The sequence below is a fragment of the Prinia subflava genome, chromosome 1 (assembly GCF_021018805.1).
Source record: "Prinia subflava isolate CZ2003 ecotype Zambia chromosome 1, Cam_Psub_1.2, whole genome shotgun sequence".
Classification (NCBI taxonomy): domain Eukaryota; kingdom Metazoa; phylum Chordata; class Aves; order Passeriformes; family Cisticolidae; genus Prinia; species Prinia subflava.
The window spans coordinates 151,844,341-151,976,530 of NC_086247.1; the positions used below are offsets into that span (position 1 = coordinate 151,844,341).

The 132,190-nt window shown below is 49.5% G+C and overlaps 1 protein-coding gene across 1 annotated transcript; it reads right to left on the reverse strand.

The window, feature by feature from the left end:
* Positions 1 to 3,124: 3,124 nt before the first annotated feature.
* Positions 3,125 to 93,771, reverse strand: WNT3A (Wnt family member 3A). The gene is made up of 4 exons (XM_063417332.1): positions 92,478 to 93,771; positions 40,962 to 41,203; positions 6,362 to 6,627; positions 3,125 to 3,624 (listed from the first exon to the last, which is right to left on the reverse strand). The coding sequence occupies exons 1-4, from the start codon at positions 92,546 to 92,548 to the stop codon at positions 3,145 to 3,147; spliced, it is 1,059 nt and encodes a 352-aa protein (XP_063273402.1). The 5' UTR covers positions 92,549 to 93,771; the 3' UTR covers positions 3,125 to 3,144.
* Positions 93,772 to 132,190: the final 38,419 nt, after the last annotated feature.

The following is a 132,190-nucleotide window of genomic DNA, read 5'->3' on the forward strand; positions in this document are numbered from 1 at the left end:
GCTCATCACCTACTCTGAAATCAGAGATATGCCCAGAGGGCACCTAACCAAACACAACTTAGGTACCATCCCAAATGTAATGAATCACCTCCTGGATTTGTTTCTTGCCATTGCTCCCAGCAGAAAATTAGATAAATAGCTTAGACCAGGTGAAATAAATCCCACTGTTGCAGTCAAAATTTGTTCACCTTTAGAGGCAATTGCTCAGCAAATGCCCAGTTTCAATTTTTTTTTCCCCTCTGCTTCCCAAAAAGCTTCACCTGCTGGTGATGCTTTGTTTGTTCTGGTGCAAAAGCAGAAATGGTGGATGTGAACAGGCTGTGGATGGGCTGGGGGTCAGATTCCAGCTCTCATGAATGGAAGGCAAATCCTTCAACCCATTTCTTCACTGGTGAGATATAAAAGAAGGAGTTTGAAACCACTTGGCTTAAAAATCTTAAGGTAAAACCAGCTGTGGGTGTGACCCCGCTGAAGTCAATGGATTGAGGGGACTGTGGCCTGCAATGATTTGAATTTTCACTGTTGGGTCAGCCTTAATTGACAGAAGTTCCTGGTAGGACGTGTCTGACATCTCTCACTGTGGCTGCTTGCACTGCATCCTATTAATTAAATCAGGTGTATCTTCCCTTATCCCATCCTCTCCGATTGATCAATGTCTTCCACCCCATACGTGGCCTTCTGGAGCACTTGCTTTCTTGACAGGTTGTGTTTGAATGTTGTTTATAGGTGCAATCTCCCCCTGCAGTGGCTTCCTTCTCTATTTCCCGTGATTAGGTTTTCCTTTTCTCCAACACTGCACTATGAAAATCAGCCATGCATCCATTAATTGATCTTTATTTAAGTTTTCTGTGATCTGTTGCCTTCTCCCCTTGGTGTGTGGCCATCGATGGGGTGCAGTGTTTACACGGACAGGTATCACAGATTAATTTTCTCCACATATTTCTCTTTGCTTCTCTTGATCTCCTCTCTCCTTCTCTCTCTCCTGCTCTCATTTCACTGCAGCTTTTTTTTTAATTTTTTTTTTTGATTTTATGCAAGGCACTGATAAAAGTGCCTCCATCAATAAGCAAATCCTGCTTGTGCCCTTGGGCACAGCCCTGAGACAAATGGGTGATGCATAAACTGCACCAGCATAGGAGTAGTCCCAGGAGACACTGTGACTCAGAGTCAGTCCTCGGAGGCATCATTCCCTCCTGTTTTCTCTCTGATGGGATTAAGCTCTGTTTGTTCCCTTCTTCTTCTGAGTACTCCCTCCTTGGTTTCCTGGGAAAAGGCTGATACGAAGAGAGGAGCACTCTGATTTCTCTACAAACATTTCCAGGAGTGAATCTGCCAGCAACCATGATTACGTTGCCATGAAATGGGAATTAACTCGTGCTCTGTTTCCCTTCCTGTGCTGAAGAGACAGAATAAACACCAATCCATTGTCCTTTTTCCAAGATAGGAACCCAAAATCAGGGGTAAGGCAAAGAGGACACAGGGCAAGTGCATCTGGGGCTAAAACAGGCTGCGACTCCACGCTTGGCTCACCCCTCATTTATCCCAGCATTGACCAGGAATAACCCAAGCAGGGTTACAGGGCTGTAAACACCAAGGGGATGGGCTGAGCTCATGTCTGATACCCTGAGGGAAGTCCTGATGCCCATGGAGGAGGAGAGACCTGTTTCTGAAACTGTGATCCTGATCTGGAATTGGAAGCAGAGCAACACGCAGAAATGGGGAGTCAGGGGTGAGCAGCAGAGCTGGGATTTGGCTCTGTGTCCAAACTTACCCAGACTCTGGGCTGGTTCAGACTCTGGGTTTTGTCCATTTTAATCTGTGCCACTTTTGTATGTGGGAATGGCTGCAAGAATTAGGCGTGGAACAAAGTTTGGCTTGAGTCTGGGACTGCTCCAGCCTGTGGGGTGTGGTGGTGACGGTGGGTTGGTTGACCCTCGTGTGAATTAATGGTGACAATGAGTCCTTCAGATCCGTGTTCCCGACAGACCTGTGGGCTCAGGCTGCTGCCAAGGGCCCGGGGAGCCTGCATCAGGTGCAGAGAGTGGATGAACTAAGTGCACTTTCCACTGCTGGCCACAGGACTCCCCAGCGAGGTGGGAAGAGTGAACAGTTCCCCTTCCATCCCTTCCCTGGGGTGCAGGAGATGGATGTGCTGTGCTCAGGAGGGAGTGTCCAGCCCCAGGAGACTCACTGCAAGGCATGATTCCAAGGAAAACTCACTGGCTGAGCCACATCCCGGGCTGGAGAGCTGGAGCAGCATTCCCAGCTGTGGGACTGTGTCCTTCTCAATGCACACACCGAGTCCTCTTCACTTCACACACAAGACACTGAACTTTTCTGTACTGTGCACGTCACCTGTGTACCAACAGGGCTTTCACAGGAAGTCATCAGCAGTTTTCTCTCTTTCTCACCCTCCTCTTCCCCCTCCTTCCCTTTCTACAGATGTCACGGAATCCTATGTCCAATCTGGCAGAAGCTGCTACTCTAAAAACTTCACGTCAAGAGCTTGCCCACTCTCCAGCCCTGTTAGGTATTTGCAGACTTCTCTGGTTCCAGGGTGAAAACAAAGAAGTAGTCATGTTTCTTATTAAAAAAATCCTTAATTTATCTGCTTTTATTTCTTTTGCTGCTGTTGCTCGTATTACTCAGTCTGGCCATTTGGATCTGCAGGGAGATCTCTCAGAAAGCTCAGTGCTGCTGTCCAGCACAGCCTCTGCCCGGCGGAGGGAAAAGGAGATGCTTAGGAAGATGCAAGTCTTTCAAAGGACACTTAATCACACGAGTCACTTCAGGTGGGTGAGAGCAGAGCAAATGCATGCTTTTGCTGATGCTCTTCTTTCCAGCTCGGTGTTGTGGGCTGGTGGAAAAAGCTGCTCCCCTACCGGAGGCGTCGGCGCTGGGGCACAACTTGTGTGACTGCCAGGTGCACCTCGGGATAGCCCAGAAGTCATTAGACCTATTCTATCCAACCAGTTTTAGCCTTTTTGTTTTTATTATATATATATATATAATTTTTTTTTGTCCAGTTTTTATTCTTTTAATATCAAAAAAAGTAGACTTCTCTCACGTCTGCAACCTCAGAGGAAGTGGGCTCAAGATCCGTTTCTCCACTCGGGGCCCCGGCGCGGGGTGTTTTCTCCTGCTTTATTTGCACGTGTGGACGTCGTAGACCCGTATGCACTCCTGGCAGCGCACGTAGCAGCACCAGTGGAAGATACAGTGGCACTTCTCTTTCCGTTTCTCAGTCCTCGTGTTGTGCCCGCGGCCGCAGCACAGGAGGTCGCAGCCGTCGATCCCGTGCGAGGTGACGTTGCAGATCCTGTCGCGGGTCCCAAAGGAGCCCGTCTCGGGGTTGGGCTCACAAAAGTTCGGCGAGTTCTCGTAGTAAACCAGGTCCTTCTCAGTCGGGGCCTTGAAGAAGTTGTATTTGGGGCGGAGGGTCTCCACCCAGCCGCGGGATTCCCGGTGTTTTTCCACCACCATCTCCGAGGCGCTGTCGTACTTGTCCTTGAGGTAGTCGCCGATGACCCTGAAGTCCGGCTGGGACCACCAGCAGGTCTTGACCTCGCAGCTGCCCGACAGCCCGTGGCACTTGCACTTGAGGTGCATGAGCTCAATGATGGACTGCAAAAGAGAGGAAAGGAAAAGGAGAAGGAACACGTTAACCCGTAAATAAAATGCTTATGACGTTCTGCTGCTTCGCCATGACTTTCCAAGGAATTATGAACGTTTTCAGATATATATTTGTCCTCTTGTGAACAACAATCCCCTTATCCCGAAATCAATGCCCCGCTCACTGCTGGGCCTAAGCCTTAAAACTTCTGTCCTTTATGGTTTTCAGTGGTTCTGACTCCCAACTCAAATTTAAGGATTTACCAAAAACCTTCACCAAGGAGATTTCTGAGCTTATAACTTCTGTCTAATCAGTGTTCATGTGGGAACATTGCAGTGTTGTCACCCAGGAAAAGAACTCAAACACATCTGGGCAGAGAAGCAAAGAACACACAGAGCCACTCAAACAATGCCTGCATAAATGAAAAATGCAGCTTTTTTTGCTGAAAATAAAAGGAATATGAAATGTTCTAACTATCTGAAACAGAACTCCATCCTTTACATATGTTTTGTGTTTACTTAAGCAAACAAGTTTCAAGCCTTGCTGTGGCTACTTTCAGAAATGGAGAAGGAATTTATTATTTTATTTTAAAGGCAGAGTTATGATTTCTCTAAAATCATTTCAAAGGAAAAAAATCTAAGAGCCCAACTTTTGATTTGAAAGGCTCAGGCTTCAACACAAAACACTTCCCTGGGATAAATGGGAGGGTGATTATCGATCCCAGAAGTTTGCCACTTGTTTTTACCTCTTACAAAATGAGCTTAAATAAACAGAGGTGTTGCCCTCCAGTACTCTGAGGGGGGAGACAGCCTTATGCAACAGCTTGATAATCTGCATTTTCAGAGCGATCAGCAAATTTCTGGGTACGTGAACAGGCGAGTGCCAGCCTGAGCCCAAGAGATTTGCCATGAATCAGCACCTTGGTGTTCACCAGGTGCTTTCCTGGGTTATTTACGGAGTATCGCCCGCCGCAGAACGGGTTGTAATTAGCCATGAGAGAGAACCACAGGAGGTTTGGTCCGTGTAATCACGCTGAACTTAATCAAAACTCCTGGCAGGGTGGTAGGGCTGGAGTTCCTATGGGAACTAACATGGGAACATTGCCCGTGGCTCAGGTTTAGCTGGAAGCACTCAAGTGTGGAGGCCTGGAAGAGCTGTCCCGTGGGTGCAGGCAAGGTGAGAATGGAAAACACCAGGGCTTTCTGAAACAGTGGGATTTCAGGTCATGGTGTGACATCTGCTCTCTAGGCTCTGGCAGCTGTAAAATGTCCTAGAAGAACTCAGTGTCAAGGAACAAGACTTGGAGAAAAAAGACCTCTGCAGGTCTGTGATCACAGGGATGTCTGTTGTTTTGTTTTGTTTGGTTTTTTTTTTCCCAAGGATTCTCACTTTAAAGCAAATTCTCACTTCAAAGGAAATCCCTCCTTTCCAGTCCACACAGCTTCTCCTCAGCCCTCTTTTTCCCACTCGTATCCCAGTAACTGCCACCAGCACTGCCCCATCCCTGGAGGTGCCTGGGATAATTAAGGCCAGAGCTGGAGGAAACCACATTATTGCTTGTGGTCATCCCCATTGTAGACAATTTTGGTTTCCGGGGGTATTTCCCTTTCAAAAGTTGTATTCCAACAGCCCTGCTGTGGTGTGATAACACCACTGGGAATTCACAGGGTCCACTTCAGGAGCTCTCAAGAAAGCCCAGCCTGCCTGAGGACAGGTGTCCCAGCACAGCAACCGTGGTAGCTTTACACAGATGTCCTCCTGGACCTTCTGATGAGGGGACAAGCCCACACTAACCTGTTCTCTGTTATCTCAGAAAACCTGTGGCATAATCTCTGTTAGAAAGGGCTTTGTGGCTCAGTTCTACAAATTGTTTCCCACAAATTATATTTTGCTGGCATTTATGGGCTAGGCTTGAGATGAAAAAAAAGGAATATCTCCCTATTGGGATTATTCCACCTATGGGAAAGATTCATTATGTATAAGGCAGATTTTGTGCTTTCTTTTCCCCCTACACATTTTGTTCCAGGATTATTTGAAGTAAAAACAGCTTCAGGACATGATCCAAGTTTAATCAGGAGGTACCAGAGTCGTATTGCCTCCAATTTTGTTTAAATACTTCCTGAGAAATAGAACAGGGTTGAAAAGATGGGTTTTGGGAAAAGCCCTCCTGCTCTTCTTCTCCCTCAAGGCTGCAGAGAAGGGGAATGGACAATTGCACTCAAACTTCAGGTGCCCCACGGTCAGTGGAAGGGAACAGGCAAAATTAGGACATCATTAACTGAGTTAATAACTCTAATCATGGAATCACAGAATGATTTTGGTTAGAAGAGACCTTAAAAATCATCCAGTTCCAACCACCCTGGAATGGGCAGGGATACCTTCCACTAAACCAGGCTCCTCCAAGGCCATGGATACTTCCAGGAATGGGGCATCCACAACTTCAGGGGGTGGATATCCTCATAAAATGGGATGAAATCCCATACTAAACCTGCCCTGATCCATCCTCTATAAAAGAGTTCTGGACAGCTGACCCCAAGGCGGGTGTCGAGATCTGCGTGGGTGAATTTATGTGGAGCTTTCACAGACCAGGCACGTTGATCCGGAACTACCACAAGACAGGTATTTCTCTTTTGTGACATAAACTTGCCCAGATTTAGATCTTTTGAGTCCCTTTAACTCCCTCCCACCCTTCATTACAACAGGTTAAGAAACAACAGCAGGAAAAAGGTGAAACTCAAGCGCCCTTACGGTCCTTCCAGCCTCGTTGTTGTGCCTGTTCATGGCCGAGCGAGCGTCGGGCCTGTTCTCCCGGGCGTCGGCGAATTCCCGGGACACCATGCTCCCGAACTCCACGTCCTCGCTGCAGCCCCCCCACTTCCAGCCCTCCCCGGGAGAGCCCTTGTGGCGCGTGTCACACCCGCAGATGGTGGCCGAGCCCTCGGCGCAGGAGCGGGTCACGGCGAAGGCCACGCCGGCCGAGGCGATGGCGTGGACGAAGGCCGACTCCCTGGTGGCTGTGAAAGAGAGAAATCAGTGAGTAAATCTCAGGGTTGCTGTTCCCTGAGGTAATCAGGCTTTTGAGCTTCTCTTGCCCAAAAGGTCTCACGCTGGAGCCAGAGCAGACAGGCTGAGTCTGCCAGTTTGTGTTTCCAAGGTTGTTTATTCTTCATCATCTCTCAGTTCTGTCTCAGCTCTGCAGGGCGTCCCCAACAGAGCAGGACACACGGCAGGACTGGGCGGATCAGAGGGTCCCAGACCTTATGTAGGTTCCCTTGACCCAACCACCATCCACAACGTACTTTTTATTTACAAAATTTTGCCAATACTTTCTACCTATGTTAACATGCCATTTCTACTCTAAACCCATCCTTAAAATCCAGCTCAGCAGAAGATGGGGGATGAGAGCAAGAACAAGGAGGACAGGACCACTCCCCAATTCCTCCATCTTGTCTCTTGTATCAGACTCTCTTGTATCAGACCCATACACCTAGCTTCTACATTTACATTTTATGATAAACTAGCTACTACTTATTTTGAATTCTCTCGGCTTGTGATTCTTCATACAATGTGGGCATTCACTGCCATGGCAGGGATCAGAGGCAGTGCCCTCCTGGGCTCTGTGTGAGGCTGCCTGAGCCCCTTGTACAGATCCCAAATCCCCCTGTCCGGTCTCCCAGCCCTTCAGAGTGGCCAGAGTGATGTCCTGGACTCCAAGAAGTAAAGGGCCAGGGAAGGATGGATTTTGATCAGTCCTGTGAACAGCTCCTCTGGAGGGCGTGGCAGAAGGCCAAGAAATCCTCCTCTTCCCTGTGGTCTGGCTTGGACCTACTCCAAAGATGTTTTCTTTCTCTAGGAAATGGGCAGACAGGACTGGGCTTGATTCAAGGCTGCTGAGGTCAGCCCAAATGTTCTGTCTGGGGTCATCCCCAGGTCTTTGGATAAGGCCGTGGCACCACAGAAAGCTGTGCAAACCTGAATTTCAGGGGGCACACGGGATATTCTGTGTGGTGCTGTGCAGTCAATGCACCACACAGCCAGGCCCTGAGCCACAGGCTTCGCTTCAGACACGCAGGATTTGGGTATGTTCCCAAAAAATGGAAAATGCAGGTTTACACTTAACAACAGCCTCATGCTTTACCTGGTGGTGGGACCTCTTCCTTGACAGGGAGAGGTGCTGGTGGCTGAAGGTAGGAAAATGCCAGGATGGTCACATCCTCAATCCTCAGGATGTAAACCAAGCCTTGTCCCCACCCTCCATCCCTTTTTCCTCCCCCCAGGCTGTGCCTCTCAGTCAGTAACAGTGCTCAAGGTGCACCTTGCACCTGCCCCAAGTCTTCCTCACTTGCCTAATTAAGGTCCCTACCAAGGGGACTGGAAATGAGCTTTATTTTTCTGCCCATTGCCTCAGGCTGGTGGGTGGGAGCAGCCAAAAGATGTCATGGTTAAGGACTGGGGAGTTTTAGCCTTTGTGGAGAATTTCCATCCCAGCCTTCTATCCCAGGGAGAGCTGGCCAGGGAAGGGGAGCAGAGGAGGCTTTCCTGGATGCTAGTGCTTTTTCCACACTGTGCCAAAATGAAAACCAAACTTTTCAAGCTGCTTTGCAAGTGGGGAATACCCCAAGATACCAATTTTTATCTCCCTTTCTCCTCGCCGTTTTGATTTCTTCACTCACAAGAAATGACCTTGCAGTTCAACACCGTGCCTCAGAATACACCACTGATTTTTGGCTGCAGTAAAATGGGATTTTTACCGTGAGCAGGGCTGTTCTCAAACCCTTGAGGCAATTTTAAGCAGACACAATAATTGTGATAACTGGCCTCCCTTAGTGTCCTGTACTATTTCCTACTCACTTCATGCTTATAGACCAGTTATCCTTGAAACTGTGTTGTTTCTGACACTTTTCAGATGATTCCATTGGGACATTGAAATATGAATGGATCCATAAAGACACAAGGTCACATTTTCAGTTGATGCAGCTTCACCAAACCTCCTACTGAGCTCAGTATCAGCTGACTACTCCAAAACCACTCAAACCTTCCCTGCTCCTTATTTTGCTGATCTGAGCTTTCCCTGGGCATTTTGGCTTCATCTTTGCCTTCCAGGCTTTACTAATGTGAAGAAAGTTTAATGCACCAAGCCAAAAAGTCAACATGTTTTCGGGGAGCAATCACAACAGCCGAGCAGTCCCGGCTGGATTGAAGGCTTGAGCAAGAACTCAAGCTTTGCTTTGGGAAGGCTACCAAACACAACAGTATGCAAATCCCACAGCGTGCATGAACTTACAAGCTGAAGGGATGAGCAATGTCCTGGAACGTGTTTGCCAGGGCACTTGGGGAGGTTATTAAGTCACCGAGGGCTACAACCAAAAAAAAAAAAAAAAGGAAAATGCAGGAACCCTCAGGTTCCCAGTGTGATTTTGAAAAACCCGTGTTCAGCATCTGTCCAAGCCTGGAGGATCTCAGCATCCTGCAAATGATGACCATGCAGTTCTTGGCCATGAAAGCTCAGCTTTGGGTGTGAGCAGGAGAGTCCCATTCAAACAGGGCTGGGGACTCTGCCTCTTGTGCTTGCCTAAGTCCAGGTGGGACCCAGAAACAAAATTTTGGGGGTGTAGAGCTTCATATGAGGTCTGCAAGGGCATTTTTGACCAGCCCAGGAGTCTCTGAAAAAAAAAAAGGCTTCTCACAAAAGCCAGTGAGGTGAGGTGGTGGGGTGAATGCCATTCTAACCTGGTGGGGAGGTGGAAGGTGCAGGGTCTGGTCAGAGAAAGGCTGACACACCTCCCACATCCTCCCAGTGTGGCCCAACTGATCTTGAAACCTTCCCATAAAATCAAGGGATGGTTGGATTGGAAGGTCCTTAAAGGTCATGTGGTTCCAACATTCCCAGGTTTTCTATTCCAGGGCTGGTTTCACCCCCTTCTCCACCCAGCCTGTGTTTGGGATTGGGGTTGGCCTGACCCTCGTGCAGGACCTTCCACTTGGCCTTGCTGAGCTTTGCACAGACCCACATCTCCAGCCTGCCCAGCTCCCTCTGGATGCATCCCTTCCCTCTGGGATGGACTGCACCACTCAGCCTGGTGTCATCAGCAAATTCCTGAGGGTGCCCGGATCCTGTCCATGCCAGCACCAAACAGTGCCAGTCCCAACACCAACCCCCAGGGAACACCCCTGCATCTCCTGGAGTGCCACCATGCAGGTAATTCCTGACCCACCAGGTGGTTCATCCATCAAATCCAGGCATCTCCAGTTCAGAGACAAGGAAGATTTGCTTTCCTCTGCCTGTGATTAAAACACATTCCCTGGTTGGGTCAGCTCTGATCTCTTGGGAATCTCTCACTCTTTCCTCTGCTCAGGAGAGACCTGGTCCAGGCATTTGACTTACTGGGAAGGTGCTGTAGGTGCTGAACTGATGTTTGCAAACCTCGTGGAGACCCCCTGTGCCTTGCCAAGCTTGGACCAAAAAGAAAATGCCTGTAGCCGTGGTGTTTGTGCAGGAAAACTTCTCCTGTGTGGGTGTGAGAGGGGCGACCTTGGCTTGGGAGTCCACAGTTTGTGGATCCCAGCTTGGATTCAGGAGCCATCAGCTCAGCACAGAGGTGTTTCCCTGTGCATCCCCCTCACTGAGGGGCTGGAGTGTGTCCAGGGAAGGGAACAGAGCTGGGAAGGGGCTGGAGCCCCAGGAGGGGCTGAGGGAGCTGGAAAGGGGCTCAGCCTGGAGAAAAGGAGGCTCAGGGGGGACCTTGTGGCTCTGCACAGCTCCTGACAGGAGGGGACAGGCAGTGGGTGTCAGGATCTGCTCCCAGGAACAGGGACAGGAGGAGAGGGAACAGCCTCAGGCTGTGTCAAGGATTGGATATTAGGGAAATTTGGATATTTGGGTTGGATATTAGGGAAAATTTCTTCACTGAAAGGGTTGTCAGGCACTGGCACAGCTGCCCAGGGCAGTGGTGGAGGGATTTAAAAGGATGGACGAGACAGTGCTGGGTTCATGTCTGGGCTCAGTGACCCTGCTGGTCTTTTCCAGCCTTCAGGATCCTACGATCCAATGATTCTGTCCAGGTGCAGAGCTCACCAAACCCCAGGGAGCTCCAGGCAGCACAGCCTGGAGAATTCCTGTGTTTGCCAGGACTTGGCCAGGGCCACACAGTTCCAAGCAGTTTTGGCTGTGGAGACCAAACCCTAATCTCAGATCCATCACCTAAACTCCCCACAGTTTTCAGCCCTTGTTGAAAGCCAGGAGGGCATTGATGGGAACTGATGGGATTTGCCTTAAAAAACACAAATTACAGCGACCTCTGCTCTTCCCAGAAAGCGCCGAGCGCCTTTTACAGCCCGGGCAGGACACAATCACTGCCCTGCTTTTGAAATGCAGCCACCACTTAAGAGCACACAACAGGAAGCAAATCGCCTTGTATCTGATGGCAACTACCTGGGGAATGTCGGCGGGCAGGGCAAAGGAGCCCAGATCTGGCCCCGGGGCACCGCCGAGTTCGTCTCTTGAGAAAGTCGCAGGGCCGATCTCTTAATGACTGCGCGCAATTAGGGCATTTAACATCTCCTAGCCCCTAAGTTAAGGCACCGGGTTCAATCCTGACGCAGATGGAGCCGTGCCACGGTGTGAGTCACGTCCTGCCACCTCCCAAGCCGTGGCACTGTCCTGCCTGTCCCCAGCAGCCCCGCAGAGCTCCCCTGGAGCCGCGGGGATGGAGAAGGAGTGGATGGAGATGGAGATAAGCAGAAGGAAAGCATGCACTTGTCATGGAAATGAGGGGTTATTAAGGTGCCATATAAAAATGCGAGAGATGCAGCGGAGATAGCGGGGAAGTGCCCGTGTGTTTGTCAGGACGCCTCATTCCTCCCTGAGTGATTCTGGGAGCAAGAGACAGAAGCTTGAAGAGAGCTTAGGGCTTGAAGAGAGCTTCTGGGAAGTCATCTGGCAGGAGGAGTTAACAGGGAGCAATATCTCACGGGGATGTTGACTTCAGAGCATTTTGACCACTTTATTTTGGTCGCCAATGTTCTGGCTTCGGCTCCTTGAATTCCTGCCTGCTCCTGAGTTTCCCTGCAGGGCCCAGATTCGGATGTCTGGTGCTTCTCCACGATTCCCTCTCATTCTGGGGGGACTGGATATCAGTGAGAAAGTGCTGAGACTCACAGAGGGCCTTTCGGGGTGTCCCCTAAAGGAGAGGTCTCCAAGTCACCGGTCCCTTCTGGAATGAGTTTCCTAAGAAGCCCAGACTGAAATCTGAGAAACTGAATGTCCCCTGGATGCCTTAAGCTTTAGCTTTTATATTTTCAGATTCTCTGCGGCCCAGGTGCAGCTCTGAGCTCACACCCAGGCTCACTCAGCTCTCTGCACACAGCAGCCACACAAAACAAATCCTTCTCCTGCTGCACACCAAGGACAGCTGGCACAAGTTCTCAGGCCCCAGAGCACAACCAGCGGTGGCTGCAGGAGAAAACAAGAAGGATGGGACTGCATCACCTGCAGCTGGCATTGGACAATCCCACCCCAAAGTGCCAATGGACCCAAACTGATCCAAGGGGGAGGCCTGGGCAGCGTTTGTCCATTTGGGGCCCATTTTGGGCCCCCCTTGGGTGCAGGCCTGGCCAGGCTCTTGTGCTGCCCAAGGTGTGTCCTTCAAGGGCTTTGAATAAATCTCTGCTTTATTCTCCAGCTCTGCCCAGTCTCTGCTCCAGCTCAGCCCTCCCAAGGCATCACCCTGAATATCCAGTGCAGAACCTCTCTGACCCCTTGTCCCAACACCAAACCCATCCTGAGATGTGAAAACTCTTGCCTGAGTAGATTAATTTTGATAATCCAGAGGCCTGAGGATGATGTGACCTAAGATTTCCTGCTGTGACAAGGTTTTTTTATGTGACTTTGGGCAAATCCTTTAGTCACCCTGTGCTTCTGCTTCCTTATCTGTCCACCCCAGGACAATCCTGCTTATCTCCCCAGGAGTCTGCAATGCTAAACTCAGTGATGCCTTCAGAACTGTAGGCAGGAGGAACTGGAGCCGAGCAGAGGGTTCCCAGATTGTGGGATGAGGAAGGCAAATGAATGACTGCATAAATATCTCAGCTGTCCAATAGGTGAGAACTGCTCTCGAGTGTTCTTCTGCCCAGACCGTGACTTATTTTCACTGAATGACGAAATTATTAACCCCAGGTCAGGCAGGTATCCCAGATATGTGGCAAGATGGACTGTGGTGATGCAGTAGGAAGAATATAATGGTTTATTTTCTGAAAATCCCTTTTTACCACATCTGTACCATAACACTGAGCCCTGCTGTCCTTATTCCTGACACCCTAAATCTTTCCTCTCTGGAACAGAGTCCTTGAAGTGAAGCACTGACCTAGCGCCTTTTTGGGTTGGGTAATGTATAAACAACGTGGAAAAGAATTGAATTGTCCCAGACAACGAAGGAAAGAGTTCCCAGCCATGTCTGCTCTTGAGGAGAGGATCCTGCTCCCTGTTCCATGCCTGGAAAGGTGTGGCTGTGAGAATCTCTGACACCACAGCCTTCTGGAGTGCCCTTGGGAGAGACATTTTGCTAAAAACAGAGTGAAATAGAGGAAATGGTTTATCTGTTTAGCAGGGCTGTGGGGAGGAGCCGTGCTGGCTTCTCTGAGCTTCATTTTTCAAAGATAAAAGTCTACAGAAAGGTACCTCTAGCTCCAGATAATTCAGACACCCATCTTTGAGGGGTGGAAGGTGCAAAGGCTCTCCAGCATTTTTCTGGTAGGGCAGGCTCCCTAAGAACAGGAGGGAGTGTGAGAAAGGGTTTCAGGTCCCTCCTTGGCTCGAGGGGATACAAACCCACAGCTGTCAGTTAGGATTTGCACAACAGTTGACACTACACTGACTCTGGATTAAAAGGGAAAAAATCCCGACCAGACAAACTAAATAAACCCTAAGAACTAAGAAACTGGAAATAAAGCTCAGAACAACCTGGTGTTTGTGGTATTTGGGGCAGCACAACCCTTTTATACTGGGGGCCTGTCCTAACTCAGCTTTCCCTGGTTCCTGTGGTCCTTCCTGCACCTTTGGCATCAGGGGCATTGGAAGGAATGGAAAAAAGGTGGTGAGGAACTTGTGAAGAGCTTTGGAAGCCCAGCCTTTGACTGAGGTGAGGTGAAATTTGGGTTTTGGCTGCACTGCAAAGATCTCCCCCAGCTGCTGTCAGCACTCTGTGCTCTCCTCTTGACTCCATCAAGGGAGACACCTTCCCTGGATGTGGGGACAGAGCTGTGCCATTCTCTGCCAGGGAGGGCCACCATAAATATTCCCATGAAGATAAGGCAGAAGGGTTTGAATGAAAGCTCCCACTGCATCGCTTGGGATGAAAAAGAAGGATTAATATCAAATGGGCCTGCTCGGTTGTTGAGTAGCTGGTGGCCCCTGGGAGAAGGAGTTTCTTTAGGCTCTGACAGCCTTGCAGGCACAGCTGCTTTCTGAACAGCAGGAGCGAAATCCAACGGGACTGGTGAGTCAGAGCTCCCAGGATTTGCAAAAGCACACGGAGGAATCGCTGCTGGCTTATACCAACACAAGTGGCACTGCCTGCTGGCCCTGAAATCCACGTGCAGCAGGGGCAGGGCAGCCCAGCCCGCCCCAGATTCCAGCAGAGGATACTCCAGTCCCCCAGCACAGCTGGGCTCTGCTAAACTTGCTGACCAGCAGATCCCTGAAAGCCAAAACATGGAGCTCAGGATATGGGGATGGCATCCCCCACCTTACGATGCTTTTCAGGGGCTTAGAAGGAAACTGGGGAGAGACTTCTCAGTAGGGCCTGTTGAACTAAAGTAGGGGTAATGGGTTTAAACTAAAAAGATGTGGATCCAGACAAAAGGAAGTAATTTTTTTTATGATGAGGGTGAGGAAGCACTGAAACAGGTTGTCCAAAGAGATCAGTCTGGATGGATGCCCCATCCCTGGTAGCAGCCAAGGTGAAATTAGGGGGGGCTTTGAGCAACCTGATCTATTGGAGAGATGTCCCTGCTCACTGCAGGGGAGCTGGACTAGATGAACTTCAAAGGTCTTTTCCAACCCAAACCATGTCAAGAAATGAAGGTTCACATTTTCACAGGACATATTTCTCCCCAGGGAAAGGAGCAAAAGTGGGGAAAAAGAAAAAATGTTAAAAGCCTTTTTTTTTTTAATGATCACCAAGCAGGAAATGATTTGCCAACCAGAACTATTAAATATTGGCCCAGCACCAGGAGAAGGCAGAGAACAGGGAACTCCTTGGCACATGCTGGCTGACAGATCCATCAGCAGACAGTGCCCAAGTGCTGGAGGGGAACAAGAGTCGCTCCCATTGCAGGGGAGGAGGAAGAGGAGGAGGAGAAAGAAGAGGAGGAAGAGGATAACAGGGGTGTCACGCCTGCTAGGACTCTGACAGTGCTCAAGGGGAAAATACTGGGAATGTTGGAACCCAAATATTGGCTCTGGCAGCCTCGGAGGCAGGTGAGCTTCACTTTCCTCACATTCCTCTCTATGGTAGGAGAGAGGATCCCATCTCAGATAAAGCAACTGAAAGGTTTCACATAAACCTATGATGCCTAAAGTTTTAACTTTCTTATCTTCAGATTTTTTTGCTGCCCAGGGTGCAGCTCTGAGCTCACACCAGGCTCACTCAGCTCTCTGCACACAGCAGCCACACAAAACAAATCCTTCTCCTGCTGCACACCAAGGACAGCTGGCACAAGTTCTCAGGCCCCAGAGCACAACCAGCGGTGGCTGCAGGAGAAAACAAGAAGGATGGGACTGCATCACCTGCAGCTGCCATTGGACAATCCAACCCCAAAGTGCCAATGGACCCAAACTGATCCAAGGGGGAGGCCTGGGCAGCGTTTGTCCATTTGGGGCCCATTTTGGGCCTACCTTGGGTGCAGCCCTGGCCAGGCTCTTGTGCTGCCCAAGGTGTGTCCTTCAAGGGCTTTCAATAAATCTCTGCTTTATTCTCCAGCTCTGCCCAGTCTCTGTTTCAGCTCAGCCTTCCCAAGGCATCACCTGGCTCAGCCTTCATCTTCCTCCAGCTTCCCTCTGCAGAGGTCTCTGTTTCCAGGGTTCCATTTCCCTTGGCCCATCCTCACCATCTCTCTCCTGCAGCACCTCAGACCTGGCAGCTCCTCAGTTACCACTTTACTCCTGAAAAGTGGGTCCTTGTCCCACACTTGCTGTTTCGTTTCCACCCCTTAGGATGGAAGTCATGGCCTTGGACGTGCTCAGCACGAGGACTGTAAAAGGAGGGGACAAGTCAGGCATCCTGGTGGGAGGGAGACTCATTCCACAAAACACATCCCCAAATTCTACAGCCTGAGCAGAGTTCACCCTGGTTATGTTGGAAAATACTTTCCTGAGTGAAAGCTTAAGGAGGAGATCCTGAGATTCTGAGATCTTTAAAGCTTTTATCTCTTTCCTTGGTGTCACTCCCAAACCTAAACCCCCAAGTGTCCTGACCCCGATTTTCTGCTCAACCACAGCAGCATTGGCCAGGGAGCCCTTGTGGTTACTCTGAGGAAACTCCAGAGGCTTTGGGAAGATCAGAGCCTGGTGACTGCCTCACCCAGTGGGACTGAAGTGCTGCACAAAGGGCCTCTGTGGACATGGGTGACTCCAAAACCCTGCCTCAGTTTCCCCGTTTACAAAGCAATGGGCAGAAAGCTCATCTTGCACTCTCCAGCCTGAGCCTTGGGCACCATTCCAGCCTGCAGCATTCCACAGGGGAGGGGAAAACAGGAGTTTTCTCCTTCAGCAGTACTGTGTGATGCCTGATTACCCCAGGAGTGATGCTAATGCTGGGATCACTGTTCATCCATGTGGCCTTCCAGGAGAACCTCAGCACCTTGAGCTGCCTCTGGGCTCAGTTGTGGTCACCCCATCGCAAGGGGTGGGACTAGAGGACCTTTAAATGTCCCTTCCAACCCAAGCTATTCCATTATTTCATGGCATTGGAGAGTTTCTAACCAGTGCCTCATCTGGTTACAGGTCTTGGCAGCAGCTCCAGGGTGTTCCAGAGCAGCACTAAGGTGTGTCCAGGGTTCCATAAATCCCCATCAATCTTATCCTGAAGACCTCAATATTACTTGGGAACCTTTGAACAGCAGCAGAGCCTAAATGGCTGCCTGGGATGCCTTGGATGCAGAGGGATCACTAATTGCTTTCCTCAAAGATCTCTTTGTAAAACTGCAGTCAGAGAATTACTGAGTCACAGAATGCTTTGGATGGGAAAGAACCTTAAGATCATCTCATTCCAACCCCCTGCCATGGGCAGGGACAACTTCCACTATCCCAGATTACTCAGAGCCCCATCCAGCCCAGGCTTGAACATTTCCAGGGGTGGAGAGTCCACAACTCCATCTCCATGGCCTGAATGTTCTGGATTCTTTCACCAGTGAAACCCAAGCTCCTGCTGCCACTGCCTGTGTCTTGCCTTGTGTCACATCCCCTCCTCCTCAGCAGCATTCCCACCTGGGTTTATCTCCAAACCTAGGGGAGCCCACTCTGCCAGAACAGCAGTCCTTGGGGGCTGCAGGTAACCGAGGCTTTCCCTGGAATGGGATGAGGGAGGCTCCAAGAACAGCTGCAGCTCTGGGAGAAATTCTGCAGCACCCACAGCAGGTGATGCCAACCAGGAGCTGTCCCGTGGCTCTGTGTGCCACCACAGCCTGTCCCCTTCTTCACACAGAGCCCTGTGAGCTCCTGGCCCAGCTGATTCTGCCCAGCTTCTCATCAAAATCCAGCTCCAGGGTTTGCTTGGCTTTTTTAACCAGTTAAAAATCGGGCCCCTAAATGCAAAGACTTATGCAAATGCGTAATAACAAGAAGTTAACCACACTTTTGCATATCTGAAAGGCAAGGTTAGGTTTGGGTCCCATCTGTGTTTTGCACAGAGTTCTGATTGAGTTCTTGTTTCCTCTGAACCAGCTGTGCTAGTGTCAACACATCCCTGGGAAGATGAAAGGCCCCAAAAAGACATTTGATCAGATTAGCTGTGATTCAGCTCATTGGAGGGAAATTATTAAATGGGTGATTCCTGCCAGGGAACACGAAGGCAATACAGATAAGAGGGAATGTTGGATTGAAAGAGGTTGGATTAGCACAGTTTGTAAAATCCTGAAGGCCAAGTTTCCCCAAAACAGCTGAATGGTGGGGTATTTTCCTTTCCCTTTTCCCTTTTCCCTTTTCCTTCTTTCTCCTCCTTCTTTCTCCTTCTCCTTCTCCTTCTCCTTCTCCTTCTCCTTCTCCTTCTCCTTCTCCTTCTCCTTCTCCTTCTCCTTCTCCTTCTCCTTCTCCTTCTCCTCCTTCTCCTTCTCCTTCCCCTCCTTCTCCTTTCCCCTTTTCTTTCCCTTTCCCTTTCTCTTCTCACTTTTTCTCTGTTGTTTGCTCATGGTTATCGTTGCAATGGAGCTCAATGGAGCTGCAGCCTCCAGTGCGGTGCTCAAACCTCCAAATCTTTCTGGCACTTCCAAACCTTTCTGGCTGTACCTGAAACAGGTGGAGCAGGATTGCCAGAAGCCAGGGCAGCCTGCAAGCCTCCTGCCCTGGGACTGGTGCTCCCTGCTGCCCCCCGAGCCCCCGTGTGAGCCCGAGCCGAGGGTGGGCTGAAGGCTGGAATGCTCTCCTTAATTAGCCACTGTCAAAACAACCCCAGGTGATCTCGCAGGTAACCAGACCCCCAAGACAGGCAAATCAGCAGGGCGGTCTGGTGTCTGCAGCCCGGGTCTGATACCTGCAGAGCAAACACGCCCTTATCTCTCCCTCTGTCGCCCTATCTCTCTGCTGATCTGATCATTGCCGTGCATGTCTCCCTACCTACCCCGCTCAATGCTTTATCTTCCTGTTGGCTTGGTCATGTGTGAAACGCTCGGGCGGTGTCTGATCCCCCCTCCCGCCATCCCGTAAATGCCTTTCCCTGAAATTCCACGGTCCTGGAGCAGTGCACTGTCCTCTCCATCATCCCCGAATTACCCCGAGCCCTCATCTCCCCAACATCCCTGGGACAAAAGGAAGCTGCGTGTGCCAGCCGGGGGTGATTAGCAGAGATACAGGGCGCTCATTGTGGCAGGACACAGCCCTTAATGAAAGGGGAAGGAGGAAAAGGAGAGGGAAGGACCGGGGTGAAAATTCTCCAGGGGCGCCTTGCAGGTTAGAGGATCATTGGGGTCCCTCCTGCCCTCGAGAAAAATAAAAAAATAAATAAGGCAAGAAAAAGAAGGCAAGCCCCAAAGGCTGCTGTGCAAAACAGCTCCAACGGTCAGTAAGATACAGGGAAGCCAAAAAAAAAAAAGAAAAAAAAGGAATATAATTGTATTCTGTTATCAGAGGCAACATGGCTGAACAAAAGGATCGCCTTCGCCCACCTGAGAATGGAATGTGAGGCTCCATTTCGCTGCTCTGATCGTATTTGACAGCCCCCCTCGAGACTGCCTGGTTGGTATGGCAAATCGTCCTTATTACCTGCTGGGGTGAATGAATCCCCCTTTGTGCTGGCACTGTCACGCCGCATTAGGTTGACAATGGCCCGAGATATTTTATATGAAATTTGCCCTCACTTGTGATTAGCCAGCACCAACTAAGTCATAGCAACCTAGAACTATGCATTGGCCGGGCCCCGTTGTCGGCCGAAAGGGAAATCCCTATTCAAATGGTTTAATAAAACAATCTAAAGGGCGTGTGAATCGTGAAAAGCATTTTCACTTTTCTCTTTAGCTTAATCTCATGGTCGCTGGGATATTGTGCTCTGAGCAGACCCCAGCAGGGTGTGGGCTAAGGTCCCCCATCAACTTCTTTTACAGCCTCCTTTTCTGCGAGTTAATGATATACCGGTGTGATTGCCTCCCGCAGCAAGAAGAAACACGCATTTGATGAAAAGGATGGACCTCCTAACACATCCTAAATGGCAACAATTTCTCATCCAAAGGTCACAGGTCGTAACCTGGATTTTGAATCACCACCCAGATCTTTTTCAAAGCCCTGCTAAAGCCGGGGGGTTCGGCGAGGCCGTTTTACACACACACACACACACACACACAGACACGGCGTTATCGCCAGAGGTTCCTGCTCCGCTTGAGTCCTCAGCTTAGTGCTTGGAAACAATCGGATTTTCCCCCGGTTTGGGGCTACAGTTTGCTGCTTTTCACATCCTCTCAGCCCTGGGGAGAGGTGGGCAATGCGGAGATGTGAAGTGCCTGAGGGTCACCCAGAGCTCAGCAGCACCCGGGGTACAACAACGCCCTTGCTTGGATCACCAGCTGCCCAAAACTGTCACAATCCCAGCCCCAAACACCACCTCCAGCGAGGCTTTGAGGTCTCAACACTCTCCCCACTCTCTTGAAGGTGTGGAAAAGCTGTGCTGACCCCTCAAGAGATGAGATCTCCCACACAAGGGTGAGATGCACAGAGCTTTGGCGGTGGAGCGGGGAGGGAGGAGGGAGAAGAAGGCACACAGGACTCCTCTTCTGCATTTTTGCTCCACTTCCTCACTCAAACTGGGAGAAAGCAGGGTCCCTGCAAGGCTGGTGCTCATCTCAGCATTCACCCTGCAAGGCGAGGCTGGAAATGCCCAGGGTAAGGAGCTCCCTCATGAACTCCCCCAGCCCAAACCAAAGGTGAAGGGGAAAGCAGCACAGCAACCTGTCCAGTTTTCCCCACTTTTCCTTCCTCTTTCTTCCCCTCACGAAGCCTTAAGACAGGTGGGGTGTTCATCTGTTTGAACATCAAGATTCTTCCTCCTTTTTCTCCCCCTCACAAAACCTTAAGCCAGGTGGGGCCTTCATCTGTTTGAACATCGAGATTCTTCCTCCAGGTTCCCAGAAGGAAGAGTGGGGCTGCACAGGCTCTCATGAGGGACCCTCTTGGCTCCCAAAATCCACATTAACCTCTCCTGAAAGGTGTTCACATGAGCTGTGGTGCATTTCCACTGCAGCTCCCCACATAATTGCAAGCTATCTGGGGCAAGGAATGATTCTGTTATTAAGTGCTTGTACACTATTTAGCACAATGGGGCCCTGATCTCTGCTTGGGGCCTCAGAGTCTACTGTAATACAAATAATTAACCATAATAGAGCTGGGAAAATATCTTAATAAAACCATGGAATCAATTTGAGGCAATTAAGCAATTTTTTGGCTTGCAGAAGTTTTTGCTTTGCAGGCTCCATTTGGAGAAGGGAGGGGGTCTGGGTGCTGGAGGAGCTGCTCAGCTCCCTGCAGCAGGCTTGGGCAATCTGTTGTTTTTTGGTTTGTTTTTTGGTTTTTTTTTCTGTGGGTTTCAGTTTCATCCAGTTGGGGAAGCAGAAAAATTTGCTGTAGCTCCCACAGCATAAAAGCCACTTTTTATAAATAGCTCGTGAGAGGAAGCATGGTTTGGAGGCTGGATCTGTGGTTCCTAAGGGAGAAGGGGCTCAGTCCTACAAAACATGACTTTCAAACAGCTCCTCTGCCCCAGCTGCCCACCTGTGAGATGGAGAACCATCATTATCTTCCCACTTTCTAATCCCAAACACTTGAGGACAATGCTGGGGAATTTCAGATCCATTGGGACACTGAGGAATAAGGAAATTGCAAAGCCCTAGATGCAGGCTGGATGATTTACAAGTGATTTTAAGTCAGCAGATAAGCTGTGGATGAGAGATATTCTGATTATAGTTGGAGCTCTTGTATAAATTTCAAGCAGAAAAGGGAGCTAAATATATCCAACACTTGTCTGAAATTTCTCCAGTTGTGGCCGTGTCCATCACTGGGGGAGTTCACGTGAGGAGACTGCTGAAGGAGCTCAGCTCCTAAAGATGGGAACACCAACACATCCCCTGCCTCACCCAGCCAAAAGAGGAGCCTCAAAAACGGAGCTGCTGCTCCCTTCCCAGAAGGAAATGGCTTCACTTTCCATGAAGACATCTGCTGCCCAGGAGGATAAAGACTCAGAACTTTGATTTTTATGGCACTTGGTAGGAACAGTTATCACAGAACCATGGAAACAATGAGGGGTTTGGGCTGGAAGGGACCTCAAAGATCTCTTTCAATCCCTCTGCCACGGCAGGGACACCTTCCACTGTCCCAGGCTGCTCCAAGCCCTGTCCAGCTTGGCCTTGGACACTGCCAGGGATCCAGGGGCAGCCACAGCTTCTCTGGGCACCCTGTGCCAGGGCCTGCCCACCCTCCCAGCCAAGCATTCCTTCCCAAAATCCCATTTATCCCTTCTCTCTTCACCTTAAAACCATCCCCCTTGTCCTATCTCAACTTGCTCTTTCACTCTGAGCAACAGCCCAGCCGTGTTCTGAGACATTCCCTTAAATCTTTCAATCCTGAGAAGACACAATTAAAATAATCAACACAGAAAAAGAGGAAAGAATAAATTCCTCCTTTATTGTTGTGCAAAGCGTACAAGCTGGTGATCAGCCTGGTCCTGGTCTCAGATATGGAAAATGAGTCCTAGTGCTTAAAAACTGGAGGAAATTATCCTGACCATGGTTTCAAAGCAGACCTCACCCTCTACTGCATCATGTCCTAATAATATTTAATTTCAGCCACCATGAGGAGTCAGCCTGCCACTGTGTTGGGCTGGAAATGTCATTGGTTGGGTTTGGGAAGCTGAGAAGAACACAGAAAGTGAATACATGGTTAGGAAACCTCCTGGGAATCTGTCACACCCTGAATAATGCAAGGACCTTGTGTTCTTGGTGAATGTAAGACCACAGAAATGTGATTTGTGGAAGTCCTCCATTGGCTTCACTGTCAAATCATAGACAGAGATTAAATAATATTAATAACAGCACTAAAATAGCCAGAACTTGTATCTGCTTGTGATTTAAAACAGTGAAACTCCCACCTTGCCCTCATCAACATGAGTGGGCTACTCGACCACAAAAAACCCCAAAATTTCAAATAGAAATTGAAAGAATTTCAACTCTGCTGTAGAAGCAAAGGATACCAAACACCTCCAGATCATTTTCTTAATCAGCCATCATTTGTATTCACAAGACAAACCAATTTAGTTCATCTGACGCTCCCCTTGTTCTACCCAGGTTTCTGAAGCTCAAATAATGACCACCTCTAATTAGAGAGAGGCCTTGTGCCACACACTGGTCACCCCTCATGTCCAGAAATCCTCTCTGCTCTGGAGATGATCTCCTCCAGCCTGAACTGCACATGGAAAGGCAAGGAAAGCCATGGGGACCCAGAATGGGAATGCCTTCGGGGTCTCTCTGAAGAGCCCAGGGCTGTGAGAGAATGGGAAGAGCAGGGAGGTGCTCTGGGTTTCCATTCAGCTCCAATCCCCGTCTCTGGGTTCACCCATTTTAAGCCAAATGATAACAGATCCTTTGGTGAACCCTTCCCTTGCTCAGGCTATGTGTCATTACAGTATATTTTCCTCTTTTCTTTCACACTGTGAGGCTTTTCCAGAGCTTTGCCAACCTGACTGTGAGAAAAACCACAATTCCATCTTTGACTTCTTGTTCTTGCTGCTGTCAATTCATCAAATGCCTGCTTGATCTTATATCCACTTCCTATTTGAGGACTGGACATGGTTTTATTCCTGATTTGACATCTGATGTTCTGTTACAGGTTCCTGAAGAACACCCACACCCCCAGTTCTGGGTGTTTGCTCTCTGGGAACAGCTCATGGCTCTTTATCCAGAATATTACCTTGGAGGGGAGCAGAGGTGATGACCTGTTCTGCTTCCACTGATTTTGGTGACTTTCGTGGGAGGGAAAGGCACTTGTCAAGCTGCTGGAGGAGCCCAGCACCTCAAGGATTTACTGCACATCGCTTTCATCCCTGCCTATCTTAGGGCAACAAAATCAAAGCTCCGCATGCTGCGCTCCCTTGGGATGGGAATTGCTGAAGATTCCTCTCTTGCTGTTAAATGTGAGCTCCCTTGGTGGCAACGCTGCTGCTGCCCCGTGTAATGAGTGGGGGATAGATGACATGTGAAGTGCAAAAAAAAAATGGGGAAAAAAAAAGAAAGAGCAATCGAGCAGCCTTCGGGAATGTCTATGCAAATCAGTTACTGAATAAATCGAGTCAAGTGAAAATATATATTTTGGCCATCAGCAGAAAAACACGTGGCCTGATTCTCCTCTTGGCCTGGTGTAACTCAGAGCAGTTTATATCTGATTCAGTGGAAGTGGCAGAAAAGTTAAGCCAGTGTATTTAGGGGTGCATCTTGGTGTTAAAACACTCTTTTTTCCTCCAAAAAACTTACTTTGTTTATGATACACTTTTGGTTTTGCACTAATGTCTGGACAGACTGGCAGGCTCAGCCTGTGTTCCAGAAGTGGCTTTCCTTGCCTTCCCACGTGCAGTTCAGGCTGGAAGAAATCATCTCCAGAGCAGAGAGGATTTCTGGACAGGAGGGGTGACCAGTGCACAGCACAAGGCCTCTCTCTAATTAGAGGTGGTCATTATTTGATGACCCAGGTATCAGCCTTGGACATCACAGCCTCCTGCCCAAAGGCAGGATCTGCTCTGCCTGAGCTGTCCCTGACAGATGTTTGTCCAACCTGTTCTCCAAAACCTCCCAGGTGGGAGCTCCCACCCCGACCCGGGGCCATCTCTGCTCACCTCGCTGCCCTCACCGTCACTCTGCTCTTCCCAACCTCTGCCCGGCTGCCATCGGAGTGGACCTGGAGGAGAACTTGTCAAATAAAGCCCAGGGAGGGGTGGCAGTGAGGGCAAGGGGAGCAGGGAGCTCTGGAGTTGTGTAACAGATCGGGGGCAGAGCTGGGAACAGAGCTCAGGGCCCCGGACTCTGTGACTTATTCCTGCATAAGCAAGGGAGCCCTTAATTTTCTCATTCCGCTGGGAACCTCGCCTTTCTCCTGGCCTTTTTTTTAATGTGTTCCCTCTCCACGCTCGCTTCCATCTCTCATGCTAATTTCCCTCCCCTCTCGGCATCTCTCACATGCGCCCCGGGAGGGAGAGGCTGCTGTAACACACGCAGTCCCTGACTGAATCATCCCTTTGCTTCTGTGTGACTCACACCCCTGCTATTTGTCTAACTATTTCCACCGATGTACATTTAATATGTAAAAAGTTAATTAAAGCCTTATTCATTAAAAAAAATATCTGGGCCAATTTAATATTTTTTTTATAAACACCTCAAGGTGATGTTTCAATTAGGGGCTAAATGCCAGCAAACGCTGTCAGATTCACCCCCTCCCCCGCCACCTCCCCATCTCTAATCAAAGCATCAGGTTTTGATATTATAAAGGAAAAGCCACTAAAACCACAACAGCATTTAGAGGAATTCACTCTGCAGGTGCAGAGATCAATCCTGAGAGAGGCTGAGAACTTTAAGCTCTCGGTGGAAACCTGTGGAAGCCACTTTGGGGAGAAGCCAGTTCTGCACCCAGAGCTCCTTCCCGATTGGATTTGTGCTCGTGCTGGGGTTGGAGAACATTCTGGACCTTTCTAATCAGTTTGGTCCAGCAGTCTTTAATCATTCAGATGGCTCACGCCTTCTGTGCAGCTCCAGACTTGCCAGCAAAAGGCTTGCAGGACTGAAAGTGGCATTTGTCCCGGCACAACAAAGCTGCTGATGGTTCCAGGCTGGAAAATGCATCCCAACGAGCGGGTGCTTCTCCCGGGTCAGCTGGGAGGAGTGAAAGTTCTGGAGCTTGTAAATCACCAGTTCCAAACAGTCTGGAACAGGATAGGGGACACGTTCATTCAAGAGCTCAGTGGATATCTTGGTATTCCATGGAATCCCAGAATGATGGAATGGTTTGGGCTGGAGATCATCCATTTCCAATACCCTGCCATGGGCAGGGACAGCTTCCACCATCCCAGGATGATCCAAGCCCCATCCAGCCTGGCCTTGGACACTTCCAGGGATCTAGGGACAGCCACAGCTGCTCTGGGCACCCTTTGCCAGGGCCTCCCCACCCTCACAGGGAAGGATTTTTCTCTCATCTAACCCCCTTCCCCTTCATCTTAAAGCCATTGTCCACGTGAATGTCCCATCCCATAGAACCAGATGGCAAAGCCACCTACAGAATATGAATTCTATTGATGTCAGGAGGTTCTTTACTCAGAGAGTGGTAAGGCCCTGCCACAAGTTGCACAGGAGGATTTGGGGAGGCCTCATCCCTGGAAGGGTCCAAGGCCAGGTTGGACAGGGCTTGGAGCAACCTGGGATACTGGAAATTTCTCCCTGCCCGTGGTAGGGAATTGGAATTGGATGATCTTTAAGGCCCCTTCCAATCCAAACCATTCCAGGATTCTGAGTCTGGGAAATCTCAAAATTTTGAAAACGCCTTGTGCCACGTGGAAGGAGCAGTCCCCAAACTCTCCAGCAAAGGGTGAGTCACCAGATCCATTCTGAAGAAGACCTCCAGGCCCATTTAACCCAAGTCTTCATTTCAGGAATTTTTATGGGGCCATTGCAAAGGCTCCTCCATTTGTGCCTTCAGACAGAGATTTTGGGTACCTGGAGCAGTGGCTGGTACGTGATTTCCCTCCATGGAGCCTTGCAGGGCACACGTAGGAGCTGTCAGAAATGCTAATATGGGAGCACAGGCCTCAACTGGAAATCTTAAGAGGGGATTAGAGGAGATGAGTCCTCATTTAGCTTTCCAGGACAACAGCAGAGATAAATCTGGCTGCTCCTTTGGAGGGTGTTAAAGGAGGATTTCCTGGGAGGTGGATGCCCTCAGTGGGGTTTTATTGTGTTGGCAGTGGGGCGGGAAGGAATGGATTAAGCAGCTGGCAGTGGGATGTGGGGCCTTTGGCTGTGCTGACAATGGGTCTGAGCTGGGGGAAAGCTGTCAGTGGGTGAAGGAAATCAGGACTGGTTCCTGGCTTATTCCTGGAGGCCACACTGCTGCTCTGGAGCTGAGAATTTCCCCTCAGGAGTTCACCCATGGCTCTGCTGGACGCCCTGGTGTGGAGGAGGGAGAAGCTGGGTCACCCACACACTGCCCAGTCCTGTCCTGCAGTAAAACACTGCCAGTGCTGATAATAAATGTTGTATCCTGCCCATAAATCACTCCTAGGTCCCACCATCCTCTTGACTTGAAGATGCACAGGTTTTTTGTGCTGTTTCTTGGCTACAGCGGGAATTTTGGGATGTTTTCCTTCCGATCTCCATGTCTGTTCTGTTGTGGGTAAGCACCGGTGCTTTGGGCATCAGCACCAACCTCGGTGCTGATTTTGGGGATTGGGGGAAGCCTACAGAGAGCTCAGGAGCTGAGAGCTCAGCTGAGCAAAGCAGAGAGAGGTTTTGGTGAGGAACTGCAGGGATTCTTTGAATTTCAAGGCCTGTGTTTGCTCTTATTTTAATGCTGAGAGCAACACGCAACCTGCGAGGCTGAGTCCTCTTGAATAAATACTTTTTTTCACCCAAGAAATAAAATGCCCACTATCTGCAGATCCCCACAGTTCCACAGAGCTGCTCAGAGCTCAAGCATTGAGATGAAGAGCTCCCAGATGGTGAATCTTACACAAGAACACAAATCTTCCACCCAAGCTGGTGAACCTCAGTTGGGTTAAATCAGTTTTTATGGCAGGGCAGTTTGAGCACTCGCTCAGGATCAGTTCAAGGCAGGTTTGGGTATTGGGTGAGGAGCCAAAGTTCAAGCTGTGAGGGCTGGAATGGCTCCCCAGCAGCCCCTGGATCACTTGTGGCTCTCCAGTATTTGGTTTCTGGTTTCTGGCCTGGCTGTGGCCCGTGGGCAGCAGGGCTGTGCCCAGTGGGTGCTGAAGCCCAGCACCAGCAGGCTGTGCCACTCTGGGACGTGATTTTCCTGCTCAGATCAGCTCCAGAGGAGAGAGGAGACAGCACCACCCTCTGAGGGAGTCCTGGTGCACCACCACCCTCTGAGGGAGTCCTGGTGCACCTCCACCCCGGACTTGCTGAGGTGGTGGTAGCAGGAGGAGGATTCATCCCACACCGAGGTTCATCCTGAGCTCTCTGATCCCAATCAGGACCAAGTTTAGCTCCCCCATCATTTTAAGCCAGGCTTACTTCCCTGCTTGCCCAGTCTGAGCTAAGAACACCCTCCTTATCCTGGCAGCATTGATGGAACCCAATAAAAGCCTGAAGCACCGCGAGTCACAACCCTCACAAAAGGAGGTGCAGCCCTGCATTTACAAACCCGCAGTGAGCTCCAAGCCTCTTAAATTCCAGAAGACCCATCCCAGCCAAGGAAAGCCCAATATATTTCCAGCTTTTAGCCAGCCACATTAGTGGTCAAACCCATAAAATGGGTAAATGCATGCAGTGAATTGTCCGGGGTGCTTGACGCAGTGACCTCACTGAGTTGCAACACCACTGATTGCTCTTTTCCAGCTGGAATGCTGATCCATATGATTTTAAATTGCATCTACCCCACTCTCCAGGCTTGGAATAACTAATATTTTGTAGCCAGCACCAGTGCAAGAGGCTTGTGCTGTACCGAGCAGAGCAAAGTCTGATCTGCTTCTAAAGTATTTATGTGAAAAATCAGGGTAAATACGGAAATATGTTTGGAATTCTTAAAAAACAAATCAACCCACAAAACAAACACCTTTTGCACTTCACTGATTCTTTAAATATAAAGTGACTGGCTTTATGTCAGGTTGGTGTGAGGATTTCAGGGGTGTCACAGTAGCTTTAACATGTCCTGGAAACACCCAAGGCTGGATGGGGATCTGAGCAACCTGACCCAGTTCAAGACGTCCCTGCTCCTGGCAGGGCTTGGACTGGATGACCTTGAGAGGTCCCTTCCAACCCAAACCACCCTAAAAATGAACAAAAATGCTAAGGACTGATGGGGCAGGAATGTTCTGAAGGCCAGTGGTTGACATTGCTTAACGTGAGGAGATTTCAGGCAGAGTTTTTAACTTTAAATTTGTTGTATTGGAGCTGGAAATAAATGATCTTCAAGGCCCTTTCTAACCCAAACCATTCAGTGGTTCTATGACTTGATTCTTCTCACGTATTGGTCTTTGATTTTGTGATTTAGCTACTGAACCTTTGGGAAAACACTGGAAACACAGAGCTGAGAGCTGAGGGGGTGATTTTCTGCTGGCTGGGAAGTTCAGAAGTTCTGTCCTCCTGAGAACCAACACCAGCAGGCAAAATCCATTGTCTTTCCCAATGGAAAAGCAATGAGATGGAGAATTTGATGATAAAACATATTTATCCTCTTCAGTCTTTCCTGATTCATAGAGATGGATGATATCAGAGTGTGTTTGGGCCAGAGTTATAATTAATAAAGCCATGAACAAAACTTTACAGAATTTAATATTTGCCTTCAGAGTCACTAAATTATGTCTGAATGTTCAGGTGCAAGTGATGGATCTTGAATGAGAAGACCCCTTGCTAAGGGGAGCAAAATGCAGAGAATATTCTTAATTTTAGGCACTGGGCAAGGATTATAACTGGAATATAAATCTCACCAGAGTACCACAGAACATTTCCCACAAAAATTGGGCTCCACAGAGCTCCCATTTACCCCTCTCAGGATTCATTTACATCTTCAAATTCACCTCTCAGGGAATCTGTATCTGAAATCCCATCAGAAAAGCAGACTGGAAATGTTGTATGAAGAGAAACGAATTTCTCCACCAAACCCAACTGCTCTGAAATGAATTTTCACCTTTTATTTTTCTCTAAGGAAAATCTGTGCAATTTCCTAGGGGAGCATCTTCATGTCAGGACTCAGCAGTTGTAACTTGAGGACAAACCACAGATTTGGGGTTTATCTCTTACAGCTATCGTTTTATAGAGCTGTGAGGCTGCTTTATGAATTCACAGGGGTGTTTAGGTGACCACTGCTGAATTTGAATTCTGGATTTACACAGAATGAGTGAGTTTAGAGTTCATACCATGGCTAAGGTTAGTAACGAGGGCCAAAAAAACCTACTTAACATAATCTAGGAAATTCTGTTTTGCTTCATTTTTAAGAGTTGAAAACCTGATGGACCATGTAAGAGTCTGAATTTTTGGGCTGATTAAGTGTTTTGTCTTGTTAATGTCAGATTTTTTTATTTGAGAAGATAAAATCATTCGGCCTCAATAATATACAAAATACTTCTATATTCTATAAAATACTAAAGGTGTGATTCTGTGATGGTTTAATGATTTTCTATTTTAGCATAAGATCACATTTAAATTAAAAACAAATAAAATGACTCATTTCCAACCATTCAAATGAAACTATCTGAAATGTGAAAAAAAAATTAAACCTTGGGGAAAAAAACAAAGTTGTGAATTTTTTTTCCCCCTGAAAATTAAGGGGAACCTGCAAAACATCTCCAGTTTGGTGCAGCTTCATTTTCTGACTGAAAACTGTCCCAGAAGAACAAATAAACACATTTTTGATGAGATATAATATCTCCTAGGCTGAATCTTGTGTGCTTAGCCCAAGGGGTCTCCAACTTTTTCGTGGCTCCGGGTGAACATCTCCTGGTGCCCTCCCCACCCGTTCACACCCCCACGACACATCCCTGTGGCAGCAGCTTTCCTGGGAAAGCAGCAGCGATTGGGAAGGGATAAACCATAATTATCAGCTATCACTGAGCACTGATTTAGCCCCCGGGGAATAATGGGGAGGAAATTGTGCCGGGTGCTGGCGGCCTCGGCGGGAAGGGCTCCCCGGAGTGTCGCTCCCCTGCCAATCACACCATGGAGGAAGGCTCCAGAGGAGGCCAATAAAAGTTCCTAAATTGCCTTCCAGGAGCTGCAGGGCCCCATGTGTGACCCACTTGGGGACGTCCTGGTGGCTCTGTGGCGGCTCCGTGTGAAATGGAGAGGCAGAGGAAGGAGGACCTGCCCTGCCCTGTCCAGAACCAGAACCAGAATCTTTCCTTCGTTCCTTGCTCCCCCATCACTGGCCCAGGTTGGGCCATGAGTGCTTTGTAAAGTGCTTTTCTTCTCTGGGAAGGGTGACATGAGTCAAAATGAAATAAAAAGTGAAAGACACTTTCTGTTTTTCCTTTCTGCTCCCAGGGCTTGAGGACAGCTTTGCATTTCCCAGAATCTGGCGGCTTTCTGCTTTTCTCTTTGTGTTTTCACAGAAGTATACAAATATTTGGGTTGGAAGGGACCTGAAAGATCATCCAGTGCCACCCCTGCCATGGGCAGGGACATCCTTCACTGTTCCAGGCTGCTCCAAGCCCATCCAGCCTGGCCTTGGGCACTGCCAGGGATCCAGGGACAGCCACAGCTGCTCTGGGCACTCTGTACCACCCTCTGTGTGAAGAACTTCCTAAAATATATAGAATTCATATTCTATAGATGGCTTTGCCATCAGATTTTAGGGTCACCTTTCAGCCAAAGCTCCAGAGCTTCCCTGGGGCTCCCCACACCACATTCCACCTCCTTAAAAAGCCTGCCCAGACCAAAACCAACTCACAAGAGTTTCCTTCCAGCCCTTCCCTGGAGCATATCCAGCCTGTGGCATATCCACACCCCTCTCTCTGCCCTCCAGAAGAACCTCTGTGACCCCTGGGAGCACGGCGAAGGTGGGCAGGAGACAGAGCACCACACACCTCAGTGCTCCCTGTCCTGGGGTCAGCTTCACACAGCCCTCAGCTGCCTCAGCTCACCCAGCTCATGCTGTTTCCCAAAAAATGCCTCTTCTGTGCACTGCCTTTGCCTGTCCTGGCACAGGGAAACTTCTCACCTGCATCAGGTAGAGTTCTCCAACCCCTTTGCATCTCCTGAGATTTTGGAGCCCCCCCAAAACCTGCTTTCCTCCTACTCCTGCTTATCTTCACTGCTCAGCCTCGAGCCAGCTGTGCCCTCACCATTCCTAGGAGCACATCACTCATGTGTACACCAGAAATCCAGAGTCACACCAATCCTTTTGAGCCATTCCCTCTCCTGGTGACTGATCCCTGCCTCTGTGCCTTGTTGCATTCTGTGGTGGTGTTGTCTTTGCAATCCCCTCCAAAAAAAAAAAAATCCAGACTGCTTTAGTTCTCCACATGAAGCTTCCCATAAGGACTGGGAGCAATTCTGGAGACTTCAAAATGCTTTGGGGAAATGCTACGCATGACACTCGGCTGGGAGAGATACACCAGGGTCAACAACAAAAATGTCATGCACTTCCCTCCCCATATTTTCATTTTCTCTGAGAAAGAGAAGCCCCCAAATTCTAAAACTAATCCAAACCAAGAAAAACAAAACAAAACCAAAGTCTTAAACTTTCCATTTCTTTCATAGAAAGAGATGAGGCCAAATTCACCCCTCGCAGGTAACTCCACTGTCTTTAATAAGTTGGATGTGGAACTGATGGGGCCAATCCGACCCATCTGTTCAGCCAAAGGAGAGGCTGGATAGCAGCACGTGAGAGGGTGGAATTATGGCCCTAAAAGTTCCTAAATTGCCCTACACGAGCTGCTTTAACCCTGTGTTTAAGAGCTCTCTTAACCCTGTGGATCCTCTTGGCTGGGCAAGTCCTCGCTCTGGAGGAGATGCTCCCAGAGTGATTAGGCTGAGGAAACAAGGAATGAGAGAGGCTGAACCACGCAGGCACAGGATTCCCAGAGCCTAGCAGGGAATGTGTTAAGCCATATCCTGCTGGGAAATGCCCTGGTGCTCTGCAGGAGACGCTCTCGTTCCCCTGCCATGCAAGCCCATCGCAGAAAAAACCCACGAAGGGCATCTTTAAAAATCCCGGGTTTCCCTTGGCCGCCCTGTCCTGCCTGCTCCAGGATGGAGAGCAGGCAGATCTCTGCTGCTTACACAGGAATCCATCCAGATCATCCCACAGCCCCTTCTGGCCTTAAAATCCCCGCCTCTATTCAGCACTGCCAGCTCCCAGCGCATCTCCCGGGGAAGAAAAGCCGCATTCCCGGCCTCGGATCCCGCTTTGTCAGGAGGCTCCGCTCTTTTCCCTCTTTGGGACACAGCAGACGCTGTGTTTATCTCCTGGAGCAGCAGAACCCACGCGGGGCACGGAGCCATCCCAAAACAGCCCCCAGCGTGTCCCCCTTCCCCGCCAGCATCCGGATGAAGGCCACCACGGTCCGGCTGTCGCTGTTCCCAGCCTGGCCGCGGTCCATGGGGATGTGTGTGTGTGTTTGTGCCTCCCGTGGCGCGCCCAGGGCCCGCTCGGGGCCGGGATTCTCCCGGGACAAAGGGATGCTAATTCAGCTCCCTCTGCTGTTCCCTTTTGTCTAGGGCTAGCTCCCACGCCTGGACTTGGCACTCGCGGGATGCGGCAGAGGGAGCTCCTTGTTGAGACCAACCTGAGCCCGGTTTGGGAATGCGATGGAGCCAGCGGGGAGAGGGGAAGGAGGGGAGGGGGGAAGGACAGAAATCCATAACTCGGCACGACCCGCTCGCTGCCAGCCCCGCGCCTTGTGAGGGGCAGGAGCTGCCAGGGCCGCCACCGGTTCTGGAGCCACGGGCTGCCTTATCCCTCCTCCCCTCCCTGGTTCCCCTCTGATGTTTAAATCGCCAGGAAAAAAAGGACAAGTAGTAGAAGAAGAAGACGAAAAAGAAGAAGACGAAAAAGAAGAAGACGACGAAGAAGATGACAAAGAAAATGAAGAAGAAGACGAAGAAGATGAAAAAGGAGAAAAAGAAGAAAAAGAAGAGAGAGAAGAAAGAGAAGAAAAAGAAAAAGAAGAAAAAAGAAGACAAAAAAGAAGAAGAATAAAAAAGAAGACAAAAAAGAAGATGAAGAAGACAAAAGAAGGCAAAGAAGACAAAGAAGAAGAAGAAGAAGAAGAAGAAGAAGAAGAAGAAGAAGAAGAAGAAGAAGAAGAAGAAGAAGAAGAAGAAGAAGAAGAAGAAGAAGGAGGAGGAGGAGGAGGAGGAGGAGGAGGAAAAAGGAAAAGAAAAAGGAAAAGGAAAAGGAAAAGAAAAAGAAAAAGAAAAAGAAAAAGAAAAAGAAAAAGAAAAAGAAAAAGAAAAAGAAAAAGAAAAAGAAAAAGAAAAAGAAAAAGAAAAATTTCCTCCCCAAAAAACCCCAAACCAAAAACCTTCACAGCAAACCCCAAAAACTAGAACAAAAACGACAACAAATTAAAAAAAACACCAAAAAACCACCAACCCAACCCCCCCACCCCCCCCAAAAAAACAAAAAAAACAAAAAAACAAACAAAAAAAACACACACACAAAAAACAAAAACAAAAAAAAAGGGAAAAAATCCCCCCACCAAACCCTGTATCTCAGGGTTGACAGATGAGTGGGAGGTGGAGGGAGCACAGAAAGCAAACGGGATGGGCTCCTGGAATTGCTGCCATTTCCTTTTCCCCCTCTCCTGGCAGGGTGTGCAGCCTGCCCTGGGTGTCGGCTGTTTACAGCTGTTTACACGGGCTGTCTCCTCTCCATGCACGGGAGCCAGATCTTTATCCCGGGATCACGGTGCAGGTGGGGAGGTGATGAGGTCAGAGCCTCCAAGAAACCCCGAAAACGCTGGAGGGCCCGAGGGCACTGGGGATGGAGAGGTGATGCACTCAGATGTGATGGCAACCACAGCCTCCCTGTGCCACCCCTGCCTAGGGCTTGTCCTTGGACACTCTGAAGCCACAAGAGGATGAAGGGACTCCTTTGATGGTTCTACCTGGCTCCAGCAGCAAGAGAAGGAGCTCCTCATCTCCTCACTGGACTCCAAAAGCTGAGGGGTGACACCCTGGCACCTTTCCCCAGCATCTCTCTTTGCTGCCCCTGCAACCTGCAGCTCTTGCCAAAACTCAGAGGAAGCTGCAAATCCCCCAGGACTCTGTGGGCTGCAAATTGGGGATGCAGCCACAGCTCATCCAGACCTCCCCAAACTGCTCATCCAGCATGCTGCAGCTCCAACACGCTGCCTGTACTGAGTTAGCTGCCCAAAACCCAGGTCAGGAGTGCTGCAGCCAGGAATCTGGGCTGGAATGGACTCAGCAGTGCAGCATCTCCTCACCCCACGCAGCAATCCCCGCTCCAAGCTCGATTTACAGGGACACTAAACCCAAGGGGTGCTCCTGTGTGGAGCCAGGACGTGCCAGCCTTTCCCCCAGCAGCCCTGGCAAACCTCTGGCCTGCAGGATTTGTGCCTCCCGACTGTGGCTGAGCGGAGCTTGCACAGTCACATCTTCAGTCCTGATCCTCCCAGTTTCCTTCCCCATAGTTACAGGGCAGAGTTTGTAGATCTCCGTTGTTGATAGCGGGGCAGCTGCCCAAATTGCCATTAGCGGGGAGGTAGACGGGGTGTGGCTGGAAATCAGATCCTCTTGGGAAGAGTTTCATGAGAGAGCGCAGAGAACCTCCTACATGTAACAAACCTGGATGGATCAGTATCTTGTGGCTTTCTGCTCATGCCTTACTTTATTGCAGAAGTGGAGAAGGCTGATCCAGAGCAGGGAAAAGGAGGGGGGAAAGCGTTTGGCTCGGAGACAACCGAGATGCCAGAACGCCATCAGGAAAATATGATGAGATCTGCTAAACGTATTAATTTTAAATCATTATGGGGTGTTATTATGCCTTGAATAGCAAGGCACTGCCTGCATTCAGCGGTTCAGGAGCTCCTTTCCATGTGCATTGTGGTTCCATTATTAAAATGGCCTCTGCAACTGGGGCTGGATGTCAGGATTGCTTTCCAACAGGAGAAATGTGAGGGATGGGAAGTGTTTGCCCCCAAAACGGGCCTCTAAGAAGCACCCCTGGAAGTCAGAGGCTGTAGCCCTAGGCTCCCTCTATAGTCAATGGGGAGAAATAAACATCTTGCTGTGATTCATGTTATCCTGAGATAGGTGTCTGAGATAGGTCAGATGAATTGCTCCCCGGAGATGCTGAGTGCTCTCCACTGACTACAAAGGGAGCCCGGGGTGACTCGCTCAGACTTTGACATCCAACTCTGGCAGATGAGATCAGGCCTATCAGGGAGAGATGCTGCTATGACACAGCAAGAAAAATACATGGAGCAGACTCGTGTCTCCGAGGGATTACAACTGAATTCAGAAGTCTGGTTCCATTCTTGCCTAATCTGGGGAAAACTCACGTGGATTTCACCAGACACGAGATGAGATTTCTCATCCACAATGGTAGAGAGTCAACCCTTGAACACAGCTTTGGTTGGGCTGTCTTGAGAGAAAGAATGCATGGAGCTCATCCCCAAAACACCTAGAGTCCAAAATGAACCAAACCTCACAAACAAGCCGAGCCCAGAATCAGCCTGGCTGCAAAGGTGACAGTGACCAGCATTCCACAAGAAACTGGATGTGATTTGAATCCCACATTTCTCGGGAGCTAGACAGATGCCTGCTCTGCCCTTCATGCAGTCCCTGGGAGCAGGAGCCTTCTCATCCAGAGCCGGTCTCCCTGGATTCCCTCCGTGATTGATGGGGAGATGGAGAAACGTCAGGGTGTGAATAATTTAACCCAAACTGTCTGGAACACGTCAGATGAATCATGCCCTGGAGGACCCCAGCAACAACTGGAGCTACCTCAACCTGTCTCGCTGTCTGGCATGAAGGACCCAAAGTTTTGCTGACCCACTGCAACTCTGTAGGCCCCAGTTTTAGCTTTTTAGGGAGCCCAAGTAGCAGAGAAAATGGTCAGTGCTAGAGGAGAAAATAGAGGGGCTGGTTGTGAACATCAGAGCAGTGGAGGAGGTTTATAAAGGGGAAGCTGCCTATCTCGTGGTGATATGTCAAGGCAAAATGTCCTCTGGGAAGAGATGTTGCAGTCAAATTCAGATTTTGGGTTCATTCCAGAAGTCTTGAGGGGAAATTCTCCAGTCTGGATCACGCAAGAAGCCTGCTTGGATAATGACAGTCAGGTCAGGCCGTGAACGTGCCCTGTGTGCTCTGCTGTGGGAAGGAATGAGGCTCTGGAGATCCAGGGATTACAGATCTCTGCCCGTGACACCCTGCTAGTGCTGCCCCTCTCCCCTGCCAAGGCTCCTCCAAAGGGATTATTTGGTGCCAGCTCCTGAAGGACACTCTGCCATGTCTGCAGGACAGTGTCACCTGCAGGAACGTGGTGAGCGAAGACAACAGGAAACCTTCAGGCTTTGTGGTCAGTCTGGGTAAGGCGACGGGGAGATCCCATCCCGTCCCATCCCACCTTGATTTGAGATGGAAGCTGTGGCAGGCAGGGCACCTCCCCAGTTTAATGACAAAGCAATCCTGTTCTCTCAAATACTCTGTATTTCAAACCATGCTCGGCCTGCTGGCTGCTCAAAGAAGAGCTGCACCAGACAGGGCAGGGCTGTGCTGGACACAGGATTAACCCCAAAGGGACACGAGCCGTGGGTCACTCCAGACTTTTGCCTTGCAGCGGGGTCGGTGCCCAGCTGTCATCTCCAGAGTGAATTGACACCTCCCAGGCCTTGGTCACCCCTCGGGCTCTCCTTTGTCCCGCTGGGGAATTCCATGTAGGTCCTGGCAGGGCACATCCGAAGGGTGCAGAGCCATGGGATGTCCCCACCCCGGCTCGCTCCCACCCCGTCCCGTGCCCGGCGCCCCAGGAAGGGGCCGGGGCGGCTTCCCAAGGCTGCACACGAGTGTTAAAGCCTAATAAACAAGCCCCGCCGGCCCGAGCTGAAAGGACCCGAGCCCTCTCCAACAAAGCATTTAATCCAGTTTGGCGTAACCTTTGACATTATTAGGGATCGCGGTGACCCTAATCCAATCAGATTGATTAACTAAAGCGCAGACCCCATAAGCAGACCCCCCTCTGGCCCCTGCTATTTAGCCCTGACCAAACAGTGGGAGAGACGTGCCGTATTTACACCACAATGGGTCGGCGCTGAGAACCTGTTTCATTACAGAGAGACTTAAACTCCCATTACTCCATCAATGTATCATTCTTCAATAGTTCATTAAAAGCTGCTCCTCCACAATAACTATTAACCATTTCTCAGCCCAGCTGGCAGGTTTAAAGCCCCGGCCAGTCTTTAGCAGAAGGAGGTGGGAGTGAGTGAAAGAAATAGATAGACAAGGGCTCCCTTTTTAAATTTAAACCAACAGCGGGCTTAAATAGTTGGAGGTAATTTACTTTTATTGAATTGGGGGGGGGGAGGAGAGAGAGGAAACTTTTTTTTTTACTTAATTATGTGCTGAGGTCCTTTAAAGAGACAGGGCCATGATAAGTTTTATTGTATTCCTCCTCTTGAGATTGGTTCATATTTCTGCCCAGAGGAGTTTCAAGGGGAGCTCACGAGGCATCGAGAGACTCTAAACACACAACTTTAGCCTGAACAGCCTCTCCAGTCCACAAAAGCTAAAATAAAGGCAAAAGGCACAATCCCCAATGTGTGGCACTCCAGCTGGAGATGGAAAATGCCTGCCAGGTCGCACTGTTCACTTTCTGCTGTCAGTGATGGGGAGTCCTTCTCCTACACCCTCCAAAGCTTTATCCTGTGTATTTTTAGGGGCAACTCAAAATTCTTCCCTTCTCCTTGGTAAACTGAGAGATGCAACAAATGCATTAAAAACTGCCAGGCCTCTCAGCCTGAGCTGTGGCTCACTTCAGGTCATGTGGCCATGCCATGTTCTTCTCCACTTTATAAAATACAGGTGGAGAAAAAAGTAACAATATTTTTCCTTTAGATATTACTGTTCGAAAAATTCAAGAGACATTCTTTCTGCTGTTCAGAAGTTGAGATTTGAGCTTCTGGGAGACTAGAAATGAGTTGTAGTGTCTTTATATTAGAAATTATAAGCAGATTAGGTTCAGGTAGAGAGAAAGAGGTCAGACGCAATTCTTTCCCCATAGAGGAATCCTGTTTTTTTGCATTCCAAGTTGTCCAAACTGGCCAAAACTCCCATTTCCTGGGGATTTGCAAGGAAGACCTGACAATGGCACCTGTCTGAATGTTTCTCCATGAAGCTGCACACCTGCCCATACGCTCCCAAGACCAGAGAGGAGGAGAAAAACCCCTTTCCACAGCCCTGACCCTAAAGCTCAGGGACACATTCCAGAGGCAGGGACACCTTCCACTTCCCCAGCTTGCTCCAAGCCCATCCAGCCTGGCCTTGGACACTCCCAGGGATAAAAAGCCCACATCTCTCTGGATAATTGAATAGGGAAGGTTTATTCCACAGACAAGGGTTTGCAAACCAGAGTAGCCAAATCGGGTGGGATGGGGGAATTCTGCTCTTCCTCTGCCCCGGGTGACACACAAAGATCAAGAGGGATTTAGGGTCAAGCCTGTCAAGTGCTGCCTTCAATAGCAGCAGGTCAGGATCCCCTGAACATCCCCATTCCCTGCTAGCCGAGCTCATCAATGCCACTCCTGCTTAATTTGTGATTCATCACAAAATCCCAGAATTGTTAGGGCTGGAAGGGACCTCTGGAGATTAGGCCTGGCTAAAAAAAAAAAATGCATAAACATAGTCTTAGCTAAAACATGTGGGATCTTTTTGCATAAAAAGGCTGATGGGGAAAAAGAGTCTGGTTTTAGATGAGATATCAGAACATGGCTCTAACAGGACCAGTCTGGTGCCAGTTTGGCACTGCTGAATCACAGCCCAAGCCTAGCCCTGAATGAGCAATGAGGCACCACAGCAGCGAGGACAGCCCAGACAGTGAGGTTTGGGCCTGGCAAGGATTTCCTGGAGGCATTAAAATCGGTCCTTTTCAGTGAAAGGAGTGCAGATAGTCCTTGGGGCAACGGGGAGATGCTTCAGGAGCTGCTCTGGTTTGTGCTGAGCGAGGCTGGGGTCCCCACTGACTCACACGAGAGCTGCACTCAGATCCCAGGTGACTTAAAATCCAAGCTGCAAAACAGATTTTTTTGCTTCCTTGCTTTCTCTCTCTCCTTTTCCCCTTCTCTCTTTCTGGGTAGGAGCTCAAGTATGTTCCTACCCTGGGGGATCTGCCGCACAAGAATGCGACTGAGCTGTTTTTTTTTCTCCCCCCACTCCTGCTGTAGGTGAAGCAAAACTGAAGGGTGGTTTGATTCTCCCTCAAGGAACAACATTCTTCAGTTATGAAATCGTCCCAGTCTCCTCTCCCTCCCTGAGCCCGGCTACCAAAACCCTCCGGTCTGGAGCAGGGACAGACCCTTCGTGCTGGCTGGGAGATAAGAGAGTTTGGCAGATTGTGGGGTTGGGGTTCCTTGGGTCAGCAGGGAGCTGAGGGGCAGATTATCCACGAGGATAATTGCTACAGCACGTGGGGGGTGTCTAATCCCAGACTGTCCAGGAGCACATTGCCCAGAGGGGTCATGGAGTCCCCATCCCTGGAAGTCCTCCAGGCTTGGAGCAGCCTGGTCTGGTGGAAAAAAATGCCCAAATCTGTTCTGAGTAACGCAGCAAGGGAAAAACTAAAAATGTAGATGGGAAGCACTGCAGAACACACCCCAAGGTGGGTATGGATAAATTACATACACCAGATTCCCTGAAAATATTCCAGATGATCCCTCCTCTTTCATAGGAGGGAAGGAGGGAAGGAAGGAAGGAAGGAAGGAAGGAAGGAAGGAAGGAAGGAAGGAAGGAAGGAAGGAAGGAAGGAAGGAAGGAAGGAAGGAAGGAAGGAAGGAAGGAAGGAAGGAAGGAAGGAAGGAAGGAAGGAAGGAAGGAAGGAAGGAAGGAAGGAAGGAAGGAAGGAAGGAAGGAAGGAAGGAAGGAAGGAAGGAAGGAAGGAAGGAAGGAAGGAAGGAAGGAAGGAAGGAGGGAAGGAGGGAAGGAAAGAAGGAAAGAAGGAAAGAAGGAAAGAAGGAAAGAAGGAAAGGCCCCTTTGTGCTAAAGGGGAAGGCGAAACTTATCCCAGACTTAGTGAGACCAGCAGGACCAGGCTGGATTTTAAGACACACAAACAAGGGCAAAGAAGGGTAAAGGAGTTCTCACAGGCTCCAACCAACTTATAAGGAAAAAGACCAGATACTCAGGCTTAGCTTAGGGCTTAAATCTCACAAGATTGAATAACCTAGGGCAAAACATTTCCAAGAGTTCCCACTTCTATCAAGGGGTGCAGAAACAGTTGCCTGAATTTGCACCCTGTCCTAATTTCCTGTGTTCACAACCAAGGAAAGCAGAAGCATTCATTGATGGTGATTTCCCCAGGCCTTTGATCTTCACTGTATTTCACAATAGTATCAAAACTGACGTTCTCTGATGAGTCCAGTCCCTAGAACCCTCCCCAGCAGCTCATCATTTCCCCTCTGCTGTCCTCTAGAGAGGTGAAAAGGAGCCAGGTCCAGCCTGACCACTGCAAACACAACAATCCTGTGTTCCTCCCCATGGGATAATTCATGCTGAAAGGGATTCGGGGAGGTCTCTGGTCCAACCTCCTGCTCCCAGCTGGAACTGAGCTAACCCCACTCCTTCATCCAGCTCAAGCCCTGTCTCTTGCAGGACGTTTTACAGGACATTTTTTCCAGAAGGGAAGGAGCTCACGGGAGGTTTCTCAAGATCTCTGCTGCCTCTCCACCTCGAACGTTCACTTCCCAAACCTGCAGCTCCCACTCACCTTTGTCCAGCACGGGCCCGAAGATGGCCAAGCTGTCGTTGACGGTGGTGCAGTTCCACCTCCTCCCTCGAAACTGGTGCTGGCATTCCTGGATCCCAATCTTGACGCCTTCTGCCACGCTGGGCATGATCTCCACGTAGTTCCGACAGAAGCGCAGCTGCTTGGGCACCAGGCCCGGGATGCTCCCGCAGAGGATGGGCTGAGTCCCCAGGGAGGAGTACTGGTGGCCAATTGCCAGGGACCTGGGCAAAAAAACAACGAAACAGGGGAAAATAGACGTTGTCAGGCTGGGTTCACCTTTGGACTTGGTTCAGAAGAATGGGGACAGAAAATCAGTGTCTTTGGTTCTTCTGCATTCCCCCTCACCAGAAAACACCATTTCATTGCCATCGTTCCCCAAAATAACATCTCTTAAAGTTCTCTACAGGCCCAGCAAAAAGCTCTACTTTTGATATCTTCCTTCCCTTTTCTTTATCCTCCCAAAGCCTTAATCCATCACTGTGCTGTGAAATACTGTGCTGTGAAATATATATTCCTTCCTTCCTTCCTTCCTTCCTTCCTTCCTTCCTTCCTTCCTTCCTTCCTTCCTTCCTTCCTTCCTTCCTTCCTTCCTTCCTTCCTTCCTTCCTTCCTTCCTTCCTTCCTTCCTTCCTTCCTTCCTTCCTTCCTTCCTTCCTTCCTTCCTTCCTTCCTTCCTTCCTTCCTTCCTTCCTTCCTTCCTTCCTTCCTTCCTTCCTTCCTTCCTTCCTTCCTTCCTTCCTTCCTTCCTTCCTTCCTTCCTTCCTTCCTTCCTTCCTTCCTTCCTTCCTTCCTTCCTTCCTTCCTTCCTTCCTTCCTTCCTTCCTTCCTCCCAAAGATGCTCAGCTGATACAGATCATTTCCTTTGCAATCAATCAAACAGGTTTTTTCTTTCTTTGAGACACAAGCACAACTCTAGAAGATGTTTCATAGGAAATTTTGGCAGCTGAGGAAACCCAGTCAAAAGCACTTTCAGAGCCACCCAAAGGAATAACTCCAGCAGCAGAAGCCATCAAGCTCCGAGTCTTATGAAAGGCAGCACCAAGAATTTGGGAAGGGGAGCAGCATCATTCTGTGGGGCTTTGGTTAAAGCAAGGGGAGTGAAATTAAAGCCAAACCAAACCAACAACCAAGAACCAATCCCAATTTAACTCCAGTGCAAGCTCTGTGCTCAGCCCAGTGGAAGTCTTGAAAGGAGTGTCCATGAACCTTTTTGTTGGTGAAGCCTTGGAGACAAACAAGTCAGCTCTGCAGGCAGATCAGCAGATAGGCAGCTAATTAGATAGATTTTTAAAGTGTTCTTTACTGGTGCTTCTAATAATAACCTTGATTACTAGAACTGAAGGGGTTTTTAGAGTATAATTTCCTTTTCTTCTAATTAAATCTCTTGATTGTCTTTTCTGCCCGGAATTAATGACAAAGAGGAACCTGCCTGGGCAGTGTGTATTTCTGTTTACATTCATTTTTTGCTGTGTGGTTTTCATTTGGGAGCAGCCTGGTGTGTTTGAATTATCAACAGGGCTGTCAGGGAATAAAGCCTTCACTCTCTTTCGCTCTGACTTAAAAAATAACACGAGAATTCTATCATTGCTGAAGTCCAGAAGAAAATTAGCTTAACTTTAGCAGTTCTCTAGGTTAGGATAAAAATTATTTTAAAAAACCTTTGTTTTAAAGAGAAGGGTCCTTGCAGCCAATTAACTTTTCTCCTGGAGGGGTCCGGGTCAAGAGGGACAGAAGTGAAAAGCAGGTGGAGGTTCACATGTCAGGAGCCACATCTCAAGGGCTTTGCTCACTGCAGACTCAGCTTTACAAATCCATCCTTTCCAGGCAAATAAAGACATCCATTTCTGGATCCCAAATGGCTCCAGGCAGGAGTTTAGAGCCAGGATAATCAGCTCAGCCAGAAACGTGCCCTCCAGTAAATGAGCTTTAGGGGCACAAGGTGGAAGGTGTGGGGAAAGGCAAAGGATTCCCAGCTGATTTCCTAATCTTAGATGCCTCTTTCCAGCTCTGCTGGACTTCTGGGAGATGGTGGATCTCAAAATTAGGGGCAATTCATCCTACCCTGGGGAGGGAAGCTGAGACAAATGACAAGAACCACCCTCCAGAAGCGCCCCTCTTTTTCCATTGCTTTAAAAGGGAGGCAGGCAGCTCACCCTGACCCCAGACTGTGTCCCTGCCACCCACATCCCAGTGCTTGTGACAGGGGTGTCTCCAGCTGCTCTGCTCACCTTTGGGACCAGCCAGTGGAGAGGAGCAGACACCTGCAGGCCACGATTCCCCTGCCCAGCTGAGCCGTGTGCTTTGGGCTGGGTGAGTCATGGCCTTGCTGTGCTGGTGAGACTCCCCTGGGTGCCCGACTGGGGGACAGGGACACGTCTGCACCGTGGAGTCTGGGGGTGAACCATGCCCTGAGCCCCGACAAGGAGGGTGGGTCAGTCCCTCGGAACAGTCCCCAGCCCTGTGCTGGAGGCCATGCAGAGAGCTCAGCTGGAGGAAGGAGATGAGTTCCTGCAGGAACCCACAGGAGAAAACTGAGGAAAGCACCCATTAAACTCGTTTTCCTCATCTCGGTGGCTAGAGAGATGGGGTTTTTTTTGAGCTTTAGATTCATTCAGGACGCACAGCTGGCAGAAAGCCGTCTGTGAAACAGAGCCCATGCCAAGTGTATGTTTTAATTTCACTTTTAAATATTATACAAAACTCTGGACCACCATTTCTGGGCTAAAGACACTTTCTAAAACAGTTTCAGGCTTCAGAGGACTTGTGGAGTGTGTTGTCTCTGTCACCCTGTTGGGGATGGAGTTTTAAGGTGCCACACCCCCAAATTTTAATGCACTGAACACCCCCAGGACTGGGACTTAGGAGGCATTCACAGCCTCAGGACTGGGAGGCAGGTGATCCTATCTCTAAACCATCCGGAGAGATGCCTTCAATGAAGTCTCCGGGGAAAAACATTAGTTTAGTTGTTCCTACTCCTCCTCCTGCCATTGACTACAGAGTCCAAAATGTGTCCAAATGTTTTCTGAAGTTAACTTTGGTGAGAACATCTGTGGAGTGTTTCCACATCAACTGCAGTCACCAGCATCCTTCCCAAAGCTCTCCAAAGTCTCCTACCCAGCTCCCAACAAAAATAAAGCATCCACTGAGTTACCATCAACCTGTTGCAGGCTACATCCACCACGTTGTGAAGCCAGAAGGACTTTTTGAGCTATTTCAGTAGGACCCTGATGAAGTTTAGGATTCCAGCCTAATAAACCTTAATCATACGAACAGCCAAACTCAAGCCTGTCTATGGGTTGGTTTTTGTTTTTTTGGTTTTTTTTTTTTTGGTGGTTACTACAGTGGTAGAATAAAAATACCAGTCATAGGAAGAGGAGTTTATGGGTTGGTGCCCTCAACTATTCATTTCCGTTGCTGGGAAGATCATCTAAGATTAAAAAAAAATATATATATATCTCTATACAGAAATACCTCTAATTGCTTTTTCACACTGCTCCCTGCTCAATACAGCAGGGAAACAGTCACACCTCGCTTTGATCTTTGTTACAGTCTGCAAAGTTTAATCTGCAAAAGACAATCTCCAGCAAGAGCCCTGTTCTCAAGGTGTCATCAAGGAGACGGAGTGATGCAAATTTGGCCTTTCACGGGGCAGTGTGGAGACACTTGACTTCCAGCTGAAGGTGCAGGACTCTCCAAACATCCCCTCATGAGCAGTGGCTCTGCTGTTAAGCAGAGCTGAGCACAGTCCTCCTCCTCCTCCTCCTCCTCCTCCTCCTCCTCCTCCTCCTCCTCCTCCTCCTCCTCCTCCTCCTGGCTCACTGGCAGCCTCTGGAGTGTGATAACATCTCCCCCAGCACCCTCTTTTGGTTTCTGCTTTGCTTCCAGGTGTAAACACTTTCTCCCTCTCTCTAAAGTCAATTTGTCTTTAGGAGAACCCAGTTCTTTCAGCTCCCTGTCATTATTATTGATCGTCAGGTGGGAACCTCATGAACCTTCCAACCTTCTCCTCCACCCAGAACAACCCAACAACAACCCAACAACCAAACTTTAAGAAAAGATTGGGAAAGTCTATAAAGATCGGAATCTCATTTCAGTGTTGCTCAACTCTCCCGTGGCTCCCATCATTCATTTTTTTCCTCACTGTTTCCAATGATCAAACCTGGCATTTGCATTTTTCCACTCTCCTGAGCTCTCCGCCTAAACAATCTCCTTCACGTGGGTGATTTTGAAAATGTGGTGCTGAGAAACGGGCCGAGTGTCATCTGCTGTGGCATCACCTCCAAATTCCCTCAGCACCAACATTTCCTGGATGCACTGATCCCCAAACCTCTCCTTTTCCACTGGAGAATTCCTGAGGCTCTCAATTTTACAAACACACTCGTGCCCAGAACAGGCGCTGCTCAAGTCTGAACCAAGGGAAAGGGTCAAAGAGTTGTTCCTTTCAAACCAACCAGGCTTTTCTTCCCATGAGCACGGGAGGAGCCCTGAAAACACCGCTCTGTATGTCCACAGCCAAAGTTCTTTGCTTATCTTTCAGCCTTGCATGCCCTGAAGTGTTTAATTCAACCTCCAGTGAGCATTTTTCTTTGCCAACACAACTAGAGAGCTCTTCATTTCCCTTATCTCGATCTATCTGCTCCTTCAGCACAGCCATTGTAAATAAGTTCCTGGCCACCTTCTTAATAAATTACATGTACTCTCCCTCTTGGAATGGACACCCCAGCCAGGTTAGGAGGGAGAAATATGCAGGAAATGCCTGCTCAGAGCTTTTTTTCAGGGAAAGAGAAGGTTCCAGCTCTGGATGGCCTCGCTGTACAGCCCCACTCTGCTGACTTTTCAAGGTCACCACCTTCTCCACCAGTCAGGAGTCCTTGACATGTCAGGAGCAGCGTGTGGAGGCTCCTACCCCTGCTTGCTTCTCCCTGAATTCTGTCATTCCTGAGCTTTGTGGGAGCTCGGTTTCGCCACTCGTCTTGGAGAGGCCTTTTGAGAGCTTCCTCCAGGGACGTCCTTTCGGCGTCCCCCACGTGTGGAAAATAACTTCATTTATTAACGCTGAGCAGCCAGGGTGCAACTGGCCAAATGACCCAGGATAGGACCCTGAGTGCACTTAAATCCCAGCAAATATTGAGAACTGAGCACCAGGAGTGACTTTGCCCAGGTGAAGTTAAACCAAAGGATGTCCATCTGCTCACAACAGAGGGGATTTATGTTCTCCTGTGGATGCCTTCAGTGATTCTCCCTTTGCAGGGAACCCCCTAACAGCAAGATGCTCCTCCAAATCCATTCTTATAATCCATCCAGCTTTCCAGAGGTTCAGCTCAGGCCCTGTTCCTTTCTCACACATTTTGGCTGCCTCTCTGTGGTGCCACATCCCTTAGAAGAATCTCAGTCAAGAGTGGACAAATTGTGCGAAGTGGTTTGTCTAAAAAGATGTATTTTCACAACACATTTGTGGTATTATGATCCTAAAACACTGAAATTGAGAACATGGCTGGAGAAATGTCCACAGGCTGTGAAAAGCTGTGAGGAAAACCACCCAAGGGCTGTCTGACATCTCCTGGCACCAGGGGGGCTCACAGGGAAGGAGGTGAGGAGAGGGCAGCCCCTTCTCCATCCCACAACATCCCAAACAGACCCTCTCTCCACTCTCATCTCTCACCACCATCCCTCAAGCTGACCAGCATGGAATCCATGCATCTGGGGCTGCCTGAAACCTGCTTTTATTTTTTGAGAAACAGCTGGGAGGCTGTGAAGGCCCCAGAAATGGGGGCTGCCATGGATGGCTGATGGCACTGAACATCATCAGAGGCTCCTGGGGCGGGGACTGCAAGCCAGCTGTGATCAATTCTCACAAACCCTCAGCACACAGGGCAGATGAAGGGTGGTGTCCATCCAACAGGGACAGCTGGAAGCTGGGAAGGAGGTCCCAGAGGCAGAGACCAGGAGCAGGAGATGGAGTTGAGCCAGCTGTGTCACAGGGGAAGGACATGGAGCTGCAGGAGCGAGCCCAAAGGACAGCTGTAAAGTTGATTGGAGGGATGGAGCATCATTCCTGTAAGGAATGACTGAGAGGACTGTGCTTGTTCAGCTTGGAAAAGAGAAGACTTTCAGGGTGTCTTCACTGTGACCTTCTTGGACCTGAAGGGACCCACAATTGGCATGGAGAGAGACAGCTTATGAGAGCCTGGGGTGACAGGACAAGGGGGAATGGCTCAAACAGAAAGAGAGTAGGGCTGGATTAGATATTGGGGAGGATTTTTTCCCTGTGAGGGTGGGCAGGCTCAGCACAGGGTGCCCAGAGCAGCTGTGGCTGCCCTGGATCCCTGGCAGTGCCCAAGGCCAGGCTGGAGAGGGCTTGGAGCAGCCTGGGACAGTGGGAGGTGTCCCTGCCAAGGCAGGGGTGGCACTGGATGATCTCAAAGGTCCCTCCAACCCAGGCCATTCTATGGTTTTATCATCCTATGGTTTGAACCACCAGCCCAGAGGCCAGGACAGAAAAACTTCTAATTCTACATTCCCTGAATGGCCTTTTTTTCCCACAGAAAATACCAATATTCCGGCATATGCTGTGATTTTTTTTCTCTGTTTTACTATGAGAACAAAACCTAGAGAAATTTTAGAATGAAATGAAAGGAAGTGGAATTTGTCACTCCCCATTATTTTAAATAGAAATAGTTCTGCTCACTGATGTCCCTCCTGCATCAAAAGGGTTTCCTTGTACAACGTTAAAACTATCCCAAACCCAAGCAACTACAAAATGTGGACAATAATAAGAATTTTAATTGATGTTCTAGTTGAAAACTTGGAAAGCACCTTAACACAGAACAGCAAAAAGATAGCTTTGGCTCTAGAAGACAAGAATCAAGAAACTGATTCTGATGAAAGATATTTTTTCAGATTGGGGGATGTTTTTCATTTTGCATGGACCAGTAATAATCAAGCTTAGGTTTAAGCAGTCTAATTACAAAAGTGACATACTTTAATTCAGAAATTATGAGGCTCTGCAACATTGATTTAAGTGAAGTTTTCAACATTTGGCTCTGTGCATCTCACTATCAAGACCAAGACATTTCAAAGAGGTTCACAGAAAGAAATCTAAGCCTGTTAGACAGCTCTAAATTCACTGTGCAGGTGTCTGTCCTTCCAGAGTTTTTTTTCTTCCAACTTGGAAAAGATAAATGCTACAACCTACTGGGTTAACTGTTCTTGTTGGACACCATTCATCTCCAAGTGAATCTCCAGGTCACCTTTTGCTGCAGCTCTTCCCAAAGAGAGGGAAGGGGAGGATAAGGAGCTCTCTGCCTTCTGCTGCTTTCCACGCTTTTCTAAAAGCTGGAATAAAGACCCAAAATGTATTTCTGGAGGGAAATCCGTCTTTCCTGACCTACTCTCGTGCTCCTTTCCCATATGGCAGGACCAGGACTATATTTAAATAGTCACAAGGGCTATATTTAAATCCTTTTTTCTCCTCTCACCCCGAGTGTACGCATATAATTTTGTGGCCAGCCCTGCAAGCACGCGGGCACGGAGGTGACTTTTCTCCCACAACAATTCCCTCACCCTTGCCCTGCATGAACAACAGCAGTGGTGATGGTGATGATGCAGCATTGCCGTGTTTCTCCAGCACCTTTCATCAAGGGATCTCTGAGCGTGGGACTCACCTCACCCCACTTTGGCCATTTAAAGGTTTGGAGCAAGATCAGCATCTCCAGAGGGCAGCTCGGCCCATCCTGGGAGAGATGCCTCAGATAGGTGGGCTGAATCACTGGGGATGCCCAGGAGGCAGCTCTGGCTGTGGAAAAATGAGGAGCATAAACTGGACACCTTTATTTTCCAAGCTAAAAGTAGGAACTGGGAATTTCACCCCTTTTTTTTGCAGAATATCAGAAATCCTTGGAGAGCTGGAAGAGGAGGCCAAGGAAAGTCTTTGCTATCTCTGCCGTGGACCACGACAGATTATTTGGAGTAGTTTGAGGCTGGATTTAAAAACTAATGAGCTCAAAGGCAGCTTCAAGTGGGTGCTAAGAAAGCAAAATTCCCTGAGCTGAGGTTTGGCCAGGACAGCAAATTCCCACAGGAACTAAGGCACACCACAACACTCAGCACCTTCCACCCTGAGTGCAAGAGATGCTGCTCTGGCTTTGTCTTCCCTTAGGATCTACAGAACAGAGGAGGAGAGAATACAAGTATTAACAACCCAGTTCCTTGGAAAAAAGTCTTTGGAACTCTTTAATTACCCAAGGCAATTAACTCCTTTGCTACACATGTCATCTGAAAAACAACGCAGGCAGCAGAAGAACGGCCCCTCAAACCACGTTTTCAAGCCTGGGTGCAGGTCCCAGTGACCCTGGTGTTGCTTCCTCCATCTGGGGCCTCTCCCTGGAGGTCTCCCCAGCTCAGATCTGCCTCCATCCAGCTCCATTTATCCCATAAAACGTGCCAGGATGGCAGTGCAGGGTTTTAGAGATGTATAAGCCTTAACGTTTTAATCTGCCACCTACACTGCAGTTTATGAGCGCTGTAAATCTCGTGGTTATAATGAACTCATCTAATGATATTGCTGATGGATAAATTCACCTGGGACGAGGAACAGCAGTTACCTGCAAATGAAAGGGGAGTAATTTAAAGTTTCATGTAAACACCTTTGCTGCTTTTTGCTTCTGACTTCTCCCAGCCTAACCCCTCTCAGGGTTTCATGACAAATGGAAAGAATGTGTGTTTGTGAGGCAACCACTGGCTGGCCTGGAAAAGAACCTGCCTCCTTCTCCCCAGCACAATGCTTATATAACTCGGGCACTGAAACGAAGTTTTGGGTGAAAATAGCTCCAATTTTCTGGGTCAGGTGTGCTAAATTAGGGGAATGGAGGGAAAGGGATAAAGCAACGTATTAGGCAATGAAAAATGCCTACACAATGTAAAGATACTTGGACTCCTACTCTGAATTTCAATAATAATTAGGGCTGTGGCTAGTCCTAATGCTCCCAGCTTCCCCCCACCCCTGAAGCATCCCAGCTTGAACCTTTTTTAAATGATCAGCAATATAAAGCACATCTTGTGGTTTCAAACCTCTCATTAAGGCTCATCCCCCTGCGCTGAGGTCTGGCCTGGGCTATGTCAGTGCTAAATACCTTGGAGGACTGGGCTCAAAGACCTCAGATCCCTGCAAAGATTGGATTTGGACTTCTAAATTGCTTAAGTGCTTAAGTGCTTGGGGGAATTTTATCCTGCAAGTGCTCCGTGATGAGGCCAGTTCTGAAAGGAGAGCCACGGACGGAAAGCGCCGTCCTTTTGAGGCTGAGGGAAGGACAGCAGGGTTTTCACTGTCCAGTTTTGCTCCAATAAAGCAAATTATTGACATTTCTCACCCCTTCCCTGTGGAAGGTGCTGTGAGTGTGCGTTGGGTTGTGCTGGGCACACACACACAGAGGTCTGCGAGTTCCTCCTCTGGCTTTCACTGAGTCATCGGGCTCACCAAATGTGTGAACTCACGCTACAATGTTCTCCCAGAAAAATAACAAATTGATTTCATTTTTACAGGCTACAGCATGCTGTATAATTGGAGACACTGCCTTGTCAACTCAGACCGGTCTGACCCGACCAGAGACATTGCTTACAGCTGTTTACGGAGCCATAAAGTTTCCTCCTCTTTGTTTTTCCTTCCTTTTGCACTCTCTCTCTTTCTTCTATTTTTTTTTTTTTTTTTTTTTCCTTCTAATGAATCCTACAACTGCTTTTTGTTCTGGTCATAAAATACTCCTAAGGAAAATGCAGGAAGCCTTGGTTTAGAGAAGAGCTTCATCTGGTGCCTCATATTAACACTGGAATCAGTGGGGCTTGAGCAGATATTTAAAACTGAGAATGTGTTTAGGGACTTTCATTGCACCCAGACAGTCAATAAGGAACTTGTTGTCACACTTGTATGTGCTTTTTTTTTTTTTTTTTTTTAAATTTAATTATCAATACCAAATTAGAAGTTTGGATTGGGCAACCTGAGGGATTGTTTCCTTTGCAGACCCACAGCACAGCTCCGGTTGCATTGGGAATTTTGCCATTTCTCATTGTCACTGTATCCAAATCTTAAACATCTGAGGAAGGGCAAACTCCTACATTATTTTATCAACTCTATTGAAACTGTGAGCTAGGACTGGGCACAGTTTTTTCACATTACAAGAAAACTCACTCTGAAATCTTCTGAGTTTGGCCAAGCACTCACAATAAGCTTAATTTTTTGACCAGTGTAAAAATAGCAGTTTTATGGAGGGTGGATTTGCAAACAAATTTATTTTGCATAAAAATCTGTTATGTTTGTCTTAAAATACTCAGAATCCAAACAATTAAGTGAAATGCTTTGATTTTTTTGGAATAAAAGGATTTCTGATCACGTGCCTGATTTTGCTACCATGAAAACGTTGCTTCACTTTGAACTAATGAACTGAAAAGAAAAAAAAACCCAACCCCAAAAAGGCTTTTCATCTACCTGCACTATCCATCAAAATACTTTGCAATAAATTATGGCTGTGCTTCCTTTCATATCGTTCATTCATCATGGGATCTGCTCCTCCTTTGGTCTGAAATGTCACAATTCTCTCATTCAGTGCCTCTGAACCACTCAAGGACTGATCAACAGGGAATCAGCTGCTGCAGAGTCATAAACAGACAGAAACACATCCTGCACCTTCCCTGAGGAGCATTTCTGTCACAGAGTGGGCTAAGGGGAATATTTGTCTGCATCCTGGTCCTGCCATATGGGAAAGGAGCATGAGAGAGGGTCAGGAAAGATGGATTTCCCTCCAGAAATACATTTTGGGTTTGTATTCCAGCTTTTAGAAAAGTGTAGAAAGCAGCAGAAAACAGAGAGCTCCTTATCCTCTCCTTCCCTCTCTTTGGGAAGAGCTGCAGCAAAAGGTGACCTGGTACTAGACCATAAAAAATCCACATGGAGGAAGGACACGAACAACACCAGAACCCAAAGAGAAAACAACTCTAATTTAGCACTAAAACAACAATAAGGCTGCCATGAGACCAAAGCTCAATTTTTTTTTACTGCTTATAAAATGATCTTTTCTCAAATGAGAGTGCAATTTCTGCTGCAACAGAACAACTGGATGAGTTTTTTGGTTTTCTTTTTTTTTTTTTGCAAAGAAACTGCTTTGCATGGGAAAAAATCCTCATGGCTCCTTGACATGTTTCAGCTAGATCTCAGTAAAATTAAAGAGGTACAGACTGATGAGTCGCTCAGAGGTACAGGAAAAATGCCAGTGGATGTCCTGGCATTTGTATACACCTTGAGAGGGAGAAAAGTTCTCTCTCAGAGATCATCTCTCACAAGAGAAAGAATAACAACCTCAATAAAACCCAGTGCAGGGAAAGGTTTAATTTGCTTTACAGCACTGACTTTTACCATTGCCTGACTTTACCATTGCTTCTACCATTGCAAACCTCCTGTTCACTGAAATGGATGTGCTGATCTCCTTCAGCCCAAAATTCATTCTGTTGTGAAAGGACCAGGCAGGGAGGTTTCAGCCATGAGGCAGCTTAATTTTCTTGGGTTGCCAAGCAAAATCCCCCCATTTGGCAGCCCCTGAACAGTGAGCACAACCTAAAGTGAAGTCAAGGTTTTATAATCTGTTTTGGAGAAAGGAAGCCATATATATATATTTATATACATTTAGAGTGGATGTTACAAAGGAATTCTTCCCTGGGAGGGGGGGAGGGGCTGGGATGGAATTCCCAGAGAAGCTGTGGCTGCCCCTGGATCCCTGGAAGTGTTCAAGGCCAGACTGGATGGGCTTGGAGCAGCCTGGGACAGTAGAAGGTGTCCCTGCCATGGCAGGGGTGGAGTGAGATGATCTTCAAGGTCCCTCCCAACCCAAACCATTCATTGATTTTATGACTCTCAAGTAAGAGGCCACCAAATCGCCAAATCTCTTGGGTGAAAAAAAGGTGATTTATATGAAAGCTTCTCCCAGACCCAGTCTAAATTCCAAAAACACAGCCAGGGGTTATAGCTCCACGTGTGCAGCTCCAGCCAGCACAGAGAAAGACCAGGCTTTCCTCTGCAGGCTCCTGTCCCTGAACCTGCTGGGCTCTGGTGTTCTCACACCAGCAGCCGTGGCTCAAAGGGTTTCTCCTCCAAGTGGTCTGGCAGACGGGGTGCCCTGATGTTCCTCAGAGGAACAGGATGGTTCTCCAGGGTGGAAACGTCTTGATGGGGAGGCAGTGCCTGGATGGAAAACATCTGGAAGGGGTCAGGCTGATGAATGGCAAAGAAACTGGGGAAAGAGGAAGAATCATGGAATCACAGAAGCCCAGAATGGCCTGGGTTAGAAGGGACCCTAAAGATCATCTACTTCCAACCCCTGCCATGGGCAGGGACAATTTCTACCATCCCAGGCTGCTCCAAGCCCTGTCCAGCCTGGCCTTGGACACTGCCAGGGATCCAGAGACAGCCACAGCTTCTCTGAACACCCTGTACCAGGGCCTCAGCACCCTCACAGGGAAGAAATCCTTCCTAATATCTAATCTAGCCCTACTCTCTTTCAGTTTGAGCCATTCCCCCTTGTCCTGTCACTCCAGGCCCTTGTAAATTGTCTCTCTCCATCTCTCTTGTAGCTCCCTTCAGGTCCTGGCCACAATTACGTCACCCTGAACCCTCCTCTTGTCCAGGCTGAACCACCCCCCTGCAGGTAGGAGGGGAAAGATTTTGAGGAAAGCAAGTGGGCAGGGAGCTGTCCTTGGGGCAGCATAAACCACCCCAAATCTCTTCACCTGGGGATGGAGAAAGGCTCTGGGGGAACTGCAAAGAACCCCTGAATTCTGGAGCTCAGGGATCTCTCGGGGTGGCAGCAGGAGCAGCACCTGCACCTCTCCCTGAGCAGCATCCCAGCCTTCAGGATTTCCTCCTGGGAGCTGCAGACAGGCTGCAGACAGCGAGCAGCTCGTGCAGGGTGAGCACGGCCAGGCAGAGACACCAGCTTTGACACGCAGCAGGGGAGGTGGCCAAGAATTCAGGAAAGCAGCCCCAGCTCTCTGCTGCACGTCCCTCTGCCAAGATACCACCTGTGTTTGCTTTAGAAACCAGAGGCAAGCCCTCCTTTTCATCATCATCATTATAATAATAATAATAATAATAATAATAATAATAAAGCTGCAGGGTCACTCAGCTCTGCAGATGGATTCCTTCCAGCCTGGAATTCTCTGTGTTCCCTGCAGAGCTGAAGCACTGCTGGATCTGGGGGGTTGTGCAATGCTCATGGTTGGGTTTCACAGGAGATGTGAACGGTGACAAAGCCATTCTGTGGGAAGGGAGCTCCACTGGGGACAAGCACATCCATCCCTGGCTCTCATGGGGGTCTGAGCAGCCCGAGTGGCCACAGGGGCCACGCAGCCTCTGCAGGAGCAGCTCTGTCTCACCGAGGAGCTGCAGGAGCAGTCACAGAGGCTGCTCACTCCCTGCTCCTCAGCTTTCCCGTGCTCCCAGACCTAAATACAGAATTAGGGAATCGTGGAATGGCTTGTGTAAGGATGGTTTGCCTGGGAACTTCAAAGGTCACCTGCTCCAACCCCCTTGTCATAACTGGGAATGTCTTCAACCAGATCAGAGCCCCTTCCAACCTCACCATGGATGTTTCCAGGGATAGGATCCACCACCTCTCCGGGCAACCTGTGCCAGGGAAAATGCACCAGGATGTGGAAAAGTGGGAATCTAAAGAATAGACTTTTGATATATTAGACTAGATGTATTTTTGCTGGCCAGAAATATTTAACTGAACAAATCACTCAAGATTTTAGCAACTTTTTTTTTTTCTTTTGATTAAGTAATAGAGGAATTTTCGACTGCTCATGCTGCCTGGAAAAGAGAAAGTCCAGTTTGAAAGGAATTTTACAGGAATAACCTATTAAATGGTACAGAGGCTCTGTAACTACTGCCTTAGAGCACAGCTCTGGGGTTTATTACAATGTTGAACTAATTAATTAATGGAACTCCGTTTCACAAATTATCACCGAGGTTCAGAGGAACAGAAAGGGATTTGGCAGGAATAAGGAGGGCTCAGTTATTTTACACAAACCAGGGACACCTGGAGATTTGACAGCACAAAGACTCCAGGGGTTTAAAGGTCCCAAACCTCTTCACCCACAGGACTTCACTCCATTTATCACCAACCAGGAGGGCAGAGAGGAAGCTCTCTTTGGAAGGAATTGCTCAACTGCAAGGACAAAAATGGCAGTGGAAGCAAAGCCATGGACACAAGAACGTGTTTACCCCTGGTGCCACCATCAGATGTTCCCTGCCTTCTGTTCCTGTCCCTTCCTGCCTGCACCCAGGCACGGACACCAAATTACACATCCCTATGTTTCTGAGCCTTGGTTGAACATTTCTCCCCTCTGGTGCACCCAAGCATCGACCAGAAACACCGAGGTTGCCCTCAAGGAGCTCCTTCTTACCCTTCCTTTTCCTGCTAACACTGACTGATAACATTTGGAACCAGAAGCTCAGCACAAGGTGGGTCAAGCCCCCAAAATCTGGTGGGATTTCTCCAGGGGGGTTGAGTTTGGTTGAGTGCACAGGGACATCTCACACCCTTCCAGCTGCACTTGGGGATCAAACCAAGTGCCACAGGCTTTCTGTAGGACCCGTGCAGTGGCTTCCAGCCCTGCCTGGGTGTCTCAGGTACCTCTGAGAATCCACTCCAGGCCTGGGAGCCTCCATGTGGCCCCCTCAGCCCTGTGGGGTTCAGCTGCTGTGGGAGGCTACAGAGCAGAGCACCCCACGTGCCCCATGTGTCCAGTGGGAAGAGCTGGACACAATCAGGGGAACAGGAATTTGACCTAGTCAAGGTACCAGTCTCAATAAGAAGTTAAGTCATGGAGTTAAGTCCAGTTTAGTGCTGGACTCCACCTGCCATGAAAGTGTAATGCTGTCTGTGCATCCCTGGCAGTGCCAAAGCCAGGCTGGACAGGGATTGGAGCAACCTGGGATAGTGGAAGGTGTCCCTGCCATGGCAGGGGTGGATTGGGGTGATCTCTAAGGTCCCTCCCCACTCGAGCCATTGTGTGATTCTGTGATACCTCAGGGGGGAGTCACTGGCAGTGCTGGTGGCCACTGGGATGAATCCCACCCAGTCCTCAGGGGGATTCCGTCAGGTGATGAACAAGAGGTTTGTGTTCACCTGAACCAACCCCTTCGGCCAAAGGTTCTGAGCTCCAGAGGGACTTGCTGAGAGGAGAGGGGGGCTGCAGTGGGGTAGAAACCCCTGCATGGGAATTACAACAAACACAGGAGCAAAGACCCGAACCCAGCAGTTCACACAGCACACCAGGCCAGGGGCGTTCTCACCAGGACACAAAGCTCTGCACTGAGGATTCAGCACTGTTCCACCCACTTGCCTCCTTGTGAGATGGTTTTCCTCAGCTGGAGCAGGGGAACTGGTGACAGGCAGTCACAAAAGCTTGGGAATTCTGCGAGCTCCCTTCCAACAGCACTGTAATCTTATGGATTCATCAACGCATCTAATTAACCAGTCAGACCACCCATTAACTCATCTCCTCTACACCACTGGCCCTGGCTGAATCACCTCCCCCAGGAAGGTGCCCACTCCTGATCCAGAGATATCCAGAGATGGGGAATCTACCAGGGATGTGCTGACCCATCCTCCCTCGAGAGCTGCTGGAGCCAATCTCTCGTGGCAGTGGTGGCAAAGAGGTTTGTGCAGAGGGACTGTGGCTTTCCACACGGGGGACTTGCAGTGCTAATTTTGACTCTGCTGAAGTCACTGAGATCTGACTCCTGTCTACAACAGGAAGCAAGAAGAGGAAGAGAGTCAGTCCCCCATAATTTTTAACCTGAGCTTGGTTTACGCCCTTAAAAATAATAATTAGAGGCTTCACCCTCTCCCTGCAAGAGATCACTTATTGTTTCTGCTGTAAAAATGAGTTTGTAAGTAAATACATTGGCTGCAATGAGGGTGATCCCACCAAGGAGCAGGGGGTGAGTGGTGGGGAGCAGGGGCAGGTTTGGTGTTTTTAAGGAGGCTGGTGGGGCAGGATGGGGATCTCACCGCCCTCCACCCCACGCTGCTTTCCCCTCTCTCCCCAGCACGCTCACCTCCTTTTCCTTTCTGAGCAGCAAACTGCTGCTGGTGTTATTGACACATATTTCAAACAAGCCCGTGCAAGGGACTCGAGACACATTACATTGCACATGGTGCCCCGGGCCACACATTCGCCTCCTCACACCGACAGCACATTTTGCTTCATAAAGAATGTGCAGGCCTTCACCTGGAGCTATTTATCTGCTGAGCTCCAAAGAAAGGAGAGAGGGAGAAAGCCCCACATGCCCACGTTGGCTGCTAACCCCAAGCTCCGAGCCCCACGAGTGACCAAGCGCTGAGAGCCCCGAGGTCTGGGCTGCTGGCTGCTGGCAGACCTGGACAGATGCCTGCAGTCCATTCCCTGTCTTTTTGAGCACCTGCATTTGGGAAAAGCCCTTTTTGCACCCTCGCTGACCCACTCCCACAGCTCCCAGCACAGGCTCCATCAGGGCATGCAAGCAGAGCTCCCAGACTCCTGCATCACCCCACCCTGGAGGTGCAAGCCTATCTGGTGATTAAAAGTTGCTGATACACACCTCTTTCCAGGATCAGGATAATCTTCCCTTGCTCTTAGCAACACTTTTCTTCCCCCTGCTTTCTCTAAATCTTTCCATCGTTGTTATTACAACGATAACAACAATAATTATTACTATTATGCCTCGAACCCGAGTCTGAGATTAGGGCTCCCATTGTGTTAAAAGAAGTGTCAGGGAGATGTCTCCTGCTGTAGAGAGCTCGTTTTCTGCATTCAGGCAGGACATGAAGGGGTGAAAGAAAGGGAGAAGGGGCCAGGAATGAGGTAGGATGGGAGGCAGCAGTAAGTAGAAAATGAAGAGCAGTTAGCAGAATAGCAGGAGTCAGCACTGGTGCTTTGCCTAAGCAAACCCCGCTCCTTGTCTGTGTCCACACATGTCAAATCTCGACAGGGAGAAGGGGAATGCTCCCTTGAGTTTCCCAGCTGCAGAAACGTGGATTCTGTTCCTTTTTTTTTTCTGACACAGCAGCAGGAGAGCCCTCAGCAGCTGCTCACAGCCATTGCCTCTTCTCTGGTAGACCCCTGCTTCAAACGTGTCAAATGTCCAGAAAAAAACCCCAAAGCCTTCTGAAATTTTCTCCCTGCAGCTCCCTGGAGTTCCTAGGCTAGCTCAGATCTTAGAGGGCTTTGGAGGAATATTTCAGGGACAAGGCAAAAGATTCCAAAAGAGGCTCTAACCCCCAGGTGCAATACAAGACATTTATTGTTGAACGTTTCCAGTGGGAAAGAGGATGAACGAGAAAGGACAGGGCCTTATCTAGGCTTCTGCTAAGGAAGAGATGGTTGGACCTCAGAGGCTGGACCTCTTTCCTCTCAGAAAAGAGAGGAAGGGTTAAACTACATGGTTACAGACTCCAGGGGTCTCTGGGGAGGGAAAAAGACATTCCCCAGAGAAATACAATACCCTTCCTCTGTGGCAAAAAAATCAGGGTGGAGAACTTTCCACCACAAAACCCCTGCACTACTCTTACCTTGAAAAGAAAAGCCTGCACTCCTGTCCTTTTGGGGGGCTGGAAAGCTGCCAGGGAGCCGGGGTAAGGAGCTGCTAACACCGTGCCATACTAATAATTCTTCATTTCACCCACCTCTTTTTCTGTCTCTTTAGATTAGATGTGAAGTGCTGCGGGGCAGGGACTGCCTCTCGCTGTGTGCACACACTGCTCGGGACAAGGAACCTTTCCACTTCCTTGGAACTGGCAGCTGCTAAGGCACAATAATAAATAATGGGGAGGATCTTGAAAGGAGAGGTGCAAAATGACAGCAAGCTGACTGAGGGGGGCTGGGAGGGCTCTGGACAAGGTTTTGTTTGTTTGTTTGTTTGGTAAATGGTTAAAAAGAAAGATGTATTTCCCGGTTCTAGGAAATCAATGGTTTTGCTGGGACTGTGATACAGGAGCACTGAACTGCAGTGGGAGGGTAAAAGTCTGTGCAGGTAGAGCAGGAGAAGTTCAAGAAAAGTGAAGGCAGTTCCCTAATCCACCTTTGTTCTTACAAAAAAAAAAAAAAAAAAGAAGATAAATGTAGGTGAAATCCCATGGGGTGGTTTAAAAGTCATCCATCAGCTCCCAGCACTGCTCACAAATCTCACTCACCCCATTCCCGTGTGCACTCAAAGGCCAGGTGAGAAGAGCGGGAAATTGTGAATATAAATTAGGACACAATAGGGCAGATAAGTGATAAGGGAAGCCCTTGGTGGATAATCCATGGTTAGTGGTGCTAAAAACATCAGGATGACCAATAAAGAATTGTTTAATGTGTTGTCAGACAACAGACAGAGATATTCATGCACACATTTGTAGTCCCTAATAATATATTAACCTCCTGCAGATAAACAAGGAGATAAAGAAGGAAGGGAATCTCGGATATTTCTGGATAACTACTGTTAACATTTGTAATAAATCTCCAGGTGATGATGGAAAAAACAAGGGAATGCCAAATAGGTTAGGAATCCACTGTGTTGTTAAAGAGCAAATGAATAACTGTAAATCTGTTATCTGGCCCAAAAGGAAAATGGATGATACAAGACTGAACCCACAGAGGATGGAAAAGTTGTAATATAATTAGTCAGAGGAACCACAGTTCTATAGAAAACTAATTTCATGCAATTTTTTGAATGAGATTGTTAAACAGAGGTGATAAAAGTGATGTTGATACAGCATTTTTAGTCAGAATATAAAGAAAAAGAGCGAATAAAGAGCTCAAAGTGGTCATAATTAGGATCAGCATAGCACAAAAGAAACACACGGGGGGCTGACAACTCTGCTGAGCACAAGGCTGGTTTTGATTGGGGCTCCCTGAGATCATCCCAGGGCTGTTCAACTTTCTCACCAACAGCCCCAAAAACTCCACCACATCATGACTGAAAAAGCCTGAGGGATATAGAAACATTGGAGGGGTCTGAGTGAAGGACACACACAGGGCAGCAGCACAAGGAGAAGGGTCAGGGTGCCACCACCCAAAGCCACCTCCATGCCCCAGGTGCCAAGCCAGGCCTGTGGCAGTGACAGGAGCCACGCCAAGGCTCCAGGGGGAGGTGAGGATTTGGGGACTGACCCCCAGGATGTGAATGCTGAGCACAGCAGGGCTGGGAGTGAGCCCAGAGGAGGAGGGAATAACCCAGCACCCAGCACTGGGGAGGACAGGACCCCAAATGCCACACCCAGCTGTGCTGAAAGGCTGGAAAAGCAGAAGGACATCCAAATCTGAGAGGAATGAGTGATTCATACCATCTCCTACACCATCCTGCCCTCCACAGAGGAGGATATTGGACATGGGACTGAAGCAAGTCACATAGAGAGATACTTTAAACATCACCAAACTTCTCCCTGGTGCTCAGAACCGGAGTTTTAACCCGAATTATTCATCCCCTTCTTGATCTTTGATGTTACAGTAGGCTCCACTAAATTCCTCTGAGGTTTAAGAGCAGAGGTCTGAGTGTGAGCCACAGGGATTCTAGGAAATGCCACCCGGAGCATCTTTTGGAATGCTCTAACTCAAACAGGGGTGGTTAGACCTGACAAAGGAGCCACCAGGTGTAGCCCCCACGGTCCTAATGGTGCTGAAGATACAGAGTCACGCCGAGATTCCCTCGGAGCTTTCCCACCCAAGCAGTGACTCAAGCTCCCCATTGTTTTCGGGAAGGAATCTGACACGATCAGGCCCGAGGTGCTCCAGGGCTCCAAAGTCCCCTATCACCGAGTGCTGTAAAACCCCCTGATCACAGGAGCCTTCCCCACCAGCCCTCAGAGGGCTGAGCACCAGGTCCTGCCCGAGACAATGGGATGCAATATATCTACAACCATATAAATAGTGAGACTGGGATAAGATCACGGCTTTACAATGCTGCCCCTCCTGCTCTGAACCCATCCCAGCTCGGGATGTGGCAAACCTCAAAGGGATTTATGCCTTGGAACCGCCAGGCTTCTCCAGCCTTACAGGAATAAGGATGTGGATTCTCACCAGCAAATCGCTCCCACTCAGCACCAGGCTTTTCTCCTTGATCCTTTTAGCACCACCTTTTTGTTGGGAGCATCTAATCGCTTATCAGCAAGGGTCTGCAGCTAAAAACGCCCTTTGGGAACACCTCAGCCTTCCATTCCTTGCCCAGCAGCATCCTGCTCCATCCTGCAAAGGTTTTTGCACCCAGGGCTTTCCTGTGGGTGAGGCTGGACTCACTCGGGGTCAGCGCTGTGAGAGGCACCCGTGCCAGCCCAGGGGAGGGATTGCCTTGCTGCAATCCCGATGCTGCTTGCTGTGACAGGACAGAAATGTCTCTTGGGTACCCAGAATTTGGTTGGCGCCAGAGCTCTGGGAACAGACTGAAAGGCGTGGGTTGTTTTTGGATGAATCATGTTTTTAATCATCAAACACTGCCAATCAGAACTGCAGCAGATTTTCCCCAGATTTTTTTTTTTTTTTTTTTTTTTTTTGCTGTGTGTGTGTGTGTTTTACCTTAAGAGTGATAATTTCAGTTTCAGCTCTGGGTTAAGCACACGCGGGAACTTTGTGAGCACTGAGTAACAAAATCCTGAGCCCTCTTTTTGGGGATGGAGAACCTTCAGCACTGACAGATTGGGTGGGTTATGAAACTGTCCCAGTGCTAGATTTGAGATAATAACCATCCCAGCGCGCACAGGGATCAATTTGATCAGTAAATTACTTTAATTAGGAGAGAAGCTGATGTAGTTATTAAGGTGTGAGTACTGGGCTGTGGACTGGGGGAATTTTGGTTTGCCTCAATTTCCTACCTGTGAAGTGAGGATAACATCACCATGCACATCCATGGAAACAGCCACTCCATTAGGGAGTTAAGGACAAAGCTGTTGACAGGAGATGGTGGATTATTAATGAATGAATGAGCTGTATTTCAGTGGTGAGCTCTGATGGATCACTGGGTGCCTGTTCTCTACAGGAGCTGCAGAGCTGCACATCCTGTCTCTGCCCATAACCAGATATTTGTCAGTGGTTAGGAAAGCCTCACTTCCAACCCACTGTGGCACCTATAAACACAATTTTGGGTGAGGGAGGCTTCACTTCTATTTAGGAATCTCCCCACTTCATCCACAAATTTTCTCCTTTTAATCCTTGGAACAACACCAAACACTGTTGTTTTCTGCATTTCCACTCAAGTCTTGTCTGATCACTGAGGTTTTTTTAGGTTTTAAACCTTTCAACTCACTCTACTAAACAGGACAGGTGGAAATTTCCTTTTCTCCCTCCTGGGTCAGTTCCATTTGTTCCTGATTCACCCGATGCCCCAGCTGGGAGATGGATCAATGAGACACAAGCAAGAATGTAAGGACAGGATGTCCCACGTGCTTAAACTTGTGGTTAAGTGTTTGGCTCAAGCAAAGTTTTCACAAGGATTAGATTTAATGCAAGGAAAATGAGTAATCCCACGCATGACCCAGGTTTCCCTGTGTTAGATGCTGTCACATTGGACCCCACTCAGAGGAGTGTTTTAAGACTTCCATAATTTAAAAACACGAAAATCTCCAAGAATTTTAGTCAATAAATAAGTAAACCAGAAGCAAAAGCAGCAAAACCCCTCCCAGGTAAAACTTCCAATAAATCCGTGTTCAGCTCTGCTTTACCAGCCATAATTATGCACTGAGAGATTTCACTCAAAACTTGTTTACTGAGGGTATTATTAATTCATATCAGTTGCTAAATTGACAAAGATCTATGCTTTAGCAGTGGTAGACAAAATTTGGCATGCAGAAGGAGGGCTTGATCCAGAACCTGATCCAAAATCTAACCCAGGGTAAGAGATTTCCAACAAAAAGCCCTCCAGGAAGCCTCTGCCTCTCCAGCTGGGTGGAGCTGACTCAAAGGGGAGCCCAAACAGGACAAAACAATATGCTGAGATGGGAAATGAGAGCAGGGAGGTGACACAGCGGTGTCTTTGCACAAAATGAGTGTATTTCACTTATTTTCACCTATCCTTTCTATTTCAGCATCTTCTTCAGTGATGGCCAGCAGGAAAAATCCAAGGGAAAGGACAGGCAGGAAGCTCAGGTGAACCCAGGGGAGACTCAGACAACAATTCCCTAAGATTTGGTGCTCACAGAAGTCTTGAGCAGATTTGCCTTCAGTCACACAAACATGGCCCAGGTCAGATCCCTGAGCCTCATACTCACTTTAAAGTATTAAATTCATCCACTGTTGCATGTGATTTGTACATTATTAGTGTCTGCTTTTATCAGCTCCCCTTCAAACCACTTGGGAGCTTCTGTTTGTGGGGTTTTTTAGGATGGGTGGAAAGAAACCACCGGGGCAGCCAAGTCAAACCTCTAATTTTTGAGAATGTTGTTGTTCAGGTTGGTTTTTTCTACTATTTCTCCTCTTTTTTTCACAGAGACAGGTCAGGAATTGTGGTGAGGCTGTTCCTTGGGGAGCTGGCTGTCCCCACCTGGAGCTCAGCTCCTGAGGATTGGAGATCAGAAGGCATTTTTGGGGGAAATGGGGGAACATTTCAATGTCCCCTTCACTGGGGGAACAGTGCTTTGAGTGAAATCAGTGTTTCCTGGAAAGAGCCTGCTTCAGAGGGCTTTGGATGAAGTAAATCAGGATTCTGGTTGTGTTTTTACACCCTGAGCCCTGTGCAGAGCTGCTGTCAGCTTTTGGATGCCGGGCACAAGATGAGATCAACCAAGATTGGGGATTTGATCCAAGCGAGGAGATAAGAACCCCAAAGGCCAACTTTATGGCTCTGTTACTGATAAGGTGGCAGAGCAGGGACTAATCTAGATACCAGCATAATTGATAATAACCTTGGAGCTTCTCAGAGCTGTTTAATGACCCAGGAATCCGGGGAATGCTGCAGAGTTCCTGCCATGTGCCCCACACTGCTCCCACCTCGGGCTGTGAGAGGAGGAATTGGGTCAAAACTCAGCAAAAGGATTGCTTCAGCCCCAAACGCTGCTTGCCTGAGGTCTTTACACTCCTCGTGCAAGGGATGCCACACCACGAGGGTGAAGAAGAAAAAACGTGCTTCTCTCTTGGATAATTCAGCACCTGGGAGACAATCCAAACCCAGCAGGCGAGCTCACATCCAGGAGCTGCGTGTCACACCTCAGCCTGGCACCAAACAGCTCCCAGTAGCTATGGGAAAATATGCAAACAGTCACTTCCAGCTGAGACAAGTCCAGCACAGCTCGGCTCTGCTCTTTTGACTCACCCAGTGGAGTTACTGCCCCAGGACCACGAGGGTCCCTGTGCCACGAGCCACCAAGCCCAGCCAGGGCTGGCAGAAGGAGTGGGGAGAGGATCCCTGGGTGGATTTGGCTGCCAGCTGGGTGGGGAGTGTGAGATCCCTCTCCCCAGCTGGAAGGAGCTCACCACAGAGGTAATTCACCCCGGCTCTGTCCTCGCTGTGCAAATCTAACCCCGAGGGATTTTGGAGAGGCACAGAACGTACCACGGCCAGGCTGCTGGAGTCCAGGGATCCCTGCCAGCCCCCTGGGAGGGCAGGCCCTCAGGTGGGGTCAAACAGCACCCCTGGACCTTCAGAAAGCCGGGACTCAGGTCCTTAACAGCGTTTAGCAGCCAGTCTGTCCCTAAAGATACCAACCCCACCTTGGCTGCGATGACAGAACCCTTCCTCCTTCCTCCCAGCTGCATTTACACAGGGGGCTGATGTAACCCCACACTGGGATTCCATCACCCTCATGGAGACCCCAAAAATCAGTTTTCCCATTCTCCTACCAGTATCCTATCAGGTCATTCCATAAACCCTGACTGCTACATTTATGTGCACTTTTGGCCATTTCCTGTGAGGAGCCTCCTCCTAAACACCAAATCTTTGATTAAGGAACATGCTGGATGCTTATCAGCAGGGTGCTAAAGAGAGAAGTAGCACAGCCCTTCAACAATGCAGATCCTGAGAGTCTTTTTAGCTCTGTTGTAGGCACAGCCTATTCACACCCTTTAATAATGGGGAGTTGAGAAATGACCACCTCACACACTGAGGGTGTGTCCAAAGCAGGGGAATGTCTGTGTCCTGCTCCTCTGAGTGGCACCAGATCAATTCTTCCCTTCACCCCCACTCAGGAAAAGCTAAAGGAAAGCACTGACCTGAGCTTGGGGGCTCTGACAAAGAATTATCTGTTCTCATGCACTCCGGAGCTTCTCCAAGCTCATCTGCAGCTGGGGTAGGACCCATCTCACCGAGTATAAACCATCTAAAATGAAATTACCTAAATGTAGTCTGACTGTTCACCCAAGCCCTGCTAGATCTGATGAAAGGAAAGGTTCTTTCAGGCTCAGTCATAACTCAGTTATGACAACCTAAGTGAGAGGATTCCCATTTGTGGAATCACAGAACAGTCTGGGTTGGAAAGGTCCTTCAAAGCCCCCCTGTCCACCCCCCTTGCCATGACCAGGGACATCTTCAGGCCTGTGGGGTTGTTCAGAGCCCAGGCCAGCCTTGGATATTGCCAGGGATGGGTTAACCACATCTCTGGGCAACCTGTGCCAGTACCTCACAACTTTCATCATAAAAAAATGTATTCCTTATATCTAATCTGAATTTTTAAAAAATGTATTACTTATATCTAATCTGAATCAAAAAAATGTATTCCTTATATCAAATCTGAATTAAAATATGTATTCCTTATATTTAATCTGAATCAAAAAAATGTATTCCTTATAGCTAATCTGAATCAAAAAAAAAGTATTCCTTATATCAAATCTGAATAAAAAATGTATTCCTTATATTTAATATGAATAAAAAAAAAAAAGTATTCCTTATATTCCTTATATTTAATCTGAATCAATCCTTTCTTAGCTTAGAAACATTGAACCTTGTCCTGTCTCAGCTGCTCCTGCTAAAATGTTTGTCCCCATCTTTTCTGCAAACCCCCTCAGGCACTGGAAGGGACTCTAAGGTCTCCTTAGACCTTCTCTTCTCCAGGTTGAGCAATCCCAGCCCTCTCAGCATTTCTGTGGCCTGCTCTGGCCCTGCTGTTGTGGATCCTCCTGAATCCTGAGGGTTTCAGGGCTGGATGCAGCATTCCAGGTGCAGGGGGCAGAGCAGAGAGGAAGCATCACCTCCCTCCCCTGTGGGGATGCAGCCCTGGATTTCTGGGCTGCAAGTGCACACGGTCAGGGAATGTCCAGCCTCTCACACAGCAGCACCCCAAATTCAGCTCCCCAGGGCTGCTCTCCATCCCCTCATCCCCAGCCTGGACTGATCTCGGGATTTGCCCAGGTCTAGGAGCTTTCCCTGGCCTTGCTGACCCTCTGGAGCTTGTCCAGGTTCCTCGTGGATGCCATCCTTTCCCTCCCTCGTGCCACCTGCACCACTCAGCTTGCTGTTACCTGCCCCCGATCCCACTGCCCACGTCACTGATAAAGGAATTAAACAGCCCTGGACACAACACAGACCCCTGAGGGACCCCGGGGGTCACTGATCTCCACGTGGACCTTGAGCCACTGACCACCACCCTCTGGAGGAGACCACCCAACCAGTGCACCCACCAAACCCACGCCTCTCCAGCTGAGAGGGAAGAGGGCTGTGGGCACTGAACGCAGTGACTGATCAGGTTAGGAGATGAGTTTCAGGATTAACTTGGAGGCACTCAAACCTGGTCACAGCAAATTATTGTCATCAGTGGGAAGTTGTAATTGTAATTGTAAATGTACAGCTTTTTATCCCTGGCACACCAAGACACAAATTGGCAATTTCTCCATTTTGTGTCCAAACAAGTGGATGTCCAAGTCCTGAGGATGAGGCACAGACAAATGCCTGGAGTGTCCATCCAGTCATATCCTGAATCCCAACCCTTCCGTTGCCTCTCCCGTTTCTTTGGATTCTGCACAGCTTCACTGAAGTCAGGGCACCTCCGGAGAGTCTCACCAGCTGAAGATAAACCCTCACTGAATTCCAGTCAAGGATCACCCATTTGGTACCATCCAGCCACAAAACAGAAACCTCCATCACTCAGCCCCATGGTGTTGCCTGGGATCATGTTGAATAAATCAAATGATGATACTTCCATCATTTTAACATCACTCCTCTCCACTGCCCCTCCAGAGCATCCAGGCAAGCTGTTTTCTCTGATATTGAACTGGTATCTCCCTTTCTTTCCTTCTCCAAGTTACGCTCCTGCTACCCTGGGGAATGATCCCTCTTTGCTTTCCTCTACCACGTACACCTGACAGACGTTTGAGAGCCATTATCTTTGAGAGGATCATTCTTTGGCTCAGGTTAGCACTTAGAGCCAATCTTTGCCCATCAGCACCAGCCCTTCCAGCCCTCTGGCTGTTTCACTACCCTCCAGTTTGTCACCACCTCCCTGGCACCAGCAGGGGATGGAACCCGGCTCACTCCGGAGCTGTGTCACCCCTTCTGGTGGAGTATGAACCCCCCTGGGCCAAATCCACACAGCCCCAGCAGTGCCCAGAAACGTGAGGGCTGAACCAGAACCTTCGGAAAAACTAAAATGCATAAACCCACACAGATGTGAGATAGAAACACAAGTTTAGTTTTAAAATAAGGATTTTTTAAGCACTTTAGCGAGTAAGAGACTGATTTAGCTGATAAGGAAAGAACCTAAGATCTAGTTTGAATTTTAGTGGCGTTGCCTTTTGCAAAGTTAGTTAAACTCTAGTGGTAACAAAGATAATGTAGCCTTTCTGAAAATTCCTGGATGGAACAGAGAGAGCTGTGTGCACAGAATTTGTGCAAGAATTCACGAAAATTGTCGCGCATCAATTTGAGCTTAGGATAAGTCCAGCACTATCGTAAGAAATTTGTGTTTAAGCCTGACTGGCCAAAATTAGAATAAAATGTGCTTCTTTGAGAACACACACACACAAAGGCTCATGAAAACACCGATGCTGCTGTTGTTGCTATTGCTACTGATAAAAACCCTCACGGGACACAGACCACGGCTGCTGCTGCCTCTGCTGCTGCTGATATTGCTTCTCCTCGGGACACGGGGACTTCACGGGCTCGGACTCTGACCACTCTGCCTTCCTGAGGCTCACTGAGCCACGCAATAAAGGACTGCACTTTAACAACCACCCATCACCGTAGCCTCCAACGAAGACACCCCCAAAACTTGACACCCAGCAGCTCCATGCCGGGCTGGGGGCCGTGCCTCTGTGGGCTCTGCTGCTGGCCTGTCACCCCCGTTTCTCTTTGGGGCTGAGGGGTGCCCGTGCAGAGCCCGTGCCCTCCGTGGGTCCGTGTGCGGGTGTGCGCGTCAGCACGGCAACGCTCCTCACCCACGGCGAGGAGGACGGGGCTCTGCTCGCTCTGTTTACTCTCCAAGGTGACGAGAAGAGAGGTATTGGCACACGGTGAATGAGATCAAGTAATCCACAAGTCGCTGCCTGCCAGCGGAGCTGCTGCCACTGTCCGTGCGTGCGCGCCGAGCCCCCGCCGGGGCAGCCAGGCTGAAATCTCTGCTTTGCCCTTGACTTTGGATTAGGCTGAGGTCGTGCACGGGTGTTGCAGTGCTGCTGAGGGCTGTGAACGTGTCAGGCTGCAGATCCTCTACTGCAGTCAGTCACCTGAGGATGATGCATTTTTTTTTTATAGCATAGGAAGCTCAATGCTTTGATAAATCAGCCTGTCTTTGGTGCAGCTGCTTCTGGTAGTAAATTGGAGATTATCCCTTGTAAAGCCACAACTTATCCTTCTAGGTAAGGCAAACACCTTAATTTCCTTCTCGAACAGTAATCAGACCCAGATCTAAATCAGCACCACTCGATTACTCTTGAAAGTGAGAACTACTTAAAGTCAATTTAGGATCGGTGGCAGGCAGTAGGCTACCAGTGTCTGGAAGCTGTGGGCTTCCTTCATCTCCACACATCAAAGTGAGCTTCCACCTCCCTGAACATTGGCTCAGCCTGATCCAAATTAGCTCAACCAAAATGCAGGAGGTTGGTCATTCTTTCTTTCACATTTTCAGATTGCCCCAGGAAGTTGTTGGTGCCCTGGCTGGGTTGGAAAGGCCTTGAGCAACCTGCCCTGGTGGGAGGTGTCCCTGCCCACGGTGGGGGGAACTGGGACTGGAGGATAATCCCTCAGATCCATTCCAACCCCTTAACTCTCTAGAATTCCCTAATCCTGTACTTCATCCCCCTGTCTCGATGATCCACAACTCCCTGTGATGCTCAAGAGCTCCATGGCCAGACCAGCAGAGCTCTCAGCCATCATTCCCATTATTCCCAGGTTAAATCTTCTCTGCTGCACATGAATTAGCTGACCTTACTTCACACAACAGCTCTTTTAGTCAGGATCAGGCATTCCAAAGCAAACCTCCCCACGGCTGCCTTTCGGGAGAAATCGTACGCGCCTGCTTGAAATTCTCTGGATATTTTTTTCCCCCCACAGTTTATCACATGTGGAATTCTCAGGCTGGAATTCAGCTGCTCGAGCACAGGTGTGTGGAGTGCCATTTGAGGTGCTTCCAGCACCCACCTGGCTCCAGGCTGCCTCCCAAACTCGTGTGGATCCCTGGGGTGACACCGAGCACCCCTTTGGATGGCACTGCACGCTCCTGCACACACAGCCACAGGGAACTGAAATCCCCACTGGCTGGGATCACTGGCCAGGCACTGGCAGTGTAGGAAACCAAATAAAAATATCTGGATCTGAAGGTCAGGAATCAATTCAATCAGCTAAATATTTCCTGGATATTTCCATGGGAAAAACCCTCAGTTAAACAGTTACACAAGACAAGCTCATGAGGGAAAGCTGCACACGGACTCCTGAGAAGTCTCAAATGGCTTTAATCACCTACATTTAGCCAAATGTATCACACTCTCAGGCAGGGTTATCTCTATTCTGTTTGGAAATTCACTACTTCCACAGGGCTAAAGTCTTCTAGTCCTTTTCCCTTCTTAGGATTGTACAAGAAGTTGTCAAAGAAATCAAGAATTCTGCAACTGAGATTATGGAAAGAATTATCTCTATTAAGGAAGGAAACTTTCAAGAGGTTATCTATGCTAGGGAAAGGAGACTTGCAGCATGGTACAGGCTATTGAAAGATATTGATTTGAAAGGGTAAATAAGTGCTTGGGTCATTATTTCTAAGCTCCAAGCCTCTTCATTCATCTCCTGTGCACTCAGTGCCTTGGAACTTGACCAGTTCTATGATTTTGGCTCACACGAGGGCAGGAATTACACCCTGCAGAGAATTTCCAGTTCTCTGAGTCATTGTGAACACCTATAAAATGTATAGAAGTCACTAATGATTTACCTACACGGGACACCACGGCACAGCAACCACGAGTGGAAGTACATTCCCACCTATTCCTCACAAAATACAAACTGCTTTTGAGTAAATTGAATAATCTGCAACAGAGTGTCTCACATAACTCCTTCTTTGGAAGGTGCTCCTTATTTAGGCCATAATTTCTGAGATATCAGCAGGTCTGACATGGGATCTCTGTGAGACCTGAGGCTTTTTGAGAGGCAGGTGGAGGTTCCTTGGCACAAAATCCTCATTATCTGCCACAAAATCATTTGATAAAGCTGTAATGGGAGGTGAGATCCATGTGTCCAGCTGACAACCTCCAGCGGGCACGGAGTCTCCATCTGAGCCAGCCACCCAGCTTCCCCTCCCAGCAATTAAGACAATTAACAAAAACCATTTGAGGGCACAGCTCAAGGCGATTTCCCTCCATTTTTTTAAAAACACCTTTAGGGTGAGAATCGTGTCTCACTGCAACCCCCCATTTCTCCTCCTCATGGAGCACAGAGGAGACAGGGAAAGCTCTCAGTGCTGTAGGTGTTCACCCATTTCTCCTCCAAGTTGAGCACAGAGGAGACAGGGAAAGCTCTCAGTGCTGCAGTTGTTCACCCATTTCTCCTCCAAGTTGAGCACAGAGGAGACAGGGAAAGCTCTCAGTGCTGTAGGTGTTCACCCATTTCTCCTCCAAGTTGAGCACAGAGGAGACAGGGAAAGCTCTCAGTGCTACATTTCTCCCATTTCTCCTCCAAGTTGAGCACAGAGGAGACAGGGAAAGCTCTCAGTGCTGCATTTCTCCCATTTCTCCTCCAAGTTGAGCACAGAGGAGACAGGGAAAGCTCTCAGTGCTGCAGTTGTTCACCCATTTCTCCTCCTCGTGGAGCACAGAGGAGACAGGGAAAGCTCTCAGTGCTGCAGGTGTCTGAGTGTGGCTGTCCTGGAGGAATCAGTGCTCAGACCACCCCACCACCCATCCCCGTCTCCACTCGGGGCTCAACCTCACGGTCAAGCCAGTGAGCTCAGATTACTCCCAGTGCTAGCTGACCCACAGCAATCCTACACACGTGAATCCCTAGCCTACAGCGAGTGCTGGTGAATGGGATTTAAATTAACCCTTTTTTATTGTGGGCAAGCAGAGCCTAATTACCCGGCTTGCTGCGGGCGGGCCGTGAGCGCAGACAGGCACCGAGGGTCAGCCGATGTGTGGGGACTTGCTGCACGGCAGAAACTCGATCAGTTTAATTTGCTGGGACTTCCACACGCAGGCAAACCCTTAGACCTGCGTTCTAATCCCTCCCAAAGCCCCGGGCGGTACAAAACTGACTGAAAAGTTGTGTTCAGGTGGAGGGAGAGGTCACAGCCATGGCCCTCCGTGCTGGGAGGTGCAGCAACGTGGTGGGCTTCAGTATTGCTCCAAACCCCTCCATTTTGTACAAATCTAACAGTGGTGACAATAAAAAAAAAAAACCTTAAATTCCTTAATTTTTTTCCAGCTTAAAGCATTAAGAGCTGGTTCTGTCAAAGAGGAGCAAACCAGTTTTACCAGAGGCAGCCAGCATCCCTCATAACAGAACCGTGGCGAGTTGAAAACAATAAAAGGCATTTATTTCTCACAAATAAATCAGGTTTTAGGTAGGCTAATAGGACTTTTGCTTCTGAGGTGGGAAACAACAAATGTATTTCACCGTTTCTCCTTAGCTTGGGTGCTGTGATAGTCCAGTGAGGTCTAAGTCAGGTCTAAGTCACAAACTCAGTCTCTTCATTGTTAGAAGAGGCAACTTTCAAGACAGACACTGAGAATTTTGCTCTCCCATCCCACCTCTGCTCTCTGCTCCCAAGACAGCAGCTTTATGACCATTGGCAGAGTCCTGCTCCCCTCACCAGCCCGGGACAGAGCACAGGAATGCCTCATTCCCAGACCTCCAGGGATCCAGAGGGTCCACAGGACACTCCTGAAATTATCTGCTCCAAGTGCTCTCAAATGGCAAACTCCCAACCAGACCCTTGGATTATATGAAGCACTTTTTTCCAAACTGGAAGTGAAATGGGAACCAGTGATGGTTCAGTGAAAGCAGCCAGACTCAGCTCAGAGGTAGACCTGAAGTCAGTGAATTCCCCAACTGGACAAATCCCTCAGGAGAAAGGATGGATTCTCCCAGCCTGTTGACATTTTCAAGGTTCAGCTCAAAGCTCTTCCCAAAAAAATGCATTTCAGCCTTGTTTGGGTGAATAGGGGAAAATGTGGTGGAATCCTCATGGCAATCCTAAAAAATGAGCCCAAAGACCTTTACATTCCAGATCCACTTCCCAATGGGTCAAACTAGCAATCCCTAATGCTGAGATTTCCTGGGATGGGACTCATTTCACAGACTGAGACAAACACAGGGATGCATGGATAGAAAAACGTCCAGCAGAGCTAATTCTGCCTTTACTAAATCCACTGTACATAGAATATTTGGCAATTAAACCTAAACCAGGACTGCAGGGGACCCCAGCCACCTCTGGGATCAAGCTCTCAGTGTTTATAAGAAAGCCCTGGAAATACAGATCTGTTTTATACTAAAGAGCTGAGCTTGCTGCTCCCACCATTCCCTCTGACCTCCTGAACAAGGCATGGATTACACTGCATGAACAAATGAGAGAGTTTCTTAAATCCTAGGGGAAACAGCACGCACAGAATGGGAAAGTGAAAGGTGTTCAGACACCGTGGAGTTACAGGGAAGTAGACGGATGTTTCAATTGGAGAAAAATGAGGTCAATTCTGTTTAAATTTGCAGAGCTGAAACTTTGCATTAATTTAGAAACTCAGTTAACCAGTTGGAAAATTATCCTAAGAACCAAGTTCCCGTGGAACTCTGGAGGTCACTGGGGATCAGACCCACGCTCTGCAGAGCCACATCAGTTGTGGTGACATCCCTCAGCTGCTTAGGACATTCTGGGGAATCCTCCCCGTTTCCAGGTCGTCTCCTCTGAGCACACATCCACAAAAGCCTCATGAAACACCCAGTGAAACCAGTCTGGAGGCAGAGGCTTTCCCACTGGAGAGGTTTGCAGCAGAGCAGAGCAAGAAGGAAGCTTCCAGAGCCTGGTCAGACAGTTCCCTGCAGCCAGGGTTGCTGGAGGATTGGCACAGTTGGATTTTGGGAGGACATGTGGGTACTAGCCAGCTTCTCAAGCAGCAGCTCCTCAGCCAGCAGGAGCTGAGGGTTCACCTCTGTAACATCGTCAGTGTGACATTTGTCACCTGCTGTCCCCATCCTCCAGGCTATGGGGCTGTGCCAGTTCACACCATTCCAGCTTTGAACATGTACTCAAGGCTGCAGGACTTCAATAGATATGAACAAAAAAAGCCCTCTGGATTCACCAGGACTGGAATTTCACACATGCTGGTGGCAGAAACCAGTGCTCAATGGAGTTCATCTAATCTGTCTGGAACACCTTGGAGGTAGGAATTCAGTTAATGGTATCACCAAAACCTCCCTGACCTCATGGCAGAATCATCAGGGCCACAGAAGAGCAACTTGCTCTGTCCTAAGATAGATGGCTGGAATAGGAGGGGTTGAATTGTCCTCTGGGAAAGTTGGGCCCTAAAAAAAGGGTTCTACATGGAAATTATAAACCACAGGTTTCATTTTGGGGGACAAAATCTTGCCACCATGTATGGCATCCTCCTGAGCCATAGACACACACAAAAAATACCCAACAGCGAGTTCAGGAGGAGAGGTTTTTAAAACAATACTCAGCTTGGTTTTAAACTAAAAGAGAAGAGATTTAGATTAGATGTTGGGAAGAAATTCTTGGCTGTGAGGGTGGTGAGACCCTGGAACAGGTTCCCAGAGCAGCTGTGGCTGCCCCTGGATCCCTGGAAGTGTCCAAGGCCAGGCTGGACAGGGCTTGGAGCAGCCTGGGACAGTGGAAGTTGTCCCTGCCCATGGCAGGGTGTTGAAATGAGATGATTTTCAAGGTCCCTTCCAATTAAACTCTTCCTACATTTCTATTATTTCTGTGATTCTGTAGTTAACACAAACAAAATATTGAGTTGGCAACTCAATATTTCTCCAAAGCACTACCAAAGTTCCACCAAGCCACTGGCCAGTCACAAACCACGAGCTGCCCTCTGAAGGGTGCAGTGATGGAACATTGCTCCTGCCTTCTCCACAAGGTCTTGGCTGTCCCCATCACAGCCAAAAATGGTTATACCAGGCTGGTAACCATGCTCCAGTCCTAAAGAAAAAGTGTGAATTTGCAGGCCTGAGGTCAGCAACCCCTTCCTAGAGTGGCCAGAACCAGCTGCTCCAGAAAACACAAATGTAGGATTTTCAGGGAACATAATTTCCTTGCAAAAATCTAATTCTGGTCCTCATTAGCCAGATGCCACTTTAAGACCAGAAATAAAAGTCCCAAAATACTCTTTGTTATTAACTACAATAGTCCACAAATTTTTGCAATAGCTCTGCAAATATTGCCTGGAAAAGATGTATTGAAAAATACAGTGTTTAAATCAGAACAATTTGAAGAAGATTTTGGTCTTTTACCTCTTCTCTCCAGGCAAAATCAGCAAGGGAGGTCAAGGACCTGACAAACACTTTGGGTTTCTCATCAGCCTCTCTTAAAATAGGGATAGAAACCTCCCAGACACCACCTGGCATCACATCAATGATATTTGTGGGGTGTTCAGGCACCCAGTCATCCCTCCCAACCTTACCTGTCTAAAAGGGAGGTGTTTAGGCTGTTTCTAGAGTGGCTGGAGAGAGATAGGCAACTCCAGACAGTGATTCATCACATCCACCAGAGAGATCCCAATCTCAGGAAGGATGAATTGCCCTCAGAAGGTGCCCAAGATGGTTTTTAAGATGGTTGGCTCAGATAGTTGAGCCTTCCGTGGCTAAAATTGAGTGAATTTGGTCCTGAGGTCTCTTAGGGAAGGTTCTGTCACCCAGCAGAGCACAGATACCACCCCTGGTGTGCTTGGAGAATGAAAGTGGGCTCAGATGTTCTGAGAAAATCCTGCTTTCAAAGCAGGCTCGTCCCCACTTGGTGGAAAGCTTCCTTGAGGATGAGCTGAACCTTCCCCATCTCACCTGAGAGGAGATGCCTCAGATAACTTGAGTCAGCCTTTGGGATCATCATGAGACAAAACCCCAGCCCATAAGCCAGCGTGTCGTTAGTTTTGTGGGTATTTTTATGTGACTGGAACATTCAGTCTGGTTCCTGGAATGTTTTGAAGGCATTTTCCCTCACTCTGTCCTCGGGCTCATGCATGGTTATGCTGTGCCTGCTCCTGGGCAAGGTTTCTAACGCTGTTCCAAGGTCTTTCCTTCAGAAAATTGAGGTTTTTCCTTCAGAAAACTTCGTGACCATTTCCCAGGTGTATGGAAAGCACTTGGAAAAGCACCTGGTGACCTCAAGGCAACCTGGGAGCTGCTCACCCCACAGCCACACCACCCTTCCCCCACTGGCTGGGGAGAGTTTTATGTGCCTGGCTTCGTATCTCCACACGTTTAAATCTCTCCAGGGCTCGGGAGCTGGCTGTGAGAAACTGGAATGTTAATATTCTGTCAGTGCCCAGAAGGCCTCTGACTATGAGGCAAGAAAAGATGGTGTGGTGCCTGCAGATAATCTGCCCCTGTTGGCTGATCCTGGCCACCAGGACCTCAAGGACCTCAAGTTTCCTGCCAAAACAGAGCCGTGGAGTCAATCTCAGCAAATCCTTCCTGGCAAACCAAAGATGAGCCGAAATAATTGCAATTTGGAATGGAGAAAGGGCAAAACTGCGGTTTATGTAAATCAGAGGAGTTTGATTTCTATTTTTCGGGGTGGCTTCTCAAGGGTACTGAGGTTAGAGGCACAGGCCCAAGTTACTGGGAGTCAAACCAGGGTGTGAGCCATGTGAACACCCATGTGAACGTTCTTGCCCCCTGGTAAATATGAACCACCTCGTGTTTATTGCAGGGAAAGAGCATTCACACGGGCAGTTACCACAGAAAAACTGGCACCTGATGAGTTCACACCCTAACTTAGCTCGTGGTGATTTGTTCAGGTGCCCAGCCCCTCAGGTGCCAATCCCAAAGAGAAGTTGGAGGACGCAATGTCCCCTTTATACCCAGAGTCAGCAGCTCGGTGGTTATGGCACCTACCCACGGGATGGGGAAAATGAGCTTCACAAGCTCCCTCTGCTCCATCCAGAGCAGGGCTTTGGAACCCCAGTTTTCCCAAAATCTCAGCAGCACACCCTCGCCAACAGATTATGCCGTTCCCCAGAACCACCAAATCAATTATTCACATTGATTGAGGCTCGCCCAAGGCTGGGGATTCAGCCAGGAGCCCTCAGCACCCATCACAGCTGAGAGCTGGGTGCAGGTCAGGCTACACAACCCACGGATGGATTTTGTGGGCTCTGAAGGACACGCACCTCCGATTTCTGTTTATCTGTCAATAAATGTCAATTCCTGCACGTGCCTGAAGGAAAAGCAACTCCAAGTTCTGCAATTCTGCCTTTGCATGCCCCAAAACCCCAAAATCCAGCTCCAAGCCAAGTTTTGCTGCACCTTGTCAGATATGTACAAGCCTTAACCGGGCTCCTTCTCTCCTCTGCACTGGGATAGGGGAGATGGGGCTGAGATATGCCTGTAATTTCCATACGTTATTACTGCGTGTCCCTGATAGCAGGGATAATAACGTGCTGAGGAGCAGCACAGGAAAGCTCTCCCTGCTCCCAGGCTTCATCTCAACCCTTGCCACCCAGCCCAGTGCCCAAGCACACAAAATGAGCAGAACTGCCCTGGTATTTGAGGATAAACACAAAGCAAACACGGCGCTTTCCTGGCCCAGAATCAAAGGGTGAAGCAACTGGAAGCATCAAGACCTAAAGGAGCTCGGAGTCTTAAGACATGAGACAAAGGAATTGCACCAAAGCAGCGCTTTCCTGGCCCAGAATCAAGGTGTGAAGCAACTTTGGAGGTTCCTGAAGGATCTCAGAGTCCGAGGCACAGGACAAATACGTTGTCCCAAAGTTTGTTACAGCCAGAGGAAAATTTTCTGTGACTTCCAACTGTCTTTGGAGACAGTTCCAAACCAGTTCCAAACTGGAGATGTAGCCAAAGCTACGAAGGGATATGTGATCTACCTATCCATATCCATATAGGAATATGTATTATACATGTATTTAACTGCCTTCCTTCATAATAAATCCTTCTTCTCCCCAAAAAACCCTCACAGAAGGGGTTCACTGGGCTTTTCCTGGACACATCCCTGGGAGCTGCCAGCACCAATCCACACAGTGGGAAGTGAGTGACACGCAGCTGTGACTGGAACCACGGCTCTCCAAAGCATTGGAGTCCTTCATTCTCCTCAAACCTAACGAGGAGGCTCCTCCTCTTCAGCCCTTCCTGAGCCACACAGAGCAGTGAGGAGATTCCTGGCATGGCCCACTCCTCTCACAAATCACACCTCAGACTGAGAAGGAAGGAACGGGGAAGAAACCCCCTGATGATCAGAGGGCTGGAGCAACCACCCTGCAAAGCCAGGCTGAGAGAGCTGGGATTATTCAGCCTGGAGAACTGGGAAGACCCCGTTGTGGCCTGGCAGTAATTAAAGGGGGCTGATAAAAAAAGAGGGATTTTTTTTACATGGGCAGAGAGGGATTAGACAACAGAAACAAACGAGAAGAGATTAAAACGAGATGCTAGGAGGAAGTTCTTTGCTCAGAGGGGGGTGAAGCACTGGATCAGCTGGTGGATGCCCCATCCCTGGAAGTGTCCAAGGCCAGGCTGGATGAGGCCCTGAGACACCTGAAGCAGTGAATGACACCCGTGCCCATCACGGGGGGTTGGACCTCCAAGGCCCCTTCCAACCCCAACCATTCTGTGCCCTGTAATTCTGTGAAAGAGAAGGTGGATTGAAGAAAACAATAAACAGAACCAGGGACATTATTATTATGTTATTCTGTGGGCAGTGACTCTCCTGTCTGGATTTAGGATGTCCAGGGAACACAGATGGACACACACGCTCACAACCTTCAGCCCCTAGGAGGACTCTGCTCACATTTCTACCCCACTGAACTGCCCATTTTGGTGAGGTTTCTGGATATCTAATGTTTCTCACAATCTCTGCCAAATGAGACCCGTGGGGCCAAGAGGTCTAAATGCCATTGTGGGGACAAACAGGCAGCAGGATTGCTGAAGCCTTGGGTTATGTAGAAACTAGTTTTGAGGGATGGATTAGAGCAGAAATGGATCTGAGAGCCCTTCCATGAGCCCATCCTTGCCCCCAGCCCGGGTCCCCTTCCCAAGTTTGAAGGACATCAGTCCATTTGCACAAGCAATTACAGCTTTTACTGCATAAAAACACTTTGGAAAGGCCTGAATTTCACAGAAAAAGGCTGTGAATGACACAAATTACACCTGAGATGTCTCTGTCTGTTCTTTCCTAAGGTTAATAATAAAGTCTAACTTAGCACAGTAATGCCCAAGGCTAAGTTCACACCTAACTTAGCACTCAGACAGATTTAATGGCAAAACCTGCGTGGAGGCCTGAAGTTCAGTCAGTTTAGAGCTCACATCACTTCCCTCACTCTCCCATTATAGCGATGCCACCGTGTTCTTCTGGCATCAAAGAAAACCCCGAGCACCTTTCCTGACATCTCTAAGATCAAGGAAATTTAAGATCAACCCAACTCTTCCTCATCCACAGTAACAGAAACAGTCTGGGAATTCGAGGAGCAGACAGCACAAGGGTATGAATAAATGTGTACAGATCTTATCAGCAAGGTCAGCAGAACCACGGAAACGTGGAGCTCAGGAGACAACAGGAGCTGGTGAGTCCTCCTGCAGTGACTTCAGGGTCACGACTGGTTCTGAGGGTGGTCTCTCTCAAGGTGCCTCCACTTGGCAGCTCACTGCTGGTTACCAAAAACCAGCCCAAATGACCAAATCTTTGACAAATGGTGCTTTTCAAGAGCATTTTCCTGTATCAGCCTCTGCACCGAAACACCACAGAACCCAAAAAGGAGGGACTTCTGCAGAAACACAAATTCCTTGTCCATGGGAACCAAGGGCAGGATGAGCTTAAGGATTTGGGCATGATGGAATTAAACCATCTGACCTAGCCTGGTTCATGCTCCCAGCTGCTCATCTCGGTTCTGCTGATGCCCAGCAGAGAGAGATCCTTTCCTCCCGAGACTGGCACTGCCAGGGCTGCTGAGTCACAGCCAGAAGTGCCAGCCCTCCTTCCCGGACTGCTCGGGAGCCTGGATGGCTCCCTCGGATGGGGTGTGCAGCTCTGGGGTGCAGGGTGATGAACCCAGCCCAGCCCCCTGTGTGCACAGCTCTGCAGCAGAGAGAGCAGCCCTGAACGCCTCGCTCGTGGTCCTGCCACGCTGACCTGTCCAGCTGAGGGTCTGATCCTCACCCAAAAATGTTGGGTTTTCTTTTTATAGACAGTGGGTCAAAGGTAACTCTGGCCCAGCTTCTCCTCCTGGCTCTGCTCAGTGCCCCCACACTGTCCCTTGGAATGGGACAGGGGCAGTGCCCCCACACTGTCCCTTGGAATGGGACAGGGGCAGTGACCCCACACTGTCCCTTGGAATGGGACAGGGGCAGTGACCCCACACTGTCCCTTGGAATGGGACAGGGGTAGTGCCCCCACACTGTCCCTTGGAATGGGATGTGGGCCCTGACCCCACACTGTCCCTTGGAATGGGATGTGGGCAGTGACCCCACACTGTCCCTTGGAATGGGATGTGGGCCCTGACCCCACACTGTCCCTTGGAATGGGATGTGAGCCCTGACCCCACACTGTCCCTTGGAATGGGATAGGGGAGTGCCCCCACACTGTCCCTTGGAATGGGATGTGGGCCCTGACCCCACACTGTCCCTTGGAATGGGATGTGAGCCCTGACCCCACACTGTCCCTTGGAATGGGATAGGGGAGTGCCCCCACACTGTCCCTTGGAATGGGATGTGGGCAGTGACCCCACACTGTCCCTTGGAATGGGACAGGGGCAGTGCCCCCACACTGTCCCTTGGAATGGGATGTGGGCAGTGACCCCACACTGTCCCTTGGAATGGGATGTGGGCAGTGACCCCACACTGTCCCTTGGAATGGGATGTGGGCAGTGACCCCACACTGTCCCTTGGAATGGGACAGGGGCAGTGACCCCACACTGTCCCTTGGAATGGGATGTGGGCTCTGACCCCGCACTGTCCCTTGGAATGGGACAGGGGCAGTGCCCCCACACTGTCCCTTGGAATGGGATGTGGGCAGTGCCCCTGCCAGGGCCTGTAGGAAACTCTCATTTTGCACTTTCTGGTTCTCCTCTGTCCAGGACACCCATCTGTTTGTTTAGGCTTGTGAAGGGCACAGAAGGAACACAGCCAGAGGCCCCATGTCCCAAGGACGTGTTTGAGCTCCTGAATTACCTCGTCCCTGGCCGATCACAATTCTGCAGTCCATTAGGTACTCAAGGTTTTGCATGTTGCCCTGCCCTTCTGGTACCAGAGCTTGCCAAAATGGGCTCTTGCATGCAAGAATCCAACGAGAGCCTGGCTTCCCTGATTTCTGGGGCCTGTCTGCAGGACAGAATCCCTCAGTTTGTCCTGAGTCCCAGTGTTGGGGGCCCCAGGAGCCACCACCACTCTCACTGCTGCTGGCAGGATACCAAGGTACCCGTGGCTGTAAATTTAAGCCACTCTCTATAAATCCCTAATTAGTTTCTCTGTAAGAATTCCCAGGCTCCTCTGGCCAACAGGACAAGTGCAGTTTTAGGAAGCTGAGCTGGGAACAGCCTGGCTTGCTTTAGGCTGAGCTTGACCCTTTCACTGCCCAGGAGACAGAGACTATGAGTCAGCAGGACAAAGGGACTCAGCTGAGTCAGCAGGACAGACGGACTCAGCTCCCTGGGATCACAGACTGCCCAAGTGCCTGTGGGCAACTTACACCAGGGGTTTCAGAGGCCACTGAATTAGCATTGCCCTGTCTGATCCCCGATCTTCTGCTAATGGGTCTTATCTGTTCTCTTTCAAGTCGGCTGTTTGCCCCATCCGTCTGGGCCGTGTTCTCCCAGGCAAAACCCCGCTCCCACTGTGCCCTCAGTCCTCTGTTGCAAGTGACTTTGAGGTTTTGCAATCACCCCACGAATATCCGTGAGCCATCCTGCTAGGAAAAAGCAGTGATCCAGTCAGCTCCTTCCTTCTGCGGATGATATTCCTGTCAGCAGTGACTCAGAGCTGGCTGAGCGCTTACATCCCTGACTTCTTCACCCTTCTGATTTAGGGGAGATCTGATCCAGCCCGGAGCACGTGAGGATGGATGGGATGATTCCTGGATTTAATGGGGGTCACGCCTATTTTTGCAAGCCCACGGTGGGATGGATCTCAGCTAACTCAAGGTGTCTGAGAGCTAAATCTGTGCTGCTTAAAGCCTGTTCTCTCCGCAGCATGCGAGAGGAAATAAGCACTTAAAAAAAAGCAACGGAGCTAATCCCCTTTTCCTCAGGCTCAGGATGAGCTGAGGGTGCTCATGGACCAGTCTCTGATGAGGGGCAGCTCAATAAAACCAGCTAATTGATCCTGCTGCAGCAATGCCACCAATAAATCTGAGGCATAAAACACAAATTGTGTCAGATCAGCTCTGCACTTCCCTCCTGTCCTCACCCAGTTCTGTCTGAGCACTTCCAGCAGAAAATCTGTGCAAGGGATGACCCAACCACAGCCCTGCTAATGCTGCAGCTCTCAGGGCCTGCAGACTGAGCTGCCAGCTCCTTTCTCTACAGATTTAAAAACTCAGCACACGTTGTTGCAACCAGCAGGGGAAGGGGACAGGCTGGGCTGAGCCTCCCAGCCCCTGAATCCTTCGCTTTAGGAAAATAACAGAATAGATCAAAAGGGTGGATGGGGCTCTAAATCACCTGGGACAGTGGGAGGTGTCCCTGCCCATGGCAGGGGTGGCACTGGATGGGCTCTATTCCAACCCAGACCACTCTGGGATTCTGGGATTCTGGGATTCTATTCTGTTCATTGTCCTCAGAGCCCTCAGGATGGCTCTCCACCATCCCAAATCCACAAGATTCCATGTGGTACCCAGCTCTCCTGCTCTGGATCACTAATGCAACTTATTCCACATCAAATTCATCTCTGTGGCTGCTCCCAGAACGTGCAAGAAACTGAAACTTCACAAGAATTCCCTTCAAACGCCCTTCTGAGATATTAGGGATAGGGATCTTTGCCCAATTCCTCAACACCTGTGGAAAGCCACATCAGGACTTCAAGTGAAGAGCTTTATAAAGGTAATCTGGTCACCAAAGGTGCACTTTGAAGGGTTTTCCAATGGAAATACCCTCTTTCAGCGCTCCACGTGCCTGTGTAGATCACAGAGAGGTGCTCCTAATGTTTAGGAGAGTTTCAAAGCCCAACCTGACCTGTCTAAAGGGAAATATTTTTATCCCAGTCATCCAGGATCCTCTCCCAGGCAATGGTTGGGAAACTGAGATGGGATTCATCTCACCCCAAAGCAAATGTGTGACGGGTGTGAGGTGAGCTGTACCTCATCTCTCAACACTAACACTAAAGGAAATTCCACTGCAAAATATTCAGGAAGATTCTCCCTCCAGGAGGGATAGAAACCAATCATGGATCTCCCAATAAACAGCATTAAATGGATTTTTACATCTCTGGAGCAGCTGTGGGTCTCCCAGTAAATTCTGCAAATCTCATCCAATGCCCAGTGGTATTTCCCTGTCCAGACTCTCCCATTTCTTCCCAGCTACAGCAGGGAAAAAAAAGACAGATCCCAGTGCAGCGGGGAAAGGGGAAAGGGAGAAGGGGAAAGGGGAAAGGGGAAAGGGGAAAAGGGGAAAAGGGAAAAGTGTTTGATTTCAGACAATTGAAAGCAAAGTAAAGTCAGAGGAATTCTTGAAATGCAGAAACATCTGTGACTGTGTCCCTCTGCCAAAATAACTGGCAGGACAGGGCCACAGGGAAACCACTTCAAATCTCCCTTCAAGAAGTTTTGAGATCAAGTTCTACCACGATCTGGAGGTACTGACTTGTGGGTGTGATCGGGGGGCGGTGGGAGACTCTGGGTGTGTCTCAGAGCACCAGGAAGATTCATTTGTTCCCTGGAGTGTCCTGGATCAAAGGCAGGATGAGATATGGCACAGAGGAAGCTGCAGAACCCTCAGAGTGCTGAGGCTTTCAGCAGCTGGGCTGAGACAGGATAAAACATGAATTTCCTGAGGAGAGGGGTGGTCTGGAGGTTTTTAGTACCAGCCTGGGTGATCATTATAGATTATAATCATTATAGATTATAAGAGATTATATAGATGACTATAAATTATTATAAATGATTAGAGAGATGATGGAGAAAACGCCCATGGCTTGATTTGACCCACGTGAACTTAAGCCTGGCAAAGGGAATGATGGATTTTAACAACTAGGAGATAGGCAAGGTGCAAAGACTTCTGTTTTGGGTCTATTCTGACTAAACCTGGATGACATTGGTGGAGACTGCTCTGAGCTGGTCTCCTCCCCTGGCACAGGGGATTTCACCAGCCAAGCCCCATCCAGCACCTGAGACAGGAATTGCACCAGAAAGAAGTGCCCAGTTCTCCTCCAACAAAGGAGCCAAGAGCCCCTGGTCTGGATGGAGACACCAAAACTGCAGAGATGGGATGGGTGAAGTGAATTCCACCCCCAGGCTTTGCTCAGTTGCCTGCAGATGGACACGGAGTGGTGCTGAGATGCTCTGGGATTCTCCTGAGGGATTTCCTGGTCTCCAGCTGCTGCCAAGAAAGGAGCAGGTCACCAGTGGATTGTGAGCAGTCCCTGCCAGGCCTCTGAGCATGGCCAGGATTCACCAAGCACCCGAACCTGGCAGTAAAACCTGTGCACTGAAGGGAACCTGGGCATCTCCATTTGTGGCCTGGATGCCATTCCAGAGAGGCACGTTCGAACTGGGAACACTGGGAATGCTCCAGAGCTGTGATGAGCCCCAGGCCAGGCTGGAAACGTGAGGCTCTGCCATGCCCTGAGCTCCAGGAGCAGCTGAGGCACCCTGTGAGCCTTCTCCAACACACTTTGAGCCCACAGAACCCCGTGGGAGGGGAGAAATGCCCACCCCAGACACCTGGAACCCCTGCAAGGGCGGTGATGTGGGAAGGGAACCAGCCCTCGTGCTCTGCTGTGGCTCTGCTGGTGAAGCCTGAGAGCGCAAAGGAGCAACAGGAGAAGAGAATTCCACAGCATGAGGGAATATCCACCTCGGGGAAGAGAAAAAATCTCCCTGCTAAAAATGATCACGGTGTCCATAGAGGAAAAACTGACTGGTTTAACACCAGGACAGAAACTGTGGCGAGGAGGAGACCAAAGGCACCTTGAGCTGCTTTGATGGCCCCGTCTCTACAAATGCAAAGCTCCCTCTGGGCAGCAGCAGCACCCAGATGGGAAGGGGGCTGTGAATATGCAGGTGACAAACCAGGAAGAGGGACAAACACCACCTTTGTGATGCAGAGCGCTCTCCCCCGGCTCCCAGGCTGCCTTTGAAAGCCGTGCCCTATGTTAGGAGTTCAGAACAGGGGAGTTAATGCAGCAGCTCTCCTTCCCTCCCCTTGGCTTTTCGTGAGCTCCGGTAGAATTTGGAGTGAACTTACGAACTGATGGATTTTTACAGGTCGTGCCAAGATGACAACAGGACTTAAATCCCGCCACTTTCAAGGGGATAAAGGAGGAAAGAGCATCATGGATGGCACAGGAGAGATGGAAGCAGGCAGCATGGACAGTTCCATGAGTGGCTTTTCTGCAAGACCAGCCCTCGACCCGCTCCAGCAAAGCCCTGATGGGGCTCCTGCCCGAGTTCCCCTCCAGTTCCAGCCTTAAGCCCCACTGAACTGTCCTGGGCTCTGGCCTTTGTCCCTGGCTGGTGACAGCAAAGCAGAGATGGGTTCACAGAGGCCTTTTGGGCTGGGGCCACCCCTGCTGCAGCCTTGGGGCTGAGCCTGTGGGCAAGGCCCGTGTGCTCTGCCCAGGGCTTCTCCCCCTGCCATTCCCCCTGCCATTCCCCCTGCCATTCCCCCTTCCTTTCCCCCTGCCATTCCCCCTGCCATTCCCCCGCCATTCCCCCTTCCTTTCCCCCTGCCATTCCCCCTGCCATTCCCCCTTCCTTTCCCCCACCATTCCCCCTGCCATTCCCCCTGCCATTCCCCCTGCCATTCCCCCTGCCATTCCCCCTGCCATTCCCCCTTCCTTTCCCCCTGCCATTCCCCCTTCCTTTCCCCCTGCCATTCCCCCTGCCATTCCCCCTGCCATTCCCTGTATTCCAGCGGGTTTGACCCCAGTGCCAGCCCCAACCTGGGCAGAGACCACCGAGCTCCACACCACCAGAAGTCAGTGGGAGCCTCTTTGGGTCCTTCTCCTTCCCACCCCCACCTCCAGCCCTTCCTCATCCTCCTCCCCTCTATTCCAGCCGCACTCTTCATCCCCACAGGCTCTTCCTTGGGAAGCAGCACGAGTCCAGAGCTCCGGGAAGGGAATTTCACCGCGGATGGAGGTGGGACGGGTCCATCCCCGCTGGGAGGATGAGGCTGTCCAGCCCCGGGGCGCATCCCGACCCAGTGCCCGCAGGATTGCCCCGCACTCTTCCCTTGTGCAACGCCCGCTAAGCGCTCTCATTATGCCAAATAAAACCCTTTGAAATGCGCCCGGGCGCTTTGAATCGCCAGCTCCAGGAGCGCTCAGCCCAGCCCTGCTGGTCCCGGTGGGATTTTCCTGCGCTCCCGGAAAAATATTCGCTCCTCGCGAGGTCTAAGGTGGAATAATCTCCTGCTGCTGCTGCTCTGCGCCCACGCTGAGCGCCGGCGATGCAGGAATTGGCGCAGGGGCTGCAGAAGCAGCGTGGCTGGAGCTGGGATGCAGCGATGAAGGGATGGCAGGTTTGGGATGGAGCCAGCCCGGCTTCCCCTGCTGCAATCCCTCCTTTTCTAGGAGACACCACAGTAATCGTCAAGGCTCCTCCAGCCCGAAACTTTTAGAAGGAATGGTCAAAAAGTCTTTCTTTGGCCAAGAGAAAGCAGTGCCATTCCCACCCCTCGATTCCGGCTGCCCTGGTTGAGGATGTCCCTGCTCACTGCTGGTCTAGATGACATTCCAAAGGTTCCTTCCAACCCAAACTATCCCAAGTGCTCAAAACTTTTCCAGGGAGAATTCCCAGAGGTGTTGAAATATCTGCAAAGGACAGGTTTTACCCCCAGGGTTACCTGGAAAGAGCTGGGGAGCAAAAGGATTCATTTTTCCTTATCGTTTGATTAGGAAAGGCTTTTTATTGGATGCAATTCCTTCAGCCAATGCTTTGAATATCGAGTTGCTGGTTTTCAGATTAATTCATCTAATCAAGTCCTCTTAAAATGGAAAGAAAAACTCAACTAACATGCAGCAGAACAACACAATTTGATAAAATGAGTCTGAAAGCTGAGTAGAGGAGGGATTTGGGATTTTCTTCAGGAAAGTCCCAGCCCTCCCCTTGTTTCAAACAGAGACTTCTTGCCTAGACCTCGCAAAATTTTCAGTTTCTGCTGAGAAAAAACCTCCTGGTGTGATCTAGGTCCAGTCATTTAATCGCACCACAAGTGAACTACACCATGAACAACACGAACACCATCAGAGTTTGTTTCTTCAGTCCCACCAAAAAAATGGAGGTGGGAAATGATTCCCTCCCCTTTGCACACAGCATCCTCTGCACAGGATGGGCCAGAGCTGGGTTTTACCTCTTAGAGCTACACTGAAAATTCCCCTTGACCCTTTTCCCTCTGCTCCACTGCAAAGCACCATCCCAGATCCAAATTTTGGGGAGAGCTGGTGTCTGAGAGTGGCCTAAACCATCATTTTGTGATTATTTTCTGCCTGGAAAAACAGGGCTGGGTCAGACCCCGCTGTAACAGAGACACAAAAAGGGCAATTCCAGGGCTTGGGACAGGGCTGGATGCAGAGCGACTGCCCTGCCTCACTGATGGGTTTTAACACCTCACCACGGCCTGCTGCAGGAGGGGAGGAGGTGAATTCCAGCAGCTCACCCCGGCCACTCGGGCAGAGAAGAGGGGAGATGCAATTCATACTTCTGGGCTCTAGAGATTGCTTTAGGAGCCCTGGTGGCAGCACCGGGCTCGGGCTGTCCCCCGGGTGACCTGGCAGGGCTCTGCCTCCCTCCAGGATGGAGGGGAGGGTGGTCAGCCCTCCTCTCTGCCTTGCCGAGGGTGCAGCCCCCCAGAGCGGGGTGTGCAGCAGGGTTGGGATCCTCAGGGGGAAAATCCAGCCTGGATTTCACCCACTTTACCATGGGGACTGTTCCACCCAGGAAGAGCTGAGGGGAACAGAGCCCAGCAAAGAACAGAGAGCACAAGGCAGGGACAAGCACAAGGCAGGGACAAGCACAAGGCAGGGACAAGCACAAGGTTCACCCCTGCACTGCTCCTGCTGTGCTGATGCCACAGAACGGGGACAGGCTCAGGTGTGGCACCTGGAGTGGCATCGCTGCCGCTGGCAGGGCTCCCTCGAGCTTGCTTTTCCTGAACTGCACAAAGCACAGGTGGAAAGGGCTGCCAGATCCCTTCCCCAGCTCTCACAGAAAGGGGGTCCTGCAGGACACCACAGCTCTGTCCTGCAGGACACCACGGCTCCGTCCTGCTGGGCACCACAGCTCTGTCCTGCAGGACACCACGGCTCCGTCCTGCTGGGCACCACAGCCCCGTCCTGCTGGGCACCACAGCTCCATCCTGCAGGACATCCCAGCTCCATCCTGCAAGACATCCCAGCTCCATCCTGCAGGACACCACAGCTCCGTCCTGCAGGACACCACAGCTCCATCCTGCTGGGCACCACAGCTCCATCCTGCAGGACATCCCAGCTCCGTCCTGCTGGGCACCACAGCTCCGTCCTGCAGGACATCCCAGCTCCATCCTGCAGGACATCCCAGCTCCGTCCTGCTGGGCACCACAGCTCCGTCCTGCAGGACATCCCAGCTCCATCCTGCAGGACATCCCAGCTCCGTCCTGCTGGGCACCACAGCTCCGTCCTGCAGGACATCCCAGCTCCATCCTGCAGGACATCCCAGCTCCGTCCTGCTGGGCACCACAGCTCCGTCCTGCAGGACATCCCAGCTCCGTCCTGCTGGGCACCACAGCTCCATCCTGCAGGACATCCCAGCTCCATCCTGCAGGACATCCCAGCTCCATCCTGCTGGGCACCACAGCTCTGTCCTGCAGGACACCATGGCTCCATCCTGCTGGGCACCACAGCCCCATCCTGCAGGACATCCCAGCTCCATCCTGCAGGACACCACAGCTCCGTCCTGCAGGGCACCACAGCCCCATCCTGCACAGATCCTGAGGAAATCAATGCAGTGCCGTGGTCTGGGCAGTGAGAGCAGAGCCAGGCACAGGCAGGGAAATATCTCCAACACATCCCCATGTCCTTCACATCCCCTTCCAAAGACCTGCCACCTCCAGGAACACTGCCCACCCTGATTTTTCCCTGTTTTTCACGGGGCTGATCCCATCCCACCCCACTCTGGGTGTCACACAGGAGCAGCAGAGGGGACAGGAGCCCCCCAGGCTCAGCAGGGCAGAGGAGGGGACAGACACTGCTGCCCAGAGCGGTGCCACCACAGCAAACCCCTGCCAGTGCCTCTTGTTCAACTCCAAATCCCCTTCCCATCCCTCTCCAGGCACAGAATTTATAACCACACACATCCCAAAGCTGCCTCACACCCAGGGAAAATGATGCCAGGGAGTTTTTCCTACACCACAGGGGTCTCCCTGTACTTCCAACTCAGCCCAGGGAGCCTCTCCTGGAATCATCTCCCCCAGGAGCCGTGTCTTATCTTTCTGCAGGAGATTAAGATTCCCATCATAGAAGCTCTTTAGTTTTATTAACTTTTTTTTCCCTCCTGGATCCAATCCTACTCCCTTCTGCATAATTCCTGCCCATTGGCTCTGTTCAGGCCAAGTCAGGCCACTTAGCACGGATTAAAAAAATAAAATAAATAAAATTAAAGACTTCCCCCCCCCCCTTCTGTGTGGAGTCAGTCAAGGCACTGCAAGCCAGCTGGGAAAAGTTTAAATTTTGTTCATGCTCCTCCTGTGACTCCCCACAGACCCCAGACTCCTCCAGGACAGGGAACAGGTCACATTTTATCCTCCCTCAGCCACGAATTTTTCTTTGGAATTCCCTCAGCTTGTTCCAACCTCTTTTTTTTTATTATTATTATTTTTTTTAAACAAACCGAAAAATGAGCAGCACTAACACTTGAGAAAAGAAGCAAACCCGATCTGATTTTTGCTGTTAATCTGGCCCCCCGGGGGTGGGAGAGCCTGGTGCTGCTCCCAGGAGCTGCTTTAGGCTGAGCAGCTCAGAGCTGCACTGGAGAAAATCCCGTGGGCTTCCTGTGCCACACAGAACATCCCTAAAACTTGGCTCATCCGTCCCAGTGGGACTGACCCCAATCAACCCCCTCCTCTTTGATTATTTTTTAAGTTTTCAAAGCCTCTTCCTGGAAATGCATTGCCTGGTGGTTTTAGGGAGCTCATAGAGCCTCCCCCACCCCGAAATCAGCACGGACGGAGCGTGGGAGCATCGGGATCCTCTCCCTTTTCCTGCTCTGAACTTTTCCCAAAGCTCCCGGGAGTGTGGGGATCTGCTTGGTCTCATTTATAAACAGGTGCCCTGTGCCACGGCGGGAGCAGCAATTCCAACAGCTCAGCCAAAAAAAGAAGCTGTGAGGGGTAGACAGAACTCAGAGCAATGCTCGATCCCCCTGACAAAGTTACATTTCCCCTAATTTTGGGACAACAATTAACCAACACCCACAGGAAAATGTGATTTCTCAGTCCCTGCTTTTTGCACCGATTTTGTCCAAGTGTAAATATCCAGAGCCCAGTGTGCTTCAGGGTGAGTTGATGTTCTAATTAGAAACGATTAGTGGTAGGGGGGAGCACAATTTGGGGGTGGCAAATGACAGATTTTCTGCTCTAAACACCCGAATCACCGTGAGCTGGCAGAGGGGAGGCTTTTAAACAGAGAGGGATGGGATGGGATATTTGCTGCTTGCCTGACCAGACTGAAAAACTCCTGGTTCCTTCTTCCAAAAAATAATAATAATAATAATAAAAAAAATAGAACAACAACAACAAAAGAAAGACCAGAACAAAATTAAATTAAAATCAAATAACGCAATTTAACAACGGTTGGGTTGTTAAATTTGGGATCTGGCCTAGCAGAACAGGACCTTCCCTCCCGTGGTTGGGATGAGCATCCCGGGGACCCCAGTGCCACCTTCCAGGCCCCATTCCCACATTCCCAGGGCTGCTCCCCATCCCCGGGGGTGGCCGCGGGTTTGCACCTCGCTCGGGGATAAATAAAGAGGGAAAGGTTGAGGATAAATAAAGAGGGAAAGGGGCGGGAGGGCGAGGGGGGAATTCAGGCAGCCAATGCAACAGCTCCCGGCTCTGCCGCGACTCCCCCAGCCCAACGCGCCCCTCCTTTGCATTTCCATGGCCCGAGGGGGGTTTCTCCTTGCGAAAGAACCGTCTGAAACCGCTGCTTGGCACCGGGGAAGGACGGGGAAAAAACCACCCCGAACCCCCCAGTGCCGCCCCCCGCACACACCTGATCCCCCGGCTGCACAGAGACCTCCGGCCCCTCTCCCCAGCTCCTTTTTCCCAGGCTTTTTCCCATTTTCCCGCAGCTCCGGGACCGAGGGGACAGCGGGGACAGGGGGGGACAGGGGGGACCGCGCTCCCCTCGCCGGGCGACAAGCGAATATTTATGTCGGCATCAGAGGAATGCGCTTCCTTCTCCAATCAGGAATGCGAGCCGAGTTCCTAATTATAAGTTAGATGGTGGCTGGGAATAAAAGATTGCTTTTTAATGACTCCCGTCCAGGTGCTCTCGCTGCCTGTCTTCCCAAGAACGCATTTGCATTTTATTGCCTTTTTTTTTTTTTTTGCCTTTTTTTTTTTTTCTTTTTTTCTTTCCTCTCCCATCCCAACGAATTCCCTGCTTTCAGACATACCTGAAATAGTTGGAGAGGCTGCTGCCTTCAACACCCTCACCTCTGCACCGCCGGACGGGGGGGGACCGCGCATCCCGCACCCGCGGCGGGGGCAGCAGCGATTAAACGCGCTTTAAACATTAATTAGGAGGACGGGGACGATGGGGATTTGTTCTTTTTTTTGGGGGGGCGGCTCGGAGCCCCCCGGCTGAGCCCGCGGAGCCCCGCGGAGCAGGAGCCTCCCCGCGCTAGGGCTTCCCCGAGCGCAATTACCTCCGCGGGGTAATTAGCGCAGATCGTGCAGTTACATGCCTTGCCCAGCACCATTTGCTTTTCGTGGGGGTAGCGAGCGAGAAAAGGCTCTTAAAGGCGTAGGGTGCGGGGAAAGGAGAAAGGAGAAAAGCCGGGGGATTGTCGCCACGTCCCCCCCAAAACAAGCGGCGCATCCCGAAGAGGGGAGCGCGGCAGCCGCGGGGTTTGGCCCCGGAGCATCTCCCGCAGCGCCGTCCCCGCTCCTGCCCTGCCTTCCCACAGCCCAGCCCGTGCAGCCTTCACCTCCTTTCTCTTTCCTCCCATTCCCCCCCTCATTACTATTATTATTATTTAATTTACCCCTCAATATTCCTTAACGCGAAAGGGGGAGAAAAAAAGAAATAATTTCAAAAACCACCCCAAAGTTTTCCTCCTTTCCCCCCCTTCCTTCCACCTGACTAGCTCGAAATCACCTTGAAATGCTCATGTCAACTTGTATCATTATCTCTTTAATTCAGGCAGCGCCTTTTGTTCTTCACAGGAGAGGATCAAAGCAGTCAGGGGAAAAAAAAAAAAAAAAAGAAAACAACAAAACTTTCCGATCGCTCCCTCTCTCCCGCTCTCTCTCTCTTTTACAGTAGGAGAAGGAGAGATCAGGTATAACCCAGTCAAAATAAACAAAGTGAATGCATAAATAAAAGAGGTGAAATGCAGGTTCTAAGAACTTGCTGGCGCTGGAACAATCCCACCTCTTTAGCTGAGTGGCAACGAAAGGAGAATTTCAAGTCATCTTAAGCGCAGGGGTTGCAGAGAAAACAGAGGAGGGGAAAAATAAATGAAAATGAGCGAAAAAAAAAAAAAGAAGAATAAAACTTACCACCAGATTGGGTAACTTGACAGAGCCTGACTCAACCCACAAAGAAACAGGAAATATCCAAAAGAGGCCATTGATGAAAAGTTGTCTTTCTTTTTTTTTTTTTTTTTAACCAGAGTTGCCAAAAACCTTCCTTTCTTCTGAGGCAGGATGATTATTTTAATAATAATAATAATAACAATAATTTAAGGAAGAAAAAAAAAAAAAAGTCAAATGAAGTGAACTCAGCCCGACCAGGTAAATCCTCTCTTGCTTCCTCTACTACTCTCAAGGAAAAAAAAAAAAATCTCAGAGAGGTAAAAAACTCTTCTCTCAGCCAAGACACTGAAGGCAAATATTAAAAAAAAAAAAAAAAAAGAAGGAAAAAAAAAAAAAAGAAAAAAAAAAGTTTGAAGTAGCTCTCTTAAAAAGGACCCAATCAGCACTTATTGCCAAAGGGAGAATTCTGATGCTTTGGCTTGTTCTGTCAATCAGGAGCGTGAAGTCAGGAATGAGCTAATTGCGAGGAGATAGTGTTTTAATACTCATTAGGGGGCACGTTGGCCCACAAGCCAAGGGATAAAATGTAGTTTTAAAAAGGGGAAGGAAGATTTAGGGGGTTTAAATAGACAGGGGGGACCCCTGTGGATTTGGGTAGCTATAACAACCTGCCCGGATTTCACTCCCTGGGTCGAAGCTACTAAAATGCAAAAAAAAAAAAAAAAAAAAAAAAAAAAAAAAAGTGTCAAAGGTTTTTTTTTTCTTCTTCTTCTTTTAAAAATTATTATTTTCTCAGTTTTCTCCTTCTTGCCATTCTGTCTTCTTCTCAAAGCCTCATTTCCTCACGGGGACGGCTGGGATGCATTTGAACAAAACTTTCTAGAAACTTTCTGTCGGTCTCCTTTGGGGGGCTTTTTTCCTCCTTTTTTCATGGGAAAAAAAAAAAAAAAGAAAAAAAAGAAAAAAAAAAGAGGATTTCCACCCAGGCACGCAGGCACCCCCAGGCACGCACCCCCCTTCCCCAGCAGCCCAAGCAGTCGCAGATCCAGGAGCTCCACTGAAGACATCTGCTAAAAACTCCACTTCTTCCATGCAAATCTCCAAAGGGCTCCTTCAGATCATCCCAATTTCCAGGAATCCCAGCCCCGGACATTGGGAAGGCGCTGCCGCGAACGACTTCATCCACCAGATCCACCCCACAGGGCAGCAGTAATTGAGCTCTTTTTTAATTTCTCTCTCTACATATTGTCCCAATTCCTCTCTTTTCAGTGCCGGTGGTGGGGGGTGATTTCTGCGCTCCCAAAAATTCGGCTTTTTTTTTTTTTTTTTTTTTTTTTTTTTTTTTTTTTTTTTTTTTTTTTTTTTTTTTCCTATGGGGTGGAAAGGAGTTAAAAAAAAAAAAAAAAAAAAAAAAGGAGTAGGGGGAGAATCATTATTAATATTATTATAAAGATGCAGCTCCTCGGTTCCTGGTCCGTGGTGGGGTTTGCTGCTCCTCTGGAACATATTGGTGAAAGCTGGCTGGGGCTGGGAGCAAGTGTCACCCGGAGCTGACAGGCGTCCCCTTCCCCCGGCTCATTTGAAAGGGGGCTGGAGAGGCGAGGAGAGGGGACGGAGGCACTGCAGGAGCCAGGAGATATTTTCTCCCTGGAATAACAACAACTATCCTCTTTTCCATGGGTTTTATTTATTTATTTCTATTATTTTTGGTGGCTGCAGTTGCTTGCTGCCTGTTTATTTTTTTTTTTCCTTGGTTTTGTCACTTTTTTATTTATATTTTTTTTTCAGGATCCAGCGAGCTGGATGAGGTTTTATTCATTCCCTCGACTTGCTTTAATTTTATCTGCGAATCAGAAAATTTCTGTGGCTCGCAGGGAACAAAGAGAGGTACAATTTCTACCGACTTTGTTGGGGGAAGCCTCGCAACCCTGCATCAGCCCAAATCAAAACGCGCTTTCACCCTCATTAGGAGCCGCGTTTGTATTTTCCCTTAGCAGGGAATATTTCCATTTACACACGCAGGGTTTTACATAAATATATATCCAGATATGTTTGTGCGGAGCGAGATGGAGAGAGATACCCATTCTAGTGAAATTATACTGAAACGCGGTTCATTCGGGGATATTTAAATCGCCGGGAATTTGGCAGGGGTCGGGCCCTGATTATTTTCCTTTCGGGCTGGATGACAAGCGATTGCAAATGTGAGCTCTGGCAAGGGCTCCGAGATGTAATCGCTGCGCGGAGCCGCGCTCGGGCTGATCCCGGCGGCTTCCAGAGGGGGAGCGGATGCTCCGCGCCGCTCTCCCGGCAAATCCCCGCGGTGTTGATGCCGCAATTACAGGCAGGGTATTAAATCCGTCCTCCCCCCCGCCCTCCCGGAGCAGCCCAAGGGGCTGGAGGAGGGAGTTTTATTGCATAAGGTGGGATGAGGGGAAAGGAGGAGGGGTGGCGGTGTGTGAAAAATCATCTTAAGGACTTTCCCTGTGTATTAGAGAAAATCCCATCCAATTATGGCATTACCGGGAAGAGCCAAAACACCGCGGCTTTCAAAGGGAGGGGATTTCTCCGTCTTTTCAAGCGGAATTGCTCACGCTGCAGACTGGGACACACACACGGGCCGCGGGGTCCCGGCCGAGGGGAGCAGGACGCGCATCCCTTCCAGGGGCCGAGCTCATCTCCCGTCCTTTTGTTCCTCCAACATCCCCCAGAGCCTCTGCCCCTCCCTGCGGGCAGCTTTACCTGGAGGCACGGATCCAGCCACTCTCCCTTTTGCGGCTCGGCTCGGGGAGGATGGAGCGATAATCCACTTTGTGGGACACACGGACACACGGACACACAGCCCCGGCACGGCAGCGCCGGCCCCAGCAGCTCCCAGTGCCGCTGATAAAAAGGTTCTGGGGTGCCTGGTGGCTATTCCCGGCCCCGGGAATGCTCCCGGTGATGGGTTATCCATTAGCAGGGTTACTCCTGGACCTCTGAGGCTCTGAGGGTCGGTAAAAGCTGCCACGGGCCCTGGGCAGGCAGGACAGCCTCGGGGAGGGGGCACTGCTGGGTTTGGCCCCCCAGACCCGCAGGGTTTTGTCCCGAGGGCTGACTTAGGGCCAGGCTGGTCCATTTTTTCCCCAAATGTTTGTTCATGGCACAGACACACACGCTGTGAAGGGCAGGGTGTCAGTGCAGTGACAGCAGCGTGGCTTTGGCTTCTCCTCCCCTGGATTTGCTCATCGACATCCAGGGGAGATTTGAGGGAATTTTTTGAGGGGAGGAGTTGTCCAGAGGAGCTGTGACTGCCCCTGGAAGTGTCCAAGGCCAGCTTGGACAGGGCTTGGAGCAACCTGGGGTTGTGGAACAGGGTGGTCTTGAAGGCCCCTTCCAACCCAAACCATTCCAGGGCTGGGATCATAGAAATTCCACAAGAACCCAGAGCAGGAGCTGGAACCTCAGTGACTCAAGTGGCACAGGGACAAGGGGAGGACATGGGCTCCTTGTCACGAGGGGCTGGGGTGTCCTGTGAAGGCACTGCTGGTTCTGTCCTGCTTACTCACCACCACCGCCCACCCGGCATCTCCAGGGGCCACTCGAGTGTGTCAGGAGAGCTGGATTTGGGAACGTGAGCCATCCCCAGAGCAGGCAGCCAGCACAGGGAGCAGCTGCGCTCAGCCACGCTCAAAAAGGCACATCCAGCATGCTCCCACCCCTGTGGAGAGAGGTGAGGGGCCAGGAGGGAGCCTTGGAGGGAGCCAGACTGCTCACACCTCTCAAATACCCCCTGAGTCACTCCTGCTGCTCTCCCTCCCCCTGTGCCTTCCACGGAGGAGGTTTGGCACGGCTGCAGGACGGGAATGTCACCCTCACGGAGAGCCAGCCACAGCCAGGGCGGGCTCCTCGTGGGGAAGAAGGTTTTGGTTCATTTTAGTGGAGGACTCCAGTGTGATCTGCCCCTTCCCTCCTTCCTGTCTGAATTCCCACTGCTAAACTCTGAGAATTTCCCTGCTCCTGCAAATTTCAGCTGGAGCTGCCTCTGGCTGGGCCGTGTTAATCTCCCCCACCCACAATTTACCCACTCCTGGCCCCACTCCTCGCCCTCTGCTCTGCCCTCTGCCACAGCCTGCTCTTCCTGCAGTGTCCAAAAGCCCAAACTGCCCAGTTTTTTAGCCCAAATCTCCTCTCCAGCACTGGGAGCACCAATAAATCCCCACCAGGCAGCTCTGCAACCCTCCCTACAGCCAGCCCTGCTGTGGAGCCCCCAGAGCATGTAGGAGACCCAGATATCAAAATATAACAACACCTCTTCTATCATATTTATATGAAATTATGCTGGGATTCTGGATTCCTGGGAGCTGGGGTAGAGGAGGCCGGGGTTTGTTGACTTGTGCCATTTTAAACCTTTCACTTTCACTGTCCCCAAAGACTGGGGTCCATCCCAGCCGTGTCACCCGGGGTGTCACAGCAGCACAAAGAGGGACAATTTGGTGAGTACCCACCTCATCAGCATGGGGAGCCGGGCAGGAGCTGGGCAACAGATGGCTGGGGAGGAGACTCAGTGGCTTTTTGGTGACAAAAGTGTTCTGTGGTGCTAAATCCACGTCCCCTGGTCCAGGCAGGCCTGGCTGGGCTGGCTCCAGCTGCCGCCCCAGAGGTGGAGGTTGCTCCCATGCCAGAGAGGATTTTTTCACTGAAAGGATTCCACCTTTCCTGCTGCCCCTGCCAACCCTCCTCGGCTGCCCCTGGGGTCAGGGGAGACCTGAAAAGCTGATCCCAGCCTGTGCAGGTGGGGTGGGCTCCTCCTGGAGCTGCGTTCCTGTGTTTGGGCTCTGCTCTGGGCTCCTCTCCAGGGAGCTGGAGCTGCCTGAGATGCCCTGGAGGGGCACTGAGAGCAAATCAGGGGCAAATTTGGGCGCTTTTCTCAGCTCTTCAGGCTTCAAAGAGACGTCCTCAGCTGGGAGGGGGCAGCAGACATGAAAGGGAGCAGCAAACTTTTGACACTGCCCGAATCACCCCTGGCTGGTGGCTGGGATGTGCCCGGGTTATTTGTTCCACGTGTAATTGGAATTTTGGCTGCTCCTGAAGTCCCATTTTAAAATTTCGGTGTAATTGTGTTATCTTCTGACCTCAGGGCTCCTAAGGGAAATGGAGGATGGCTGAAAGTGGAAAATCCAGTGCTGGAATGACCCCAGGAGGGCAGGAGGGATCGAATCTATCAGCTGGATGGAGGCAGAGCACCCAAAAAGCTGCACTGGGGTGCCCCAGACCTGTGGCAGAGCAGAGCAGATCTGCCCTGGTGATCCTTCCCTCTGGAATTTGAGATACAGGCTTTTCATATTTCTGCTACCCACCCTTGGGTGCCAAAAATGTTATTTTTCAGGAGGGCTCCCTCTCATGTTTTGTGAGCCTCCAGTTTCCCCACAGGCACCAGGGCTGACCCTTCCATTCTGAGCTCTGACAAACGTCCTGGCCACCAAGGAGGGCAGTAGGTGACACAGACAGGGTTTGAGTGGGTGGTGGTGGCGGCTCTGCTCCTGCCTTTGCCACCCCCCCGTGATGGGCTCTGTCCCATCCCCGGGATGGTCACTTCTTTGGGACAGGACACCTCTCCTGATGGGGCCGGAGTGACAGAGAAGCTCCAGGAGGAACTTGGGGCTCTCTGCCTCCTCTTCCTGCTCCTTCCCTCTCCCTCCTGTCCCCGGGACCCCGGGACCCCGGGATGAGGCAGAGCCACCTGCCCTGCCCGGGTGGGGCTCAGCGGTGTAGCTTTGGCCCGCCTAGTGGTACAGCAGGAGAACAAACCTGGGAGAGAACGCCCGGAGCACGGGGACCTGCAGGGATGCCTTAACCCTTCCCTTCCCTGTGTTCCAGCCCCTGAGCTCACACCCAGGCTCACTCAGCTCTCTGCACACAGCAGCCACACAAAACAAATCCTTCTCCTGCTGCACACCAAGGACAGCTGGCACAAGTTCTCAGGCCCCAGAGCACAACCAGCGGTGGCTGCAGGAGAAAACAAGAAGGATGGGACTGCATCACCTGCAGCTGGCATTGGACAATCCAACCCCAAAGTGCCAATGGACCCAAACTGATCCAAGGGGGAGGCCTGGGCAGCGTTTGTCCATTTGGGGCCCATTTTGGGCCCACCTTGGGTGCAGCCCTGGCCAGGCTCTTGTGCTGCCCAAGGTGTGTCCTTGAAGGGCTTTGAATAAATCTCTGCTTTATTCTCCAGCCCTGCCCAGTCTCTGTTTCAACTCAGCCTGCCCAAGGCATCACCAGGGCTCTCCTCCCCTTTCCCCACCCCAGAGGAGCTGGCAGGGACCAAAGCAGGGGACGGGGACGTGTCCCTGGTGGAGTCTCAGGGCTCTCAGAGAGCTGCTGGGCAGAAGGATCGTGGGGCCCTGTCCTGGAGGGTGAGAGGATGGGTGGTGGGAGCTGCCTCCTCTCTGTCCCCCTCTGTGCACGGCTCTGGGGCTGCTGTCACCTCTCCTGTCCCCTCCCCGTCAGCAGTGGGGACAACATCACCCTTGCCCTGGTCAGATGCCCTCGGGCAGGGCACATTCCTGGGCAAGCAAACATCCTCTGTTGGCCACCGGGCACAGCAGGGCCTTCACCCCAGTGTCCCTGGTGAGTGACAGCAGAAGGGAACCCAGCGTGGTGCCCCAGCTCTGTCAGACTGCAGGGGAGCTGGAAAGCCCAAAAAGTCAGTGCCACACCTTTGTCAGGGGGACAAACACTCCCTGTCCTTGTCCCTGCCTGCCAAACCCTCTGCCTTGGTCACTGTCCCATCACAAGTGTCCAAGGCCCTGCTGTGGTGGGAGGTGTCCCTGCCCACGGCAGGGGATGGAGCCAGGGGATTTTTAGTGTTCCCTCCATTCCCTCTGCAATTCTGTGGCTCTGTGATCTTTTCCAGAACTTTCTGTGACCTCTTGGGGTCGTGGCAAGGGGAATCAGAGCTTGGATGATGGGGAGGGAGACTTTTCCACCAGCAAAGTCACTTTGTGGAGATCGTCCTCTGAAAAAGTGAGTGTGGAGGATAACTTGGGATCTTCCTGAGAGGATGGGATTTGGGGAAAAACCGATTTAGTCTGAAGGCAAAACGACCATTTGAAGACAAATCGAGTGCATGAGGAGCACTCCTGCTCTTCTGGGACATCGAGAACTCCAGAGTCACAGAGGAAATAACCCAAAATATGAACTGGGGATCTTGATTGGGGAAAGTTTGCCCCTAAGAAAATCCAATAAATGTGGATATGACCTGAGCCCTGCGTGTCCAGTGTGTGTTTGCTCGTGTGGAACTTCTCCAGGCCAGATTGAGATTAAAAACCCATTAATGAGCAGTGGAAATTGATCATCTCCAGGGCCCCAAACCCTCCACTCACAGGAGGTGGGTGCCACTAACTGAGGAAACGAAATCTTTCCAAGAGAATAAAAAAAAAAAATTATAATAATGGTGATAATAATGATAATAATGATAATGATAAAGATAAAGATAAAAATAATAAAAATAAAAAATAAAATAAAAATAAAGACAAAAATAAAAATTAAAATAAAAACAAAAAATAAAAAATAAAATAAAAATAAGATAAAGATAAAGACAAAAATAAAAATTAAAATCAAAAAATAAAAATAAAAATAAAAATAATAAAAAATAAAAATAAAAATAAAAATAAAAATAAAAATAAAAATAAAAATAAAAATAAAAATAAAAATAAAAATAAAAATAAAAATAAAAATAAAAATAAAATTAAAAAAATAATAACATTCATTGCCTGCTTGCTTTGAGAGAAGCACTTTAGGGTCAGGTATTTTGGCTCCTGGGGGCAAATCCTGCACCCCTTTCTGGACCCATTGCCCAGTGCCAGCCCCTAAAGGGATGGCAACCTGTTAAAGGTGTTTTTCCAAAGGGGTTCAATCCCCTGGAAGTGAAGAGACTTTGGTGAGTGGAATAAAACATCCTTTGGGGGTCCTTGTTCTCTGTCCCTCTTTCAATAACTTCTTCATTAACTGCATTCACTGAAATGCCCCAAATCAAGAAAGCTGAGCTCCAGGATTAATTGGAATTAGATGATTTTTAATGTCCCTTCAAAGCAAAAATGTTCAATGATTTTATGAAGTTTTCCTCCAAATTCACACTCAGACTAAGGACTGGCTTTGAAATTGCAATTTCTTTATTCTGCTCCATCTGATTTATCTTTATTTATTTTGAGGGTGGAGATATACATTGGATTAAGGGAAGAAACTAGGGAAAGGAAAGCCAAGTGTTTGTGAGACAGAAAGAACAATAAGATGAACAGTTATTTATTAAATCATGGATGCACTGATGTCGAAATTTTCTAATCCCTTTCTAGCACCCAATTCAAATCACTCCTTTTCAAAGGGCTGGCCACACTCCTGCTGCAGGTGCAAACAAAGGCAAAAAAACAAATTTAAAATTTAAACCAGAATTTGATCCCTTTGTGAACTCGCTCCTAACCCCCCTCTTTGAAACTCAAGTGATAGCATCGCTGGAGATGAATGTTGGGCTTCAGCCTCGTGTTTGCAAATCAATATGCATTTTAAACAGGGATTACTCTGCGCTGCTGACAAGCACTGGACTGAAAAACTGCCCAGACTGGAGTGTCTTCTCTTCAGCCACAGAGTGAGTTAATTAGGATACATTAAAATCACTAATAGCAACATAGGGTACAGTTTGAGAGCACAGAAGCATCTGCAGCTACTGCCTGATATTGCTGTGGTGCCTTGCTCGAGGTCTCCAAACCTTCCAGTTGTGCTTTAAAAGTGCAGACACTAAATCTTTTCTTTTCTTTTCTTTTCTTTTCTTTTCTTTTCTTTTCTTTTCTTTTCTTTTCTTTTCTTTTCTTTTCTTTTCTTTTCTTTTCTTTTCTTTTCTTTTCTTTTATTTTCTTTTCTTTTCTTTTCTTTTCTTTTCTTTTCTTTTCTTTTCTTTTCTTTTCTTTTCTTTTCTTTTCTTTTCTTTTCTAATTTTTTTTCATTTCATTTCATTTCATTTCATTTCATTTCATTTCATTTCATTTCATTTCATTTCATTTCATTTCTTTAGATTAATATATTTTTTTGGCATTAGGTTTGTTTTGAAACAGCTTAATGGGAAATGTCCTCAATGGCAAAGTTGTGGTGCAGGGAAAGGGGAGCTCAGAGGGGGCTACGAGGTGGGACACGGTGAGATAAGGAATAATGAACAATGAAATAAATAACAAATAACAGAATACCTCCTGTGCACCCCAAAATTCACCATCCAGGACTGGCTGGGCATTGCCTGGTGCTTTGCTGCAGGAGAACCTCATGCCAAGAGAGAAAAAAAATAAAAAATAGTTCCTGCAAAATTAATGGAAGGAAAGACCTGCCTGCACCCAGGGGAGGAAAAGACCAGAAAGATTTGGCCGAGGCAGTTAAAAAACCCCACAAACCCCCACCAAGGTGCTAAAACCTCAGTCAAGCGAGGTGTTGACAAGGGCTCCCGGTTGATAAATAAACAGAAAGGAGCTCTCCCTTGCAAAGCCTGAATGACAAAGAGGAGAGCCAGGAGCTGGAGATGTCCCTCACCATTTTCATCACAAAAGCTGATGGTGGGGGGCAGGTTTTAACACGGCAACGAGTCTGACTTTCTCTCCCTTTCTCCCTCTTTTTTTTCCCTTTTTTCCTTTCCCCCCTCTCCTTCCCCTCCCTCTTACAAACAGAGAGGACAAGAGGTCACATCCCCGGGGTTTAAAGAGCCACTTCTCCCCCTCGCAGGGAGGGTGGATGTTCTCCCAGCCTGTTTACAAATTACTCCAAGTTATGATGTCTTCATGGAGTTCCCGGGTGGCCACCTGTCCCCAGCTCCCTTCTGGAGCCCCCAATTCGCGTGCAGGAGTGACACCTGCAGATGGTTTCTGGCCCAGCATCCAAACCCACGGACGAAAATGGGATAAAAGTCCACGGATCGGGTTCTGTGCTCCCGTGGAAGGGGATGCCCGGATCCTATGGGATGATCTGGGGAAGGGCTGAGCCCCCAGGCAGGGATATTGATGGACCTGATGCTGTTTATTCCCATGGGGGAATGAATTTAAGCTGAGAGAAGGTTTAGATTCGATATCAGGGAGAAATATTTGGCTGTGAGGGTGGTGAGGTCCTGGCACAGGAATCCCAGAGAAGCTGTGGCTGCCCCTGGATCTCTGGAAGTGTCCAAGGCCAGGCTGGAGAAACCCGGTTTAGTGGGAGGTGTGCAGGGTTGGAAACACATCATCTTTAAGGTCTTTTCCAACCCAAACCATCCCGTGATCCTCTGATTCTATTTTGCCGTGGAATTTGCAGCATTTGCAAGAAAAAGCTGGGCCTGCATCTCTCTGGTTTGCTCTCAAGCTCGCGTTTACAGGCCCAAAACCAAGCCCACATCCTCCCATTCTTCCTTCCCACCATTCTAAAAAAAGGTGTTTCCAAGCCCTGGGCTTTAGCAGGGAGGAATTCAGTGGGAAAGGGCTTTAGCAGGGAGGAATTCAGTGGGAAAGGGCTTTAGCAGCGAGGAATTCAGTGGGAAAGGGCTTTAGCAGCGAGGAATTCAGTGGGAAAGGGCGCTAATGGTGCTCGGTGCTCCTTCCCCCTTCTCTCTGATAAGGGCTGAGCTCCCTTTTCTCCTGGGGGAAAGGAGGCAAACGCGCTAATAAGGTTATTTTGGTTTTGGTTGGGTTTTTTTTTCCCCTCCCCTACCTGTGCCCTTATTTTCATACAACTTAATCTCCCCGAAACTTTTATCTCCCTGCCAGGGAGGGGCGGGATCGGCCGAGGGGTTCAGGAGTTGGAGGGGAGGAAAGGAGCGGATGGAGACGCGCTCGACACGATCAGCAAAACCCAAAGTTTCCCAAGGAACCCAGACTTCAAATGCTCCACCAGCCTTGCAGGAGCTGCTCACAAACCCCGGTGATGAGCCAGAACCCCCAGTGCCAGGCGCTGCACCCACATATCCCTGCACACAATCCTTTCCCCAGGCCAGCGCTCGGGAGCTTGGAACGAGGAGTTTAGGGCACGCCGAGGTTGGCAAGCGCCCGCTTTTCAATATGAATGTGGAGCAACTCCCTTCATGTGGGTTGGGTTTGGCTGCAGCCTGCCAGGGAGCAGAGCTGGGCTCTGCTGGAGTCGGTTTCTTTCATGGGAAAAGGCAAGGAAATCACAGGGCTTGATGAACTTGGCCTCTTAACAGCCCTACTTGGCTTTGATCCTGCCCAGAAATCCTGTTGGCTCTGTGGAGTAAGGAGGGAGTAAAATCTGCAGGGCTTGGCCCCATTGGCAGCTGTGAATTCATTCATTTATTTATTTATTTTTAAAGAAACAAAGAATTAAAATCTTTCTCTGCAGGTAGAAAAGGTGCTTGGGTCTTCACTGGGTCACCCACGTGCCACTGCCCTGCTGGTGTCACGCCAGGGATGAGCTGGTCCAGAGTCTGCAAAATTTATTTTTTACCTATATTTACCAAGGGAAGTGTTAGATCCTGGAGCTGCAGTGGGACCCACTAAAAAGGTTATTTTTCCTTTTAGGCACTGGTTAAGCTCCTGCAGAACTTCTCAGGAATTGGTGGACAGGAGGAGAAAGGAACTTTGTGTCAGGAAGGGACTGCTCAGTGTTGGGGATATTTGGGTGAGTTCAGAAGTCCTGGCAGGGTTTGGCCCATCTTTTCCCAATCCTGATTTTCCCAGAAAAAGGGATTTCTGTGCTCCCACCCCTGAGCTTGAACTGGAATTGGATTTTCAGCCAGCTGGTGGGAAAGCCCTGCAGGTGGTTCATGGATGGTGTTCATCTCCATGAGATGTTTCCACATCCCCTCCTTGTCCTGTCCTCACCTTCTCCCCTTCTCAGTGGGCTCCTGGCAGCTGGAGCTGCGCAGGTCTGACCCTGCAAATCTGGAAGACATCAAGAAATCTCTACCCCAGACATCAGGAGTCAGCTCCTTCCGCCTCTGCCTCCATCTCCAGAACTCTGAGATCTGGAGGAATCAAACACATGTGGAGTCAAGAGTTGCTTTCCATGTTCTAAACCTTTAAAAACAGGTGGGGAAGGTGGTTTCTGAAATGTTTTGCTCACCGTGGAGCTCGATGCACGTTTGCACAAACCAGCACAACCCCAGAAGCTGTTGTGTTGTGAGTAAACCCCAAAACACCATCAAATATTGAGGTATTTGGTAACTTAATCAGGAGACACAGATATTTGGGGAAGAGGTGCCTATAAATGGAGAGGCTGACAGGTATTTTCATGTGGGGTTGGCAAGCTTGGTCATGAACAATGCAAATTTTCTGAAAAACTTTAATTTTTGGAAGAAATTAGCAATTTTAAAGACTCCTTGAAGCTCTTCTGAAGAGCTGGAGAGTGAGGCCATTGGGACAAGTGTGACCAGTCAAGGGAAGGTCTGGGGGAGCTGCTGGTGGCAGAGGACAAGAAGCCACCTTTGCCTTTTTGTCCCCACACAGGGGCTGCCTGACACTTCCCAGAATCACAGGAGTTGGGGAAAACCTCTGAGATCTCCAAGCCCAAACCTCAACCCAGCACTGCCGTGTCCACCACCAACCCCCAGCTGCCCCTCCCTGCAGGTTTGGATGTGGCAAACCCTGGAACTCCCAGGGACAGGGAATTTTTAGGATGAACTCTCGGGAGCTTTGCACCCTCAGCCACCACAGCACAGCTTTGGAGCTGGCCTTGACCTCAGGTGCTCAGGGTTCACCTGACATCGCTTCTCAGGGCTCTTGGGGCACCTTGGACAACTTCCACTGTCCCAGGCTGCTCCAAGCCCTGTCCAGCCTGGTCTTGGACACCTCCAGGGATCCAGGGGCAGCCACAGCTTCTCTGGGAATCTGTGCCAGGGTCTCATCACCCTCAGAGTAAAGAATTTCTCCCCAAAATCCCACCTAATATCCCACCTAAATCTACTCTCTTCCATTTTAAAGCCATCCCCCTTGCCCTGTCACTCCAGAAATATTCCCTCTCCATCTTTCCTGTAACCTCCCTTTAGGTCCTGGAAGGCCACAGTTAGGTCACCCCAAAGCTTTTCTTCTCCAGGCTGAACAATCCTAATTTTCTCACCCTTAACACCAATGACATCCCTAAAAAGATACAAACGACCTCTCCCTGGGAGCACAGAAACATCCAACAAAGTGAAAAAAAAGACTTTCAAGCATTTCCAAGGTTTCTGTGTCACCTTGGATATCCAAGTGGCTTCTCACCTCCTTCAGACTGAAGTGGTACCACAGACTGTGAATATGGGATGGATTTCCCAGGCTCCAGGGTGATCGTGGCTCATGGAGAAACCAGCAGCTGTCCAGAATAAAATAAAAATAAATAGCAAACCCAGCAAGAAACCCCAGAATTCTGCTGAGAGAAATGGAGAGATAAAGTGATGGGGAGAGCAGGAAAAAGAAAAGGTGGACCAGAGGGGAAAATGCCAGTTTCTGTTAAAGTGGAGGAAGAAGGAATCAACCAGGTCAAATTTGGTTAAAAAATAGGTGATGGATGTGGGAGTAAAGTGGTAAAAAAACCAGTCATGGTTTAGGCTAATTGGGGTTTAATTATCCCTGTGCTAATGAGACTGGCTGATGTCACCAAGCACAGGTGGCAGGTGATGCTGCCTTTGAAGAACCCAGATCGGTGGGCACCAGGCAGGGCCGCTGCTCCAAAAAAAGCCACGTCCTTGATGGACAGCTCCCCGTGCAGGGATGATCCCCCAAAAATAGAGAAATGGAGTCAGAATACATCTGGGAAGAAAATGGGAATAATGCTGGGGGTGCCTCGTGAGACTGGCTAAATATGAAACTGTTCAGCTCCACTCACCCTCTGTCAAAATAGAAAAGGAAGAGAAAGAGAGACAGAAAAGAGGAGCAGGTTAAAAATACCAGGGGTTCATTGCTGAGAGGCGGTGAGTAAGAGCTGCAGACAAAATGATCAGCAGAGAAATCAGTCAAGGAGCTGTAATTTGTTCTGACTCATGATCCAGCCCGATGGAATTGGAAGCAGCGAAATTAAAACTGGTCAAAGGAGCCACTTCTCTACAGATGGCTGATGATTAAACCGAGCAACTCACTGCCACAAGACAGCACGGGGTTCTAATAATAAAAGAACAAACCCCAGAAGCAGTGAGGAGGCAGTGTTACTCTTTGATAAATCAAATAATCCCAGATTGTGTTTTGGAGAAGTTTAACAACACCCCCAGCACGGCCTGGGGTCTCTGGGTTGGGCCTTTCGTCCTTGGGGATGTCCTAGCTCAGATGTGGTCTCTGCTCTGTGACCCCACAGTGATGGCACAAGTGCCAAAATCACAGCCTAAATAGAGGGGAGCTTGCAAATAAAGATCTTTTTTCTTCCCCCCACACTCAATACATGAGCATTCATCGGCTACCAGGGGTAATATGGACTATTATTGGGTATTACAGTCAAAATTAAAAATCCACCTTCTAGATAACACCTGCTTCTCTGTGCTCCTCTGGTGTGCACCCCCCCAGAGAGGTCCAGTCTCAGCTTCTGTTAAAATCTCGTGGATCAGACCATCCCCAAAAAAGTGCAGTAAAATTCCTCCAGCCGCTGCAAAAATCAACAATTAAGAAAATCAGCAAAACCAAAGCAGCCAATTCTTTATATTTTTTTTAAAAAAAGATTTTTTTTTCCACTTGGCGAGATTTGGGCAGGAAAATGCAACAATTGAAAATCACATTAATATAATAATTTATTAGCCGTATAATTTTGGGAAAAAATTAATTTACTCATTGTTATTGGAGTAAGTTACAGCCCCAACCACCATGACAGCTTTGCTCTGTTGGAGGTTTTTTTCCAGCTGCTCCTTGGAGTCTGACAAGTTTTTAAAACTTTGTCTCAGGTTTTTCAAGGAAAAAAAAATGGAGACTGGGAAGAATGACCAATAACTGTGGGAAAAGCCTGGTTTTAAGCTGTTTTTTCCTTTTCCAGGGCTGTGTGGAGGGCAGTGACCACCACTGTGGGCTTGCAGGGCTGCTCTTGCAGAGGAGACGGGCAGTGGATCCCTTCCTTCCCACATCATCCTCGCTGCTTCCCAGGCCCTGGGATGCCCAGCACTGGAGATCCCAGAGAAATCCCACTGGTGGAGCTGGGAAAACCAGTGCCAGGGACTGAGGACAGCTCCAGGAGAGGACCTGTGTGGGCTTCATCGGTGCCTTCAGCACCTCAGGCCAGCTCCCAGAGATGCCCAGGGGAATGACAGTTCCTCCATGTCTGATACAATCCCACACGTGGCCAGAGTGTAATGAGCCCCCTTGTCTTGGGTTGAAAAATGTAACCAAAAATGTGCATTCTATTTTCATCTGTTGAAGCCGGTTGGGAGATATTGTTCTTTATCTCTTGTAACTCTAGGGGGGGAAAGAGGGCAGATCCCTTCTGTTAATGGACACCTGATAACACCAGATAAGGCAGGGCCTCCTTATCTCTTCCTGCACCCATCCTCCTCCCAGGGACATCCCCTGTGAATGGGCCATTGAAGGCTCTCACAGGACTGATAACATCACCTCATCCCATTGGGAGATGCTCCACCCAGCGGGAGGAGCCAAAGCCTTTCCACGGGATAAAACAGCAATCCCAAACCCCAAGGGAGCTGTTCCCACTGGATTCCCAGAGGATGACTGGACCCTTTCTTGAGGATCATCTCTACTCCAACAGAGCCACATCTGTCACTGTGGGAGGACTCACTGCTGGCTGCTTCCAACACCCTGAGCAACAGGGTGCCAGGTTTGCATTCTGACTCTGTCAGTGGTCCTTTGTACTGTTGCATTTATTTTATTTTACCCTTTTTTGTTGTTTGTTTGTTCTCTCTCTATTAAATTGTTTTTCTGACTTGGAGTCTCACTGGTTTTGCTTTCAAACCAGTGTACCCCTGAAGATGGATCAGGGCTGAGGGCTGACCTGCAGCCTCCCAGATTGGTTTAATAATAGAGAGACAACTTCTCTGGATGTGCTTTGTAAAAGAAAAGGTTTAAATAATGACAAAAGTAACAAACAGTTATTTTGAAAGAAAGAAATATAGCAAAAAGAAATATAAGTCGAACACAGTGTAGAGAACACTCTTGCACTGTTAAGGCAAAAAACGCAGTTGAGCTGTTCTGTTATAGCCTTGATTTCATGCCTGGGATGTTTTGGTTTGTGAAGTTTCTTTCCCAGGCGATTTGCTGTAAACAAAAAGAGATGTTTTGTTGACTGTATCTATGTTATTCATTCCTTTTAGAGGAGGGACTTCTTGATGGCCCTCTGGCTTAACCAATGTGGTTGAAGAGGTGTTAACTTTGCCATCCAATCGTATTAGTCTCTGTAAATAGTATATAAAGAAATGGTATTTTGAATAAATCTCTCTCTAGCCTTCTGATGATTCACAGAGTCAGTGTGATTTTATTTTGTGTCGTGACACTGTGTGATGATCCAGGTGGGCTTTTTGGCTTTTTGGCACCTTGTTCAATGAAACTGGTAACAGGTTTTGAGGTAAGCCCAGCCAGTGCCCCTGTGCTGGCACTGGGCCAACGCTGATGAAAGAAGAACAGAAAGTTCTGGTGCTTTTCGATAATAGTCAGGGGTGGAACTGAAACCCCTTTTCCTCATTTGGAAACGTTTGTTTGGGTGTGGAAATGCACTGCAGATTGTCACAGGTGTCCCTACAGCACCTGGGGCTTTTCCCCCTCAGGAGATAAATACACGCGGTGAGCGTGCAAACATTGGGTCAACCACAACTGACCAGAGCAGTTGATTACCTCCCCTAATTGCTGTCACAAATTAACCCCCATTAAAGCTTCTCCTTGGGAATGAGCTCGTGGGAGACCACTCACACACAGCAGCAATGGGTCCCTTTCTGCCCTGGAATGAGAATTTTTCTCACCTTGTCACAATGTTAATTCTATTTTTTTTGTTTGTTTTGCTGTTGTTGTTACCCTAGAATGCCAGGATGGTTTGGGTTGGAAAGGGTTGGGTTGGAGTGGGTTGGAATGGGTTGGGCCTTAAAGATCATCCAGTGCCACCCCTGCCACAGGCAGGGACACATTCCACCATCCAAGGTTGCTCCAAGCCCCATCCAACCTGGCCTTGGACACTTCCAGGGATCCCGGGGCAGCCACAGCTTCTCTGGGAAATCCATTCCAGCCACTCACCACCCTCACAGGGAAGAATTCCTTCCCAATATCCCACCTAAATCTCCACTCTTTCAGCTTAAAGCCAGTCCCCCTTGTCCCATCACTGCACGACATCTCCTAGGATGTAGGATCTCCGAGGAGGATAAACATGTAATTCAGTTTATTTATTGAAATAAATTATTGGCTGGGTTTTTTTTCCCTCTTGCAGCAGTGAGTTCCACGGATGAACAACGTATGGAACACCGAAGTGCAGGAACACCTCACCTGTAGGGTCGGGAATGGCACCGAAACCTTTTCGTCACCGGTTCCCAAACTGCAACCACAAACTTGTCCCGCTCACCCTTGGCTGGTGCTCACCTGCCAAGAGCTGCCAAATGTGAACAGCCACTGCCATCTAGTGACCATCAAAGCTCCCAAAAATTCCTTTTCTGGCTTCTTCTGGGGTCATCCTGAGGCCCGTGGGGATGAAGTTCTCATGAGCCCACAGAATTTCTCTCTCATGAGTCCACCTGGCCTCAGGTGAAGAACTTCAGAGGATGCGGGCTCATTTCATTGTCCGCTGGTTTGACATTTCTTGGGCAGGTGGGAAGGGAATATGAACTTCACTGAAGTGTCCCTAGGATTTTCAGGGTTGGAGAAGCTTTCTAAGACCATAAACTCCAACCCAGCACCACGGTGTTCACCACTAACCCATGTCCCCACATGGCTTTTGAACACTTCCAGGGGTGGTGACTCCACCAATGCCCTGGGCAGCCCCTTCCAATGCCTGACCACCCTTTCTGTGAAGAATTTTCCCTGATATCAAATTTAACCCTCCCCTGGCCCAGCCTGAGGCCGTTCCCTCTCCTCCTGTCCCTGTTCCTCGGAGCAGAGCCCGACCCCCCCGGCTGTCCCCTCCTGTCAGGAGCTGTGCAGAGCCAGAGGGTCCCCCCTGAGCCTCCTTTTCTCCAGGCTGAGCCCCTTTCCAGCTCCCTCAGGAATTCTCCAGCCCCTTCCCAGCTCCATTCCCTCCCCTGAACATGCTCCAGCCCCTCAATGTCCTTCTGGTCATGACAGGCCCAAAACTGACCCTGGGATTTGAGGTGTGGCCACACCAGGGCTGAGTACAGGGGAAAAATAAGATCTGGATAGTTCCTGACTCTGGTCACTCCAACTATCTGCCCACACTCCCAGGAAAAGCTGTCCTGTCCATGGAGAAGGTGATTTTGGGGATGGGAGTCATCCATCTTTACCTATTTCAGCTGCTCTGGTTCTCCCTGTGGCTCAGGATAGAGCTGAACCACACAGCTGCAACAGTTTCAGTTATCAGAGATTAACTAATCGATTAAATTGATTAAATTAAGTGATTAAAGTGATCAAATTAAAGATTTCCATCTGGGAGGAACCCACTCTTCAAAGGAGGGTAATTTCAGGTCTCTGCTTCCCATCAATTCACCTTTGCCTTCCTGGGAGCTGAGTTACTTCAGCATGGCCCGAAGCCACATTTTAGATCCCAGATTTAGCCTCACTCTCAGTGGACTGGGAAAATGGGACTGGAATTAGAATTAGTCCTGGACCATTCATGGTGGGGGTTGAAGTGAGCCAATGCCACTGGGCTCCATCACCCTCTGAGAAGCCCAAACTGAGCTGGCAGTGATGCCCTCAGTTTTCCCTTCCCTGTATCCCAGCCCCTGAGCTCACACCCAGGCTCACTCAGCTCTCTGCACACAGCAGCCACACAAAACAAATCCTTCTCCTGCTGCACACCAAGGACAGCTGGCACAAGTTCTCAGGCCCCAGAGCACAACCAGCGGTGGCTGCAGGAGAAAACAAGAAGGATGGGACTGCATCACCTGCAGCTGGCATTGGACAATCCAACCCCAAAGTGCCAATGGACCCAAACTGATCCAAGGGGGAGGCCTGGGCAGCGTTTGTCCATTTGGGGCCCATTTTGGGCCCCCCTTGGGTGCAGGCCTGGCCAGGCTCTTGTGCTGCCCAAGGTGTGTCCTTCAAGGGCTTTGAATAAATCTCTGCTTTATTCTCCAGCTCTGCCCAGTCTCTGCTCCAGCCCAGCCTGCCCAAGGCATCAGCAGAACATTGCACAGTCATCTCATTCCCCAAGGACATGGAAAGGAGGTGGATTTCCAGCTCTTCCAGGGACAAAATTTCACCCTACACCTGCACACAGCCTAGAAAAACACAACACAGGGCTTAGTGTGAGGTAACACAGCGTCGGTGCACCCTCTGGAGAGCTCCCTCCCCAAAAAGACCCCAAAATCTGCGGTTTTGCCCAGGCTGGGGCTGGAGCTGTGCTGGGGAAGGTCTCACTGCCAGGAGGTGGCACTGGCTCTCCATGGAGCCGCCTGTGGAGCAGGTGCATCCCGATCCATCCCAGCTGCTTCTGCTCCTCAGCTCGCCTCAAAGCCCTTCCCAGGGATCCCGCAGGTTTTGGCCTCATCAGGAGCACCAGGGCAGCTTTATCCACACCCGGAATGTCCTGGGATTCACAGCTCTTCCTACACAACGAGTGCAGACCGGGCAGAGCGGATTCCTCATTTGTAAATGTATGGAAAAGCCACTTTTTTGTTTGGTTTTTTTTTTTTTTTCCTTCCTGCAATGTTTCAATCCCTTGACTCAAAGCTTTGTTTCCTAAGGAGAAAAAGAAATAAATGAAAATAAGCTGATATAAATGTATTCAGCTTGGCAAGGATTGTTTTATTTAACTGCTGTTCATCCCCACACTGGAGATGCTCCTCCGCCCATTCCAGCTTCCAGAAGCCCACGGAAATCGTGGGAGAAGAGGGAAACTGAGGTTTTTTTAATCTGACACGGAGGAACAATTGTGATTTTATCGTGGTTCGGGGCTCCCTGTGCTCCGGTCGGGTTTGTGGCCAACAGATGGGGCCATCTCCACAGGCTCCACCCGCAGATCCCTCGGAGCAGCCTCTCCCAGCGGCTCCGGAGCCCCCGGGATGGAGCTGCCATGGCATGTGCTGAGGAAAAGCTGTCGGGAGGAAGGTCAGTGGAAAAGGTCTTGGAAAAGACCTGCAGGCAGGCAGGAGCAAGCCCCCAACAAATCCCATTCCTCCACTTCTCTCCAGTGATAAAACCTGCCAGTTCTGCTGGTAAAACCTGGAGAAACTCCCCGAGGGCTGATTTGGTTCCTCAGAGAACAGCAGAGACTTTCCCAACCTTTTCCACACCCACCAGGACCATCATCTCTGTTCCTGGACTCTCCACCTGTAGGGATGCAGGACTTCTCTCTGCCTTGGGAAAATCCAGTTGTTAATAATTCAGTGAGCCACGGCACTTTGAGGAGGTCAGGTGCTCACCTGGGAACCACAGGAGTCCCAGACTGGGGATCAGGGATCCAAAGAATCCATCAGAAAGGCAGGAAAAAAACCCTTTTTCCCTCCTCACATCTGGAAAAGCAGAGAAAATGGGGAAACACTTGTTGCAGAGGCAGATACGAGCCCTTCTTTTATTCCATTTTCATCACCTTTAATCCCTTGCGCGTTAAGACCTCAACTTGTAAAAAGCAAAATAAAAGCATTGAGCTTTTTATAGAAGGAATCTTCCTGCTGATTAACAATCCCTAAACATTAATAATTAAATAATCCTTAAATATAATTCAACTGCCAAGTGGAGGAGAGCAGTGCTGGGACTTGCTTTGTTCCATCCTGTGTGTGGATTTTAATTGCCTGGACCACTGAGTTCTTACTCACGACCCGTGGGAGGGAAAGCAAGCCCCCAAACCAAGGTGAAAAACCCCAAACATCAAAGGGAAGCCCAGCAAGGTGCAGTTCTGGCCCAGGACAAGGCTGAGTCACCCAGCTATAATCCAGCAGCACAGGTAAGTGCTAGTCGTGGAGTTTTACAAGGCTGCTGCCAGTCACACTTGGAATCACGGAATATTCTGAGCCAGGAGGGATCCACGAGGATCATCAGGTACAAATCCTGCTCCTGCATGGGACAGCCCCAAAAATCACACTCTGGTTTAATAAGGGGCTACTAGGGAGAAAAAGCCCCAACTTTGCTCCGGAGGGAAGGCTGTGTTACCCCAGCTCTCCTCTCCCCCACGCCCTTCACCTCCTCCCAACCCCAACTGCTTCACCCAAAACCCTCTTCCCCAATTTTAGGCTCCTCCTGTTGCTTCAGGCCAAGACTACAAGCACTGACTTTCAGTAGCAAGGCCACCTTCAGCACCTAAACCCTCATCCACCACAAAAGCTGCTCCTGCAGCCTTATCCAGCCTTTTCCAGCTTGGCCTGCCCGCCCCGGGCTTTGCTGCGACTTGCAGGAGCCCTGAACCTTCCAGCGTGGCTCTGCTTCAAGACAGGACCTGAGGGGAGGATGGACGAGGTCCAGCCTGTGCTGGAGCCTTGGCCGCTTCGCACATACTTGGGAGGATTTGAAGTGAGTGGTTAAACGAGGTGGGAATTGCTTTTATCTGCCCAGCAGCCCAGGCCAGCAGGAACACGCTCCTGGAAGCTGCACAAGCCTTTTTGGCTTTCCAGCTTGCCCCCGGGGAGGAGCCCAGGGCACGGGGGATGCTGCAGCCCTGCCTCCACCTGGGACCAGAGCTGGGGACACCCAGGACAGCCCCTCCTGCCACCACCGTGGTGCCCGGAGACCCTGCCCAGCCCTGGCCAGGCTGAAATCGATGTTAATTCCAGGAAGATGGAATATCCTGAGGTGGGAAGGCGTGGGTGCTGAAAGCCTGGTCAGGAGAGAATGTCAGAAAGGCTTTCCCAGGCTGTGGGAAAAGCTGGGAGAAGAAATGGCTCTGGGGGAGTTGGGAGAAGACATTCCAAACAATTTCTGATCTTTGCACGTGCTGTTTTTTCCAGCTTGTTTACTTGCAAAGATGGTCATGAAGAGTTGTTGGTTTGAATGACCCACCACGTCCAGTGGTATCAGAACTGTGTGTAAAAAGGGTTCCCAACACCTCCAAGGGTCCAGCCCTGGAAGAGAAATGGCTTAATAATAGTGAGACAACTTCTCTGGACATGCTTTGTAAAATAAAAGGTTTTAATAATGATAAAATTAATAAACATTATAAAATAAAGAAATACAAGCTGAACACAATGTGAAAACCACTCTTACACTGGCTAAGGCAGTCCAAAAAAAGCCTAGAGCACCTCTGTGTTGTCCTTTTGGTACTCGATTGTTTAGGTGGGCTGTTTGGCACCTTGCCCAATAAAAATGACAACAGGATTTGAGATGTACTTCCAAAGCCCCATCGGTGCCTCTGTGCTGGCCCTGAGGCAGTTACAACGAGCAGGCTGTAGAAAATTCTACTTTAACTTCCTCACATGTTCCAAGGTAAGCTGAAACTCTTTCCCTTACATAGAGACACTGCTCAGGTGTGGGAATGCATTGCTACACTTTAATAAATGTTGCTGTATGCCCTGCAAGAAGATTTGGAGTCACATCGTTATTTCTGCCATCCTAAATACAATAATGATAGCAAGGGACTCACAGGATCATGGATCCAGCTCCTGGCCCTGCACAGGCACCCCAAGAACCCCACCCTGGGCATCCCTGAGCGTTTTCCAAACGCTCCTGGAGCTCTGGGAGCCTTGGGAACGTCACCATTCCCTGGGGAGCCTGGGCAGGGCTCAGCACCCTCTGGGGGAAGAACCTTTCCCTGATTTCCATCCTCAACCTCCCCTGGCACAGCTCCAGCCCTTCCCTGGGTCATGTCCCTGTCACAGAGGGAAGAGGTTGATACCTCTCCTCGCCTTCCCCTCAGGAGGAAGCTGGAGCTGGAGGATTGGGGTTGGTGAGGATCTCAGGGGTGTGTGGGGAGCTGGAGGTGAAGGACTCGTCTGGCCTGGAGGTGGGATGCAGAAAGAACATGGGAACAGAGGAAGGAGAAGGTTGATAAGAGGGTTGAGAAGGGGATTAAAAGGGCGATTCTGCAGGGTGGTGGTGGTGGTTTTTGTGTTCGCCACCCTCGCTGCTGCTTGCCTGGCTCAGGCTCATGCCAACAAGCGCCGCTGTGCTGAGGAGGCACAGAGTGTCCCCAAAGATCCCCAAAGCAGAGCCCAGCACACGCCCTGGCTCTCCTGTGCCCTGCCCGTGTCTTGCCCGCTCCAGCCCCAGGACTGAGAGGTGATCATGCAGCCACTGAGTGCTCAGGGGGCCTCCCTGCAGATGATCTGTGTCCTTTCCATCACTTCTTCCCCGCTGAACCCCCACATGGGAGGCACCTCAACGTGACAAAGCTGCACCCCCTGCACCCCTGAACCCCCTGAAAATGCCCTGTCTCAGGGTTGCTGTTCCCTGAGATTCTCCTCGGGGTTGCTGTTCCCTGAGGTAATCAGGCTTTTGAGCTTCTCTTGCCCAAAAGGTCTCACGCTGGAGCCAGAGCAGACAGGCTGAGTCCCCAGTCCGTGTTTCCAGGGCTGTTTATTCTCCATCATCTCTCAGTTCTGTCTCAGCAGAGCAGGACATGCGGCAGACTGGGTGGGTCAGAGGGTCCCGGACTTTATGTACGGTCCCCTGACCCAACCACCATCCACAACTTTGTATTTACAAAATCTTACCAGTTCTTACTACCTATGTTAACATGTCATTTCTGCTCTAAACCAATCCTTGAGATCCAACTCAGCAGAAAATGGGGGACGAGAGCAAGAACAAGGAGCACAGGAGCTACTCCCCAATTCCTCCATCTTGTCTCTTGTATCAAACTCTCTTGTATCAGACCCATATACTAAAAATCCCAGATTCTACATTTACATTCTATGATAAACTAGCTACTACTTATTTTGAATTCTCTCAGCTTGTGATTCTTCATACACTGTGGGCATTCACTCCCATGGCAGGGATCAGAGGCAGTGTCCTCCTGGGCTCTGTGTGAGGCTGCCTGAGCCCCTTGGACAGATCCCAAATCCCCCTGTCCGGTCTCCAAACCCTCCAGGGTGGCCAGAGGGTGGCCAGAGGGATGTCCTGGACTCCAACAGCCCTGTGCTCCCCAAATCTGGGACCCCACTGAGGGTGGGTGAGGAGCCCTCTCAGGAGGGCTGTGGCTGCCTGTCCATCAGGGGATGGTGGCAGGGGATGCTTCAGTGCCCAGCCCCTGACCTGTGGCCCACTCTGTGCAAATGCTGACAATGATTTACAGGCCAGGAGAGCTCTGCATGCCCACACACCCTCCCAGGGGCCAAAATGCCCTTGCAAATCGCAGCTGCACCCTGCACTGCATCCCCTGGGAGCTGGGCAGGGGATGGATTGTCCCTTTTTCTGACCCAGAGATGGGGCAGCTGAGAGGGGTTTTAAAAACTTTTATTCCATTTTCAGTCTCATGTGAAGGGTGAGACAGCACAGATGTTACAATCCACACCATCACAATCAGAAGCCAAACTATTTCCTAATTACAATACATTATAAGTGTTTCTTGGCTTATCAGCTTTTGCCACACAATGCTGTTAATGCCTTAAAGCAAATCATCTAAAATTACCCATTGTGGGTCCTACTACAATGCATCTTTCACAGTTCTGTTTCTCCAAAGTTTCTGGTCTTATTTGCAAGGCCATCATTTAAAATGTGTTTCCAGTTCCATTTCTCTCTCAACAATGTCTGTCCTATTCCCTGGCATTTCTAAGTCAGCGTTTTCTATCTCAAAGTTTGCACAAAGATACACAAGACTGTGTGAGCCTTCTCTCAGGCTTTGAGAATTCTCTACAAATCCATTTTCTACATTTCCCCTCTCTCTCTTGAATGGAAAAAACCTCATAGATGTCCCTGTGCACATCCCACAGCAGGGGATGGGTTCTGCTTCTCAATCCAACGTGAGAGCAGAGCACATTGCTTCCCTCCTGCTCCTCACGGAGGTTTAGGAACAACCAAAATGAGGGGAGGGGAGGGCAGGAGGGTGATGGGGACGTGGCTGCAGGAGGAACCTGGAGGGAGCCCTGCCCCTCAAACCTGCCTCACTTTTAAATATCCCACTGCGTTTGGAGCTCAGGTGTGCCAGGCTGGTCACAACCCTGCCCGTGCTTGCCCAAAAACCCGGCTCTGAGCCAGGATCCTGTGGCACTCAATAAACCAAGCTGGAGCATGGACAAAGCCCATCCAGGCACCTCCACGGTGTCCCCACTCCAAACAGGGTGGCTGCCCCAACCTGGCTCCTGGGAAATTGCATTTGACCTAAAAATACTCTGGAAAATGAGAAATTCCATCAAAAAAAAAGGATGTGTTGATACACACCTACATACAAACATACTCTGTCCCTTGCTCCAGGGGTGCACAAGGTTCAGGCAACCACAAAAAGCTTGGAAAAAATGTTCCCAAGCCAAGCACCCAACCTGTGACTCCTGCCCATGGCCCAGTGATGTGGTGTGACTATTTTGGAGGGACATAAAGAAACCTGGGTGCCCAGCAGCCCCAATGCACACAGCAGAACATTTGCCTGCTGTCGGCCACAGAAACAGAGTCAAAAAAGCCAGAGGATGAAGGACAGTAAAAGTAACATGGAGAAAAACTGGAAATCAGGGATCAGGTCTCTCCTAAACCTCGCTGGCAGCTGGGGAAGGAGAGATGCAAATGCAGAGCCACACTTGGTCTGGTTGGTGGCATCCTCCAAGGTCAAATTCTGCTCCTCATTCCAGATCCAGGCTGGAGCCATCAGGCAAAGGTCTTTAAGTTATCCACCCCCGTCAGGGTCTCTGAGAGTCAGAAACCTCCCAGAGCAAGGCTTTGCTGAATCCAGCAAATCCAGGGAAGTTTTCCTTACATTTGGGTTATTCCATGCAGCTTGAGAAGGTCCAGACACGAGCAGGAGAAAAGATCACTGGAGGGATTGCCCCCGTGTTTGGTGATGGGATCAGATCATAACAAACCTCTGGATTTCCTCTCACATGGAGCCCCCAAATCCCAAATCAGGGTAGGTGTTTAGTGTTGTCTGAAGCTCTGTGGGGCACTGAGGACATCCACGAGAGCCTGACCTGCAGGGCATCACCTTTGTCTGCCTGCAGCCGGGTGGGAGGGCAGCACGAGGCTGGCGGGGCAGCCCGGGGAGGGGTTTAGGAAGTCCCTGTGGTTAAACCCTGCTATGTGAACACCAAAGTGTGGATGCTTCAATCTGCATCCAAATCCCACCATTTCAAGGTGTGGAGGTTAACCCAAAGGCTTTCTGTGGCCAGCAGAGCTTTAAGGGCAGTGGTGAATGAGGAGAAAACAGCCAAACTGGTGAATTTCCGGCAGCTGGGACCTGGGGGTGCTTTTCCACCCTCTGCATCCTTTCCTTGGGCATGAATTCCAGCACCAGGAGTCTCCTAAACAGTCACGAGCTGCCCTGGGCTGCTGCCAGGTTTTCCTTTGGCCACGGACCTGAGAGCCCCAGAGCTCAGGTTTTATTGGGAAGTGATAAAATAAAACCATTTGCTGCAGGAACATTCGGAAGGGGAATCCCCCAGGATCAATGTCAAGAGCTTTACCCAAGCTGTTTTTGCAGGGATCACATTGTCAAGAGCAATGGCTTCGTAAAGGACTGGAGGTTTAAATCCTCAAGTTTTTATTTAGCTGAAAATCAGCATGGCAAACAATTTAGACCTGCTGGAGAGAGAAACCCTGCTGGGGACAGAGCTTCTGGTGGCTTTTATTGGGTTGCAATGACCTGTGTTGGGCATTTTTGGGAGATCATCAGCCTCTCTCTTCCCTGGCACAGCCAGGAATTTCAGTTTCTTTCTCAGGACAGTGCAAAAGGAGACAAAAAGAGGAGAAAGAGTGAGAGAGTTTTGCTTTGAAAGAGTGAGATGGGGAGACTGGCTAGAGGAAGTAGCAGAGTGATCTGCAGGGAGGAAGGACACAGAAATGACTGATGGATGGCTGAAATATGTATTTTCTGCACCTTGTAGATGCCATCTACAGAGAATGGGATTTGAATTGAAACTGAATTTCATGGGCTAGGGCCTTTGGGAAAGGGAAAAGTGGCCTCAAAAAGATGTAGCTTGTCATGCTGGAGAAAGTTGCTGTGATTTTCATCTGCTGCCCCATCCCTGGAAGTGTCCAAGGCCAGGCTGGAGCAGCCTGGGATAGTGGAAGGTGTCCCTGTCCACGGCAGGGAGCTGGAACTGGATGATCTACAAGACTTCTTCCAACCCAGACCATCCTGTCATTTTGTACCAGGCATGAATGTGCCTTTAAGGTCCTCCTCAGACAAGTTTTTCCTGAGTTCCCAGTAAAAAAAAAAAATCGGCCTGGTGGCAAAGGTTTGAAATCAAAGCAATCAGAGCACATCTGCCTTGCAGGGGGATGAGATCCCAAAGGCTGGAATTGGATGGAGAAGAGCTGGGCTAAACCAGAGGGGACAAACAGGCAGGTGTGAAGTGTGTTTATTTTAAATAGGTTCATTTTTCGTGCTGGGGAGGTTTTTCTGTGTGTTACTTTGCATTTCTGCCTTGAGAAAGAGGAGAAAGTTCGCCTTTGCTCCTTTGAGTAAAACACTCCTTGTTATTCCACCATTTACCATGGTGAATTTTAGCTCCTGGTGAGTTTTCTGGCTGTCCTGGGTTTCCTGGAAGCCAAGCTGGTGACTTCCCTGCAGCCCTGTCCCTGCTGCTGCCAGCCAGGCCTGCAGACAGGTCACACTAATGTTTAACTGCAGCCTGTGTCGCTGCATTCAGAGCCTGCTTTCCCTCCCCTCTGGACAGGTTTATTCCCAGTGGATACGGTGACCCCGTCACCTCTCGGTGTCCCCTACACCAAACAGGGCTGTCTGTCCCTCCATGCCCTTCACAGGGAGCTCTTTTCATCTCTTCAGCTCCGACCCTCTCCAGGGGGGCTCATCCTTCCCTGGAGCTGCAGAAAGGGATTTTGTTGGGAAGAACAGGTGGATTCCTGTGCTGGGCTGAGGATGGGGTCCTGAAACAGGTCAGGTTCAGGACTGTGGGGTGAGAGGGCTCTGATTTACTGTCCCTGAGCAGAGGAAAAGCCACCTCTGTTATCCTTTGATGCCAGATTTGCTTTGTTACCTTTCACTTGCAAGGTTGGATATTTCAGCCAGGGCAGTGAGATCACCTCTGCGATTAATGATTATGATATTATGGTCACATCATAATCATATCATCATAATAAGACACAGTCAGCACAACAAGACTATTGTGATGATGGTTTTATGGTTTATTATCATTTACAGTTGTCATTATTGGTATGGTTGTTACGGTTATGTATTTTATATATTATTCTCATTATTGGTATGATTATGATTGATGAATATTGATGATGATGATGAGACACAGTCAGCCCAACAAGACTATTATGATGATGGTTTTATGGTTTATTATCATCTACAGTTGTAGCTATTGGTATGGCTGTAATGGTTATGTATTTTATATATTCTCATTATTGGTATGATTATGATTGATGATTATTGATGATGATGATGAGACACAGTCATTACAACAAGACTATTGTGATGATGGTTTTATGGTCTAGAGCTGTAGTTATTGGTATGGCTGTTATGGTTATGTATTCTATATATTATTCCCATTATTGGTATGAATATGATTGATGATTATTGATGATGATGAGACACAGTCATCACAACAAGACTATTGTGATGATGGTTTTATGGTTTATTATCATCTACAGCTGTAGGTATTGGTATGGCTGTTATGGTTATATATTTTATATATTATCCTCGTTATTGGTATGATTATGATTGATGATTATTGATGATGATGATGATGATGATGATACCAGGTTATTATCATCACCTGCAGTGCCTGTGCTGTGGGCACTGTCCAATGAGCTCCTCCAGGAATGCAGAAACCTCTGGCACAAGGGCACATGGAGTTCCTGGACCCAGGGCAGAAAGCCCCTGCCAGCTCAGGCTGGCCGTATTTTCCTCCCTCTGTAATTCCTTGAGGAGAAACCTGTCCCATTCCCCCGGATTTCAGAACCTTCAGCACATTTCCCCCCTGGAGACAGGGGCTAATTCCCACTGCTGATCCTCTTCTCCAGCCTGGTGGCCACAAACCTCCCCCCACCATCCCGTGCAACATCACTGCTGAACAACAACAAAACCAGCTCAAAGCCGAAGGGATCCAGCCGGGCTTGGTGCTGCTGGAGCCTCTCCAGGCGGGAAGGGAACCTGCACTTCAAAGGTTCCTCATCCCTGCCCGGGAAGGCTGGAAGCACTTCCCGAGTGTCGAGTGTCCTCCGGGGAGGAACAAACACCCCAAGTGTTTGCAGACCACTCTGCTCTCGCCTCTTTCCTCCCGGGGTGATGACAAAACGCCAAGGCCGTTGTTCCTGGAGTGGGCTTGGAGTGTGTTGACCTTGCTGAGTCTCAGGGATCTCCAGGCAGCTGAGGCCAGTCCTGTGTCTGGTCTCTCAGCCCCGAGTGGCTCAGATGTCTCTTTTTTTCCCCTTCTTGGGTGTTGTTTCCGGGTGTTGGGGCGCCGGGCTGTGTGTTTTAGGAGATAGGAAAATGGTTATATCCTGCTCAGGGTGATGGGAATGCCTCAAGGGTGTTATAAAGGGCACACTCCCAGTGTGGTGGGGGTGCTGCTTCCTCCTCCCCGTTCCCTGTGGGAATGCAGATGCTCTGGAAGTGACCAGCTCAAGGGAGTGGAGTTGGATGCCTAATTTCGATTATGTGTGGAATCAAACTCCTGTCAAAGTAAGGTGAGCCACAGAATCATGGAATATCCTGAGCTGGAAGAGATCCACAGGGATCATCCAGTCCAGCTCCTGACCCTGCACAGACCCCAACAATCCCACCCTGGGCATCCCTGGGAGCGCTGTCCAAACCCTCCTGGAGCTCTGGCAGCCTCGGGGCCGTGCCCATTCCCTGGGGAGCCTGGGCAATGCCAGCACCCTCTGGGAGAAGAACCTTCTCCTGATTTCCAACCTCAACCTCTCCTGGCACAGCTTCACGTCATTCCCTGCGTGCTGTCACTGTCACAGACACAAAAACTCCTTGCCTGCCCCTCCACTTGGGGTGAAAGTGCACATTTGTCACCGCCACACAGAGATGTTTCAGTCAGGATGCAATAATGAAGTTGGATATTTGCTGAATACACCAAGGGAGAAAATCTGACCCAGAGGCTCCTTCCTTGACTCTGCCAAACTCTGATTTCTCACGTGGATGAGTCCAGGTGATCAGGCAGATGTCCCCAGGGGCACAGCAGATCTGGTGCTTGGGGACATGGTTCAGGTGGATTTGGCAGCGCTGGATGAATGGCTGGACTTGATAATCTTGGCTTTCCAACCTCAATGATCCCAAGGTCTTCCAGGAATTGAAATCATGGTGTATTCCCTCTGTCCAAACAAGAGACACCTCCAAAATGACACCAGTGGGTACAACTGGGCCCTTGACTCCTCCACAACACCTCTGATGGACCTACTCAGGCAGCAAAGGGTGCAGGGGGGGATGTGCAGGCTTGGCACTTGCAATCAGAGTAAGAGGAGATACTCCCGAGGCCCTGAAACCCTGAATGGGGATGGCCCGAAGTCTGACCTGCTGCTGAAAGAATTTGGAGCGAGTTTTGCCTGTGAGCTCACCAGCATTTGTGTGAAATTCCACCTGCTCCAGGGGAAGCCGTGCTGCCCGTGCACAGATGATTTGTAGGGCCCCTTCCAACCCAAACCACTCCGTGATTCTGTGATATCAGACAATCAGCTCATTTAGCTGCTGGAAAATCCTGTGGGGTGGAAACAATAATTCCACGTGGATCTCTGCGCGTTTCCACTCCACACACATTTTTTCTTGCACATGCAATGTGTGTATGTAGACACATATGGATTTGTGCGTGTTTTTGCTCAGGTTGTAACCACCAGAACCTCCCAGCCCGGGCATTTTCCCCTCTCCCTCCTGGTCCCAGTGTGAAATCCTTTCCCTGCTGGGGCTGGGAAGTCAGCCTGTCACATGAACGGCGGGCCGGGGGCATTATCTGCCTGGCTCTCTTCGCTGAACAATGCGAGTAGATGATTAACCATTAAAGCAACACACTTTGCTGAGCCATTAACCAGAGGGGAAGGCCCCTGCTCGGCTCAACAATGGGCTCCACACAGAGACCAGCCCGGCCTGTCCATCCTGGAGGTGCCTCTCCGGCAGAGCCGGGCGGGTTTTGCCTTGGAATGCCTCGGTTTGGGTTCTCACTCACCTGTGCCAGGTGCTCCCCACATTTCCATCTGCCCTTGGAAGCTGATCCTGCCCAAATCCACGCTTTGCAGCAAACCTCAGGAGGATTAGGAGCTGCCAGTCGTTTTCCAGCCTCCCTTTTGCAGGGATGCTGTGTGGGGATTCAGGAGCTCCTAAATCGGCCACATTTCCTCATCCGGAGGCATTCCAAACACATGAGACAGAATTAATCACTTCTCTCTATCCGATATCAATACAAATAAAATCTTTTTATTTTTTTCTTCTTTTTGGCATTGTGGTGCTCCATCCCACCCACCCTGGCTGTGTCTGTCAGGTGCATTTCCAATCAAACCATCTCGGAATCACTGAAGGGCTTGGGCTGGAAGGGACCTTAAACACCACCCAGCTCCATCACTCCTGTGTGTTAAAATTCACCCAGTTCCATCTGGATGTGTGTTTTAGAGTCCCTCTTTTTGTGTTTTAAAGACCATCTAATTGCATCATTCCTGTGTTTTAAAGACCATCCCGTTCCATGATTTTATTTTGGGTTTATTCCTGCTCGGCTGTCCCACACTTACCCCCTCTCATTCTCCTTGGGGGATGCCACTGAAAAACCAGGGAAAAGAATTTCCCAACTCTCTGATTTCAAAAGAGAAGGGAAACTGGTGATGGGATAATACAGAGGAGGGATATCTGGATATTATCAAAATATAATATCAAAATATATTATCTGGAGATTATCAAAATCAGGACGTGGCACAGCAACTGGATACGCTGATGGGGATATTCCCTTTTTTTGCCCCTCCCATGTTTAGTACATGGATACAGACTGGGGGGCTGTTCTGCAATGTGTGCATTTGGTACGTGGAATTTTCCTTGGTGCACCTCAGGCCTCCCAGGAATACTGAAACAGGAAGGCAGAGATCCTTGGAGATGCCTTTGACTCAGATTTCCAAAGTTCTTCAGTACAGTGAATATGAAAACAGAACACAAAAGACTTCTTCTGGGGCTGGGAAGAAGAGTGAAAAAAAGGTGAAAATCCTGCATTTGTGGCACTTGCAGATCCAGTTTTGGGGTGATTTTGCTGGTGTTGGGTTCATGGTTGGAGGGAATGATCTTGAAGCTCTCTTCCAGCCTTGATGACCCAGTGATTTCCCAAAGTGAAACTTTGAAAAAAACATTTATTTGAAACAAATAAGGATGAACTTTCCTACATACTTCATCTCTGCTTCCTCACACAAATTCCTTGAAAAATTCCAAATATATAATAGAAGTCAGATTTTGGGCCTGATCTGACCCAGTTGGTACCTCTAGGATGAGTATCCTGGAATCTGCACATCCATCCCAGCTTTCCACTGGGAATGGGCCCTGTCCCCCATTGCTCTGCTTCCCAAATATCCCACACGGTGATGTCACATCCCAAAAACCCACCAGACAACACAGCCTTGGACTCCGAGCTCGTCCAGCCCTGTGGGCACAGAAACCGGGATGCTCCAAGATTCCAGGGCTTCAGGTTGTCTCCCAAACTGGATTTGGGGTTGAGCTGAGACAGAAGACAACGAATGGCAGCAAAACCAGAAGGCCCCTGTGATATTCAGGTTTTCTCCAGCTGCTGAGAGCTGGAGTTTTTGTTCTGCTGCTTAGCTGGAAACAATCCTGGGAAAGGGTTTCAGGGATGTAGCAGGTTGGGATGAGGTTTGCAAGAACCTGAGCAGCAACTGGAATTTGTAAAATGATTATTTCTGTATTTTGGCTCTGCAGGGAGGCAAAAACACCGGCAGCAGACTGGTGGGGCAGCAAGAAAAATACTCTACACTCAGACACTCCAGAATTACGGAACAGTTTGGGTTGAAAGGGACCTTGAAGAACATCCAGATCCACCCAGGGACACCTTCCACCATCCCAGGCTGCTCCCAGCCTTATCCACCCTGGTTCTGGACACTTCCAGAGATCCAGGGGCAGCCACAGCTGCTCTGGACACCCCGTGCCAGGACCTGCCCACCCTCCCAGGGAGGAATTTCTTCCCAATATCCAATTTAAACCTTCTCTCTGTCACTTTGGATCCATTCCCCCTTGTCTTGTCACTCCAGGCCCTTGTTCAAAGGACTTTTGAAGTGGAGTTTTCTTTCCAAAAAAGGCTCATTTTACTCACAGGAGCGGGGGATCACTCATAGGAACCTTCTTCTAGCTTGGCCAAAGCCTGGCAGGGCTCACAAACCGAGCCAGGTGACAACACCCAGCTCCCAGACACTCTGGCAGGGGACCAGACAGATGACAGCCTTCAGGACAATGACATTTCAGTTCCAGCAGGAAATCATAAGCCCAGTTTCAAAGAAAGCAAAACACTGAGAAATAAAACACTTTTATTAGCACGGAACATCCAAAAAAAAAGTGAAATAACACGAGCGGCATCACCCGTCCTCTAAAAATAAAAGCAAAGAGAGAGAGTTTTCAGCTGGGCTGGAAAATCCCCGACACACTTTCGATGGGTGGGCTTGATGTTGTGGCTACAAAAATATTTCTGCTCAGTTTGTTTCTGGCTGTTTTGCAGCTGAAGGGTGGCCAGATCTCTTGGCTGGGTATCCCTCCTCCTTCAGCATTCCTTAAGATGGGATTGCTCATCCCAAAAAGGCTTGGAGAGATGGGGGACTCGGGGGAGAACTCCCTTGGTAAATGTCCTAAAATATCCCAAAGTTTTGAGCCACAGCCACAGTCACCAACTTCAGGGAAATTCCTTAAAAAAAAAACCAAAAAAACTTTATTTTTCTCCAAGATTTCAGAGTGGGAATTCACCTCCCTTGGTAAAGGTCCTAAAATATCCCAGAGTTTTGAGCCACAGCCACAGTCCCCAACTTCAGGGAAATTCCTAAAAAACACCAAAAAACTTTATTTTTCTCCAGGATTTCAGAGTGGGAATAGCAGGACTGAGAAGCAGCACTTCTCCCATTTTTGTTGAGGTAAGTGTGGCTGCTCAGAGGATGGAGGACACAACCCTGGGGACACTCCTGCCATCCCAGAGCTGCTGGGGAGTGGCTTTTGGACAACAGGGGTCTCCCAAGGGACAGGCTGAACCCAAAAACAGGGAAAAGGTGGCAGGAGGAAGTTCAGGTGGTTTGGAAACACCAAATTAGTTAGGGTGGGGTTTTCTGTGGGTTTGTTGTTGTTTTTTGTTTTTTTTTTATTTGTCTGTGTTTTTTTGGGGGGGAGTTTTTTGTTTGTTTTTTATTCTTTTTTCCTTTTTTCTTTTTTTTCTTTTTTCTTTTTTCTTTTTTCTTTTTTCCTTTTTTTCTTTTTTCTTTTTTCTTTTTCTTTTTTTCTTTTTTCTTTTTTCTTTTTTCTTTTTTCCTTTTTTTCTTTTTTCTTTTTCCTTTTTTTCTTTTTTCTTTTTTCCTTTTTTTCTTTTTTCTTTTTTCTTTTTCTTTTTTTCTTTTTTCTTTTTTCTTTTTTCTTTTTCTTTTTTTCTTTTTTCTTTTTTCTTTTTTCTTTTTTCTTTTTTCTTTTTTCTTTTTTCTTTTTTCTTTTTTTCTTTTTTCTTTTTCTTTTTTTTCTTTTTTCTTTTTCTTTTTTCTTTTTTTCTTTTTTCTTTTTTCTTTTTCTCCTTTTTTCTTTTTTTTTCTTTTTTTTTCTCTCTTTTTCTTTTGAGGCTTTCCAGCAACAAATGAAACTGGAGAAGAGCAAATGTCCTTTGGGCTCATCCATGGGAGCTCAGTTTTGTTCCCTTCCAAGGACATTTCTCTCCACCCTTTCCAGCCTTTCCTTTGCACATGAGGATTTTTTTTAAAGCCAGCGTGTAATTTGCAGGCAAAAAGGTCACATTTTGAAATATCCAAGGAAGTCTGTTGATGTTTTGGACCTGCTTTGAGAATACTTTTGTTTTTTCCCCATAGAGATTTTCTCCCACCTTTTGTGCTGCCCACGGAATTTCAGCATGGGTTTTTTTTTTTGGATATCTTCTCTTCCCTGCCAATCTCCATTCCCAGGAAATTCACTGTTAAAAAACAAAACCAAAACCCAACAAACAAACAAAACAACCAACCAACCAACCAAAAAAAAAAAAAAAAAAAGAAAAGAGAAAAAGCACTGCCCAGACCTGCTTCTCATCCACTATTTTTATTTGTTGTTGTTGTTCTTTGCAGTGTTAAAAACTGATCAAACATCCCATGTCCCTTCCCAGTGGAGCCAATGGAGGGAGGATTTTTTAACTGGAATTATTTTATCAGAGCAGCAATCAATTAGAGACATTTCCAAAAAAAAAAAAAACAAACCCAAAAAACCCAAAAATCCCCATGGTGGAACACAGCACCCACAGACAACAGAGATGGCTGGAAACTGTCACAGAACCTCAACCAGAAATGAATTTGTAGAGATTTTAAGAGGTTTCTGTCACCTCTCTCCAAGGTGACAGCAGTGACCACAGCCAGGGACAGCTGAACTCCATAAAAACAGCGTCTACTCCCCCCTTTCTACTCTTTCCCCCCTTTTTTTTTTCTCCTTTCCCTTTTTTCTCCCATTATCTCTCCTTTCCCCTCTCAGGGGTGGTGCACACCCCGCTGTTCAATGGTTTAATGTGTTCAAGGTCAAAGAGCCCTGACTGGGGCACCTCCCTGGCCACTGCCACCACCCTGAGGGGCAGAGGTGGGTGACCTCAGGGACAGAGGGACAGGTCACCCAGGGCGCCTGTCACCCCCATGTGAGGTAAACAAGAGGTCCCCTAAGGCCTGCAGAGGGCATTGGGATATTTACCCTCCCAGGAACCCTTGGGTCTCCCTCTTCTCCCCCAGTTCCTGCCCCAATAACTCAATTTTTTAACTCCTCCCTTGCAGTCGCTGTCCCCAGGGGTGTCACAACTCGGGGACACTTCAGGGCTGGCTCTGCAATGGAATTAATCTGCTCAGAGGAGGGGCTGAGCTCACACAGGGGCTTCTCCCTCACTGTGCACAAATTCTGTCTCCTACCCCTGATTTTCGTAAGGAAATGACAATTTTCAGATTTTCCTCACAGTCCCTCAAATAAAGGCTGGTTAATCCGTGTGTTTTACAGCACAGGCAGAAGGTGGGAAGAGTCCCTGCTTCCCCGGCACTGCTCATTCAGAATTTAAAAAATCCTTCCTGCAGCTCTGCCTCACTAAATTCCTTCATTCCTGACTTCTCTGGTTGCCATAAAAAAAAAGGGGAGCTGATTTTGCACTGGCATTAATTGTATTAAAAAGCATTCTGGTCCAGACTATGAAGTGCATCACTCTCCATGAAATTACTGGCAGGAAGGTGAATTCCATGTGAAGAATTCCTGCCTGGGTTTCCTCAGAGGGGCTGTTTTGATGGAATGGATGTAGTGAAGAAAAAGCTTTGCAAGAGCAGAGCACAACTCAGGAAGGATGTGCACAGAAGCAGGAGGCAAAAAAAAAAAAATCCCTTTTTAGGTACTTTAAAAAATAATTTGTCAGCTCTTGGAAACATCAGTGAAAAGAAATGTCTTTTGTCCAGAACAAAAGGATTGGACCTTAAGAGAAGCAAGAAGAGAAGAAAAGAGGGTCATGAAAATGCTCCAAGGGCTGGAGCCCCTCTGCTCTGGAATTGGGAGAGCTGGGAATGTTCCCCTGGAGAGGAGAAGGCTCCAGGGAGAGCTCAGAGCCCCTGCCAGGGCCTGAAGGGGCTCCAGGAGAGCTGCAGAGGGACTGGGGACAAGGGCTGGAGGGACAGGACACAGGGAATGGCTCCCACTGCCAGAGGGCAGGGCTGGGTGGGAGATTGGGAAGGGATTCCTAGCTGGGAGGGTGGGAGGGGCTGGGCTGGGATTCCCAGAGAAGCTGTGGCTGCCCCTGGATCCCTGGAATGTCCCAGGCCAGGCTGGATCAGTCTGGGACAGTGGGAGATGTCCCTGCCATGGCAGGGTGAGGCTGGATGGGTTTTAAGCTCCCTCCCAACTTTTTTATACTTCCCCGATTCTCTGAAGGTCTGTGGAGGCACCTCAAGGTCACTTCATGCAAAAAGGTGAAGGATTAACTTAACTTGGAAGCAACAGCTTCCTAAATTAGAGGGAAAGGGGAAAAAAAAATCCTAAAAATCATCCCTTTGTCTTCTTGCATGAGATAATAAAATTATTTTATTGTGTGCCCTGTAACCAGCAGAGGGAGAGGAGGGATGTTCAGGGAAACCTCCCCCCTGCTGAGGTTTGAGGGGCTCTGCTGCACTGTGACCACCTCTGATCCTTTTCCCCCAGGACTGCCCCGTTTGGGGCAGATTTGCAGAGGAACAAGGGCAAATGGAGCAGTGCAGCCCTGTAGCCACGGCTTCGAGTCCAGGGATTCCAGCTGGATCCCAGCTGGGTCTCAGAGGGCAGAGCTCGTGTGTCCACACTTTCTGCCCCAGGGGACACGCTCAGCCCTACAACAGCCCCACATCCCTCCAGGCAGCTCTGCTCTGCGTGGAGAGAGTGGGAAAACTGCAAAAACTGCTCTCATTTGCTTTTTGTTTTCCACAGCAACTGGCCCATGGTCTGTTCCTCACTTACAGAAGTGGGAAGGAGCAGGAGTGGGGATCAGGGCTGTGCTGCTCCCTGTTCCAGTGGTTTGCACGATCCTGAGCCCTGGGGAGGCAGGGATGGTCCCAGCCTGGCTCTCAGAATTCCAGCTGAAAGGAGCTGGCGTGTTTCCATCACATTTTCACCCCTCAGACTCACTGACCCAAGGAAGGGATGGAGGTACAACAGCACCACTGGCTGGAGCTCAGAGTTGTCCCCAAGGTGATTTTTGATGGAAAAGAAGCAGAAATGTGGCTTCCAGCCCATGTGTGGTCACCTGAAGGGAGGAAACATCCTGGAAGTTCACATGATGGTGAAAAAGGAGTGACTGGAAATGCAGGAGGTGGTGGTGATGCCTTGGGCAGGCTGAGCTGGAGCAGAGACTGGGCAGAGCTGGAGAATAAAGCAGAGATTTATTCAAAGCCCTTGAAGGACACACCTTGGGCAGCACAAGAGCCTGGCCAGGCCTGCACCCAAGGGGGGCCCAAAATGGGCCCCAAATGGACAAACGCTGCCCAGGCCTCCCCCTTGGATCAGTTTGGGTCCATTGGCACTTTGGGGTTGGATTGTCCAATGCCAGCTGCAGGTGATGCAGTCCCATCCTTCTTGTTTTCTCCTGCAGCCACCGCTGGTTGTGCTCTGGGGCCTGAGAACTTGTGCCAGCTGTCCTTGGTGTGCAGCAGGAGAAGGATTTGTTTTGTGTGGCTGCTGTGTGCAGAGAGCTGAGTGAGCCTGGGTGTGAGCTCAGGGGCTGGGATACAGGGGAGGGAAAGGTTTAGGCATCGGTGGCAGGGGAGGGATGCATGGAGTGGTCCCAGGGGAACAAACACTGCCCCGTGGGCAGGCGGCGTTCCCGGCTCTTGTCTGTTATTTCAGCCTCTGTCCGGAGGGCAGAGAAATGCCGGGCCCACTTCTAATTCAGGAAAGCGAGGAAGGGAAATGTGAGTGGCTCCTCTCGGGGGCGATCCGCCGGGAGGAAGCGCCGCCGAAGCTTCTGAGCTATCCCGGGAACGGCCCGGGACACCCGGCCCGGTGAGGTCCCCGCCTCTCGCTGCCTTCCTTGGGTTACTCCAACCTGGGAGTCGCTGCCAAATATCTGGTGGGGAATCCGTGCAGGACTGGCAGGGAGGGATGAGCGAGGTGAGCTCACGGGTATTTTCCTTCCCTCTCACCCTCCCATGACTCAATGGCCCCGCTGAGCCGGGGTGGCTGCCCTGGGTTGGTGCAGAGACCTCCACGGGCGGAATGCCGAGCTCTCCACAGGGAAAGCTCGGGTGGTGTGCGGAACCCAGTGTGGTCCTGCAGAGAAAAACACCTGGAGCAAATCTTTGGGGAGGGGAGGGAAGCCCTGGCCAAAGGATGCGCTGGGATTCCTGCAAAAAAAAAAAAACCCTGGGTGGGAGTGTGGACTCCTGTGGGATGGGGAAGCCTCAGGCAGAGCTGAGTCAGGGAGCAGGAAAATTTGAAATCATTCTCCAGATCCCCCGGGAAGAGCCTGCTGGGGTGGACACGGCAGTGCTGGCTGGGACCCTGGCACCTGAGCTGCCACGGGACGGTGTCACCCACGGGGCTGGGACACAGCTGGCACCGGGAATGGGATCCGGGACCCTGTGTGGGATGCCAGGCTTGGATCCTCACAGGTCACTGCCTGCGGGAGCACATTCCAGAGGCACAACGTGGGATCGGGTTAGGGGGGGACACAGGGTTCGTGCTGGTGCCAGACCAGAGGTGACAACAACTCCGGGACTCCTTGTCCAGCATTATCCTCGCACCTGGCATGTTTTGATCCCAGAGAAAACAATCCCAACCCTTCGGAATTGCCACTTACACCACCAAACTCCTCGGGTACTCGGCCGCTTCCCCCTGGCTCTGCTGGGTCCCCTCCATCCCGGACAGAAAAATCCCCGCTTTCCAAAGCCGTGGCACTGCGCCGATGTGGCACTGCCCTCTGCTGTCGGTGGCTGCGGGGACACCGCCCGAGGCCACCGCTCTGAGCACAAACACCGAGATTTCTGTCACCCGAGGGGTTCCTGAAGGACCTG

What these genes read in the sequence shown, in the direction of transcription:
- WNT3A (XM_063417332.1), bottom strand. Translation starts at nt 92,548, where the DNA reads ATGGCCTCTTTTGGATATTTCCTGTTTCTTTGTGGGTTGAGTCAGGCT. An exon ending in TCAAGTTACCCAATCTGGTG is followed by an intron (nt 41,204 to 92,477) that starts GTAAGTTTTATT and finishes TTTTTTGCCCAG; the next exon opens with GTCCCTGGCAATTGGCCACC. An exon ending in ACAACGAGGCTGGAAGGACC is followed by an intron (nt 3,625 to 6,361) that starts GTAAGGGCGCTT and finishes TCTCTTTTGCAG; the next exon opens with TCCATCATTGAGCTCATGCA.